The sequence below is a fragment of the Artibeus jamaicensis genome, unplaced genomic scaffold, assembly GCF_021234435.1.
Source record: "Artibeus jamaicensis isolate MK-2021 breed Jamaican fruit bat unplaced genomic scaffold, CSHL_Jam_final contig_335, whole genome shotgun sequence".
Taxonomy (NCBI): Eukaryota; Metazoa; Chordata; class Mammalia; order Chiroptera; family Phyllostomidae; genus Artibeus; species Artibeus jamaicensis.
The window spans coordinates 7,878,896-8,023,074 of record NW_026521800.1 but is presented as its reverse complement, the minus strand read 5'-3'; the positions used below and the strand labels follow the sequence as shown (position 1 = coordinate 8,023,074).

The 144,179-nt window shown below is 40.9% G+C and overlaps 3 protein-coding genes, 1 non-coding gene and 2 pseudogenes across 6 annotated transcripts; 3 read left to right on the top strand and 3 right to left on the bottom strand.

Annotated features, from left to right (window-relative positions):
* Nucleotides 1-25,859: 25,859 nt before the first annotated feature.
* On the bottom strand, nucleotides 25,860-26,114 carry LOC119051787 (COX assembly mitochondrial protein homolog; annotated as a pseudogene).
* A 10,544-nt stretch (nucleotides 26,115-36,658) lies between these two features.
* On the top strand, nucleotides 36,659-82,340 carry RIPK1 (receptor interacting serine/threonine kinase 1). 2 transcript variants are annotated; one of them, XM_037148745.2, is made up of 12 exons: nucleotides 36,659-36,845; nucleotides 45,664-45,884; nucleotides 46,987-47,143; nucleotides 49,302-49,439; nucleotides 50,742-50,970; nucleotides 52,912-53,061; nucleotides 66,424-66,500; nucleotides 75,593-75,683; nucleotides 76,540-77,094; nucleotides 77,490-77,600; nucleotides 78,490-78,639; nucleotides 80,292-82,340. In XM_037148745.2, exons 2-12 carry the CDS (start codon nucleotides 45,733-45,735, stop codon nucleotides 80,576-80,578), a joined length of 2,097 nt encoding a protein of 698 aa, XP_037004640.2. In that variant the 5' UTR covers nucleotides 36,659-36,845; nucleotides 45,664-45,732; the 3' UTR covers nucleotides 80,579-82,340. The 2 variants fall into 2 exon arrangements, with proteins under 2 accessions (XP_037004640.2, XP_037004641.2); XM_037148746.2 differs by lacking the exon at nucleotides 77,490-77,600 and having other exon boundaries at nucleotides 36,660-36,845.
* A 3,970-nt stretch (nucleotides 82,341-86,310) lies between these two features.
* BPHL (biphenyl hydrolase like) lies at nucleotides 86,311-128,740 on the top strand. Of its 2 annotated transcripts, XM_053664116.1 has the most exons (8): nucleotides 86,311-86,459; nucleotides 95,452-95,555; nucleotides 100,350-100,516; nucleotides 101,953-102,106; nucleotides 116,131-116,262; nucleotides 121,278-121,401; nucleotides 123,146-123,208; nucleotides 128,459-128,740. In XM_053664116.1, the coding sequence occupies exons 1-8, from the start codon at nucleotides 86,323-86,325 to the stop codon at nucleotides 128,544-128,546; spliced, it is 969 nt and encodes a 322-aa protein (XP_053520091.1). In that variant the 5' UTR covers nucleotides 86,311-86,322; the 3' UTR covers nucleotides 128,547-128,740. The 2 variants fall into 2 exon arrangements, with proteins under 2 accessions (XP_053520091.1, XP_053520092.1); XM_053664117.1 differs by lacking the exon at nucleotides 123,146-123,208 and having other exon boundaries at nucleotides 86,312-86,459.
* On the top strand, nucleotides 87,693-91,360 carry LOC119051792 (protein SGT1 homolog; annotated as a pseudogene).
* On the bottom strand, nucleotides 92,901-93,028 carry LOC119051793 (small nucleolar RNA SNORA33). The gene has a single exon (XR_005082995.1). It is a non-coding gene; the product is annotated as a small nucleolar RNA SNORA33 (small nucleolar RNA).
* A 622-nt stretch (nucleotides 128,741-129,362) lies between the features above and the next one.
* Nucleotides 129,363-134,302, bottom strand: LOC119051790 (tubulin beta-2A chain). Its single transcript, XM_037148748.2, has 4 exons — nucleotides 134,144-134,302; nucleotides 132,660-132,768; nucleotides 132,011-132,121; nucleotides 129,363-130,571 (listed from the first exon to the last, which is right to left on the bottom strand). Exons 1-4 carry the CDS (start codon nucleotides 134,285-134,287, stop codon nucleotides 129,511-129,513), a joined length of 1,425 nt encoding a protein of 474 aa, XP_037004643.2. The 5' UTR covers nucleotides 134,288-134,302; the 3' UTR covers nucleotides 129,363-129,510.
* Nucleotides 134,303-144,179: the final 9,877 nt, after the last annotated feature.

Below are 144,179 nucleotides of genomic sequence, written 5' to 3'. Positions count from 1 at the left end.
TATTGGTTTCCTGTGCATTGCCATTCATTTTAATTAGTTTAGCCTTCATATGTTCCTCTAATTTGTGACTAAAATCAACCAGTTTCTGTGAGCATCCTGATCACCAGCATTTTGAACTGTGCATCTGAAAGTTTGGCTATTTCTTTGTCACTTAGATTTATGGGCTCTGGGGCTTTGAGATCTTCTTGAGCCATTTTTGATCTGTTCTCGCCCATTAAGTATGAGGAACAGAGCCTTAGGGGTGGGGCGGGGCCTCCAGGGTAGAGTCGCTGGGTCGTGACACTGTATGTGGTGGCGGGGTCAGAGTGGGGAAATGTCATCCCCCTCTCCTGCTTCCCACCACTGAGTGAGGAGCAAAGCCTCAGGTGTTCACCAGGGCAGGGTCGCTCAGGTCACTGGGTTGTGATGCTGTATGTGGGGGTGGGGTCAGAGCCAGGAAATGGTGGCTGTCTCTGCTGCTTCCCATTGCTGGGACCTGCTCAGTCCTGCCTCACTGCCCACATCCTCGCTGGTCTATCTGCGCAGGAATGCGCCAGCACAGTCAACCTGCCGTCCTTCGCCCTCACCAGATCCGCCAGTTGCTCACTGTGTCGCTCACTGGGTCCACCCTTTGCAACCCCACACCTGGAATCTGCACTCCTGAGTCCCTCTGACCGAGTTTTCCTGTGCAACCCTGCTCTGCCAGCTGCTGATTTCGCCCCTCTTACCTGTCAGGCTGAAGCATTCATTGTTATCAGACTTCCGAAAAGTTCAATTTTCTGTATTCTGGCTGTGTTTTCTGTTGCTAATATTCAGTTGTCTCTAAACTTGGTTGTGTGAGAAAGCACGGCATTTCCAGGTATGCCTCCATCTTGGCAGAAGTCCCTTTTTATTCTTTCCTTTATATTCCTTGCTCTAGGGGACATATCGGTAAAAAAGTTGCTGTGTGGAATATCTGAGATTTTGTTGCCAATGTTCTCTAGGACTTTAATGGTGTCACAGCTTATATTTAAGTCTTTTATCCACCTTGAATTTATTTTGGGGTATGGTGTAAGTTTGTGCTCAAGTTTCATTTGTTTGCACATAGCTGTCTAGTTCTCCCAACACCATTTGTTGAAGAGGTTATCTTTACTCCATTTGATGTTACTGCCCCCTTTGTCGAATATTAATTGACTGTACAGAGTTGGATTGATTTCTGGGCTCTCTGTTCTGTTCCATTGGTCTATGTGCCTGTTTTTATGCCAGTACCAAGCTGTTTTGATTACAGTGGCTTTGTAATACAGTTTGATGTCCGGTATTGTGATCCCTCCTACTTTGTTCTTCTTTCTCAAAAGAGCAGCTGCTATTCGGGGTCGTTTATGGTTCCATATAAATATTTGAAGTGTTTGTTCTATGTCTGTGAAATATGCCATTGGTACTTTAATAGGTATTGCATTGAATCTGTATATTGCTTTGGGTAGTATGGACATTTTGATGATGTTAATTCTTCCAATCCATGAACAAGGTATATGTTTCCATTTGTTTGTGTCTTCCCTGATTTCTTTCTTCAGTGCTGTGTAGTTTTCTGCATACAGGTCTTTTACCTCCTTGGTTACGTTTATTCCCAGATATTTTATTTTTCTTTTTGCTATATCAAATGTGATTTTTTCCTTGATTTCTGCTTCTGCTGATTCATTGTTAGTATACAAAAATGCCTTTGATTTCTGGATACTGACTTTGTATCCTGCTGTTTTGCCAAATTCATTAATTAGTTTGAGCAGTTTTTTGGTAGAGTCTATAGGATTTTCCATGTACACTATCATGTCATCTGCAAACAGTGACAGTTTTGCTTCCTCCTTTCCTATTTGGATGCCTTTTATTTCCTTTTCTTCCCTGATCACTGTGGCCAAAACTTCCAATACTGCATTGAATAGAAGTGGTGAAAGTGGACATCCTTGTCTTGTTCCAGATCTTAGTGGAAAAGCTTTTAGCTTTTGCCCATTGAGTATGATATTGGCTGTAGGTCTCTCATAAATGGCCTTTATTATATTGAGTAATGCTCCCTCTGTTCCCACTTTGCTGAGTGTTTTTATCATAAATGGGTGTTATACCTTATCAAAAGCTTTTTCTGCATCTATTGATATGATCATGTGGTTTTTGTCTTTGCTTTTGTTTATGTGATGAATTACATTTACTGATTTGCGAATGTTGAACCATCCTTGCATCCCTGGGATGAATCCCACTTGGTCATGGTGTATAATCTTTTGGATATATTGTTGGATGCGATTTGCCAATATTTTGTTGAGGATTTTAGCGTCTATGTTCATCAGCGATATTGGCCTGAAGTTTTCTTTCTTTGTTGTGTCTCTATCTGGTTTTGGAATTAGGATGATGCTGGCTTCATAAAAGGAGTTTGGGAGTTTTCCATCCTTCTGGATTTTTTGGAATAGTCTGTGAAGAATAGGAGTTAGCTCTTCCTTAATGGCTTTGTAGAATTCTCCTGGGAAACTATCTGGTCCAGGGCTTTTGTGTGATAGGAGTTTTTTTTATTACTGCTTCAATATCTTTTGCTGTTATTGGTCTATTCAGGCTTTCTACTTCTTTTTCATTTAGTTTTGGGAGATTATATTTTTCTAGAAATGTGTCCATTTCCCCTAGGTTTTCAAATTTCTTGGCATACAGTTCTTCATAGTAACTTCTTACAATCCTTTCTATTTCTGTGGTATCAGTTGTAATCTCTCCTTTTTCATTTCTGATTGTGTTTATTTGTCTTCTCTCCTCTTTTCTTGATGAGCCTGCTTAAAGGCTTGTCTATTTTGTTTATCTTCTCAAAGAACAAACTCCTGGATTTATTTATCCTTAGAATTGTGCTTTTAGTCTCTATGTCATTTAGTTCTTCTCTGATCTTGGTTATTTCCTTCCTTCTACTTGCTTTGGGCTGTTTTTGTCATTGTTCCTCGAGTTCTTGCAGGCATAGAGTAAGGTTGTTTGTTTGAAATGTTTCTATCTTCTTTAGGTAGCCCTGTATTGCTATAAACTTCCCTCTCAGGACTGCCTTCACTGTGTCCCATAAGTTTTGGGTTGTTATGAGATTATTTTTATTTGTTTCCAGAAACTTTTTGATTTCTTTCCTAATTTCATTCTTGACCCATTCATTGTTTAATAGCATATCATTCAGTCTCCATGATTTTGGGTGTTTTGGGTTTTTTCCTTTGGCGTTGGTTTCCAGTTGCAGTCCCTTGTGGTCAGAGAAAATGCTTGGTATGATTTCAATATTCTTGAATTTGTTGAGGCCCATTTTGTGTCCTATCATGTGGTCTATCTTTGAGAATGTTTCATGTGCATTTGAAAAGAATGTGTATTTAGCTTCTTTGGGATGAAGGGCTCTGTATATATCAGTTAGGTCCATTTCATCAAGGGTGTTGTTTAATGCCGCAATGTCTTTGTTGATATTTTGTTTGGAAGATCTGTCCATTTTTGATAGTGGGGTGTTAAAATCCCCTACTAAAATTGTGTTGCTATCTATATCTTTCTTGAATTTCTCTAAGATTTTCTTTATATATTTGGGTGCTCCTATGTTGGGTACATATATATTTACAATGTTAATGTCTTCTTCGTAGATTCTTCCCTTGAGTATTATGAAGTGACCTTCTGGGTCTCTCTTTATTGCCCTTTTTTTGAAATCTATTTTGTCTAATATGAGAATTGCTACCCCAGCTTTTTTTTTCTTATCCATTTTCTTGGAAAATTTGTTTCCAGCCTTTCACTTTTAGTCTGTGATGGTCTTTTGTCCTGAGGTGGGTCTCTTGTAGGCAGCATATGTGTGGGTCATGCTTTCTTATCCATGCAGCTATTCTGTGCCTTTTGATTGGAGCATTTAATTCATTTACGTTTAAGGTTATTATTGATAGGTACTTATTCATTGCCATTTTTGTACCTGTGTTCCTCTCTGCCTCTCTCTTTTCCTTCCTTTCCTTAAAGCAGTCCTTTTAGTATTTCTTGCAGGGCTGGTTTGGTGGCAGCATATTCTTTTAGACTTCTTTTGTCTTGGAAGCTCTTTATTTGGCCTTCTATCTTGAGTGAGAGCCTTGTTGGGTAAAGTAGCCTTGGTTGTAAGCCTCTGGTTCTCATTACTTGGAATATTTCTTGCCATTCTCTTCTTGCTTGGTGTGTTTCCATTGAGAAGTCAGTAGCTAACCTTATTGGGGCTCCCCTGTATGTTACTTCTTTTTTCTCCCTTGCTGCCTTTAAGATTCTCTTTTTGTCTTGGAATTTTGCCATTTTGATGATGATGTGTCTTGAATTGAGCCTCCTTGGGTTTCTCTTGATTGGGACTCTGTGTGATTCCTGGATTTGTGTGACTTTTTCTCTCATCAAATTAGGAAAATTTTCTCTCATTACTCTTTCAAATACATTTTCTATTCCTTGTTCTTCTTCTTCTCCTTCTGGTATTCCTATTATTCAGATATTATTACATTTCATATTGTCTTGCATTTCTCTTAATCCCTCTTCATTCTTTCTGAGCCTCTTTTTCCTTTCCTGTTCTTTCTGTGAGATGCTTTTACTTTTTCCTCCAACTCACTAATCCAATCTTCTGTCTCATCTACTCTATTTTTAATGCTTTCTACTGTGTTTTTCAATTCAGAAATTGTATTCTTTATTTCCTCTTGGCCCTTGCTAATAGTTTCCATTTCCTTTTTTATGTTCATATAGTTTATGGTGGGATCGTTATAGCTCCCCTATAGTTTCTGGTAGCTGATTGTGAGCTCTTTGAACTTCCTGATAACCAGTGCTTTGAATTCAGTATCTGATAGTTGACTTGCCTCTATTTCATCTAACATTCTTTCTGAGGGTTCCTCCTTTCCTTTCATTTGGGGATTGTTTGTCTTCCCATTGTTTTTGAGACTCTTCTTGTTAGCCTCAGCTTCTTAAATTCATTTGTTTTGACTCCCTGGGTTTATGGTGTGAACTTTTGTCGTGGAAAGCTTGTGATTTTCAGTGGTGCAGTCTCTTTCGGTTATCCTGTCATTCTCTGCTTCTACCTACTCAAATATGCAGCAACTTTTGGCTTCTCTCCTACAGCAAAGTGCAATTTGTCTCTCTGACTCTACTATTGGGAGGCCTCTTCTATGGGTCCAGCTCTGGTCTTTTCGTATTTTCAAGTTGATTGTGACTCTTGTGGGTAAAAGAAAGAAAAGACAAGGAAAGAAATAAAAGGAAGAAAAAAGGGTAGGGGACTGGAAGAAAGAGCGATAAATTTAGAAAGAAAAGGAGAAGAAATAAAACAGAAAATCCAAGAAAAAGTGGACAAAAGAATCGAAAGATGAAACAGTAATAAAATTTAAAAGAAATAACAGATTACTTTAAAAAAGCAAAAAGATAAAGAAAAGGAATGAAAAAAGAAAGTAAGAAAAAAGAATAAAAATAAAATAAAATAAAATAAAATAAAATAAAATAAAATAAAATAAAATAAAGAGAAAAAAACAAAAACAACAACAAAAAGGAAATGTCACTTGTTGGTTTCAAACTAGCCAGACCGGTTTTTCTTGCTGCATTTGGCTGAGAGTCGATTGTTGTGCTTTTCTGTCAGCCCTCTCTCAGGAGCCAGACACTCACCGCTTCTCCCCAGCTCCCTACAATGGGGAACTAGGACTTCCTCACAGTGCTCCCCTCCCAGGGGTTACCTCCATGGGCTGGTTTGTGGTGCTTGCGGGTGCCTGTGCCAGCCTAGTTGCCTGGTTCCCTTGGGATTGAGCACAGACCTGCCCCCATTCTGTGGGGAAGCTCTAGGCCCTCTGCCCAATCTTGGCTTCGCTGCCAAGCTGGGTGTAGAGCAGACCAGGCTGTTGTGTCTATTGTATTCAGAGCCCCACACTGTACCTATCAGATCTCTGGGGCTGGCAACCACAGAGTCCTCAGTTGGGGCCCTTTGTCCTCAGCATCCTCTCCACAAACTCTATCAAACAAGTCTCTCCTGGCATCCCACCTTGCTTGGCCAGAAAGAGAGGGGGTTGATGGTCTTAGCTCTTTCCCCAAGACACCCCCCCACCCCGCGCCTGGGCTTCCAGATAGTCTGAGGGGGATGGACTGGAAGTATGGAGCCAATCTGAGGACTGGGTGCTGACCTAGAAACTTTGTGCGCACATCATGGCACGCTATGTGGTGTGTACTGATCCCTTGAACTGTGCACAGACTGAAATCCCTTCTGCTCCTCTTTGCCTGGGCCACTTGGCCGGCCGGAAAAATCCCAGGGTGGGAGCCGTCTGGGCACTGAACGTTGGCCCAGGCGCCGTTGGGTACTAGCCACCAGGCACTAGTCCCTCAACCATGCACTGGCAGAGATCCCTGCTGTTCCTCTTTGCTCTGTCCCCGAGACTACTGTACCGCTGCTGTCTCCCTACCATCTGGTTCCTCCGTGACCATCGAGGTTTCTGGTCCGTTGTTTTCATATATGCTTGGCAACTGGTGGCTTGCTGGCTTCTCCTCCTCTGATTGGACAGGTTTCTCTCCCTTTTGTACTAGGGACTGGTATCTGCTCCATCCTACTCCATTGCCATCTTGAAAGCCTCTCTTGTCTTTCCACTTCTTTGATAATGTAATTGATGAATTAATGTAATTAATGCAAAGTATTTAACTTTGTTGAAGTCTAAGCAATCTGTTGTTGCTGCTCACACTTTTAGTGTCATATCTAAGAACCCACTGCCAAATTCAAGGTCATGACACTTTATCCTTATATTTTCTTATAAGAGATTTATGGTATTAGCTTTAATATTTAGGGTGCTGATCCATTCTAAATTTTTATATGGTTTGATGTAGGGGTCCTACTTAATTCTTCTGCACATGAAAATCCAATTGTCACAGCAACACATGTTGAAGAGACTATTCCTTCTCCATTTAATGAACTTGGATGGCCATAGAGATATTGGTTTATTTCTGACCTATTTATTCTATTCTGTCGAGCTCTGTGTCTACTCTAATGGCAATACCATACTGGGTTTTTGTGTGTGTGTGCATTATAAATTTTATTTTTTAATTTATTTTAATTGTTTTATTGTTGTTTAAGTACAGTTGTCTGAATTTACCCCTACCACTCTCCCCACCCCAGCCATCCCCCCTCCATCCCCTGATTCCACCCCTCCTTGGTTTTGTGCATGAGTCCTTTACAACTGTTCCTGAAAACCCTCTCTCCCCTTTCCCCATTATCCTCTCCCACTTTTCCTCTGGTTACTGTCAGATTTTTCTTAATTTTAATGTCTTTGGTTATATTTTGCTTGTTTGTTTGTTTGTTTTGTAATTAGCACCATACTCTTTTGATGTAGTTTTTAGTTAAGATTTTTGAAATCAGGTAATGTGAATTTCTGCCTCTATTCTTTTTCAAGATTGTTTTTAAGGAGTCCTTGCAATTACTTGTAAATTTGAGAATTGGTCTTCCACCTCTATAAACATGGCTGTTGGAATTTGATTGGGAATGTATTGAATCCGTACATTACTTTGGGTGGTATTGACATCTTAACAATATTAAGTCTTTCTAAACCCTTAATGGGCTGTCTTTTTATTTGTTTAGATATTCTTTATTTCCTTTCAGCAATGTTTTATAGTTTTATTTGCACAAGCCTTCCACCTCCTTGGTTAAATTCGTTCTTAGGTATTTTATTCTTTTCAAAACTATTGTAAATGGAATTACATTTTAAATTTATTTTTGTATTAATTGCATGTATAGAAACCAAGCTGATTTTGTGTTAATTAGGTATCCTGCAACTTTGCTGAATTTGTTTATTTGTTGGGAACAGCCCTGCCTGGTTTCAGATGCTATAAACACCCCTCCCTCACCCCATGGCTAAGGCTGAGTGAGGGACCTTCAGACCATAAGCCACTAAGGAGACAGAGCTCATCTCCCTGGCAGGGGCACTGCCTCTACTCCTTTTACTTCACCCTGCCTGGCCCCCAGTGCTTGATCAGTTAGCCAATGACAGGTAAGATTCCTCAGGGGAGTAAGGACCTAAGACAGGCATGATCATGGGGAGCCCCCAGGGAAGAACTTGGGGGGCTATAGCAAAAGGGGGTGATAGACCCTTGCCCCTCGGCTTTGACATAGCCTGAGTCCTCATTCTGTCTGTGGGAAGTCTCCTAATCTCTTGGCTACCTTACTTCCCCTGCCTGACTTAAGCCTGAAACAATGACAGAGGGCGGTGCAGCCCTGTACTAGAAAGGGTGGGTTCCCCGGGATGATCAGGACTAAGAAAGAATACATAAAATCCTGCGAAACCTGCTTTGTTAAGAATGCTCTCAGGACTTCCGCCAAGATGGAGGCATAGGTGGATGTGCCGTACCTTCTCACACGACCAAGATTAGACAAAACTAAATATTAGCAACAGAAAACACAGGAAGAACACGGAAAATTGAACTTTTCGGAAGTCCGTTAACAACAAATTCTTCAGCCTGACTGGTAAGGGGTGAAACCAGCGGCTGGCGGAGCAGGGTTGCACAGGAGGACTCGGCCAGACGGACTCAGGCCCGCAGAATCCAGGCGCAGGGTTGAACCTAGTGAGCAACCAAGCCAGCCACCAGGCGAGCGACCGCGGGGGAGACAGCAGGGCAGCGGGGCTGCGCATTGACTGAGGTCGCGCATTTGTGCACGGGTGGACAGGCGAGGGAGTGGGCGGTTGGACCGGGCCGGCAGGTCCCCACGGCAAGCGGCAGTGGAGGGCGCCGCCATTTCCCTGCTCTGACCCCACCTCCACATACAGCATCATAACCCAGTGACTCTGAGTGGCCCGGCCCAGGTGAACCACCTAAGGCACTGCTCCTACCCAGCTGTGAGAAACAGCAGAGGGGGTCGCCATTTCCCCGCTCTGGCCACGCCCCCACATATAGCATCACAACCCAGCGACCTGGGAATCCAAGGCGCCCCTTCTCACACTTAAAGGGCCCGAACAGACCAAGAATGGCGCAGGAGGATCTCAAAGCCCCAGAGCCAATAGATCTAAGCGATGAAGAAATAGCAAAACTCACAGACGCACAGTTTAAAACATTGGTGATCAGGATCCTCACAGAACTGGTTGATTATAGCCACAAATTAGACAAATATATGAAGGCGAAACTAATTGAAATGAATGGAATTGCACAGGACACCAATAGCAATGAAAAGGAAACTGGGACTCAAATCAATGGAGTGGACCAGAAGAAAGCAAATAATGGCCAAACAGAAAAGAGTCAAGAAGCAAGAATTCAAAGAAATGAGGAGAGTCTTAGGAACCTCCAGGACATCTTTAAATGCTCCAACATCCGAATTATAGGGGCACCAGAAGGGGGAAAGGCACAGCCACCAGTGGAAAACTTATTTGAACAAATAATAAAGGAGAATTTCCCCAATCTGGCAAAGGAAATAGACTTCCAGGAAATCCAGGAAGCTCAGAGAGTCCCAAAGAAGTTGGACCCAAGAAGGAACACACCAAGGCACATCATCATTACATTAGCCAAGATTAAAATGAAGGAGAGAATCCTAGAAGCAGCAAGAGATAAGGGGACAGTCACCTACAAAGGAGTCTCCATCAGACTGTCAGCAGATTTCTCAAAAGAGATCTTACAGGCAAGAAGGGGCTGGAAAGAGGTATTCCAAGTCATGAAATCCAAAGACCTACAACCAAGATTGCTCTATGCAGCAAAACTTTCATTTAGAATGGAAGGACAGATAAAGTGCTTCTCAGATAAGATCAAATTCAAGGAGTTCATCATCACCAAGCCCTTATTATATGAAATGTTAAAGGGACTTATCCAAGAAAAAGAAGTTAAAGAAACATGAACAGTGAAAGGACAACAAACTCACAGTTATTAACAACCACACCTAAAACGAAACCAAACTAAAAGGACAGCTAGATCAGGAGTGGAAACATAGAAATGAAGATCTCAAGGAGAGTTAGCAACAGGGGAGTGGGAGGAGGAGAAGGGGGGAGAAGGTACAGAAAATAAGTAGCATAGACAGTAGATAGAAAATAGATGGGGGGGGCAAGAATAGCATGGGAAATATAGAATCTAAAGGACTTGAGACACATGGTCATAAACTAAAGGGGGGGTAATGGTGGGGATGAGGGGTAGGGTGTAGGGGAATGAAGGGGGAATAGAACAACTGTAACAGCATAATCAATAAAAAATTTTAAAAAAAAGAATGCTCTCAATTATATGATAAGGGTCTGAGCAGGAAATGAGTTTGTTTCCCAAAGATTTGTAGACCTTTAGCTAACAGACCCTGATGCAGAATAAGCTCTAGTTCTTTTTATGTTATATATTGTTTGATCCTTACTGCCCAACAATAATTAATGAGCTCTACCTGTATTTCTGTGCAGAATGAACCCAATGAAAGTCTCTTGAGGAAAAGGCTCTTGGCCCATCTCCTTTGAGAGATTGGCCACCTTTCCTCCCCAAGAAGATCATGTCTTGGTAGACATTCTCATCCATGGTGGCCAGGGGGGGTCTTGCGGGTGGAGCCCCTCCACCCTACATTTACTAGCTCTGGTAGCTTTCTTTTGTATTTTTAGAGATTTTTATATGTATACAATTGTATCACCTGTAACTTAGAGATTAGTTTACTTCTTCCTTTAAATTTTAGGTGACTTTTATTGCTATGGATAGAATTTCCAGTACAATGTTGAATAGTAGTCGTGAAAGTGAGCATCCTGGTCTTGTTAATGATCTTTTGGAAAAAGTTTTCAGTCTTTTACCATTGAGTATCATTTCAGTGTGAGTTTTTCATAAATGCAGTTTATCATTTGGGGGAAGTTTTTGCCTTTTATACCATATTTTACTTTATTTTTAAAAAAATGTTAGCCCACTTGAAACTTTGTAAATGTTGCAATTTGATGCAAGACAAAACTATATAAATCTCAAATTTTTGTTAAGTAAAAATTCATGTATAATTATGAAAAAGAAGTGTAAAACTCTAAGGAGCTTTGAATATTCTTTTGAAGGTTTTAATTTCTAGAAAGAAAGCAGAATAACCATTCTTACTTATAAGGCTGTGAAAAGTTTCACTGAATTATGATATACAGTGTGATTAAGAAGGATTGAAGAGACAGAAACCAAGATCACACAGCTTTCTTTTTCAACATAATGATGTGATATCAATTAGGAAAAAAATTATTGAGTGTCCTATTGTTTACATTTTTATGTAGTTCTCATTTTGTATATTATAGAATGGCATATTCCCAAAAATATTGTATGCAGAGAACACTCCTTTTTCTAACCCTTTATGTCTGTATAGTCCCATGGAGATCAACATGAGAGTGTTTGCTGCGTTGAATTCAACCAAGGTATGGCATGTTTTAATGTGAACTCTTTGTTGTCCTGTAAGGTTATGATATAACTGTTTTTATGTAGAACAGGTAGTTCTCATTTCTACTTGCTTGGCTTTTGTCTTCCACACTGAGTTAAAGTATGACAGTTATTCCTATGTCCTCGGTGACTAGCCTCGCTCCACTTCCAGAGGCCTTCTGGGAAAGGAAATAGAAAGGCTGTATAGGGAAGTGTGGTTCCCAGTTTTCATGATCCAGTCAAATAGAACCTGTGAACTGTGGGACGGAAAATGCTCCTCTGGAAACTCCCGCTTGGACACTGAAGAACAGCAGTGATTTTTACTTCTCCAGCTGTTTCAGGAGGCTCTTCAGGTGTCTGGCACCATCTTCTGCATGGGCTGCTCAGTAGGTGGTAAAACTTTGGTTGAAGGCTTAGGCAAGTTCCATCTCTTTGCTGCTTTTCCGTTTGATGCTTCCAAAGATGTCTCTCATTTTCAAGCACCAAATCTTTATCACTGTAGGTTGGGGATCTCATGAGAGAGCTCCAGATACAAGAGGGAGAGTGCAGAGTGGAGAAAAATGCCAATGACCCCAAGGGATACCATGGTGGTGGAAAATTCAGGGTGTCTCTCTCTTGATATTCTTAGTTTCTGAATGTTTTCAGGGTAAGATAATGAAAAGATCATCCAAATTGTAAGGGACTATTCTTAAGTCCCTTCTTCTTTATTCTGTGTTCACTTGGATGTTGTGAATCTTCACATTCTCACAAAATTGGTTCTCACAGTTTCAGTTTGTTTTTTTAAAAAGTCTTTTGATAGAAGACAAGAACCTAGGGCCCCCTGTTCTGCTATTGACTGATATCACTACAGGGAGAATTTTTATGATTGCTTCTCTACAGATAAAATTGTTCATTTATTTTAACTTGGGCTTGTTTCAATATTTTCTTTTTTATTTGGTATTCTGTATATGCTTATATGTACATTCCTTGCTGTTTATTCTCCTTGAAAACCTCTGAGCTTCCTAGACATGTGGTTTGGTGTATGTCATTAATTTAGAAAAAAATCTACCATTACTATATCAGGTATTTCTTCTGATCTCATTGTTCTTTCATTTCATTCTGATGTTCCAATTACAGGTGTGTTGTATTTACAATCATTCCATAGTTCTTAGATTATTTCCTATTTTTTCCAGTCTCTTTTTATCTTTGTATTTCACTTTGAAATGTTTGGATTGACATATCTTCAAGCTCATTTTCCTTTGTCATGAACCAATCAAAAGCAGTCTTTATTTGTTTAATCAAGTATATTTTATTGTTTATGCTATTACAGTTGTCCCAATTTTTACCCATTTGCCCCTCTCTGCCCAGTACCCCCCCAATCCTCCCACCCCTTGGTTCATGTCCATTGGTCATAATATAAGTTCTTTGGCTCCTCCATTTCTTATACTGTTCTTAACATCACTGTGTCTATTTTGTACCTACCAATTATGCTTCTTAATCTCTGTGCCTTTCCTCCCATTTATCCCTTCCCCCTCCCTGTTGATAACCTTCTGTGTGATCTCCATACCTACAATTCTGTTCCTGTTCTTGTTGCTTACTTAGTTTGTTTTTGTTCTTTTTATGTTCAGCCATTGATAATTGTGTGTTTGTCGTCATTTTAAGGTTCATAGTTTTGATCTTCTGTTTCTTAAATAAGTCCCTTAACATTTCATATACTAAGAGCTTGTGTGTGATGAACTCCTTTAGTTTTATCTTGTCTGGGAAGCACTTTATCTGCCCTTCCATTCTAAATGATAGCTTGGTTCGATAGAGTAATCTTGGTTATAGGTCCTTGCTTTTCATCACTTTGAATACTTCTTGCCAGTCCCTTCATGCCTGCAAAGTTTCTTTTGAAAAATCAGCTGGTAGTATTATGGGAACTCCTTCATAAGTTACTCTCTTCTTTTCTCTTGCTACTTTTTAGATTCTCTCTTTATCTTTAATTTTTGGCATCTTAATTATGATGTGTCTTGGTGTGGCCCTCTTTGAGTCCAACTTGTTTGGTACTTTCTGTGCTTCCTGAACTTATATGTCTATTTCCTTCATCAAATTATTGACATTTTCTTTTATTATTTTTTTCAAATGAGTTTTCAATTTCTTGCTCTTCCTCTTCTCCTTCTGGTATGCCTATGATTCAGGTGTTGGCATGTTTACAGATGCCGCAGAGTCTTCTTCATTTCTTCTCATTTTTTAAAATTCTTGTTTCTTCATTCTGTACTGGTTGATTGTTTATGTCTTTCTTAAGTTCCAAATTGTTTAATTGAACCCTGGCTTCCTTCCCTTCATTACCGGTTCCCTGTGCATATTTCTTTGTTCCATTTAGTGTAGCCTTCATTTCTTCCCTTATGCATTTGCTGTACTCAGTAAGTTCTCTGAGCATCCTTATTACCAATGTTTTCAACTCTGAATCTGATACTTTAGCTATCTCTGTTTTGCTTAGTTCTTTTTCTGGAGTTGTGATCTGTTCTTTTATTTGGGCCATACCTTTTGTCTTCTTAATTTGACAGTCTCCCTGTTTTTTGTTTCTGTGTATCAGATGGAGCAGGTTTGACTCCATCTTGGCACACCTATTACATCATAATGGGTGGGGCTTAGGTATTTGCTAGGGTGGGGCAAACTGCTTTGTGGAGCTATATGTGGGGAAGGGGTTGGAGAGGGAAAAATGCCACTTGCTCAGCTCTCACCCAGTTTCCAGTCACTTCCCCCACTTCCCATATGTGACTGGCACCTCTCCCTTTAGTGGGAGAGTTTGTGTACATTCTAAGACCATTTGAGTCTTTTAAATGGACTCTCTTGAGAGACCAGCAGTTTCTTCCACCTCCACAACCCCCACCTGTTTTTACAGCCAGAAGTTACAAGGCTTTATTTCCCAGTGCTGGAACCCTAGGCCACATGGTCTTGCTTGAGGCTGGGATCATTGGCTCCCCAGGTGGCCCTCCTGGTTTATATCCACCACATGTGAATGTGGGGCCACCCTTTCCACCAGCTGCGGCTGCTGCTGCTGCCTTGCCATCACTGTCTTGTTGCTGCTACTCTGTCCTCTCTGCCCTGGCTTCCAGTCTCTGCCCCTCCTACCTATCTGAATATTTCTTCTTTAAATCGTGGTTGTTGGATTTTTATTCAGTTCAATTTTCTGCCAGTTTGGTTGCTTTTGTTTTGAAGTTAATTATGATCCTTATGGTTGTGCAAGGAAGCAAAGCATGCATACTTACAACTCCAAGTTGGCTGGAAATCTACCATCAAAAGCAGTCTTTATTTCTGTTAGTGTTTTTGATTGCTAGCACTTCTTTTTTATTCTTTCATATAGTTCCATCTCTAAATTACCAGCTGTTCTTGAACGTTTTCTACTTTTGCCATTAAAGCTTTTACCATATTAAGCATAAATTTTATTTCTGCTGGTTCCAATTTCATTTCGTTCTGATGCTTGCTTTATCTTGTCATACTGTCTTTGTTCCTGTCTTTTAGCATGCCTTGTAATTTTCTGTTGATAGTGGACATAGTGGATAAAGTCATAGAAATTATGTAAATATGCCTTTAGTGTGAAGTTTTCTTTTAATCTGCCTAGGGGTTGGGCAGTGTTGAATATTTGCAGAAGCTGTAGGTGGCAGAGGCTTTATTTTCCTTTTCTCCAACTCTGCTCTGCTGTTTTGGGTTTTCATAGGAACTCTCTCTCATATTGAGTTCATATCTTGTAGGTCTTTTTATTGTAATCTACTTTACTATACTGGAACCCTTTTGATGTAGTGATAATGTGCGAAGGTGGGGAAGTATTTTTATAATCTTATTATTAAACCTTAGCCTTTCAACTTTAAGTAGCCTGATTTTTCTTCCCCCAGGTAGGTAAGGTTCTGGTACAGTTGTTCCTCTTGCAGAGCAACTCTTTAATATGTTGAAATCCTGGATTTCAAAATGGTTTATTTTCCCATCTCATTGTCAAAAACATGAGGGAATTTTCTTGGTTCTTTACCTTGAGAACCTGATGGAGTTTCTAACAGTAAAAATGATGAAAGTATGGAGGCCCCCAACACTGAGCTGTCAAAAATATCTTACTCTCAAGCTAATCCACACTCACCCCTCAGCAATTCATCAAAATTAGTATTTAGTAGTTTTCCCAGTTCATTGCTCCAGCAGTTTCTGCTCCAAATATTCTGATATTGTCTGTGATTCCTTGTATTCTCCTGCCTCTGTGGATTTCAGGGTACAGGTTTGTACTATGACTTCAATTCTCTGTTGGGTCTAAGAAATTGTTTATTTTCTGTTTGTTTACCTTTATTTCTTGTTCTAATGATGGGAGCAATGACTTCCATTCTGTTCGCATGTGGAACTTAAACCGTATGTGCCAATTGAGTTTTGAGAAAGGTGAAAAGGTCATTCAAAGGATATTTACAACAAACTCTGTTGAACAATTGGTCATTTGTATTAAAAAAGAAACTTGGTTGAAATTAAACATCATTATATAAAAATTACTCAATAGTTTCTCTACTTATTAAATATACAGTCTAAAACCTTTAAAAGACTCAACATTCCCCCACCAAAAAAAATCCAGAGTAACACCTGGAGCTGTGAAAAGACCAGCATTAGACCCAAAGAGAAGTCATCCCCAAAACTGAGACAGGTAGGTGGGACCTGTGAATACCAGTATACCTGCTGGAAGAAAAAACCCACCAACAAAGGAACCACCAACAGATAACAATGGAGGAAGGTGAAGGAGGGAGTGGAAACCATACAAACCTAAATCCAGGACTGATCTGGAAATACAACTGAATAGTGGAGAGACTACCCAGTACAAACAACTGAACAAGACCAAAAGAGAATCCTCAAAACCTTGTACACACAGAAGGACTAGCTTCAACATAACCTGCCCTCACCAGCACAACAAACTACAAGAGGTGGTAGACAGAGTGACCCTCAGTTAACCAACTGGTGGGAAGGACCCACAAAAGAAAGACCCCAAAATGATCAAAACCCAAAGACAAACACAGAGCCAACCTAAAAGACAGCCCAAGACCAGTGAGCGTGGGAGATCAAGGAGACTACAGCTAAACTTCACAGGCATTCTACCACAGAAGTTCACACCAGAAACCCAGAAGTCAGAACATATCAATTTAAGAAGCAGTGCTAACAAGAAGAATCTCACAAACAATGTGAAGACAATGAAACAATCCCCAAATGAAAGGAAAGGAGAAAGACTCAGAAAGAATGCTAGATGAAATAGAGGCAAGTCAACTATCAGATATTGAGTACAAAGAAATGGCTATAAGGAAGTTCAAGGAGCTCACAGAGAATTACAAAAAACTACAGGGAAACTACTATGAATTCACTATAAACTATATCAACATGAAAAAGAAAATAGAAACTATCAACAAGGTCCAAAAGGAAGTGAAGAATACAATTTCTGAACTGAAGAACACAGTAGAAGGAATCAAAAGCAGGATCAATGAAGCAGAAGATAGGATCAGTAAGCTGGGGGGCAAGGTAAAAAGAAACATCCAGAAAGAACAAGAAAAAGAAAATAGAGTCAGAAAGAATGAACAGGTGGTAAGGGAAATGCAAGACAACATGAAATGTAATAATATCCATATAATAGGGATACAAGAAGGAGAAGAGCAAGGGATACAAAACTTGTTTGAAAAAGTAATGATGAAAAACTTCCTTAATTTGATAAGAGAAAAAGCCACACAAATCCAGGAAACACAGAGAGTCCCAATCACGAGGAACCCAAAGAGGCCCACTTCAAGACACATCATCATTAAAATGGCAAAATTCCAAGACAAATGGAGAATCTTGAAGGCAGCAAGGAAGAAGCAGGAAGTAACACACAAGGGAGTCCTGATAAGACTAGCAGCTGACTTCTCAATGGAAACACTCCAAGCCAGAAGAGATTGGCAAGTAATATTCCAAGTAATGAAAACCGAAGGCTTGAAACAAAGACTACTTTATCCAGCAAGGCTCTCAATTAAAATGGAAGGCCAAATAAGGAGTTTTCCAGACAACAGAAGCCTCAAAGAATAAATCTCCTCCAAACCAGCTCTGCAACAGATGCTAAAGGGTCTGCTCTAAGAGAAGGAAGAAAAACAGTGAGAGAGAGAGGAACACAAGTATGAAAAATGGCAATGAATAAGTACCTATCAATACTAACCTTAAACATACCTGGATTAAATGCTCCAATCAAAAGACATAGAATAGCTGAATGGATAAGAAATCATGACCCACACATATGCTGCCTACAAGAGACCCACCTCAGAACAAAAGACCTGCACAGACTGAAAGTGAAGGGCTGGAAACAAATATTCCAAGCAAATGAAAAAAAGCAGGAGAAAAAATCTAGGGCAGCAATATTTATATCAGATAAAATAAACTTTAAAAAAAGCCATAAAAAGAGACCCAGAAAGTCACTTTATAATAGTCAAGGGAAGAATCTTCCTAGAAGACATAAACATTGTAAATATATATGCACTCAAAATACCAACACCCAAATACATAAAAAAATCTTGGAGGACTTCAAGAAAGATATTGACAACAACACAATTATAGTAGGGGATTTTAACACCCCACTGTCAACAATAGATAGACCTTGCAAACAAAATATCAACAAGGATATTGTGGCATTGAACGGTGCCCTAGATCAAATGAACGTAAGTGATATATACATAGAACCTTTCATCCCAAGGAAGCAAAATACACATTCTTTTCAAATGCACATGGAACATTTTTGAAGATACACTACATTATAAAATACAAAACAAGCCTCAAGAAATTCAATAAAATTGAAATCATATCATGCATTTTCTGTGGCCACAAGGGACATAAACTAGAAACCAACCTCAAGAAAAAATTCAAAAACACTCAAACTCATGGAGATTGAATAGCATAGTATTGAACAATGAGTGGGTCAAGAACGAGATTAAGGAAGAAATAAAAAAGTTTTTGGAAACAAATGAAAATTAACTCACAACAATCCAAAACTTATAGGACACAGAAAAGGCAGTCCTGAGAGGGAAGTTCATAGCAATATAGGCCTACCTAAAAAAGATAGAAACATTTCAAACAAACAACCTAACCCTATGCCTACAAGAACTTGAGGAACAACAACAAAGACAGCTCAGAGCAAGCAGAAGGAGGGAGATAATCAAGATCAGAACAGAATTAAATAACATAGAGACTAAAAACAATTCTAAGGATCAATAAATCCAGGAGCAGGTTCTTTAAAAAGATAAACAAAATCAACAAGCCTTTAAGCAGGCTCATAAAGAAAAAAAGAGGACCCAAATAAACACAATCAGAAATTAAAGGGGAGAGGTTACAATTAACACCACAGAAATATAAAGGATTGTAAGAAATTACTATGAAGAACTGTATGGCAAGAAATTTGAAAACCTAGGGGAAATGGACACATTTCTAGAAAAATACAATCTTCTCAAACTCAATGAAGAAGAAGCAGAAAGCCTTAACAGACCAATAACAGCAGATGAAATTGAAGCAGTAATAAAAAAACTCCCTCTCCCCCCATCCACAAAAGCCCTGGACCAGATGGTTTCACTGGAGAATTCTACAAAGCATTTAATGAAGAGCTAACCCCTATCCTTCACAGACTATTCCAAGAAATCAAAAATGATGGAAGACTCCCAAACTCTTTCTATGAAGCCAGCATCATTCTAATCCCAAAACCAGATAAAGAAATAACAAAGAAGGAAAAATTCAGGCCAATATCACTGATGAAAATAGACACTAAAATCCTCAACAAAATATTGGAAAACTGCATCTGGCAATACGTTAAAAAGGTCATACACCATGATCAAGTGGTATTTATCCCAGGGATCCAAGGATGGTACAATATTTGCAAATCAATGAATGTAATATATCACATAAACAAAATGAAAGACAAAAATCATATGATCATATCAATAGATTTGGAAAAAGCATTTGATAAGGTACAGCACCCATTTATAATAAAAAACACTTAGAAAGTGGGAATAGAGGGAGCACTTCTCAACATAACAAAGGCCATATACAAGAGCTCTCCAGCCAACATCATACTCAAAGGGCAAAAACGTAGAGCTTTCCCACTAAGATCAGGAGCAAGACAAGGATGCCTGCTTTTACCACTCCTATTCAACACGATATTGGAAGTCCTAGCCACAGCCATCAGACAAGAAAAAGAAATAAAAGCCATCCATATTGAAAAGAAGGAAGCAAAACTGTCATTGTTTGCAGATGACATGATAGTGTACATAGAAAATGCTATAGACTCCACCAAAAAAACTGCTCAACCTAATAAGTGAATTTGGCAAAACAGTAGGATACAAAGTCAAAATCCAGAAATCAAAGGCATTTTAGTACAAAGAATTGAATATCAGAAACAGAAATCAGGAAAAAAAACCACATTTCATATAGCGACAAGAAAAATAAAGTACAGGGACTTCCGCCAAGATGGAGGCATAGGTGGAAACGCCGTGCTTTCTCACACAACCAAGTTTAGAGACAACTAAATTTTAGCAACAGAAAACACAGCCAGAATACAGAAAATTGAACTTTTCAGAAGTCTGATAACAATGAATGCTTCAGCCTGACAAGTAAGAGGGGCGAAATCAGCAGCTGGCGGAGCAGGGTTGCACAGGAAAACTCGGTCAGAGGGACTTAGGAGTGCAGATTCCAGGTGTGGGGTTGCAAAGGGTGGACCCAGTGAGCGACCCAGTGAGCGACACAGTGAGCAACTGGCGGATCTGGTGAGGGCGAAGGGCGACAGGTTGACTGTGCTGGCGCATTCCTGCGCAGATAGACCAGCGAGGATGTGGGCAGTGAGACAGGACTGAGCAGGTCCCAGTGATGGCAAGCAGCAGAGACAGCCATCATTTCCCGGCTCTGACCCCACCCCCACATACAGCATCACAACCCAGTGACCTGAGTGACCCTGCCCTGGTAAACACCTGAGGCTTTGCTCCTCACTCAGTGGTGGGAAGCAGGAGAGGGGGATGACATTTCCCCACTCTGACCCCGCCACCACATACAGTGTCACAACCCAGCGACTCTGCCCTGGAGGCCCCGCCCCACCCCTAAGGCTCTGTTCCTCATACTTAATGGGCGAGAACAGACCAAAAATGGCTCAAGAAGATCTCAAAGCCCCAGAGCCCATAAATCTAAGTGACAAAGAAATAGCCAAACTTTCAGATGCACAGTTCAAAATGCTGGTGATCAGGATGCTCACAGAAACTGGTTGATTTTAGTCACAAATTAGAGGAACATATGAAGGCTAAACTAATTGAAATGAATGGCAATGCACAGGAAACCAATAGTAATGGAAAGGAAACTGGGACTCAAATCAAAGGAGTGGACCAGAAGGAGGGAAAAAAATGACCAAACAGAAAAGAATGAAGAAACAAGAATTCAAAAAAATTAGGAGAGACTTAGGAACCTCCAGGACACCTTTAAACACTCCAACATCTGAATTGTAGGGGTACCAGAAGGGGGAAAGAGACAGCCATGAGTGGAAAACTTATTTGAACAAATAATAAAGGAGAATTTCCCCAATCTGGCAAAGGAAATAGACTTCCAGGAAATCCAGGAAGCTCAGAGAGTCTCAAAGAAGTTGGACCCAAGAAGGAACACACCAAGGCACATCATCATTACATTAGCCAAGATTAAAATGAAGGAGAGAACCCTAGAAGCAGCAAGAGCTAAGGGGACAGTCACCTATAAAGGAGTTCCCATCAGACTATCAGCAGATTTCTTAAAAGAGATCTTACAGGCAAGAAGGGGCTGGAAAGAAGTATTCCAAGTCATGAAATCCAAAGACCTACAACTAAGATTGCTCTATCCAGTAAAACTTTCATTTAGAATGGAAGGGCAGATAAAGTGCTTCTCAGATAAGATCAAATTCAAGGAGTTCATCATCACCAAGCCCTTATTATCTGAAATGTTAAAGGGACTTATCTAAGAAAAAGAAGATAAAAAATACGAACAGTGAAAGGACAGCAAACTCACAGTTATTAACAACCACATCTAAAACAAAAGCAAACTAAGAGGACAGCTAGATCAGGAGCAGAACCATATAAATGAAGATTTCATGGAGGGTTAGCAACAGGGGAGTGGGAGGAGAGGGGGGGAGAAGGTACGAAAAATAAGTAGCATAGACGGTAGGTAGAAAATAGATTGGGGGAGGGCAAGAATAGTATGGGAAATATAGCATCCAAAGAACTTGAGACACATGGTCATAAACTAAAGGGGGGGAATCTAGGGGTTGGGAGAGGTGCAGGGTGGAGGGGAATGAAGGGGGAAATAGAACAACTGTAATGGCATAATCAATAAAATAAAAATAAAAATAAAATAAAAAAATAAAAATAACGTACCTAGGAATAAACCTAACCAAGGAGGTTAAAGACATGTACTCAGAAAACTATACAAAAGTGTCTACAGCCATACCACCTTGAACTCACCCGATCTCATCTGATCTCAGAAGCTAAGCAGGGTCAGGCCTAGTTAGTACTTGGATGGGAGAAAACTATACAAAAGTGATGAAAGGAATTAAGGAAGACACAAACAAATGGAAGCATGTACCATGTCCATGGATTGGAAGAATTAACATCATTGAAATGTCCATACTACCCAAAGCAATTTATAGATTCAATGAAATCCCTACTAAATTACCAATGACGTATTTCACAGATACAGAACAAACTTTTCAGAAATATGTATGAAACCATAAATGACTACGAATAGCTGTAGCAATTTTGAGGGGAAAAAAAGAAAGTGGGAGTGATCACAATACCTGGTATCAAACTGTATTACAAGGCCACTGTAATCAAAACAGCCTGGTACCGGCATAAGAGCAGGCACATATACCAATGGAACAGAACAGAGAGCACAGAAATAAACCCAAGTCTCTATGGTCAATTAATATTTGACAAAGGGGGAAGATGCATAAAATGTAGTAAAGATAGCCTCTTCAACAAACGGTGTTGGGGTATCTGGATATCTATGTGCAAAAAAAGGAAACCTCATCACCAACTTACAACATACACAAAAATAAATTCAAGGTGGATAAAAGAATTAAATATAAGTCATAACACCATAGAAGTCCTTAGAGGAAAACAGCTGCAGGAAAATCTCAGACATTCCACACAGGAATATCTTCACTGATATGTCCCCTAATGCAAGGGACATAAAGGAAAGAATAAACAAATGGGACCTCATCAAATAAAAAGCTTCTTCATGGCTAAAGAAAACAGGATTAGCCCTGGCTGGTGTAGTTTGGTGGATTGAGCATGGGCCTGGGAAGCAAAGGGTTGCTGGTTCGACTCTCAGTCAGGGCACATGCCTGGGTTGCAGGCCAGGTCCCCAGTAGGGGACACATGAGAGGCAACCACACATTGATGTTTCTCTCCCACTCTTTCTCCTTCCCTTCCCCTCTCTCTAAAAAATAAATAAGTAAAGTATTTTAAAAAAGAAAACAGCATTAAAATGAAAAGATAACCAACCATATGGGAAAACATATTTGCCAATGATACCTTGGACAAGGGTTTGATCCAAAATATGTAAAGAACTCCCACTTACCCACTTGAGGAAGACAAACAACCCAATTAAAAAATGGGCAAAAGACTTGAACAAACACTTCTCCAAAGAGGACATACAGAGGGCCCCAAAACGCATGAAAAGATGCTCAGCATCACTAGCCATCAGAGAGATGCAAATTAAAACCATAATGAGATACTACGTCATACCAGTCAGAGTGGCCATCATAAACAATGCAACAAACAAGTGTTGGAGAGGATGTGGAGAAAAGGGAACCCTTGTGCACCGTTGGGGGGAATGCACATTGTTGCAGCCACTGTGGAAAATATTATGGAGGTCCAATTTCACTTCTGGGTGTATATTCAAAGAAACCCAAAGCACTAATTTAAAAAAATATATGCGCTCCTGTGTTCTTTGCAGCATTTTTTACAATAACCAAGATATAGCAGCAATGTAAGTGCCCATCAATAAATAGGGTATAAAAAGGCTGTCATAGATACAGTATATACAATATTGTTTTACTTGTCCATAAAAAATAATGAAATCTTACCACTTAGGACAGCATGACTGGACCTAAACAGTATTATACTAAGAGAAATAAGTCAGATAAAGACAAATGCCATCTGATTTTACTCATGTTCAATGTAAAGAGCACAATAAACAAGCAAAATAGATACAATCTCATAGATACAGAGATCAGACTGATGGTGTCTGTCAGAGAGGAGAGGGATAAATGGGTATATGAAAAAGGTGAAGGAGGCCCTGGCTGGTGTAGCTCAGTGGATTGAGCACGGGCCTGAGAACCAGACAATCGCGGTTCGAATCCCAGTCAGGGCACAGACCGGGGTTGCAGGCCGGTTCCCAGCAGGGGACACACAAAAGGCAACCATACATTGATGTTTCTCTCCCTCTCTCCTTCCCTTCCCCTCTAAAGATAAATAAATAAAATTTTTTTAAAAAAGGTGAAGGGATTGAGAAGTACAGTAATCGGATGTAAAGTACAGTATAGGGAATATAGTCAGTAATATTGTAATAATATGTACAGTGCCAGGTAGGCACTTGAAATAGCAGGGGATCAAGTATATGGTTATCTAACCACTGTGCTGTACACCTGAAATCAATACAAAATAATATTGAAATTTTTAATATATAATTGAAAAATTTTTTTAATTTAAAAAGAAACTTTTAGAAATGCAGGAATAAACTTCATGATCAAACGGTGACATCAAAAGTCAATCTATAAAAGAGAAAAATGACTTTAGGAGATTTAACATCTTAACATTGACTCTTCCAATCCAGAAAAAGGGAAAATCTTTTTATTTACTTAGGTCTTTTGTCATATCTCTTGGTGATGTTTTGTAGTTCTTTTTTAGCATTCCTACATATTTTATACTGTATTAGTTCCAGTGTTAATGCTATTGTAAATGCTGTGGCTCTTCTATCTTTATCTTGTATTTGCTATTTGCTAGATACAGAAATACAAATAATTTTAAATGTTTATCTTGAATCCAATGATGTTACTGAAGTCATTTATTAATTTTAAGTTTGCTTTAGATCCTTTTGAAAAGTCTACACGCATAGTGATGTCACCTGAAAATAATTACACACTTATTTCTTCCATTTTACTATTTTTGTTTTAACTCTCTTTCTAAAAAAGATTTAATTTTAATTTTATTTATTTTTAGAGAGGGTAAAGGAGGGAGAAAAAGATGGAGAGAGAGACATCAATGTATGATTGCCTCTTGTGCAGCCCCCCACCAGGGACCTGGTCTGCAACCCAGGCATGTGCCCTAGATAGGGAATTGAACCAGCAACCATTTGGTTTCCAGGGTGGCACTCAGTCCGCTGAGCCACACCAGCTAGGGTGTTAACCCTCTTTCCTTATTGTACTGACAAGAGCCTCCAGTACAATTCCAAAGAGAAGTGATGATAGTAGACTTTCTTGTCTTGCCTCTAATTGCAAGGAAAAATGTTAAATAGTTCATGATTCAGTATGTTGTTGTTTATTGATTGGTGTAAATATTCTGTATCCAGTTAGGAAAATACTCTTCTATTCTTGGTTTTCTGAGAGTCTTTATCATGAACAACTCTTAAATTTTTATGCATCATTTTTCAGCATCTTTTGAGTAGATTATATGATTTTTTCTTTTTTTTGAAACTTGAATTGCTTTGATTTTTGAATGTTAAACTTACTATAATTTGACATTGCATTTATAGAATAAAACCTAGTTGATCAAGATGTACTGCCCTGTTAACATGTCGCTACATTTGATTTGGTATCTAATTTAGAATTGTTTGCATTTATATTAATGAGATATAGTGTACTGTTATTTTCTGTTCTGCTGCTGTTTATGTCAAGTTTGGCTACCAAGGTTGAGTTGGCCTTATTAAAAACATTTAGAAAGATTGCACTTTTTCTATTCTCTAGAAAAGTTTATGTATGATTTTTATTATTTTATCTTTAATGGTTGGGGAAAGATTACCAGTGAAGTCATTTGAGTATGAACTTTTCTTTGTTTCTTTCTTTGATTTTTAATGATGCATTCAATATCCTTAGCAAATACAGGAACGTTGCAATATTGTATTTCTTCTTTGTCAGTTTTGGCAAGTTGTATTTTTTGAAATTTCTCCATTTCATCTGCATTGTTAAATTTATGGCACTAAAGTGTGATAATAATTTCTTATTTTTAAATCCTTTAAATTTTTTTATTATTTTCTTTTTCATTCCTGATATCAGTGGACTCTCTCTCTTTTGAAATGGGGCCAGTCTTGCTGGAGTTATTAATTTTAATCTTTACTAAGGACAAACTTTTTTTCTTTCTGGGTTCCTCTGTTGTATGTTTCTTTCTATTTCAATGATTTATTCTTTTAAATTTATTAGAATTTCACTATATTTTAAGTTTAATTTCCTGCTTTTTTGAAGCTTCTTTATTAATTAAAACATTTCCATTTTAAATGAAATTAGTATTTTCATCCTTTAGGATAAAGCAAACACAGTTCTTTAAATCCATTAATTCAGGTAATAGTTATTTCCATGAATAGTTACTGAGTATCACTTGAGTATTTGCCTATATACTTGTGGGAAGCTTCTGTAGCCTTTTCTTGGTAGAAATTCCAGTTTTTCTGAATTCTTCCCTTTCCTTTAGGTATTCCATTTCCCATTCTTCATATAGGAATTTTCTTTCCAGCATTTTATTGCCATAAGGATGCCAACTCCTTGCAACATTTGGTAAAATTTTGAACTGTTTGGAACATCTGTGTCAGGTCTTTTCTTTCATTATTTGAGGGAACAAAACATCTTTTTCAACATCTCTGAGCTGCTGCTCTGCCAGATCAGAGCACCAATCTCAGTGACAGAGGAAGACAGCCATGTGGTCGCCCCCCAGGCAAGAGGTATGGACAGTTTTTTGGAGCTTCTTGAGATGAACATTCAAATGATTGACTTTAAACCTCTCATGCTTTTAAATATATGCATTACAAGTCAGAAATATCTCTCTAGTGCCCTGACTAGTGTGGGTCAGTTGTTGGGCATCATCCTACAAAGCGAAAGGTTGCCAGTTCAATTCCCAGTCAGGGTACATGCCTGGGTTGCAGGTTTGGTCCTGGTCAGGGCATGATAGGAGGCAACCAATTGATGTTTCTATCTTATATTCATGTTTATCACCCTTTATTTCTCCTTCTCTTCTCTAAGAAAATAAATAAATACAATCTTTAGGTTAAAAAAAGAAGCATGAGCCCCAGCCAAGATGGAGGCATAGGTAGAAATGCTTCACTTCCTTACACAACCAAAAGAAGGATAACAACCAATTTAAAAACAAAGAACAGCCGAATAACAACTTTAAAGTGCATGGAAGTCTGACAACCAAGAAGTTAAAGGAACATTCATCTAGAGTGGTAGGGGTGGAGATGGGCAGCCAAGCCAAGAAGACGTGCAGCAAGGCAGTGGCTGGCAGACCATGCAAGAAAGGTGGTGGCTAGTGAACCAGTGGAGCCCACATTCACCCACCAATAAGCAGGAAGGACAATTGGGTAGCGAAACAGACCATGGAACCCAGGGTTTCAGTGCCAGAAACTAAAGACTCAAAACTTCTGGCTGTAAAAATCTGTGAGGGTTGTGGTGATGGGAGAAACTCCCAGTATCACAGGGGAGTCCATAGGAGAGGCCCACAGGGTCTTAGAACATACACAAACTCACGCACCTGGGAAACAGCATCTAAAAGGGCACAGTCCACTTGTGGGAAATGATGGAAGGTAGGACTAGAGTGGAGTGAGTAGTACTGCTCCTTCTCTGACCCCTCCCCCACAGACAGCACCATAATACAACAAAGAGGTTTGCTCTGCCCTGGTGAATACCTAAGACTCTGCCCCTTATGGTGTAACAGGTAAGCTAAGATAAAGAAATATGGCCCAAATGAAAGAACAGATAAAAATTTCAGAAAAAGAACTAATTGACAAGGAGATAGATGACCTATCTGATAGAGAGTTTAAAACAATGGAAATAGGGATGATCACAGAAATGATTGAGTTTGGTCACAAAATGAAGGAAGAAATAAAGGCTATATGCAAAGTGAGTAAAGCAAAATATACAGGGAACCAATAATGAAGGGAAGGAAACCAGGACTTATATCAAAGATTTGAAACAAAAGGAAGAAATAAACATTCAACCAGAACAGAATGAAGAAACAAGAATTCAAAGAAATGAGAAGAGGCTTAGGAACCTCTGGGACAACTTTAAATGTTTGAACATCCAAATCATAGCATGCCAGAAGGAGAAGAAGAAGAGCAAAAAATTGAAAAAATTATGAAGGAAAACTTCCCCAATCTGATGAAGAAAATAGATTCCAGGGCTCCAGAGAGTAGGAACAAAGCCAAGACACATCAAAATTAAGTTACCCAAGATTAAAGATAAGGAGAGAATCTTAAATGTAGCAAGAGGAAAGGAGAGAGATACCTACAAAGGAGTTCCCATCAGACTATCAGCTGATTTCTCAAAAGTAACCTTACAGACAAGAAGGGGCTGTAAAGAAGTATTCCAGGTCATGAAAGGCAAGAACCTATATCCAAGATTACTCTATCCAGCAAAGCTATCATTTAGAATGGAAGGGCAGATAAAGTGCTTCCCAGATAAGGTCAAGTTAAAGGAGTTCATCATCATCAAGCCCTTATTATAATTATATTAAATGTTAAAGGTACTTATCTAAGAAGTAGAAGAGGATCAAAAACTATGAATAGTAAAATGACAATAAACACAATTATCAACATTTGAACCTAAAACACAAAACTATGCAAACAACTAGAGCAGGAACAGAACCACAGAAATGGAGATCATCTGGAGGGTTATCATTGGGGAGAGGAAGGGGGAGAATGTATAGAGAATAAGAAGCATAATAGGTGGGCACAAAATAGACAGGGTGAAGTTAAAAATAGTATAGGAAATGGAGAAGCCAAAGAACTTATAAGTATGACCCATGGACATGATCTAAGGACGAGGGAATGCTGTAGGGCTGTGGGGTGCAGGGAGGAGAGGGATAAAGGGGATGCAAAATTTGGAACAACTGTAGTAAGTTGTATACATATGATATACATAATATTAGACTGTTTACATATAATAGCATAATCAATAAAATATACTTAAAAATAAAAAACAATAATAAAAAATAAAAGTAAAGTACTCTCAAAAGAAATAAAGGAGAAATATCAAAGAAAAATTTAGCTTCATCTCAAAAGAGATACATTACAGATATATTTATTATTGTTTAGCTCAAAATATTTTCTAATTGTTATTTTAATATTTTCTTGATCAGTCAATTATTTAGAATTGCAATAATTATGTATATTTGGAGATTTCTAGGTACCTCTCTTTTATTGACATCGTTTAATTTCACTGCTGCTAGAGAATATATCCTGTGTGATTTCAATTCATAGAAATTTGTTAAAACTTATTGTATTACATAAGATATTATTTACTTTGAAAAATGTTTCATGTGCACTTAAAAGAATGGACATCCTGCAGTTGTTAAGTTTAGTTTTCTCAAATGTCAATCAGTTCAGTTTGGTTGTTCGGGTTATTCAAATATTTCTAAATCCTTACTGATTTCTTGGTATGCTTTTTCTATCCATTACTGATAGAAATTTGTTAAAATATGAAACTATTACTGTGGATCTATTTTTTTCTGCCAACATCTTTTTATGTTATTAGGTACATACAGACTTAGAATTCTGATAAAATTCTGTTGAATTGACCCTTTAAAAATTTTATTTATTTTAGACAGAGGAGAAAGTGTGGGGAAAGAGACGAGAGAAACATTAATGTGTGGTTGTGTGCAACCCATGTTGGGGACCTGGCCCACAACCCAGGCATTTGCCCTGGCTGGGAATTGAACCAACAACCTTTGGTTCACAGGCTGGCGCTCAGTCCACTGAGCCACACCAACCAGGGCTCTTCTTTTGTCAAAAGACATCTCTGGCTTTAATTTCTTTTCTGTCTGGTGTTAGAATAGTTATGCTAGTTTTTTTTCTGGTTAGTATTTACACTATATATTTTTTCCATTATTCCACTTTCAAAGTTTCTGTCCTTATATTTAAAATGTGGGTCTTTTTAACAACATATCGTTGGGTTTTGCACTTTTCCTCAGCATGGCATTATCTGTGTTTTGCCTGAAGTCTTTAAACTGTATACATATAATATTATTGACAGAACTGAATCTGTTTACCGTATTGCTATTTGCCTTTGTTTATCCCATTTGTGTTTGTTCCTTTATTTCCCCTTCCTTGACTGATTTTGGATTATTAAAATGTTTTATTTTGTCTTCCCTGTATTAGCTTTTTACTTATACATTTTTATATTAATCTTGTAGAAATTATACTATTTGAGATATGTAGTACACAAATTAGTATTTTTACAATTGCACAAACAATTCTAGTAACTAAAGACAGTCTAATTTCATTTGCTCATGTCTTGCCCTTTTATACAATTACCATATATTTTATTTCTACATATAGCCCACAAGGCATCATTATTTTAAACATTCAACATTTATACATATTTCTCCCCTTTTTAGTATGTTTTGTTTCCTTCCTGTCATTCTGTGTTCTCTCTGAGATCATTTTCCTTCAGCCAATAAAACCCTCTTTAGTATTTTTTTGTAATGCAGCTCTTCAGGCATGAAATCCTCTAAGATTTGGTTTGGGAGAGAAAAAGTTTATTTTGCTTTCATTTTTGAAGGATATTTTAGCTAGTTATATAAAACTTTAGGTTGGAATATATATACCGTGTTTTGCCATGTATAATAAATGTGTACTTTTTGGACCAAATTTTTGAGGAAAAAGTAAGGATGCACATTATACATGGATATAATGATTACATACCATGTATTGGGTATATGAATTCCATGTATAATGCACGCAAAGCTATGGTTGTGCATTATACACAGCAAAATACAGTGTATTTATTTCCCTTATCAATACATTAAAGGTGACAATTTATTGGTTTCAATTTGTTTAAAAAAATCAGTCATTTGTAATGCTCTTACCGTCTTAAAAGTAATAGGTCTTTTCTCTCCAGCTGTTTTTAAGATTTTCTTTTTGCCTTTTTTTTTTTTACTATCCTATGTCTAGGTATGATTTTTTAATGTTTATCTTGTATGAGCTTATAATTTTTCCTTAATGTGTTGCTTAAGGCTTTCCATTACATTTTTTTAAAGCTTTGGCCAGCAATTTTTCATGTATGTCTCCCATCCAGTTCTCTCCCTCTGGTATTTTAATAGTACAAATATTTGATTTTTCACCATATTCCATGTGTTTCTCATTCTCTTTTCTTTCTAGTTCCATCTATTTTTCTTTTGTTCTTCACTCTGGATATTTTTTACTGACTTATCTTCCAGTTCACTTACCCCTTTTTTTTTTTTATCAGCTCTTTAAACACATCCGCTTGCTTTCTTAAGTTCAAGTATAATATATTTCTGGTTCTACAATCTCCACTTGACTTTCTTTAAACAGCTTCCAGACTTCTGATGAGATTTTTTTATTATTTCATCTATTTAAAAAAATTTTATCATAATTCTGATTATTCAATATCTGTATTTCCAGTGATACTATTTCTCATTTAAAAAATAATAATTTCTCCTATTTTTAGCATGCTAATACTTTTTATTGGATGCCAGACATTATAAGAAAATTTAAAGATGCAGAATGATGTTGTCTTTGTTCAAAAGGGGTTAGGTTTTCTCTGGGGAAAAAAACAGTTTACTAGCAAATTACTGTGGTTCTGTTTTAGGTGGGTTGCTTTGTTAGAGCTGTGTTAGAGCTATTGTGCCTTTATTCTTGAGTCATGTCTTATTTTGAGGACACTGCTATGGAATATATTGGGTCTCCCACTCCAAATTCTTACGTTGTTGGCTTAATCCCCAGTGTGTTGATATTTATACATGGGACCTTAAGCAGGAAATTAGATATAGATAAGGTTGTGAGGATGGGACCCTCATGATGGGATATGTGCCTTTAAAAAAATATGTACCATAGAGATTTCTTTTTCCCCACACATGAACACAGAAGAGGTCATGCGAATGTACAAAAGGTGGTGTCCACCTACAAGGCAGGAAGAGAGGCCTAACCAGAAACTAACCATGATGGATGGCATCCTGATCTCAAACTTACAGCCTCTAAAACAATTAGAAAATAAATGTGTGTTTCAGTTACCCAGCATAGGCAGATGAAGACAGGCAAGGTCCTGACTCATAAGGCCTGTCCCTTTTCTGAGGTGCCAATAGAAAGACTGGGATGTTTTCAAGGGCCCCTCCAGTCTGGCAGTGCTTGAACTCCAACATCTATTTCCCTAATACTATGAAGCTACTGAAAATTCTTCTCAGCTTTTTAGCCTCTGACGTTGCTCTTGCCTATTTCTTGGAGTCTGTCCCTACAAATGTACAGTTTAGTCATCGGCCAATCACTGAAGTATATTTCAATGGACAGTTTTGGAGTTATTTCTCTTTAGCTCTCCATTGAGATTTTACTCCTCAAGTTCCAGACTCTGACCTATTCAACCACTGAGACTGCTACTTTCTGCTTGGGTTCTATTATCCTTTGCACGGAATTAGAAATGTCCTCGGAGAAAAAGCTGTGATGAATGAAGGAGCTCACTCATTTTTTCTTCTCAAGGACTGTAACCTTGTTAGTCTTCAGTGTGTTAGTTGCTCTCCAATGCCTTTGAATAGTCGTTTTACTTATTTTGTCCATGTTCCATTATTTTCTCAATGAAAGGATTCATTCTATATGCTCTGTCAAGACCAGAGTAGGAATTTCTCTACTCATATTCTAAGATCCAACCAATAGTGACCTCCCCTGTGAAGTATTTCCTGATCTTTTTCCCTCTTGAGTAGAATCATTATCCTCTCAAGTAGAACCTTTTCTTGTTGCCATAGCAACTGACACATACCTCCATCATTCCCCCTTATTAAATAACATTTTTATGGAACAATTTTCTCTCCAATGGGCTGTGAAGTACCTTAAAATAAATATGAGATCCTAATATTTTTACACCCCTTCCCCCTAATTCATCCCATTACCTTTTCTGAAAAATTCCTTTTAAGACCTAACTATACTCACAGTTTCTCAGCTTTCTCCCTATCTCCTCCAACATTTTTCTTCAATCTACTCCCATACCAGTAAAACTTACATTATTTTGGTCTTTGACAATGTCCAGGTTACCAAATCCAATGATGAATCTCATCCCATCTTTCTTGACATTATTAGCAGTATTTGGCACAACTGGTCACTCTCCTAAAGATCCTCACCCCCAACTTAGTTTCTCCCTATTTTCCTGATAGCTGCTCTTCATCTCATCAACCTCTAGACACTGCAGAACCTCAGAGCTCATTCTTAAGATCTCTTTTCTACCTATATTTCCTCCCTTGATATCTTGCCTCATAGCTTTAGAAACCATCCATGTTCATGACATTCTAACGTACATTTTCAACCTAGACTCCTTCCTTGAACTCCATATTCATATACGCACCTGCTTACTTGACACCTCCACCTAGATGTTTAATAAACATCTTAAATTAACATGTTCAAACAGAGCTCAGTATTTTCACAAACTTGCTGTTTGCACTATTCAACTCTGTAATTCAAGTATGCTCAGGACAAAGACTTTCCAGTGTCCCCGCCCCACACTGTTTCTGATCTCTAAGCCAATCCTGTCACTTCCACCTTCATATTTTACCCAGAATCTGACAATTTCTCATTACCTCTGTTGCTATCACTCTCATCCAAGTCATTCTCATCCTGTCTGTATTACTGCATTAACCTCCAAATTTGTCATCTGGCTTTGCTCTTGTTTCTGTGCAGTATATTTTCAAACTCAACAGCCTGAGCCATCCTATTCTGTAACATGCTTCTCTTCTGCACAATACCCTCCAATGACTGCATTCAGAATAAAAGGCAAACTTCTTAAAATCACCTACAAGTTCTCACATAATCTCCCCTACTCCCTCTGCCTTACCTTTCTAACCTTATCCTGTATTACTACCTTATGTCTTGTTTCTTCCACAGGTACCTCCTCCCTCTGCTCCCATCTCTGAGCTTTTGGCCTTGCCCTTCCATTTCTTTGCCCTGTATGTTTTTCCCACAGATATCCCCATGCTATCTTCATGGCTTACTCTTCGACTTCCATTAGTTGTTCACTCAAATATTACCTTTATGGTGAAGTTTGGGTTTTTTTTCCCCCAGAGGGGAAAGGAGAAAGAAAGGGTGGGAAACATCGTAATGAGAAACATCGATCAGTTGGTTGCCTTCAGTATGTGTCCTGACTGGCAACCAAACCTGCAAACTAGGCTTGTGTCCCAAATGGAATGGAACTGGTGACCTTTCAATTTGTAGGATGACCCCCAAAGAAGCCACACTGGCCAGGGCTACAGTGAGATCTTTCCTGGACACTCCATCTAAAATTGTGGTACACTATCCGTACTTACATGAACATCTCCTATCCAACTTTGGTGCTCTTCTTCTCTCTTAAGACTCACTACTAATATATCACATAGTTCATTCATTCATTCACTCATTCATTCATCTTCTCCATTGTTCTTATGGAGAACATAAGCTCCATAAGAATAGATATTTTTTATTTATTCACAACCGAGTCTTTAGTGCCTAAAACAGGTGCTATGTAAATATTTATTGAATGAATGCCTTTTTGTATCATTTGTATCTACCATCAGATACTCCTGTATCTAGTATATACTCAGTATATAATAGTTAGAAATATTTGTTAAATTAATAGGTACCCCTTTGATCATATATATGTAACTTTATTTTTTACAGAAATTTTAGTTTCACAGCAAAAGTGAGTGGAAAGAACAGAGCATTCCCACATATTTTAACTACATTACCCAAGTCCTGCAAAACAGAGCCTCTCCCATTAACATCTGGCAGCGGTGTGGTACATTTCTTACAATTAACCAACACTGACACATCATTAAGCCCACAGTTCACATTTGGTTTCGCTCTGTTGTACAATTGTGAGTTTTGACAAATGTATAATATACCCACCATTATAGTATTATACAGAATTTCATTTCCCTAAAATCCCATTTCTCCTATTCATCAATCCCTCCATGCAAATTTAACAACCACAACTTTTCTGTCTCCACAATTTTGCTTTCTTCAAAATGTTAATTTGGGTTGGCCAAAAAGTTCATTTGTTTTTTTCCATAAGGTGTCTGTAGTAGTGCTTAGTCGTCTTTAACTTCATTGGAAACAATTTTGTTAGATGGTATTGTGACAGCTATCACATCAGTGTACATTAAAAAATCTTATCAAAATCAGTGAATTTTTGTGTATTGAGATAGAAGAAAATACACATTTTTGGCATAGTATGCTTTATTATTTCAAGAAAATTAAAAATGCAAAAAAAGATTTGTGCAGTGTATGAAGAAGGTGCTGTGACTGATCGAATGTGTCAAAAGAGGTTTGCAAAGTTCTGTGCTGGAGATTTCTTATTGGACAATGTTCCACAGTCTGGTAGACCAGTTGAAGCTGACAGTGATCAAATTGAGACATTGAGAACAATGCACATTATACCACATGGGAGATAGGCAACATACTCAAAATATCCAAATCAATACGTTATTGGTGAAAATAAAAAATGCGATTTTTATTTTATGGAAAAAAACCATACAGACTTTTTGGCCAACTTAACAGTTGGAATAATATGAGTTTTTTCAGATTGTCCTTTTTTTTTTTTAACTTAAAAATAAGCATTTAAGGTTCTTCTATGTCTTTTTGTGGCTTAATAGCACATTTCATTTTAGCACTGAGTAATATTCCACTGTAAGGGTGGATCAGTGTTTTGTTTCTTTTTGCCCATTCACCTACTGTTATCTTAGTTGCCTTCAAGTTTTGACAATTAGGAATAAAGATTCTATAAACATTTACAAGCTGGCTTTTGTAAATAGACATAAGCTCTCAACTCATTTGAGTTAATACCAAGACATGTGGTTGCTGAATCATGTGGTCAGACCTTTTTGCCTTAAGAAAAAAACACCAAAAAAAACCTGTCAAACTTTCTTCTAAAGTGGCTGTACCAATTTGACTCACATGAACAATGAGAATCTCTGTTGTTCCACATTCTAGTATTTGGTGTTATATTTTGGATCTTCGTCATTTTAATAAGTATGTAACAGTGGTATCCCACTGTTTTTCAAAATTGTAATTCCCTACAACGGTGAGCATCTTTTCCTATGCTTATTTACCACCTGTACCATCAGATATCTATTCAGATCGTTTGCCTGTTTTCTCATTAGGTTGTTCCTTTTCTTTCTTTTTTTTTTAAGATTTTATTTATTTAATTTTAGAAAATGGGGAAGGGAGGGAGAAAGAAGAGAGGGAGAGAAACATCAATGTCTGATTGCCTGTCCTGCAACCCCATACTGGGGAACTGGCCTGCAACCCAGGCCTGTGCCCTGAATGGGAATCAAACCAGCAACCCTTTAGTTCACAGGCCTGTGCTCAATCCACTGAGCTACACCAGCCAAGGCTAGGTTGTTCCTTTTCTTAATTGTTGAGTTTTAAGAGTTTTTAGTATACAGTTGATCCTACAACAGGAGGCATGGGTGCTGGGGCACCCACCATTGCCACAGTTGAAAATCTGGGTATAACTTGTTGGTCCTCCTAACATGGAAATACAATTGACCCTTGAACGAGGTGGGTTTGAATGGCATGGGTCCACTTAAAAACGGATTTTTAAAATCCCCATATTAGTAAATGCGCACAGCACAAAGTAAAGTTTTAAGGGTCAAATGTATGGTATTTTGAGTAACAGTCATCAGGTATGTCTTTTGCAAATACTTTCAGTTTGTGGCTTCTCATTCACTTGAATACACCTTTTTACAATATGTAATCATTGCAGTCTGTATAACTTGCTTTTTAATATTACACTATAGCAAACATTTTCCATTTTACTGGAGACTTACAATTACCATTTTAAAGGGCTGTAAAATAATATCTCGTTCCTCCTTCTACTGCCCTACAGAGGCTTTAATATCCTCAACTTACAGGTGAAGAGATAAGAAAATGGTAATTTGCCTAAGGGCCTAGGGCTGCTAAAGGAAGAGGTCAGACTTCCCAACCCCTGGGACCCCAACCAGCGCCTTTCACTAGACCAAGCTGCATTTTCCTCGTGGAGGTTTCTATGACTAGGTAACATTTTCGCTTTCCTTTTAATCTCCCAACGCTCTTTCAAACAGAGTAAAGCCAGGACTCTTTGGCAGACAGACCTCGGGATACAGGGTCCCTTCGGACGAGGGACGGGCGCTCTCTCAGTCCTCCTCCGCAGGGGCAGGGGGTGGAGGCAGAGCGAGGAGTCCACGCCCCGCGGCTCGCCCAGTCCTGAGCTCACTCTCTCGACGCACTGTGGGCGCGCACACCGGAGCCGACCTCCCCAGCGCAGCGGTTCCGACCCGCACCTCCAAGTACCAAGTGCACTGTTCCACTAAGGCCAGGGAGCGCAGAAAAAGCGTCTGGATGCGCGTAGCGCGGCGGATCCCGAAAAGCCGGGCGAGGTGAGCATGGGGCGGGGCGGCCAATGCGGTCCGGTTTCCTCAAGCCAGGGTAGCTCTGTCCCTTTTGACTCTTCGTCAGGCCCAGGCCTCCTTCTCCATTCTGCCCCTAAGAGGCTACCGCGAAGTCAGAGTAATTCCTGATCTCCACTGCTGTTTTTTCCTCAACCGAACCTGAGGAAGTTTGCCGCAGAAACGAAAGTAAATAACTCCTTGTTGCGTCTGCGCGGAGACAGTAACTACTCCGGCCAAGTTTTCGGGACCAAGCTTACAGGCGGGGGCGGGGCTTCCGAGCCGACGTTGGGGGCGCAGGGCGGAGACTGTGTGCTCTGATTCCGGAGGGGCGTGGCCAGTCATGTGGTGGGCGGGGCCCGCGGATTTCCCTGAAGATCCACTGAGTGAACTGAGAAAGCAGTGCTTGGGAACTGGGTGGAGGGTCGGATCGCCCCTCCTGGGTCCTTTCTGCCCGGGAGGACTAGCTGTTGGACCTTATACTCAGTCTTAAAATCCTAGAGATCTTTCAGTCAAAGGACCCTGGCTTTACTCTGTTTCAAAGCGAGCCGGGAGGACGAATGGAAAGAGGAACTAGTATCTCGTGTTAGAAACCTCCGCCAGAGTACCCGGAAGTCGGCGCAGAATGTATAACTGTCCAAGGCTCTGCCGCTCTCCCGTGGTCAGACCTTTAGGTGTAAATCCGTACAAAGGCGAATGGATACCTGTCCTGGGGGCCACTGTAGCGGTGTGAAGTTGGAATACACCCTTCGTTTTTGTTATTTTGTTAGGAATGGTGGGCTTTCACTGCCGTTTGAGTAAGTTACACTCGTGTCTGATGTTGCAATAATAGGGTTAGTAGGTGTATGGCTGGGACTCCTAACCAACCCTTAAAAGGACCACTTTGTGGCATTTGGGGCTGCAGGGGTTGCAAACAATCAAAAGCATTTCCACGTAATCTTAGACGTGTACGAGCAAATGAGAAAGAAGGGTCAACAGCCACACTGACAAATGGACAAATGTCATAACCCTAGCAGGCTTCTTCAGTGGTCAGTGGCATTTGCTTTTATGAAGTGCTACAGAATCTCTTAAGGATTTTGGAAGAGTATAATTAGCTCCATCCTTCTAAGCATTTGCCAAAACCCCACAAGGAGTGAGTGTGTGTTTGTGTGTGGGGGGGGGGCAGGGGTGTTCATTTATTTCTATCTTGATGTTTTGTCTCTTCCTTGCTGAGAACTCTTGTTTATTTTGGACAAAGCCTAAGACTTATACTCTACCAACTTTGGGGAAGTCTTTTCTTCCCTGTTTTACACTTGAAGAAATCAAGGCTCAGAGTGAACTTTGGAATGTAGAGTGGCTTAATAGTACTTGATTTGTGTTTTGTAACCATCTGGTTGTTGGTAGAGTAAGGAGGAAATTGTGGTCATAGAAATGTGGAAAACTGCAGCTCTTCTAAACAAAAAGTGAAGACTAAGCCTTTAAAATTTAGGGCATTGCATTATTGTTACTAGTAATACAGCAATAAAGATTAATTTTCATATTCCTCAGTCTGCACTATTTGACCACTAGAGGTATATTCTACTTTCAGCATTGTAAATATTAATAGGAATTAATAAAAACTCTTTTAAAAATACTTATTTATAGAGAGAGGGAAGGGAGAGAGAAAGAGAGGGAGAGAAACATTGATGTGTAAGAGAAAACATTGATCACTTTGCCTCTCACATGCCCCTAACTAAGGACTTGGCTCACAACCTAGGCATGTGCCCTGACCTGGAATTTAACTGGTGACCTTGCTTTTAGAGGGAGAATGCCAAATCCACTGGCCCACACCAGTCAGAGTGAAATTGATAAAAATTCTTAAAATACCAGCTTCCAAAATGGTAGCTTATTTGGGCTTATTTATTTATTTGGGCTTATTAATCCATAACATGTTAATACCACCAATATGATCTGGGAATTTGAAAAATATACCTTTCCATGCTTTGGTTGGATATTACAATCTGGCAAAAATTATTGTGTTAACCTTAGAATATTGATTTTGAACCATATATTTTCATGTTTTTAAAATTTAGGCTGTACATTCCCCATGTGTCTGATTGTAGCATACTCATTTAAGATAGGTGAGCAGGACTATCAGATTAGGTCTTTGTATATGATTTTAACAAAAACAGATTGTTGTTTGCTATATACGCAAAGTAGCACGTGTTGGTGAATTAATAGTGGAAGTTTGAGTGAAGAGTCAAAGGTTTCTTCCAGGATCTGCCACTTTAGGTGAATCATTTAACTCCAAATTTTAGTTACTTCATTTGTAAGTTTCAATGATGAGACTGAAACTTCACGGGATCATAACATGCTAATGTACAAGATAATGCAGTTAAACTCAGTCTTGTCTCTTATTCATCATTTGGCTCTTTCTTGCTCAGAGCTCTTCTTTATCAAGCTGTGTAAACAAAAGCATCAAGTTGTATAATCAAAAAAACTTGAGAGAAGTCCACGTTAGATACATGAGTAAAATCAGAATCCTGTAGCAGGGAAAAGGGGCAGGTGGTAATTAAAAAATAGGCAGGAAACCGACATTTTTGTCAGGCTCATTATGGTCATCATTGAATTGAAAAAAATTCCCCTGTGAAAGATAAATGTGAATATTTTTAAATCCTTTAAAAATTTTTTTATTTATGTGTAACATATAGAGAAAAGTACACAGATCATGACTGTACAGCTCTATGTAGTATCACAAAGTAAACATTACCCAGATTAAGAATTAGAACATTGCTCTCACTCCTGAAACCCACCCGCATGCCTCCTCGTATTCACTGCCTCCTGTCTCCCACCTTAGCAGTAACCACTGCTCTGACTGTTCATATCATAAATTAATCCTGCCTATTTGGAGGGTATTATTTATTTGTATTTTCCTCAGTTTTATTCAAGTATAATTGACAAACATATTTTGATATAGATCTGAATATTTCGATATATAGGCTCACTCTGCCTTATAGATTAATTTGGGGAATTTCTTGGAATTTTTGGTCAGTTTGGGGGGGTGGGATTTGCTTCTCTGTGTCTCTGAATTAATATCCATTTATCCCATTGAAGTGGACACAATTAGTTGAAATTAGGTGTTATTACATGGTATAATAGGCCAGTGTGCTTTCATTGATTACTGTGTAACAGGCTCTATAATGTGGTTTCTACCTGTGTAGATTCACAAGACCTTTGTAAGATATTCAGTGGTTATAAAGTTGAATTTTTCATGGGGAAAAAGAGTAAAAACAAAAATCATTCGAAACAATGGAAAAGATTCATAAGATTAAGAAAGACTAGACTAAACCAGCAAACTGCAAGACTATAAGGAGAATTGACTTGGGATGGGAACCAACCTCCTAAAGTGCAGCAGACCCACCTGGAGGCCACCTGAGTTCTATCATGCTTGCTGAAGGCACTTTAAATCTTAGTTGACTTGGCAAATTTGAGGGGGCAAAACCTGGATGGAAGGAGAGATACTAAATATAACTCATAAAATTGAAGTTTTATACCCAAATGGGCATATTTCAGAGCATAGTTGTAATTCCTTCTGTTTCTTCATTCTGTGATTATTTTTAAATGTTTCTAAACATTCACATATAGCATCATTTCTGAAACCTGGATGGGCCAAAACTTACTTTCCTCTGGATGTGTAAATTGTTCTATATGGTTTTTTACTCTTGGAAACATTACTGGGAACTACATTGTATGTACATAATCTTTATCAGCATCTCTAATTTGATTCTTAAGAGTAAAGAACTTATTAGTGAAAGAATTATTTCCTTTAAAAAATAAATTTTAGCCTTGCCTGGGTGGCTCATTTGGTTGGAACATCATCCGATGCACCAAAGGTTTTGGTTTGCTTTCTCCCCGTCCCTTTCTCTAAAATCAATGAACATCCTTGAGAGAGGCTTAGGAACCTCTGGGACAACTTTAAACATTCCAACATCTGAATCATAGGGTGCTAGAAGGAGAAGAGGAAGCTATTTGTAAAAATAATGAAGGAGAACTTCCCCAATCTAAAAAGGAGATAGACTTCTAAGAAGTCCAGGAAGCTCAGAGAGTCCCAGAGAAGTTGGACCCAAGGAAGCACACACCAAGGCACATCATAACTACATTAGCCAAGATTAAAGATTGGGAGAGAATCTTAAAAGCCGAAAGAGAAAAGGAGACAGTTACCTACAAGGGGGTTCCCATAAAACTATCAGCTGATTTCTCAAATCTTACAGGCAAGGAGGGGTTGGAAAGAAGTATTCCAAATCATGAAAGGCGAGGACCTGCATCCAAAGTAACTCTATCCAGCAAAGCTTTCATTTAGAATGGAAGGGCAGGTAAAGCGTTTCCCAGATAAGGTCAAGTTAAAGGAGTTCATCATCATCAAGCCCTTATTATATGAAATGTTAAAGGTACTTATCTAAGAAATAGAAGAGGATCAGCCCTGGCTGGTGTAGCTCAGTGGATTGAGCGCGGGCCTGCGAACCGCACGATTGCGGTTCGATTCCCAGTCAGGGCACATGCCTGGGTTGCAGGCCGGTTCCCTGCAGGCCAGTTCCCAGCAGGGGACGCACAAAAGGCAACCATACATTGATGTTTCTCTCCCTCTCTCCTTCTCCCCCGCCCCTCTAAAGATAAATAAATAATAAAATATTTTAAAAAAAGAAATAGAAGAGGATCAAAAACTATGAATAGTAAAATGACAATAAACACACAATTATTAACATCTGAACCTAAAACACAAAAACTATGCAAACAACTAGAACAGGAACAGAATCACAGAAATGGAGATCATCTGGAGAGTTATCATTGGGGAGAGAAAGGGGAGAATGGGGGAAAAATGTACAGAGAATAAGAAGCATAATAGATGGGCACAAAATAGACAGGGGGAAGTTAAAAACAGTATAGGAAATGGGGAAGCCAAAGAACTTACATGTATGACCCACGGACATGAACTAAGGTGGGGGAATGCAAGTGGGAGCAGGGGGTATAGAGCAGAGGGGAAAAAAGGGGAGAAAATAAGTGGGACTACTGTAATAGCATATTCAATAATATATTTAAAAATGCAAATAAAATCAATAAACATCCTTAAATGAGGATTTAAATATTTTTAAATAAATTTTATTATAAATGTACTGTGTTTATTACAGAAAATGTGTGAAATCTAATAAAAGTGTAAAGAAGAAAGTAAAAATCATCCTTGCTAACATTTTGGTATCTTTTACTATGTCATTTTTTTGCACATATGTATATGTAACTTACAGACTACAATTTTGAATGGCTATATATTCCATTTTATGAATATGCTATAATTTATTTAACTGTGTCCTTCATTTTGGGACAATCAAATAGTTCTTTAAAAAGTTCATTTAATGATCAACTACCATGTGTCAGGCTGTGTGCTAGGCACTGGAGACCATGTTTAAGAGTTTCCTGCCTTCTGTGAGCTTAATTTTTAAAAATTCCCAATTTTTTTAAGCCGACTTAACTGTTTCAAGTGTGCTGTGAATGTCTAATGGAAAGACTTAGGATGGCTTCCCTGAAAATATGCCAAAGGATGAGCAGCATGTGTCCAGGAGAGTGCACCCTAAAGAGGTTGCAAGGGGAGCGTGGGGTAAATTACCCTCATAAGATGGGTTTTGCATGCTGCAGAGAATCTGTAGGAAATGGAAAAGGAGGCCTAAAACAAATGCTAAAATATGTTTTAGTTTTACACCCTCCATCCCCACTCATTCTCACGAGGATTAGTCAGGAGAACTGTTGAGCAGAGTCATCCCAGCTGCACCTTGCCACTCAAAGTCTAGTAAATGTGGATGAATGTAGGTAGCTGGGCCAACCGTAGCCAGAGCCATAAAACAGGCAACAAATGAGTTTTCAAGTATTTTTTTTTTCATATAATACTTACTGGTCCACTGAGGCAGTCATCATTTCCTTTCAAAAATGAGAAAATTGAGGCTTCTGTAAAGTACCCAAGTCACAAGGCTAATAAATTATAGGGCTAGAGCTCATTCAAGAGAAAGAGGGCCTGTTCCCATAGGTGCCCATGGTCAAGGTGGCAGGGCCCACCACAGCCTTTGTACAAGGTGAACATTGGTTACCTGAGCCCGACTGCTCAGACTGCTGTCATCCTAGGCATTTTCAGAGACTTTCCCAAGTACTTTTATTTTTTAAAACTCCCCCCAACATTTTATTATTAAAATTTTCAAAGTGCAAAGTTAAAAAGTTTTTACAGTGAACTCACATATATCCATCCACCTTCTATGCTATTTTATGCTGCTTTCTTTATCAGATGACCACCCATCACTTATCCCTTTCTCTATTCACCAGTCTGTCTGCAAAGTAGATCGGAGATAGCAGTATACTTCCCCTAAATATTTCAGCATGCATATCACTAACTGGAGTTCAGTATGTTTACAGGTTTTTCTTTTTTTTTTTTAATATTTTATTTATTTATTTTTCGAGAGAGGGGAAGGGAAGGAGAAAGAGTAGGAGAGAAATATCAATGTATGGTTGCCTCTCATGTGTCCCCTGCTGGGAACTGGCCTGCAACCCAGGCATGTGCCCTGACTGGGAATCGAGCCGTGATACTCTGGTTCACAGGCCCGCGCCCAATCCACTGAGCTACGCCAGCCAGGGCAGGTTTTTCTTTTGATGTAAAATTTAATTTTTTTTAAATTTAATTCTTGAGTATTGCTGGCTGAGTATTGACAAACACTTATACCTGTATAACCTTAACACCTCGCTGAGATGCTAGAACTTAACCTTCCCCCTAGAAAGCTCCCCCATGCTTCATCCCACTCAATCTTTACCCTGTTCCCAAGCAACCAGCATTCCTTTAACAACACAGATTAGTTTGACTGTTCTTGAACTTCATATAAATGGAGTTATATAGTATATGTTCTTTTGTATAAGCCTTATTTTACTTAGCACATTGTTTTTGTGACTCACATTATTGCATGCATTATTAGTAGTTCATTTCTTTGTATCGCTGGGTAGTATTCTGTTGTATGAATATACTACAGGGTTTTTTGTGTGTCTGCTTTTTGTTTTACCCGTTCTCTTATTGATGGACACCTGTCTCCATTTTGGAGTTATTATGAATAAATCAGCTGTGAACATTGCACAAGTTTTTTAGGACATATGGAATTGTTGAGTTATATTGTAGGTATGTGTTTAGTTTTATAAGAAACTGCCAGACCTTTTCCCAAAGTAGTTGTACACATTTATACTCCCACCAACAATGTATGAGAATTCTGGTTGTATCATATCATCGCCAGCATTTGGTAGTGTCAGTCTTTTCAACTTAGAATATTCTGGTGGGTATGTAGTAGTATCTCATTGTGCAACCCCATGGATTTTTATTCATCATTTCAGTGTAGGGAAACTGAATGAATGGAAGCAGGGAAAAATGTAGCAAGCAAATAGTTCTCTTTTGAGATGGTATACATTGTATATTTTATAGCACTGATGTACAAATTCTCATTCTTTTTATATCTTCCTATTCTTTTGACATAGTGTGTTGTTCCTTTTATATTCTTTAATTTTTTTTGTTCATAATTAATGTAAGGCTATTCTGCAGTTTAATTACCTGAAGTTCTTTGGTGCCTAACATTGCTCTTTGTTGTGTCCACTGAGTCTGGTTTATGATGAACTTTTTCTTTTGTGTGTTATAATTTTAGAAAGGGAGCTCTTGTTAACTTAGTTCTTTATTTCTGGGAATTTTGTCTGGCCTGGCTTGGTTGTGTTTTGTTTGCTTTAGCCTTAAAATCCAGGGATGCCGTTAGTCTGTGATCACTTTATATGTAAAAGTTCTTAGTTTGTGGGATCTTGGCTATAAGAGGCCTCTAGATTCAAAGCTCAAATCTATCTAAGGATAGGCCCATGGTTATGAATTTACAGAGACTTTTTTTATACCCTGTGCCCACCCAATCTAAGACAAGTTTCTGTACCAGTGGACTGCTTTTTTCTAGTCCATCCTTTCATTGAAGGGTAGGGTAGCACATCGACCAGTGCCACATTAAGTGGGGAATCTTTCTTTCAACCCTCTTTTCTTGCATTTCCTGATCTCAGCTCTTGTCCTTGTCTGGGCTTTAAACTCTGACCTCTGCGTGGCAAGGTTAGGAGTGCCCCAGAGAGCCACTGTCTTATCAGTCAGCTGCTATAACAAATTACAGACTGGGTGGCTTAAACAATGGACAATTGTCACAGTTCCAGAAGCTGAGAAGTCCACCATCATGGTGCCAGCAGATTCATGTGTGGCAGGGGCTCACCCTCTGGACATCCCCTCATGGTAGCCTCACATGGTAGAGAGAAAAACTCTGTGTCTTCTAAGGATTCTAATCTCATCCTGGAGGACTTCACCTTCATAACTATCTTCCAAAGGCCCTGCCTCCTAATACAACCACATTGGAGATAGGACTTCAACAGATGAATTTGGGGGTGAACACAAACATTCAATCCATAGCGGCTTCCATGTGGGCCATGGCCCTGTGGCCAGCACCCGGTTTGTTTTCAGTCCCAGTGCTGTTTGTCCTTCCTGCTGAAACTAGCTGTGCATTGGAATGGGTGTTTGTGTGATGTTTCCCAACATATGTAAGTCCTTTGTAATAGGAGGGCTTTCAAAATTTTCTAGTCCTCTCTGTTGCTAGAAATGAAAGTCTAAGGAATAAAAATTGTGGTCTTCTGTAATTCTTAGAAATATGAAAAAAGTTCATCATAGAGACTATGAGTCTATCCTCAAAAGATAAAGGTACACCTCATTTTTTGAATAATGAATTTTTTGCACTCATAAGATGTTTTCTTGTTTTCTTTACAGGGAACAGCTCTGAGGTGAAAAAACGTGGTGTATTTTTGAATATTTGGAGCATTTGGAAGGAAACCAGACATGTCGTTGGATGACATTAAGATGAATTCTAGTGACTTCCTGGAGAATGAGCCTCTAGACAGCGGGGGCTTCGGACAGGTGTCTTTGTGTTTCCACAGATCCCATGGACTCGTGATACTGAAAAAGGTGTACACAGGGCCAAAGTGCATGGAGTGAGTTGGGAACAGGGTGGTGGATCAAATTGCGGGCTGGTGGTAGGAAACAGTGTTTGTGGAGATGCAGGAGCGGGCAGTGGAAAAGGATGGCACAGGCTGTAGCATGAGGCAGACCATGGAGTGTCAATATACGGGCTTATTTGAGAATATACATGTCAAATAACCCTGAAAGGTGGTTGTTATCCCTATATGGCCGATAAAGATTCAGAGGCTGGTTAATGAAAAGTTTACAGCTGGTAAATAATGAAAGAGAAATAAATGAAGGGAAGGAAATAAAGGGAAGGAGACCAAAGGTGATGAGAAAGGCAATGAAAAGGAAATGAGAGGGATCAGTGAGATAGACTTGCTTCGCACTTTTGGTAAGCACTAGTTCTAAGTATGGAAAAGAAAGAAAAAGTAGTTCACTAATTAGTGGTTCCAGGAACCCTCTTTTTTTTCTTAAGATTTTATTTATTTATCTTTAGAGGGGAAAGGAAGGAGAGAGGGAGAGAAATATCAATGTATGGTTGCCTCTCATGGGTCCCCTGCTGGGGAACTGGCCTGCAACCCAGGCATGTGCCCTGACTGGGAATCAAACCTCAATCCTCTGGTTCGTAGGCCTGCACTTAATCCACTGAGCTACACCAGCCAGGGCTGGAACCCTCTTTTTAAAACAAGAGGTAGTGTTGTTTTACTTCTTTTTGTTCTTACCAGAGTGGTAATGAGAGAGGCTGCATTTTTTTTATTATACTGTCCAGCACAGCCCTTTTTTCAGGCAGGTGTGTCATTGCTGCTGTTCATTTAATGTTCACTTATTCGCCCGCTAGTTTAACATTTCTTGAACACTCACTGCCAGTCACTGGGAAGGAGAAAACACTCTGCCTTCTAAAGCTTGTAGTCGGGGAGTAATGGGGGGGAAATGGAGACAACTGCACTTGAACAACAATTTAAAAAATGTCCTGAAAGTAAATAAGTAAGCTTGTAGTCAGTTCTGGCAGAAATCAGCACATGAACAAGTAGAGACAAAAGCACCTGGGGTGGGATGCCCTGAAGACATGAACCGCATTTGTTGGGGACACAAAAGGAAGCGGGGCTAACTCAGCACCTTCTCCTCCCATAGGTACAACGAGTCCCTCCTGGAGGAGGGCAAGATGATGCACAGGCTGAGACACGAGCGGGTGGTGAAGCTGCTGGGCATCATTATAGAGGAGGGCAACTACTGCCTTGTGATGGAGTACATGGAAAAGGGCAACCTGATGCACGTGCTAAAAGCTGAGGTACGGGGGCCTTTGCCATGCCTGGTACAGGTGTGGTGACTTGGGTGCTCGTGTCTATTAGGGTTATTGCTCATGTTCTGTGGTTGCTTGTTGGTGTAAAAGAATCCTTTTCTGAATTGCTAGACATTTTGGACTTTCTGGTCAATCCCTCATTAAGTCCTCCTTGATTTTCCCTGCTCAGGAAGTGATCTTGCCCTTCTCTCAGCCCCCGCAGACAAGTGTCTGTGTCCCTTTTGTCAGTCACTCTGAGATCCACAATTCAGAAACAGGCCCTGTCTTCATGAAGCACATGGTCTGATGTGGGGTATATGCATAATGAACAACAATTAAATATTGACTGATTGAGTAAAGGAGCTATCCTATGAAGGCTTATAAGAAAAGAAGGGATATCAATGATTGCATGCAGATACCATTTAAGAGACATATAGCTTAAATCTACAATATTCAAGCCAACAACAGGAAAAGAAAAAGTTTACCAAACCAGTTAACTGAAAAGTATTTTTAAAAGTTTTTGTTTCTGTTAAGAGCAAGACCTTGTGCTAGTTGTTCAGGAAGCAGTGGCAAATATACAAACGAGTAAAGGGGACAGATAGGTAAGGGAATGGTGTGCGATGTTTTGATAGCCAACCTCATCATGTGCTATGGGAGTGGAGGAGAGGCACACACCCTAGCATGGGGCACATAAGAAAGGATTCCAGAAGAAGGATGCTTGAGCCAAAATCTGAAGGAGAAGCAGAGGTTTTGAAGTTGAGAATTAGGAAGGAAGTGTTCCAGGCAGAGAGAATGGCATATGCAAAAGAATGAGAGTATGCCAACTTTGGGAAACTGTAAATAACGGGGTTTCGCGAAGCATAGCTTGCCTGTGGGAGTGGTGGATAAGACTGTCTTTATGGCAGATAGCCCCCTTTTCCCCATCTCCCCTGACCTCACAATTGCCGAAGCTGTGTCAGTGCTTCTTTTAAGTCACAGACATCTCTCACAACTACCTGTGGGAAAGATAAGAGATAATCACTTGTACACTTTGTAGTATCATTTGATCAGATTGCCTTTCTCCCCAAAACTAGATCAGGTGCATGAACTAAGTAGGCTTTCTGGGGGTCAGGCAAAGATAAGATGCACGAATTGGGGCTCAAGAAGAAAGTCAGGAGAATAGAGGGAGAGAAGCAGAAAGAGAGATGAGAAAGGGATCTACCAGAGGTATACTATGAAAGACTGGAAAATCTCTGGCAGTTTTTTTTGTATGGTGGTGATCAGCATAGATACTGTCGTTCAGCTACATTATGAGTTAGATATGGTTTGGGGAGTTGACATGGGAATCTAACTCCAGTGATTTACATTTTTTTCTGTTTACCAATAACCAACATATCTGTATATTTTTAGGAAACAACCTATTTTTAAACTGGGGGCTGTGTATACGCACACACACAGAGTGAGGGTTTGTGTTTTTCGATGTTAAACAAATCTAATGCTTAACTACTCTAACTAGAAAGTGGAATTCTCTCTGTTAACATAGATGTTCATATAACTACAATACAATTGTAAGCCTGACCCGAGACTCTACAAAGACCTGACATACCTGATAACAAATCAAAAAATAGGTATTAAATTCATTTCAGAATTAACTACATTGTGTTATCTTGTAGACTAATCTTTACATATTTCTAATCAGTGTGAGCACATTCTCTTATATTCTTTTTTCTTTTAACATTATTTCATACATTTATTTCCATGATACTTTTCACATATTTAGTACATAGTAGAACATTATATTAGTATATCATAGAGAATATCTGGGACTTGGGTGGGGTGTTTTGGTATATTTATCTATTCATCCACCAACATTCTAAGCATACATTCTAAATGATGATGATGGTGACTCATTCTCAAGGAGCTTAATAGTTGGCATTTTCATATAATACCATATTGTCACAGAAGTTTTAGTTTTATACTGGAAAAGACCATTAATATTTTTAGCACATAGGATGAACTCTTTTTAAAAGGGGGCTTGTTTTACAACTTCAGCAGTTCTGCAGAGTGGGGTAGAAGGAACCTGGTAACTGTATGGTCGGGTGCAGATCCCACTACTCTGTAATGAAACCGTTGCTTTGGCCAGTTTGAATACTTTTCCATTTCATAGACTTAATGTTACTTGTTTTAGATCAGTATCCCCCTTTCTGTAAAAGGAAGGATAATTCTGGAGACCATTGAAGGAATGTGCTATTTACATGGAGAAGGTGTAATACACAAGGACCTAAAGCCTGCAAATATCCTCGTTGACAACGACTTTCACATTAAGGTAAACCTGTAAACTAAAATCTAAAGGCTTATGGTAGGTTAAGGCAACTTTAGTTTTAATTCTTCACTGTAAACCCATTTTTGTATGCGGTGACTCTAAAGGAAGCCATGGCTCAGTTTCTTACTGGTAGTGTTGGTGCCCAAAGGCTCTACCAAGGATTGAAAAGGAATATACACACTTGATGAATTTTGTAGTTTTTATGTGCTTATTTACTGTATTTTGCATTTTTTTAATGTTTCCTTTTGAAAACAAGGGAGCAAGAGAAAGGGATTTTGTTGTTCACTCAAGGAGACCAAGATTTAACTAGGTGGGGGTCATCGTAGCTTACTGGCTCTGGCAGCAGGAATCCAAGTACCAGCATCTGACAGGGGAAGCAGCCCAGAGGTTGGGCCTCTGGGACTGCTTTCACAGGCATCCTCCTCTGCTGGAACATCTTACCTTTAGCATTTGGTTCTAGTCCTGGGCGGATTTTTATTCCTATCTTAAAAAGAAGCTTCCTTCTTTATAGCACATCTTAATAGCACATCTTTTAAAATCTGTGGATTTAACATAACCACATATCAGAATTCATCCCCAAATGCTTGGATTCCTGGAGGCAAAAGTGAGGCTGTCACCTTTGATTTCTTCTTAACTGTAGTCTGTCATTTCCCCCTGCCATTTCTCTTTGTGTGTGGTGTCTGACCTTGATGTTTTTCTCTCTGCTTTTTGTCTGTTTTTCTCCTTCCCTGCCCATCTTCTCTTAGGTTCAGGCTACCAACTCAATACAAGTAGCACCATAGCCCTTATCCTCAGTGTGGCTTTGGAATCCTTGGAAACTTGCATCCATGGGCTTTTGGGCACCATTTGGGAAATTAGAAGGTGCAGTACCTAGTCATTGTCTGCTATACAAGTCAGCTGAAAAGAACTTGTTTTTCCCCTACCTCCAGAAATAGATGAAAAACATAGGCAAGTCAATGAGGAATTAGAACACGCATTCTGTTGTTCATGTCAGAAATGCCTTCTGTTCTGCTTCCTTTCTTCCACTCCCATCAGCAAAATTCCTGGGTTTTTAAAAATTACGCAAGAATTGAGATACCAGCATTTCACATGAACATTTCTTAGGGAAGATTTACTAGATGGCTGGGGAAATACGAAGTTTCTATGAGTGTTCAGAAGTAGCTGTTTGAACCCTATCCAGTGGGACCATTTCTGGAAAATTCACTGTGCTTCACATCTACTGGATGGGCCCCAAATTTAAAGATAAATCTGATTTGCATGTAGCCTTCACAGAACAACCCCAATGTTCTGTTTAATCACTTGCAGATAGCTGATCTTGGCGTTGCTTCCTTCAAGACATGGAGTAAGCTGACTAAAGAGGAACATAATGAGCAGCGAAAAATGAATAGTCTCTCTGAGAAAAACGGTGGCACCCTCCACTACATGGCCCCTGAGCACCTGAATGACATCAATGCCAGGCCTTCAGAGAAGTCAGATGTGTACAGCTTTGCCATAGTCCTTTGGGCAATATTTGCAAATAAGGAGCCATATGAAAGTAAGACATTTATGAAGGAGTGGGATTTGTATATTCATCAAAATTGTTAAATGAAATAAGGGTCTTCAATGAAGTCAGTTAAAATTTAAAATTGTTTGTTCATCGAATGTCTGTCTTACCCACTAGACTCTAAGCTCCCCAGGGTCTTGGACCACACCCGGTGTATTCACTGCTGTTCCCAATTATCTACAGTGCCAGGAACATAGCAGGTGCTCTATAAATTTTTTTTTGATGGAATAAGTAATCTCAGTTTAGGAATTGAGGGTCACAGGAAAAATAGGAGCTTGGATGATGCATCTAAGCTTGGGAGGTAGTGTAAAATTTCAGGATTCTTCCTGGATAAGAAAGCTTGCTTGCTTATATTTATGAGGACTTACCCTTTCGTACTATAAGGCATACATGTCATACTTTCATGTATTCACTTACTCCTTCATTCAAGAATTATTTCAGAACATATATAGGTACTTCAAACAGAATTGGGAATGTAAAGATGAGACAGACATGGTTCATGTAGGAGAACAGATACATGAGTAGTCATTCTTCAGTTTGTTAAATGCCTAAACTAATGGACATTTTCTTACCCATTCTTCTTTGGGGGATTATTAGCTCCCATGGTTTAACAGCCACTGCTTTACCCAGCGCCTCTCAAATCTCTTATCTCTAGCTCTGGCCTAGAGATCCACTTGTCTGTTAGATCTATTACATGTACCAGAGGAACCCCAAAGCAGCATCCCCCAAACAAGTTCATCTTCTACCTGCTGTCCCTGTAGCCCACTTAGCTTTGCACCTCTTGTTATGTTCAGCGATGGCATCACCATTCATCTGCTGAGTTTCCCAACGAAAAACACTCATCATCACAGACAGCCTTGTTCCTCATCTCCCACATCCAGTCAGACATCAAAACCTATAAGTTCAAAGTGTATATATAAAATTCAAGATAATTCTTGAATCATCCACTTCTATCACTTACTAGACTTTATTTCATCAAACCCTTTGTATTTCTGCTGTAGGTTCCTCATATGCACCCACCATTCACACTGCAGCCCAACTGGTCCTCCCAAAGGAAATGTGGCCATTTCACTCATCTGTTTAAAATCCCTCCAAGACTCTCCATGGTCTTAAGCATAAAGTTTAAATTCCTTAGTATGGAATACAGGGCCCTATCTGATTTGGGTTTTGCTTCTTTCTCTAGCCTTATTCCTTCCCTCTCTTTCTTAGTCAATATTCTCACTTATACCAAACATAATTTCTGGGATACATCATGATTTACGGAATCTCCAGTATGTTTATATCCTACTTCCCTAGCCCATAATCATCCCCACCAAGCCCATTTTCCCCATTCCTTACTTGGATAACTCCTTATTTTTCTACACTCAAAAAAGCCTTCTCTGACCTTCTAGTAAAGGTCCTCATACTTCTTTCTTTTTTTTTTAAGGTTTTATTTATTTATTTTTTAGAGAGGTAGGGAGGCAGAAAGAGAGGAGAAAAATGTCAATGTGAGAGAGAAAGATCAATGGTTGCCTCTTGTACACTCCCTGACTGGGGATGGAACCCATAACCCAGTCATGTGCCCTGACTGGGAATTGAACTGGCAACATTTTGCTTTGAGGGACATTGCCCAACCAACTAGCCACCACTGGTCAGGCCTCTTGTTACTTCTTGAATGTTACGCTACATCTTAAGTCACTCTCATTAATATTCCATTTGTTCTGCCAGGAGGCAGTTTTCTTGTGAATTCTATGTTTCATCTACAGAAATTAAGATAATTGTGTGGCTCCCTGCCTCAGCACCATTCTGCCCTGTGCCAACGAGGCTGCTTTACTAAAAGCATATCCTAAGCAGAGAGAGGTTAATGGCATTGTCTAAGTTCTGTCACCTCCCTGCCTGAGAGGAGCAGGATCTAAAAGAAAGTCTAAACTTAAGCTTCTCTTTGCTTTATAGATGCTATCTCTGAGCAGCAGTTGGTAATGTGCATTAAATCTGGGAACAGGCCAGATGAGGGGGACATCATTGAGCACTGCCCAAAGGAGATCATCAGCCTCATGAAGCACTGCTGGGAGGCAGATCCAGAATTACGGCCAACATTTGCTGGTAAGGGCGTCTTTTATGACTGTGTACAGTCACCAGTGTGTCCATTTTCCTATTATCAGGAAGCTGCTTTGAGTCTTCAGAAAATGGAATTTCACTTTTGATTTCAAACTGATTATCTAGATTTCAAACATTTTCTTCAATGAAAAGATTCCATCCCTCCCAAAAGCATGTTTTTTCATAATTTACTTTTTAAAAACTGTGTTAAAAAAACAAACAAACAAAAAAAAACTGTGTTAAAACACACATATTACATATGAGGTCTGTCCGGAAAAAGTCCAGCTATTGTTAATTTAACAAGAAGTTTGCATGACAAGGATATAACTTGACAGCCAAGAGCGTGGACTGGAATGTGCATGTGTGAACAATGACATCATCACTGTACTAGTCATTTGTGGTGGTGGACATTCAGTGAGCATATGTACTCTGTAGCCATTGCATTCAAAATGACTGAGCGAGTAAAGCAATAAATCTGCATCACATTTTGTGTTAAGCTTGAACATTCCTCTGTGGAAACTATTTGAATGATTCAGAAGGCTTTCAGGGTTGATGCAATGAGTGCAGTGCAAATAAAAGTGTGGCACAAATGCTTCAAAGATGGTCTAGAATCTTTTGAAAGTGACCCACATTCTGGAAGGCCTGCAACAAACAGAACACCTGAGAATGTTGAATGTGTATGGGCTGCAGTCAACAAAGATTGGTGACTGACAGGGTGAGAACTAAAAGCTGATCTGGGGATTCCAAAAACTACTGTGTCTAAGATTTTGATGCAGGATCTCTGCATGAAAGGTGTCATGGCAAAATTCATTCCAGAGCTTCTGCTACCAGAGCAGAAGGAACATCATACTTCAGTTGCCAGTGACTTCATTCAAACCGCTACTAATTAACCAGATTTTTTCAAGAAGGTCATAACCAGAGGTGAATTGTGGGTCTACAGATATGGTCCAGAAATGATCCCAGTGGAAATCACCTGGTTCTCCATGCCCAAAAAAGGCATGGCAATGTTGCAGCAAGATTAAGACCATGTTTACTGTGTTTTTTGATTGGGAAGGTGTTGTCCATCTCAAGTACACCTCTCCAGGCTAAATAATTAATAAGGAGTACTACCTCAGTGTTCTTCATTGGTTGACGGATGCAATACGACAAACACAGCCAGAGCTATGGGCAACTGGTGATTGGTAACTTCATCATGACAGTGTGCCTGCTCATGCATCATGTCTACTGCACAGTTTTTTGGTGAAATATCATATTTCCCATGTGACTCAGCCCCCTATAGCCCATATTTGGCACCCTGTGACTTCTGGCTCTTCCCACAAGTAAAATCACCTTTGAAAGGCAAGAGATTTCAGACCATCAGTGAGATTCAGGAAATACAATGGAACAGCTGATTGTGATTGGGAGAACTATGTGAGGTTCCTAAATGCCTACTTTGAAGGGGACTGAGGCATCATTGTCCTATGTACAATGTTTCTTGTATCTTCTTCAATGAATGTCTCTATTTTTCATAGTTCATGGTTGGATACTTTCTGGACAGACCTTTGTAAGTTACCATTTTAACCATTTTTAAGTGTACGGTTCAGTGATATTAGTACATTCATACTGTTGTGCTACCATCACCCCCATCCATCTCCAAAACCTTTTCATCTTCCCCACTGAAACTCTGTCCCCATTAAACACTAAATCCCCAGTGCTCTTCTCCCCCAGCCCTTGGCAACTACCATACTACTTTCTGTCTGTATGAATTGGACTACTCTGGGTACTTCATTTTAAGAGGAATCGTATACTATTTGTCCTTTTGTCACTGGCTTAGTTCACTTGAGCATAATGTCTTCAGGGTTAATCTGTGTCGTAGCACATGTCAGGATGTTCTTTTTATTGCTGAGTGGTATTTCACTGTATGGATATGCCACATTTTTTTATTCATTCATCTGTTGATGGATACAACTTGGGTTGCTTGCACTGACCTTCTTGTTTCTTAGCTTCTTTTATTTCTTTTCCCTCCCATTGTATAGCTGGCATCTTTGGATATATATTTTGTCATTTAGATTGGGCCTATAGTAGAGGAAGAAGGGAAGGATAGGGGTTTGTCATATGCTTGCACCTCTTCCCATTTCTCTGTGTTACCAAGGATCTTGCTAAGATCCTAAAGGCAGAGGAAAGAAGAAAATCAGATGAAGAAAAAATAAATAGTGGGAAAGCACTTAGGAGCCTGTGAAGCATTTTGTCCTTATATTTCAGCTATGAGAAAACCGAAATGAAGCCCCACCTACCACTTACCACTAAAGGATTAGAAGAGTACTTTGATTCAAGTTGCCTGTTTTCTCATTTGTTCAGTCAGCCTGAATATTCTCTGGCTTGATTTCCTCTCTCTCACTTCTTTTTCACTTTTTAAAAAATTGTATTTGTTTAGTTTTAGAGAAAAGGGGAGAGGGGATAGGAAGGAGAAAGAGAGGGATTTGAGAAACACAATGTGCAAGAGAAACGTGGACTGGTTACCTCTTACACATCTTCATCTGAGGACCTGGCCTGCAACCCAGGCACATGCCCTGACTGGGGATCAAACCTGTGACATTTCAGTTCACAGTCCAGCACTCACTCCACTGAACCACACCAGCCAGGACTCTTTTTCACTTTTTTTAATTGAAGTTCTCATTCTGAGATAATTGTAGATTTATATGCAGGTGTATTATAAAGGATACAACTCAGGAACAGCCAAGTGGAAGAGAAGCATAAAGCAAAATATTTGCGGGGGTTGGGGGTACTTAAGAGCTCCCATGCCTTCTCTGGAGGTGCTACTCTTCCAGAAACTCAGTGTAGTCTCTGACCCAAAAACTCTCTAAACTTTTGTTTAGATATTTTTATGGAGGCTTCAATAGGCTAGGTACAGTTAATTAAATCATTGGTGATTGAGCTATCTTCAGTCCTTCTTCCCTTCATGGAGGTCAGAAGGTGGTGCTGAAAGTTCCAACCCTATAATTATGATGAGGCATTTCTGGTGACAGTTCCCATTCCGAAGCGTCTAGTTTCCTGTCACCCCTACCTCTCCAGCCAGGAGCCATCTCACTAGCATATACAGGCATTCTTATCATTTAGGGGATTCCAGGGATGTGGCGAACTCCCTGCCCAGAGCCAACAAAACCTGATGAAAAGACCAAATATGTGTTATTTTTTCATATTGTACATTTTCTTTCTTCCTCTTTTCCAGGGTATCTTCTATCATTTTTCTTTTTGTTTAGAGAACTTCCTTTAGCCATTCTTTTGTGGTATGTCTGCTGGAGACAAATTCTCTTAGTTTTTCTTCATTTGAGAATGTTTTCATCTCCCTTTTATTCCTGAAGGATATTTTTGCTGGTGTAGGATTCTGGGTGTTTTTTTCAGCACTTAAAAAATACTGTGCCACTTCCTCTGGCCTCCATGGTTTCAGTTGAGAAATGTTCTTTCATTCTTTTTTCTTCGAAATTTTAATTTTTTAATTGTATTTTTTCCATTACCATTTAACCTCCTTATACCAACCCCTCTGTAATCACCACACTATTGTTCATGTCCATGAGTCCTTTTTCCTTTTTTTGTTCCATCCCTGCACCCCTGTCCTCTCGCTCCCATAGCCGCCATCCTGTTCTCCATCCATGAGTCTGTCTCTATTTTGCTTGTTAGTTTAGTTTGTTCATTAGATTCTACATATAAGTGAAAGCATATGGTATTTGTCTTTTTCTGGCTGGCTTATTTCACTTAGCATAATGTTCTCCAGGTCCATCCATGCTATTGCAAAGGGTAAAATTTTTCTCCTTTTTTTTATGACTGAGTGGTATTCCATTGTAATGTCCCATAGTTGTTTTATCCACTCATCTACTGATTCCTCTGTCATTCCAATTGTTCTTTTCTTATAGGTACTAGTTTTCTCTGACCACTGTCAAGGTTTTTATGTTCTCTTTATTTTTCAGAGGTTTAATTGTTATTTGTCTTGTTATAGATTTGGGGGGGGTTATTCATTTGAGTTTTGATCAGCTTTTCTAATCTATAGGTTTATGTATCTTGCCAAATTAGAGTACTTTTTTCAGCCCTACTTTCTTTTTTCCTTCCAAGATTCTGAAGACAGAAATACTAGCACTTTTCTTATATTCCCATGTGTCCCTGACCCCTCTACATTTTTTTCCCTACTTTATTTCTCTCTCTTGATCCTATTGGGTCATTTTTATAGTTTGTCTTCTAATTCACTGACTTTGCTCTGTCCCCTTCATTCTTCTGTTGAGCTCATCCACTGAGCTTTTAATTTTGGTTTATTGAATTTTTCAGTTAAAAAATTTTATTTAAATTTCTTTTACATGTTCAATTTATTTATTGATGCTTTCTATTTTTTCAAGATTATTAATAACTGATATTGAAGCATTTTTATTGAGGCTGTTGAAAAGCCTTAGACAGGTAATTCTAATATCTCTGCCATCACAGTATCGGCAGTTATTGTCTTTTTTTAATTCAGTTTGCGACCTTTGTGGTTCTAAGTATGGTGAGTGATTTTTCTATTGAAACATACTTTTTCTTACTGTGTTATGAGATTCTGGATCTTTTTAAGCCTTCAGTTTTAGCTGGTTTTAGCTGACATGGTTTTGGCAGTGGGATGGTTTCACCACCTTGTTGGTTCCAGGTTGAGGGGAGTCCAGGTTCTCCACTGAGCCCTGTTAACATCTGAGGTGGAGGGGCCTCCTTGTTACTACTGGTCAGGTATGGAAGTTCCTGCAGAGTCCACGTGGCCTCCATGGGCACTGCAATGGAGTGAAAGTCCTGGCTCCCCGCTATGCCTCTTCTGACACTTAACCATTAAGATGGAGAAGGGGCTTTTTGTTACTGCAAGATGAGGGTCAAGTCCAGACTGCCATTGTAGTCCACTGACACCACGGGAGTGGAGGGGCTCATTACCATCTGGCAGAAGGGAAATTCCTGATTTCCTATTTGGACCTCTCTGACATCACCCTTGTTGGTGCATTGGGGCAACTTACTACTATCTCATGGGGTTGGAAGTCTCAGCTCACAACCAGCCTTTGCTGGTAGGTGTGGCATTGGAGCAACAGTTTTTTTCTGTCCTTTGGTTGGAGTGTGGTTATTGACTAAAGGTTTTCTGTCTTGCTAGGATGCCCCTTGCTTAGTCCTCTGGCTAGAAAGAGCAGCCTTTTGCTGGATTTTTTTGGAATGGGGTTGCCAGCTTCTTCAGGACTAAGTCTGGACTCTATGTGACAAAAAAAGAAATCCCAGTGAACTCATTGTCATGTCTTTTCTCAGATCCCAAAGTCCCTAACTGGTCTGCCTTTCTCTCTTCTCCTTTCATAGTCTCCTTATATTTGTTTTATGTGTAATATATAGGGCTTGGTGTTGTACTTAGAAGGAGAAATAAGGAAAAGTACATCTTCCAGAAAATGATAGTTGCCTCTTTCTTTTATTTTTTAAATTCATTTTAATTGTTGTTCAAGTACAGTTTTCTGTCTTTTACTCCCATCCCAGCTCACTACCTCAGTGCTCCCCACCTCCCTCCCATTTCCACCCCCCTTAGTTTTTGTCCATGTGTCCTTTATACTTGTTCCTGTAAACCCTTCTTCCCCCTTTCTCCTGAAATTCCCTCCCCTCGCCCCTCTGGTCTCTGTCAGCCTGTTCTCATTTCAGTGTCTTTGGTTATATTTTGCTTGTTTTGTTGTTTAGGTTCTTGTTAAAGGTGAGATCATATGGTATTTGTCTTTTGCCACCTGGCTTATATTTCACTCAGCATGATGCTTTCCAGTTCCATCCATGCTGTTGCAAGGGGTAGGAGCTCCTTTTTTCTTTCTGCTGCATAGTATTCCATTGTGTATATGTACCATAGTTTTTTGATTCATTCCTTTACTGATGGGCACCAAGGTTGCTTCCAGCATTTGGCTACTGTAAATTGTGCAGCTATGAACATTGGGGTGCATAGGTTCTTTTGGATTGGTGTTTTGGGGCTCTTAGGTTATAATCCTAGCAGTGGAATTCCTGGGTCAAAAGGCAGATCTATTTCTAGTTTTCTTAGAAAATGCCATACTGTTTTCCATAGTGGTTGTATCAGTCTACAATCCCACCAACAGTGAACTAGGGTCCCCTTTTCTTCACAACCTCTCCAACAATTGTTTGTTGCATTGCTTATGATGGCCATTCTGGCCGGTGTAAAGTGGTATCTCATTGTGGTTTTAATTTGCATCTCTCTGATAGCTAGAGATATTGAGCATCTTTTCATGTGTCTCTGGATCCTCCCTTTGTCCTCCTTAGAGAAGTGTCTGTTCAAGTCCTTTGCCCACTTTTTAATTAGGTTGTTTGTCTTCTTAGAGTGGAGTCGTGTGAGTTCTTTATATATTTTAGAGATTAAACCCTTATCTGAGGTATCACTGGCAAATATGTTTTTCCATACAGGTGGTTCTCTTTTTATTTTAACACTGTTTTCTTTAGCTATGTAGAGCTTTTCATTTTGATGAGATCCCATTTGTTTATTCTTTCCTTTATGTCCCTTGCTCTAGGGGACATAGCACTAAAAATGTTGCTGCGTGAAATATCTGAGATTTTCCTGCCAATGTTCTCCTCTAGGACTTTAATGGTGTCGCGGCTTATATTTAAGTCTTTTATCCATCTTGAATTTATTCTGGTGTATGGTGTAAGTTGGTGCTCCAGTTTCATTTTTGCCACATAGCTGTCCAGTTCTCCCAACACCATTTGTTGAAGACGTTATTTTTAGGCCATTTTATGTTGCTGTCCCCTTTGTCTAATATTAATTGACCATAGAGACTTGGTTTTATTTCTGGGCTCTCCATTCTGTTCCATTGGTCTATGTGCCTGCTTTTATGCCAGTACCAGGCTGTTTTTATTACAGTGGTCTTGTAATACACTTTGGTATCAGGTATTGTGATCCCTCCTACTTTGCTCTTCTTTCTCAAAATTGCAGCTGCTATTCAGGGTTGTTTATGGTTCTATATAAATTTTTGAAGTGTTTGTTCTATGTCTGTGAAATACACCATTGGTACTTTAATAGGTATTGCATTGAATCTGTAAATTGCTTTGGGTAGTATGGACATTTTGGTGATGTTAATTCTTCCAATCTATGAACATGGTATATGTTTCCATTTGTTTGTATCTTTCTTGATTTTTTTTTCTTCAGTGCTGTGTAGTTTTCTGCATACAGGTCTTTTACCTCCTTGGTTAGGTTTATTCCTAGGTATTTTATTTTTGTTTTTGCTATATTGAATGGGATTTTTTTTCTTGATTTCTGCCTTTGCTGTTTCATGGTTGATATACAGAAGCACCTTTGATTTGTGGATATTGACTTTGTATCCTGCTGTTTTGCTGCATTCATTTATTAGGTTGAGCAGTTTTCTGGTGGAGTCTATAGGATTTTCCATGTACATTATCATGTCATCTGCAAACAGTGACAGTTCTATTTTTTACATTCCAATTTGGAAGCCTTTTATTTCCTTTTCTTGTCTGATCGCGGTGGCTGAAACTTCCAATACTGTATTGAATAGAAGTGGTGAAAATGGACAACCTTGTCTTGTTCCTGATCTTAGTGGAAAAGCTTTTAGTTTTTGCCCATTGAATATGATGTTGGCTCTAGGTCTCTCATATATGGCCTTTATTATTTTGAGAAATGCTCCCTCTGTTCCCACTTTGCTGAGTGTTCTTATCATAAATGGGTATTGTACCTTATCAAAAGCTTCTTGTGCATCTATTGATATGATCATGTGATTTTTGTCTTTGCTTTTGTTTATGTGATATATTCCATTTACTGATTTGCAAATATCAAACCATCTTTGTATCCCTGGGATGAATCCCACTTAGTCATGGTGTATGATCTTTTTAATGTATTGTTACATGTGGTTTGGCAATATTTTGTTGAGGATTTTAGCATCTATGTTCATCAGTGATATTGGCCTGAAGTTTTCTTTCTTTGTTGTGTCTTTATCTGGTTTTGGCATTAGGATGATGCTGGCTTCATAGAAAGAGTTTGGGAGTCTTCCATCATTTTTGATTTCTTGGAATAGTCTGTGAAGGATAGGGGTTAGCTCTTCATTAAGTGCTTTGTAGAATTCTCCTGTGAAACCATCTGGTCCAGGGCTTTTGTTGGGGGAGTTTTTTGATTACTGCTTCAATTTCATCTGCTGTTATTGGTCTGTTCAGGCTTTCTGCTTCATTGAGGAGCTTTTCTGCTTCATTCATTTGTTTCTACATTGAGTTTTGGAAGATTATATTTTTCTAGAAATTTGTCCATTTTACCTAGGTTTTCAAATTTCTTGGCATACATTTCTCCATAGTAATTTCTCACAATCCTTTGTATTTTTGTTGTGTCAGTTGTAATCTCTCCTCTTTCATTTCTGATTGTGTTTATTTGGGTCCTCTCTCTTTTTTTCTTGATGAGCCTGCTTAAAGGCTTGTTGATTTTATTTATCTTTTTTAAAAAAACAGCTCCTGGATTCACTGATCTTTAGAATTTTGCTTTTCATCTCTATGTCATTTAATTCTGCTCTGATGTTGGTTATCTCCCTCCTTCTACTTGCTCTGGGCTGTCTTTGTTGTTGTTCCTCAAGTTCTTGTAGGCTTAGGGTTAGGTTGTTTGTTTGAAATGTTTTATCTTTTTTAGGTAGGCCTGTATTGCTGTGAACTTCCCTTTCAGGACTGCCTTTTCTGTGTCACATATGTTTTGGGTTGTTGTGACTTCATTTTCATTTGTTTCCAGAAACTTTTTGATTTCTTCTCTAATTTCATTCTTGACCCATTCCTTGTTTAATAACACGCTGTTCAATCTCCATGATTTTGAGTGTTTTGGGTGTTTTCCCTTGGGGTTGGTTTCTAGTTTCAGTCTCTTGTAGTCAGAGAAAATGCTTGGTATGATTTCAATTTTCTTGAATTTGTTGAGGCTTGTTTTGTGTCCTATCATGTGGTCTAATTTTGAAAATGTTCCATGTGCCTTTGAAAAAAATGTGTATTTAGCTTTTTGGGGATGAAGGGCTCTATATATATCAGTTAAGTCCATTTCATCGAGGGCGTAGTTTAATGCCACAATATCTTTGTTGATATTTTGTTTGTAAGGTGTGTCCATTTTTGACAGTGGGGTGTTCAAATCTCCTCCTATAATTGTGTTGCTGTCAATATCTTTCTTGAAGTCCTCTAAAATTTTCTTTATATATTTGGGTGCTCCTATGTTGGGTACATATATATTTACAGTGTTTATGTCTTTTTGGTGGATTCTTCCCTTGAGTATTATGAAGTGACCTTCTGGGTCTCTTTTTATGGCCCGTTTTTTGAAGTCTATTCTGTCTGATATGAGTATTGCTACCCCGACTTTTTTTCCTGGCCATTTGCTTGGAAAATTTGTTTCCAGTCATTCATTTTTAGTCTGTGTAGGGATTTTGTCCTGAGGTGGGTCTCTTGTAGGCAGCATATATGTGGGTCATGTTTTCTTATCCATTCATCTATTTTTATGTCTTTTGATTGGAGTATTTAATCCATTTATGTTTAAGGTTATTATTGATAGGTACTTATTCATTGCCATTTTTATACCTGTGTTCCTCTCTGTCTCTCTCTTTTCCTTCCTGTCCTTAGAGTACTCCCTTTAGCATCTCTTGCAGAGCTGGTTTTGTGGAGGTATATTCTTTTAGAATTCTTTTGTCTTGGAAGCTCTTTATTTGGCCTTCTATCTTGAGTGAGAGCCTTGTTGGGTAAAGTAGCCTTGGTTGTAGGCCTCTGGTTCTCATTACTTGGAATATTTCTTGCCATTCTCTTCTTGCTTGGAGTGTTTTCATTGTGAAGTCAGCAGTTAACCTTATTGGGGCTCCCTTGTATGTTACTTCCTGTTTCTCCCTTGCTGCCTTTAAGATTCTCTCTTTGTCTTGGAATTTTGCCATTTTAATGATGATGTGTCTTGAAGTGGGCCTCTTTGTGTTCCTCTTTATTGGGCATGTCTGTGTTTCCTGGATTTGCGTGACTTTTTCTATCATCAAATTAGGGAAGTCTTCCATCATTACTTTTTAAAATAGTTTTTCTATCCCTTGCTCTTCTTCTCCTCCTGGTATCCCTATTATTCAGATATTATTACTTTTCATATTGTCTTGCATTTCTCTTAATCTCTCTTCATTCTTTCTGAGCCTGTTTTCCTTTTCTTGCTCTGTCTGGGTGTTTTTTTCTACTTTGTCCTCCAACTCACTTATTCGATCTTTTGCTTCATCAATCCTGCTTTTGATTCCTTCCACTGTGTTCTTCAGTTCAGAAATTGTATTCTTCATTTCCTCTTGGCCCTTGTTGATAGTTTCTGTTTCCTTTTTAATGTTGATATAGTTTTCAGTGATTTCCTTGTAGTTCCCCTGTAGTTTCTGGTAACTTTCTGTGAGCTCTTTGAACTTCCTGATAACCAGTGCTTTGAATTCGATATCTGATAGCTGACTTGCCTCTGTTTCATCTAGCATTCTTTCTGAGGCTTCCTCTTTTCCTTTCACTTGGGGATTGTTTGGTTTTCTTCTCATTGTTTATGAGACTTTTCTTGTTAGCTTCAGCTTCTTAAATTGATTTGTTCTGGCTCCCTGGATTTATGGTGTGAACTTCTGTGGTATAATACCTGTGAGATTCAGTGGTGTGGTCTCCTTGATCTCCCCACATCACTGGTCTTGGGCTGTCCTTTATGTTGGCACTTAGTTTGTCTTTGAGTTTTGATCATTTTGGGGTCTTTCTTTTGTGGGTCCTTCCCACCAGTTTGTTATGTGAGGGTCACTCTGTCCACCACCTCTTGTAGTTTGTTGTGCTGGTGAGGGCAGATTGTGTTGAAGCTAGTTCTTTCGTGTGTACAAGATTTCGAGGATTCTCTTTTGGTCTTGCTCAGTTGTTTGTACTGGGTAGTTTCTCCACTATTTAGTTGTATTTCCAGATGGGTCCTGGGTTGAGGTTTGTGTGGTTTCCACTCCCTCCTCACCTTCTGTTATTATCTATTGGTGGTTCTTTTGTTATTTGGGTTCCTCTTCTAGTGGGTATCCTGTTGTTCACTGTTTTCAATTATTCTTTTTTTGTGATCAGTTGGAGGGGAAGGCAAAATATTTTATGAGAGCAGGAGAGTATTCTATGATATTTACAGTAGCTTCCAGTAGAGAAGAGTTAGGACATCATTTGGCTATGTATAATGTTGACTGTCATCTTCAACCCAACTAGCCACTTTTAAGAAAGGATGGAAAGAAGATAAGACTCTTGTTGGGGAGGGAAGGATTGTGAGTTGGATTTAGAAAACAGTGAGTTTCTGTCAGGTTAGATTCTGAGGTAAGGTGAGAATAAAGGATAGTAAATAGGTGTAGTGTGTGGGAGAATAGAGCTAACCTACACTAATAGAGTTCAGGATTGTGTGAGGTGGGCTAAGATTCGGGAGGGGTGATGTGAAGTATTTACAATTGTATGGAACAGCTATTGTTTATAATAATATTAGAGCAACAATCATATGACAGAGTCTATGTGATCTGGATAACAAGAAAAGGGGGTATAGGACTTTGAGTAGTTTGCTAAAGAAACACAAGTGACATGAAGGATAGTAAATTAGCAATACACTGTGGAAGAGAGAACAGGGGAAACCTGTCAAATGATACAATATAACCAGCCAAGCAAAGAAGACTATACAGAAAGAAGAGGAATATAAAAATACTATTAAAATAAAAGATATAAGAATAATGTAAAAATAATAATACAAATATGCAGTAGCTTATAGTTTCTCTGCAATAGCAAAGTGAAATTTGTCTCACTGTCTCAACTGTTGGGATGCTCCTTTCTTTGGGTCCAACTATGGTCCTTTCACAGTTTCAAGTTTTTTGTCTCACTTGTGGATATTTTATTTTAAAGGCAGGAGAAGGGAAGAAGAAGAGATAAAATTGGAAAGAAAAGGAGGAATAAAACAAGAAAGAAGGAAAGAGAAAAAATGTACTAAAAGATAAAACAATAATAAAAATTAAAAATATAAAAGATTATTTAAAAAACCCAAAAAATCTCCTCTTGTTAGTTTCAAACTGGCCAAACCTGTTTTTCTGGTCTTGCTGTCTGCAGCAGGCTGAGGGGCGATTAGTGTGGCCTTTCTTGTGTCCTCAGCCAGTCTTGCAAGCACTCTTTCAAGAGGTAGTCTGGGGCCTCTCTCCAGCACCCCAGGCTGGGGATCCAGTTCTTCTTTAGGTCACTCTTTCCCCCGGGGGTCATCGCCATGGGCTGGGGTGCAAGTGGGTGCATGTGCTGGCCAGGCTGCCTGGGTCCCGCGGGCTTGGGTGGGAACCCTTCCCAGTGCTATGGGAAAAGGCAGGGACTTCTGGGCAACCTTAGGATTGCTACCTGATTATGTGGGGAGTAAGCCCAGCAGTTGTTGCAGGAGAATCCCCCAAACAGTTTTATTTTTTGAGAAATTTCTTCTACTCAATCTCATACATCCCAATTCTCCAGCCAGACAGGTGACCAGCAGGGTCAGTGTGCGTCACTGCGGGATTCTCAGCTCTCCCGAGCTGGCAACCACAGACTCCATGGGTGATCACGGCCCTTGTGTGTTTGCTTCTTTGTGCTTATTCCCCTCTCTGCAACTTTGAGCAAACAGGTCTCTCCCAGTGCTGCTCCAACCCTGCTTGGCCAGGGAGGGAGGGAGCAGCTGACCCAGCTCTCTCCCAAGGACTCTGTGGCAGGCCCACTGCTCCCAAGGAGTCTGTGGTAGACCCAGCGCCAGAGGCCAGGCCTGGGGTTACAGCTGCGTCTCAGTGCTTGTCCCTGGGACCTTATTGTCCTGCAGTACTTTCCTTACCTTCTGGTTTTTGAATGTCCACTATGCTTTGTGGTCTTTTATTTTCATATAAACTGAGGTACTGTTAACTGTTTGCTCTGTTCCTTGGTAGATTGGCCAGGTTTTTCTCCTGTGTGTAGGGGGAAGTAGAATCTGCTCCCTCCTACTCCATTGCCATCTTCCAACTGCCCTTTTCTTTTAAAGCCAACAGCTCTAACTCTTGATGCCAAATCATTATTCTGTGTATTTCATCCTCTGGTAAGTCTGCCGGAGGGACAGAAACAACGAGTCCACCCATCCTGGTTCATTTGAAGACGAACTCACACCAGCTAGGGCTTTGTGCTTCACAGCCAGAGACACTGCATGCCAGTTCGCAGGAGCGCTTTGCTTCCGGTGTTGCACTGTCCCTTCTTTTGTCACCAAGTTATTAATCTTGTTAGTCTTTTTCTGAAAACCAGTGATTTGGCATTTAAATTTTTATTTTACTGCTTTCCCACAGATTAAGGTAAGTAAATTCAAAGATAATAGCTCACTAATATTTTAATTTTATTTCAGAAAATATTTAAGAAAATTAAAGTACTATTTTTCTTATTTAGGCATTGAAGAAAAATTTAGGCCTTTTTATTTACATCAGTTAAAAGAAGATGTAGAGGAGGATGTGAAGAGTTTAAAGGTAGGTGACATAGCAGATGCTAAAAATGTTAACATGTCAAAGCATACATTTTAAATCATGAAAATCAAAGCAATATAATTTGTTACTGAGATCTGAGGTAAGCTAGCTTGGTAAAACAAAAAACATAAAACAAAATTAGCAGTTTTATGCAGACATCTACTTGGCATTCTGGACCCATTCCTCCTTCAAAACTAATGAAATGAGAGAAAATATACACAGAAGTATGAAAACAAAAGCACAACTTCTCTGGAATAAAATAGGAAGTATCCTAGGTGGATTAGTCATTTTGAGGAATTCTTAAAAAATAGAAAGCCAACAAAAGTCTATTTGCTGAAACATGTAACAGAAAAAGGAAAGCTAACCCAGAACATAATGTTCAAGGAGAGCTAGAGGAGCGAGTCTTGAGTGAATATAGAGAGGAAACATCGTGGTCACCTGGGACATTGACAGGGAGAGTTATTTGGGATCCACAGTTATACCAGTCATAAAACTTGGCTTCTCCCCCTAATTCCCTTATGCTGAGCCACATATGGGAGCAGCATCTGCTTTTCAGCTGAAGCAGTAAGTTTGAAGTCTGGAGTCAGAGAGGTATGTCAAACATTGTTACCAACTAACCAACAAAGAGGAACAAAAACCTGTCCAACATACACATTCAGGAAAAAGCTGCTGTCATAAGTCTTATAGCAACATACTGCTAGAATCATGAAAGGGAGACTATGGTAAATAAAACAGGTAGGCTGACAGCAATTTTAAAATACAAAAAAAGAAAAAAACTTGGACAGTCAAAAATTGCCCAAAAAAAAAAAAAAGAGATTGTCAGCCTCTTACACTTAAAGCGAGATATCTAGTGCAAGCCAAGAGCAATCAAATGGACAACATGAGTGGTAGTCACTAAGGCAGAAAAGCGTTACTACAATAATTAGTAATATTTCATGATGATAAAGGTTCGATTCATCAGGATAAGAATAATAGCTTTAGACATCTATATGCTCATAAAATCATAATATAGAAAGCAAAAATTGGCAGAACTCAAAGAGTAAATAGACAAATGTACAATCACAGTTGGAGATATTAATACACATTTCCCTCTGGTAGAAGAAACAGAAAAAATTGTCAGTGAGGATATAGAAAATTTGAACAAGACAACACATTTGATCTAATGGGAATATATAAACTATTGCATCTAGTAACTGCAGAATACACTCTTAAAGGCTTTTCAAGAACATATGGAACATTTTCAAAAGTTGACCATGTACTGGAAAATAAAGGGAGTCTAAACCAGTTTGAAGGACTGTAATTATGTAAAGAATAATTACATTCTCTGACTGCATTTCAGTTATGCTAGAAATTAATCTTAAAAGATACTTAGAAAATCCCCTTGGTTGGAAGTTAAGAAATATGCTTTTAGTTACCAATTGGGTTAAAAAATAATGAAATTTAGAAAATATTTGGAGCTAACAAAGCACTACATACTAAAGCTTACAGAATTTGCAAAGGAGTACTTACTAGTAAACATAGTCTATACATATATTTATGAAAGGCTGAAAATGAATTAGATAAGCATTCATCTGGAGAAGATAGCAAAATAAACCTAGAGCAAATAGAAAGCAGTAAAATAATAAGAGCATAAATTAGTGATATAGAAAACAGCTAATAGAAGATCCAAAAAGTTAAATGTTGCTCCTTTGAAAAAACTAATAAAATAAACTAATTATGACTCATCAAGGAAAACAGAAAGAAGACTGAGATAATGAGTAAACAGGCATCACTACAAGTCCTGTGCACATCAGAGTAGTATTCAGAAGACATTGTGAACAACTTTGTGCTAATTAATTTTAAAACAGATAAAGTGGGAAAATTTTGAGAAAAAAGTCGAACTTAGCAAAACTGACTTAGATTGGGAAACCTGAATATTCCCGTAGCCATTTAAAAAGATGGAATCAGTGATGAAAGTTCTTGCCGCAAAGAAAATTCCACATCCAGATCATTTCATCAGTGATTTCAGTCAAATACTCAATGCACAAATCATTCCAATCTTATAAAATTTGTCCAGAAAATAGAAAAGAAGGCACACTCCCAGACTCATTTTATGAGACTAGTATATTCTTGATCCCCAAACTTGAAAAAGAAGATAAAGGAAAATTACAGACCAATCTCACTTAACACAAATGTGAAAATCTTGAATAAAATATGACAAAGTGAATCCATCAATGGATAGTGAAGTTTGGAAAAGATACTTGGCCCCACTAACAGAGAAGAGCAAAATGAATTTATTATAATTTTTTACCCATTAGATTAACATTTTTAAAAGATTGGCAATATCGAGTGTTGGTGAAAACTAATAGGCAGACTAATAGGCAATCCCTGTGCAGTATTGGTTAATAGTATGAATTGGTGAAGTTCATTGAAAAATGAAGCATCTGTCAAACTTTTAAAAAAGATTTTATTTACTTTTAGACAGAGGGGAAAGCAGGGAGAAAAAGAGGGAGAGAACATGGATGTGTGAGAGAAACATTGATTGGTTGTCTCTTGCACACCCCTAACTGGGGACCTGGCCTGCAGCCAGGCAAGTGCCCTGACTGGGAATGGAACCAGCAGCCTCTTGGTTCACAGACGTACACTCAATCCACTGAGCCACACCAGCCAGGTCAACCTATCAAACTTTTAAAAGCACAGAACTTTTGCAGCAATTGTACTCTTAGTAGTGTACCCTATTCACATGTATTCTCAAAGATTTAGCTCCAGGAGTTTCTTACACCTTAGTTTTGTTTTGTTTGTAAGATTTTATTTAATTATTTATTTTTAGAGAGAGGGGAAGGAAAGAGTAAAGAGAGGGAGAGAAACATCCATGTGCAAGAGAAACCTCAGTCAGTTGCTTCTCACATTCCCCCAAATGGGGATGCAGCCTGCAACCCAGGAATGTGCCCTGACAGGCAATCTAACTGGAGACCTTTCAGTTCACAGGCCAGCACTCAATCCACTGAGCAACACCAGCCAGGGAGCACCTTAGTTTTTGAGATTAAAAAATTGGAAACAATTCATATGGATCATAAGTGGATATACTAAATTTGGAGTCGTTGAAACTACAGAATATATAGCCATTTAAAAGAGGCAGAAACTAGTATATAATGATACAGAAAGGTCTTCATGGTTTATTGTTAGTGAAAAAAAATAAGTCAAAACAATACTTAGTATAATCCTTTTCCTCTATATCTAGATCCTATATGTTATATATACTCTGTCTATGTATACACATGCATGTATATATGTACACATATGTGTGTACATGGTCTGTCCAGAAGGTATGCAGCTATGTAATATGAAAAATTGGGACATTTATTGAAGAAGATACAAGAAACATTGTACTTAGGACAATGACACCTCAGTCCCCTTCAAAGCAGGCACCTTGGGACCTTATATAGTTCTCCCAGTTGTCATCAACTGCCCTGTCATATTTTCCTGAATCTCACTGACAGTCAGATGTCTTTCTTTTCAAAGGTGTTTTTAGTTTTGGGAAAAGCCAGAAGTCACAGGATGACTAATCGGGGCTCTAGGAGGGCTGAGTCACCTTCAGTGATTTGATGTTTCACAAAAAACCTCTGCACAAGACATGGTGCATGAGTGGGCTCATTGTTGTGATGGAGCTGCCAAGTACCAACTCCCTATAGCTGTAGCCTTCTGAATTATGTAAGTAGTTTGTGGAGGAATGTTCAAGCTTTATGCAAAATTTTATGCAGATTTGTTGCTCTACTTGCTCAGTAATTTTGAATGTGATGGCCACACAGTACACATACTCACTCAATGGCATCTACTACCCCCACTGACTAGTACAGTGAATTCATTATTGTTCATACATGTGCATTCCAGTTCACTCTCCTTGGCTATCAGGTTACATCAATGTCACACAAACCATTCTCATTATATTAACAGTGGCTGGACTGTTACTGGACAGACTATATATGTGTGTGTATAAATTTCCAGAATATATATGCAAATACCTAGAGAGAATAAAAGGATAAACCACATACTCTGTGTGAGGGCAGGGGTCCCCAACTCTGGGTCATGGACCAGTACCAGTCAGGGCCTGTTAGGAACTGGGCCCCACAGCAGGAGGTGAGCTTGAATGTAATGCACTAGAATCATCCAGAAACTGTCTCCCCCAGCCCAGTCCATGGAAGAGTTATCTTCCATGAAACTGGTTCCTAGTGCCAAAAGGTTGGGGACTGCTCTTCTAGGGAGTGGAAGAAAGTGGTGGTTGGAAGAAACAACTATAGCATTGCTGTATGTGATTCTGCACAATTTAATTCTTTTAAATGGAATCTGTACTTACGTATTTTGTGTAATAAAATATAACTATAAAATAAACTATTGCTTTTATAAATTAAAATAACAGACTGTTCAACTTCCTGCCAAGATGGAGGCATAGGTAGATACACTTCACTTCCTCACACAACCAAAAGAAGGACAACCACCAAAGTAAAAACAAAATACAAATGGAACTGCCAGAAAATCTAACTGTATGGAAGTCCAACAACCAAAAAGTTAAAGGAGAGACATTCATCCAGACTGAAAGGAGGAGTGGAGATGGACAGCTGGGGCAAAGAGGATGCACAGCAAGATGGTGGCTGGCCAACCAGGAGGGTGAGGCAGTGGCAGTCGTACTTGGTGATTCCACATTTGTGTGTGGATAAACCAGGAGGAACAATTGGGGAACAAGACAGACTGTGCAACCCAAAGTTCCAGCATGGGAAAATGAAGCCTCAAAACCTCTGGCTGTAAATATCTGTAGGGGTTGTGGCAATGGGAGAAACTCCCAGTCTCACAGGACAGTCTGTTGGAGGGACCCATGGGGTCCTGGGACATACACAAACCCACCCTCCTGGGAATCAGTGCCAGAAGGGTCCAATTCACTTGTGGGTAGCAGGGGAAAGCAGGCTGAGAGCCAAGCAAGCAGCATTGTTACCACTCTGACTCCTTTTCCACATATAGCATCACAATGCAGGGAAGTAGGTTGCCTCACCCTGGTGGTGCACACCTAAGGCTTTGCCCCTTACAACACAACAGGTTTGCTAGACAAAGAAATATGGACCAAATGAAAGAACAGATCAAAATTCCAGAAAAAGAAGTAAGCAAAGAGGAGATAGCCAACCAATCAGAAGCAGAATTCAAGACACTGGTAATCAGGATGCTCACAGAACTGATTGTAGGTGCAGAATAAAAGAAATGAAGGCTATACAAAGTGAAGTACAGTGATTCCCTCACCTATCACGGGAGTTACGTTGCAGAGACCCCCGTGATTAAGTGAAAATCTGCGAAGTAAGGGCATTACTTTATTATTTATATATATTTTAAAGCTTTATAAATCCTTCCCACACTCCTATAAACCTTTCTCACACTCTTATAAACACTTCATATGCTCTTAAACACTTTCTACACTCTTAAACCTACATAATTTTAACAACATAAAATTCTATAAGGGTACTTAGCAGTAAAGTATACAGTCGTCCCTCGGTACATCATGGTTCGCTTATTGTGGCTTCACTGCATTGTGGATTTTAACTCGCGATACAGGAAAGTCGCAATAAGTGAACCTCAATATAGTGATGGACAACTGTATAGTGAAATATACAGGGAGCCAACAGTGAAGGGAAGGAAACCAGGACTCAGATCAACAATTTTATATGTTGGAACAGAAGGAAGAAATAAACATTCAACCTGAACAGAATAAATAAAGAAGAAATAAAAAAAGAAATAAGGAGAGGCTTAGCAACCTCTGGGACAACTTTAAATGTTCCAACATCCAAGTCATAGGGATGCCAGAAGGAGAAGAGGAAGAGTAAAAAATTGAAAATTTATTTGAACAAATAATGAAGGTAAACTTCTCCATTTTCGTAAAAGAAATAGACATGCAAGTCCAGAAAGCTCAGAGAGTTCCAAACAATGTTGACCCAAGGAAGCACACACCAAGGCACATCATAATTACATTACCCCAGATGAAAGATAAGGAGAGAATCTTAAAAGCAGCAAGAGAAAAGCAGAGAGCTACCTACAGAGGAGTTCCCATAAGACTCTCAGCTGATTTCTCAAAAGAAACCTTGCAGGCAAGAAGGGGCTGGAAAGAAGTATTCCAAGTTATGAAAGGCAAGGATCTACATCCAAGATTACTCTATCCAGAAAAGCTATCATGTAGAATGGAAGGACAGATAAAGAGTTTCCCAGACAAGAAAAATCTAAAGGAGTTCATCATCACCAAGCCTTTACTATATGAAATGTTAAAGGAATTTTTCTGAGAAAAATAAAATAAAAAACTACGAATAGTAAAATGACAACAAACTACCAACAACTCAACCTAAAAAACAAAAACAGCCCTGGCTGGTGTGGTTCAGTGGATTGAGTGCCGGCCTGTGAATCAAAAGGTCACTGGGGTCCATTCCCAGTCAGGGCACATGCCTAGGTTGTGGGCCAGGTCCCCCACTGAGGGTGTGCAAGAGGCAACTGATTGATGTATCTCTCACACACTGATGTTTCTCTCTTTTTTCTCCCTCTCTTCCCCTCTCTCTAAAAATAAATAAATAAAATCTTATTAAAAACCCAAAAATAAACTAAGCAAACAACTAGAAGAGAAACAGAATTACAGAAATGGAGATCACATCGATAGTATCAGAGGAGAGGAGGAATGGGAGAATGGGGGAAAAAGTACAGAGAATAAGTAGCATAAATGGTAGGAACAAAACAGACGGGGAGGTTAAGAATAGTATGGGAAATGGAGAAGCCAGAGAACTTATACGTACAACCCATGGACATGAACTGAGGAGGAGGGTACTGGGGGTGGGGGGGGTACAGGGTGAAGGGAGGCATGTGAGAAAAATATGGAACAACTGTAATAGCATAATCAATAAACTAAAAACATAAAATGCTTATGTTAAATAAAAAGCATTTGTATTTGGAACATACAAAATGTTCCAAACTATGCACATAATTAATATTCTCTCTCATTCTCCTCTAAATCACCCATATGTTCATTCAGTGAATGTTTTTGACCACATACCTATGTACCTTGCAGTGTGTTAGAAGCAAAATGTAAATATGACTTAGAAGAAGACCTGAAGAAAATACCAAAGTGTTAATTTTTTTTATTGAAGGCACAATATGTTTCTTTTAATTCCCTACATTTTCTAGAATGATTATTACGACTTTTATAGAAAATTTCTTTTTTTATTGTGGTGAGATACATACCATAAAATTTGCTATCTTAACTGTTTTTAAGTATCCAATTCAGTGGCATTAAGTACATTCACAGTGTTGTGCAGCCATCATCAATATCCATTTCTTTTTTAATCCCAAACAGAAACTTTAACTCCACATTCATTTGTCTCCCCATCCCCTGGTAACCTCTGTTCTACCTTCTGTCTCTACAAATTTTTGTATTCTAAGTACCTTGCAGACATAAAATCACAATATTTCTCTTTTGGTGTCTAGCATATTCACTTAGCACAGTGATTTTCAACCTGTGTGCCACAGCACACTGGTGTGCCACAAGAATTTTTAAAACATGCAGTACCTGACTGTCAGGGGCTCTTCTTTTCCCTTAGATTGTCAAATAAAAAAATGACAATAGCCAACACAATAGCTGTCCAGTGTGAATGAATCAAAATTATACCTATTTTTATCAGATCAGCAAAAAATACATTTTAGTCTGCCACAAAATTTTACTAATCAGTTTATGTATGCCGTGAGATGAAAAAGGTTGAAAATCGCTGACTTAGCATAATGTCTTCAAGGTGCATTTTTTCTGTAGCTTTTACAACAACCTCATTTCTCTTTAAAGCTTAATTATATTCTATTGTACACACATACTACATTTTTTTCATTCATCTGTTGAAGGGCACTTGGGTTGCTTCTACCTTTTATCTGTAATGAATAATGCTGCCATGCACGTTGGTATACGAGTATTTCTTTGAGTCCCTGCTTTCAGTTCTTTCATGTATATACCTAGGAGTAGAGCTGCTAGACTGTATGATAATTCTGTTTAACTTTTTGAGGAACCATGAAACTGTTTTCCATAATGGCAACACCATTTTACATTGCCATCAGCAATGCACAAGTGTTTCAATTTCTCTTTCTCACCAGTAGTTTTTATTTTCTGAGTTTTGTTTTTGTTTTTTAAATAATCGTCATTCTAATCAGTGTGAAGTGGTGTATATTTCATGGTGGCTTTGATTTGCGTTTCCCTAATGACTGTGAAGTTGAGCATCTTTTCATGGACTAATTGGCGATTTGTATTTTTTTTTTTTTTTAGAAATGTCTGTTTAAGTCCTTTTCCCATTTTTGCATTGGGTTGCTTTGTTGTTATTGTTGTTGTTATCATTAAATTATAGAAATTCTTTATATATCTGGATAGTCATCCCTTAATCACATATATATGATTTGCAATTTTTCCTAGTCAGTAAATTGTTTTTACTCTCATAATAGTGTCCTTGGATACACAGAAGGCTTTAATTTTGATGTAGACAAATTTATCTATTTTTATTTGGTTGCCTATGCTTTTATTGCCATATCCAAGAAATCAGTTTCAAATCCAATGTCCTGAAGTTTTTCCCATGTTTTCCTCTAATAGTTATATAGTTTTAGCTCCTAAGCTTAGGTTTTTGATCCATTTTTAGTTAATTTATATATATGTTTAAAGGTAAGGATCTAACTTCATTCTTTCACATGTGGATATTCAATGTTTCCCCCATTGAGTGGTCTTGGCACCCTTGTCCAAAATTAATTGATCATATATGTAAGGGTTTATTTCTGGGTTCTTCAATATATTCTGTTGGGCTATATGTCTGTCCTTAGGCTATACCACTCTGTTTTGATTACTGTAGCTTTGTAGTGAGTTTTGAAATCAAAGTGTGAGCCTTCCAACCTTGTTCTTTTTAAAGATTGTTTTGGCTATTTGGGAAACACATTTAAAAAAATATTTACTGTTCATAAGAGCTACCTTATGTGAAATTTCTACTTTCTGAAAAGATTCATTTTTCTTACAGTAATCTTCTGGAACTATTTTCTGGTATTTACTGAAGTATGTATTTTGCTCTCCATTATAGAAGGAGTATCCTGGCCAAAATGAAATTGTGAAGAGAATGCAGTCTCTCCAAATGGATTGTGTAGCAATACCTCCAAGCAGGTCGAATTCAGGTAACTTATACTCTGCTCAGAAATCTGTTTATTCTCTTACTTGTTTACTCATTCATGCACTCTCCTCTCTTAAATACTGTTCACAACCATATGAGAAGAAACAGCAACTATAAAATTTAATACCTACCTTAAAAGAATATATAATATATTCAGGAATCAAAATACATACATTTAAAATGTTAAGTACCATTGAGTTCACCAAAATGATAAAGTACCCTGAACATAAGAGTCCTAATATATCTGATAGGGAGAAAGTGATGATTCAGGATCAAGAAGGAGGCATGTGTAGGAGCAAGTGCTTGAGAAGGTCAGGGATGACGAGATCCAGAGTAGAAGCAGAGGGGTTGGTCTCAGATTCAAGCAGGGATACTTTTTTCCTTACAACAAAAGGGTAGGCAGAGTACAGGATTTTGTAGCCACTTATCAGCTATTTATTATGGAGTAAGTTACTTAACCTCTTAAACCTTATCCATCAGATCATGATAATTGCTCCTACTCTTATTCTTTAAAGAATAAAAGAATTTGTGGAAAGTGATTAGCATAGAGCCGCTGCTGTTATTTTCCAGCCCGGCACCAACCTGTACCTCCTCTGCTGCAATGCAAGTCCCTTTCTTCCTTGGTCATTTCTGCAACACCCATTCTTCTGTTGCTTGTTATAATTTCCCTAGTGCTCTCTCATTGCCAGGCATGGGCTCCTACTTATTACATATAAAAGATGGCTCATGTAGTACATGCTTTTTACTTGTTCTCAACGTTTACAGTATGTGACTCTGAGGTACAGATTCATTATGGGGCTCAGGTTTCATTTTACTTTTTAATGTTTCATGAAACTCTAATGCCGATCATTTCTTCTCAGCCACAGAACAGCCCTGTTCACTGCATAGTTCACAGGGACTTGGGATGGGTCCTGTGGAAGAGTCCTGGTTTGCTCCCTCTCTAGAGCACCAGCAGGAGGAGAATGACCTCAGGCTGCAGAGTAAACTCCAGGAGGAAGCCAACTACCATCTCTTTGGCAGCCGCATGGATAAGCAAACAAAACAGCAACCCATACAAAATGCAGCTTACAATAGAGAGGAGGAAAGGAGACGAAGGGTCTCCTATGACCCTTTTGCACAGCCAAGACCTTATCAGAACCCAGGGGTAAAAGACCTTGCTTCTTCTAATACAACCAGTCATGGTAATGAAGTACACCAACCAGTTGGACTGACCAGCCAAACCCAAGGACTACACTGGAATAATGGATCATATAATCCACATGGTTTTAGGTCAGGATCACTAGATCTGGAAACAGTAGGTTCCAGAGTTTGTTATGGGCCAAGTCACATTCCAAACCTGCATAAAACTCCAGTGCCTGAGACCAACCTACTGGGAAACACACCCACCATTCCATTCGTCTCCCTGTCATCAACAGGTAAACAGGCCTTTCAGTCCAATCTTATCTTTTTAAAAAATTTTTCTGAAAATAAAACAGCTGTTAGCTCTGTTGTAGACTATAAGGTAACAAAGGGCCAGAGTTCAGAGTCTTCCACTGCCAGATGCAACTTGCCACTGTGGAATAGTCTCCATCTGATCACTTGGCTTGGGCATATTTTAGTTTGGGTGGGATTCAGTGCAGTTGTCCACAAGTGCTGGTTTATAGGTTTTCATAACTAGTGAGCATCTCCTACTCTAGCCTGAATCATAGTAGTCCCATTATACCCAATCTCTAATGCACGTGAAAATATCTGCCTTTTTCTTTTATTTGCTTGCTATTTTTCTGAAGGTAGGAAATAAGTCTTAGATATTTTTATTTCTTATCTCATATAGGCCAAAGACTGCCATTTGTGATGAAAACCGCATTGTTGGGCTGCCTTCACCATCAGTCATTTTCAGAACTCTTTTCACCTTCCCAGGCTGAAACTCTGTACTCATCAGACAGTAAATCCCCAGTCTCCTTTCCCCTCCCAGCCCCTGGCAACCAACCTTCTACCTTTTATGTCTATGAATTTAATTACTGTAGGTACCTCCTATAAGTAAAATCATAGATTATTTATCTTTACATTACATAATGGCCTAAAAGTTCATGTAGCATGTGTCAGAATTTCCTTCCTTTTTAAGGCTGAATAATATTTCATTGTATGTATACACCACATTTTACATACCCATTCATCTATTGATGAACACTTGAGTGGCTTCCACTTTTTGGCTATTGTGAATAATGCTGCATGGGGGTATAATACCTATTTGTGACCCTGCTTTTAATTTTTGGTAGTGTTATACTTAGAAGTGGAATTGCTGGATCATAGAGTAGTTCTGTTTTTAATTTTCGGAGGAACCACCACACTGTTCTCCACAGTGGCTGCACCATTTTGTATTTCTACCATTAGCACACAAGGGTTCCAATTTCTCCACTTCTTTATCAGTGCTTATTATTTTCTATTTTTATGATAGTAGCCACCCTAATTTTTAAAAAGAAAAAAATTTAAAAAATTAAATTTTACGGGATGGCATAGAATAAGTAATTTAATTTAAACATTTGGAGTAAAGAAAGCCCTGCCTTTTTACTGTGTTGTATTTTTCACCTTACTTTTTAAAAAATTTTATTTATTGATTTTAGATAGAGAGAGAAAGGAAGAGAAGGTAAGATAGAAACATTGATTTGTTGTTATACTTACTTATGCATTCATTGGTTTATTCTTGTATTTGCCCTGACAAGGGATTGAACCCACAACCTTGGCGGGGCAACACTAACCAACTGAGCTACCCAGTCAGGGCTTATCTTACTTTCCATTTAGATGTACTTAGCTGTGTGCTTCTCTCTATTCAGGTGAGTCTATAAAATGTTCCATATATAACAGTACTGGCATTCAGATTGGAGACAAGAATTGTATGGAAGTTGGTGGAGTGAGTTCACCATTCCTGGACAGCATGTACAAGAACCTGAAAGAGCCCACTTCTAAGTACCAAGATATCTTTGGTAAGATGCCCTTTAAAATTTCTCCCTGAAAGTTGTCTCATGTTTCCTCTGTGAAATATCTGTGTAATTCCCATATAATTTCTTAGTAATTTATTTAAGTTTAATATGGAGAAATTTACAATGTCTAATTCATGGATTGTTGTGAAAATTAAATGAGTCGGTATGTATAAAGAACTTAGAATATTGCTTGGCACATAGTAAGATCTAGAAAAGTGTTAAATTATTATCATTAGTCATCATCATTAATGCTACTACTCAGATGTAGGAGAGATAGCTCCTTCAGGTCCTCATCAAGAGGGATTTTGTAAACTATAAGAGACTGCCCTCAGTGGTGCGTCCGTAATGAAAATGAAGATTTTTCCCACTAGGCAGGTTCATAACATTAATCCCAAAACACAACCTGGCAAAAGCCTTCATGAGGCCAAAAAATGTGGGGAAAGAACCGCGCTCTCGGGTTAACCCTAAGACTGGCAAATTTTCCTACTAAGGTCTAGATAGTAAATATCTTAGGCTTCAGTGACCTTGAGGTCTCTGGTGCACTACTCAACTCACGTTGCTGTGAGTTGAGCCACAGACCATATGTACACGAATGGCTGTGCTCCGGTAACACTTTGTTTACTGAAACAGGCAGCGGGCTGGCTCTGATCCATGGGGTGTAGTTTGGCAATCCCTGATCTAGTCCATTTGAAGGATGGACTTTTAAAATTCCTAGAGCAGAAGTTCCTAAATTGGGGGGAGACAAGGGTATCTTTAATAATCTGATGAAACTAAGGTTTTCCTCTCCCGAAGAGGAGAGGACAAAATTTGACAAATATCCTGGGAGGTTTTTGGACCACTGACATCCAGTGGTGATGATAAAAACTGCACTGTGGGGATCTGAGGAAAAAATGGGCATTAAGAGGCAAAAACTAGATGTCTTTTCCCTTATATTCAGCTTACTGAGGTAGGATGAGGATCAAGCAGTATGGTTTGTTCACGGTGGTTATTTTATACTTTTGTTTCTTTTTGTTACTTTTGTAAAGGCCTAAGAGGAAGGAACCAGTAGAAGGAGAGAGGTTATGACTATAGGAGAGGGGAGATAGCAATGGGGGCAGGGGAGGGATGAGTCCAGAAATAGATCTTGAACAGTATAGATGCCTCATCCCTTAAAAGACAGGGAAGGCATTTTGATTGAACAAGTAGGTTCACACTTGGTGGTCTCAGTTTCCTTGATTAAGTAAGGGGAAAGTGAATTGTTGGGTGAAGGGGTCATGGTTGAATGACCTTAATTCTAGCTATATGTAAGTAGAAAATACCCCAAAGGGGAAAAAATGGTGTTTTTTTTTCCTTTACATCAGAAAGCTCTCATGTAAATAATGCTGCTGGCTAAAGTTGTATAAACAATCTAATAGTCAAACGGGGTTTAATCCCAAAGCCATCAGCTGTGGCTCAGAGATGCATCTGCTGGGAAGAAGAGGTCCCCTATTCTAATTTACAAAAACTCCTCCAATGGGCTAGTTGAACCATCACCCAAGGAGTCAACAGCTATGTAATTAAGAAGTTGTCTTTTCCACTGTACTCCAGGTACTCTTCACTTTATACAGGTTTTTGAAGCTAGGATGTTAAAATGAGTTGGCAGCTTCATGCCACTGCCTTTTTTTTCTTTTTGGCAGATAATACCACTAGTCTGACTGATAAACACCTGGACCCAGTCAGGGAAAATCTAGGAAGGAGCTGGAAAAGCTGTGCACGGAAACTGGGCTTCACTGAATCTCAGATTGATGAAATTGACCATGACTATGAGAGAGATGGATTAAAAGAAAAGGTTTACCAGATGCTCCAAAAGTGGTTGATGAGAGAAGGCAATAAGGGGGCCACAGTGGGAAAGCTGGCCTATGCACTCCACCAGTGTTCAAGGCTAGACCTTCTGAACGCCTTGAAATATATCAGCCAGAACTAACTCTAAAAGGAGCTTTGGCAGCATGAAATAAACTCCTTACTTAGTGAGTAATCCACTGAAACTGTGCTGCCTCAGATCGTCCAGAATTCTTTCCTCACTGATATGGATCCTGTATCTGCTTAAAAATCATGTTCTGCATTTCACAGCTGGACAATGGGAAAGAAATCTACAGCAGACAACCCACTACTAAGAAAGACTTATTAATGGCCAAGCCTCAATGAAAAGAAGCCACCTAAGTGGGTTTGAAAAGGAAAGAAAAGATATTTGAGGAAGATCATTTTCTTATACTTTATCTCATGAGCTTCAGTTCTGCTATTCATTCTGTTTTGTGGAATTTTGCTTGAGCAATGAAGAAAATTTAGAGGATGTGAACTAAATCAACTTTCTTATTTTGTGCTCTTTTTTTCCACATAGGCTCCTGTTATAACCAAAGTACAGAAAAATTCTAAGTTCAAATATTTTGGTATTACAACCACAGTTCATTCCAAAATTATATGTTCTGTTAACTTCAGTATCAAATTCTGTATCAGTCAATACAGGCTTCAAGAACTGCATGCAGTCTCCGCTCCATAAATTAACTGAAGGTATTTTATGGTGTACTAAGAAGGGGAAAAACACAAAAATATCAGTTTCCCAGGCAGTTGTTGCAAGAAATTGCTAATAATTGTGACAATTACAAAAATTCTTGATTAAGTTTTTTACTTCCTCCCTAGGGTTCTGGCACTTGAGGCACTTTCCCAACCTGTGTGCCCTGCAGAGGGAGCAGGAATGCAGGGATGTTATCTTCACCTGAGCTCTGACTGGAGCCTCAGGGCTGATCACTGTTGAACATCTCTCCAGTTTACCCCAGGGTGCTGTAGAAATATTTTCTTTTTTGTGTGTGTGAGTTATAATGTAGAAAAAAGGATAGCTTCAGAGTCTGGTAATCGTGCTTCTAGCACTCAACCTTTCAAAGCCCACATGAAACTCAGGAATGAATGAAGAAACTGGAAGACTAGAATACTGAAGCCAACTCGGCTACCCAGCATCACTGCCAGCACTTTGCTAAGCAGAGAGGGTATGCCATGGAGGGAAGGAGAGTGGTGCAGATTGTCCAGTCTGGCTGCCCGAATAGATTCTAGTGCCCGGTGGGTTGATAACAGAATTGTTCATTCTGGTTCTAATCCTCCTCCAACTCAACCCAACAGATAAACACACATGTGTACACACACACGTACACACCCCACCCCACCCCCGAAGTGGGACTGTAAAGAGTTTCTCACCTTCCGCACTATTGGCATCTTGGGCTGCATGATTGTTGTGGGGAACTGTCCTATGCATTGTTGGATGTTTGTGAACAACCCTGGCCTCTACCCACTAGATGGCAGTAGCACTGTTCTCCCTGTCTTCCCATCCCCAGTTGTTACAAAGATGTCTCTAGGCATTGCCAGATGTTCCCTGGAAAGCCAAATTGCACCAGCTGAGAAGAACACTGTTATAAATTAATGAACCTCAGTTTTCTTACCAACACATGCACAGGCTCACTCCTTAGTTGCCACACAGCTCTGATTACAAAGACCAAAAGCAAAACTGAAGGGGGAAAGGGTCCCAGGCTTTGCTAGTGGGAGCTGGATGCTTTCTTTTCTAAATGTGTACCTTGTACCTTGTCTTAATGGTGTTCTGAAGTTTTTAACTTCCAAAGAGATTGAATGATCCATGATAAGAGGCAAAAATGAAAAGTATTTTGACTTTTCAAGAATAAAATTTTGTACCTTAAATACAAGCCATTGAAATGATGTGTATTTGTATAAATGAGACAGTTTAGGTTTCTCCACTGAGAATTTACCACTTCGGTTGGCAGTTCCTGTACCTCATCCTCTTTTCGCTGCCTGCTATTGGCAGGAAAGAGGAAGCACATGGTAAAAAGAGGAGAAGCTTCTGGACAGAGCATTGTCTCTCAGTATGAAAGCTCACCACACTGAGAGCCTGCAGCACTGCAGGTATGTCCTTCCAATGTGGCTCGGAGGCCTTGGCTTCAGCCCCAACTCCAAAAACTGGGCTGAAAGAAGTCAAATTTGTATCGGAGGAGTATCAGGACAAGACCCAAGCACCACAAAAACATTAGTCCTCAGAGAAACCAACTAAGTGAACTGACGCAGAATACAAAATGAGAAAGAAGACTATCCAAAGTGTTCCAAAAAACTACAGCATTCCAAAAAAGAAAGATCAAAAGGTTACTGCTGATAAATAGGACATGCTTCTAGCTCAGTATCGCAGTATCGCTCAGCAGAATGCCGCTTGTTACGCTCATAACCTTTGCTTTGGATCTAGAATATGAAGTTAGGTCCTCAAAAATAAGTTCTTTTTTAAAAAATTTACCCTTTTATTTTTTTTTTAAAGATTTTATTTATCTTTAGAGGGAAGGGAAGGAGAGAGGGACAGAAACATCAATGTATGGTTGCCTCTCATATGTCCTCTGCTGGGAACTGGCCCGCAACCCAGGCATGTGCCCTGACCGGGAATCAAACCATGATTGTTTGGTTCACAGGCCCACGCTCAATCCACTGAGCTAGCTACACCAGCCAGGGCAAAAATAAGTTCTTTTTTACAAAATGTTTTAAATAGTATTTGGCTGAACATTTTAATGCCTTATGTATAGAGAACAGTTTTTCTTATTAATACTAATATAAAAAAGTGTTTATATGATGATTGCAGAGGCTTCTAGTGACAAATCATTGAAGGGTAGTGCTACTACTATGAATTTTATACAATGTGATAATCCACGTACGGGGTCCTGAAATCAAGCAGACAAATTCCCCTCTGCCACTCTTCAGCTGCATACCTAGGACCTGCTCCCTAACCTCTTCTAGCCTTAGTTTCCTCATCTATAAATAGAAAGGCCAAAGTACGTACGGTTGGTGTAAAGAATAAAATAAAATGATGCATCATAAGGTGCCTGGCACAAAAATAGTAGCTATTTTTTAAACTGTATACGTGCATTATACACAAAGGACTACTTCTCAAGTGTGTACCTTAAACAGTGACACCAGTAATTTCACAGTGCTACCATTTTGCTTACCAGCAGGATAACTGGTGTTGAAATTGTAGACAATTGTTTTCAAACCTTGTCATCTCTGAAAAGAAATAACAATCAACATTTCAGAAAAAAAAGAAATGTTGCCCCCACTTTTAATTTGTGAAATTCAAGTGACAGTAGTCAGCTGAAATACATACTTTCTTTCTATGCAGGAAATTTGATGTGACAGATTTATGTCACATCATAAGTAGAACATAAATATTTTTGCATATTCCATAGTTAAGCCAAACCTGCCTTTATTACTGAAGGAATTCCAGTGGGCCAGTAAGGATACGGCAGGTAACAGAACTTTCCATGGCTGTAACACTTAAAAGCACCTTGGGTCTCTTGGAGGAAAAATATTGTAATATGCACGGAAGCTGTTGTCATCTTGAGTAACCCAAGCCAAGACTCTTCCAGTTATCCCCAGTTAAGGGAAGGTATAATGTTAGAATTAAAGGGGTGTTGTTTTTCTCCACTGAATCTTCATGTCCAGGTGTTTATAAAGCTTGAATTTTATGGTCTTGAAAAAAATATTTTGGCCCTGGCTGGCGTAGCTCAGTGGATTGAGTACAGGCCTGCGAACCAGAGTATCGAGGTTCAATTCCCAGTCAGGGCACATGCCTGGGTTGCAGGCCCTGGGATGTATGAGAGGCAACCATACATTGATATTTCTCTCCCACTCTTTCTCCTTCCCTTCCCCTCTCTCGAAAAATAAATAAATTAAATATTTTTTTAAAAAAATATATTTTAGCATAGCAAAATATACTTAACATAAATTTACCATCTTAACCATTTTCAAGTGTATTAAGTCAGTGGCATTAAGTATGTTCACACTGTGCTCCGTTACCACCATCCAAGTCCATCCCTATTAAACACAAACTCTCAGTCTCTCTCCACCTAGTCCCTTACAACCACCATTCTGCTTTCCATCTTTATGATTTGTCTCCCCTGGGGACCTCATATAAGTGGAATCAGCCAGTATTTGTCCATTTGTGATTGGTTTATCCACTGAGCATAATGTTTCCAAGTTTCAGAATTTCCTTTTTAAGGCAAAGCAATAGTCTATTATGTGTATACACATTTTATTTATACTTTCATTCATTGATGGACAATTGAGTTGCTTCCACTTTTTGGCTATTGTGAATAATGCTGTAAATTGGGTGTATCAATATTAATTTGAGACCCTGATTTCCATTCTTTGGAACATATATGCAAAAATGGAATTGTCAGGTAGTTCCATGATTAATTTTTTGACAAATGGATATACTAATTTCCACAGCCACTGCACCACTTTACATTCCCAACAATGCTTATTGATTTTAGTGAAAAGGTAAGGGAGGGAGAGAGAGGGGAAGAGAAACATGGAGGAGAGAAACATCTATTGGTTGCCTCTCATTGGCACCCCACCAGCACATGCACCTAGGCATGTGCCTAGACTGAGAGAGACCTTTCTTCCCTTTGTGGGGAGACTGTCCCAACCAACTGAGTGACACCAACCAGGGCTGGTTGTTGTTTGTTTGTTTTTTAATAGCCATTCTAATGAGTGCAAGGTGATATGTGTGGAGAGCAGGATCAATAAAATGGCATTGGTCTGGTCAAGATAGCATACACTACATAAAGTCGAGTCGCTCATGTCAACCCAAATGGCTGTCAGCCAGCCCAGACACTTTGATTCAAGAGGGAAACTACCAAAGACAGAGCAGACATGTCTGGCAAAGAGACATGCCTAAGCTATCTGCACCTGTGGTCAGAATAGCCATGTCTGTAGAGCGTGACCACCCATAGATGGGCTCCTGGGGAAATTCCACATCTGGCATCAGGGGTGCTAGGACGTTTATGAAAAAGACCCAGAAGGGTGGAGTACACCACTTTGAAGGTACAACTGAGGCAGGCTCCAGACCACTGCTGAGACAGCTGAGCTCCACACTCCAGAGTGCTACTCCATGCCATGCTGATCTCCCTTGGCACTGGCTGCCCGAGGCTCTGCCCTGCTAGACTGGGATATCTGTCCTGCTACGCATCTGGCTCTGACGATCATTCCTTGCAAGACGCTGGCAACTCCCTTGCCCACTGTGCTGTCTCCAGGGCCTGCACACGAGACTCTGGGACTCTGGTTCATTATCCTCCATTGGTTGTGTGTGTGTGTTACATTTCTCTTAGATTGTTAGAGTGTGAGTAGGAATTAATGTGTGTTGAAGTTATACTTTGAGTGAACCTGCATTCGACAAAAGTGAGTGAATAGCGTAGTTACTGGGTGTGACTCCTGTCTATTCCTTGGTGCCGGGCTGCTCAGCTAGCTGAGTAGTTGCCCAATGACTTACAGGAAAGGACTATATTGGGAACATATGCTCATGACAGTATGAAGAATAAAAATGTTTTAATTCTATCGTCTCTAGAAGCAAATACACTTCACCTCACCTTCACAGCCAGGAAGCGAGCACCCCAAGAGAATAAGATCTTTGCCTGGGGTACCGGAGAGACCGCAAACCCCTATTTGTCCGCAATCTGCGAGAATTTAGTGAGCTGCCAGATTGAGGCGGTGGAGGTAGGGAGCATTAAGGAAATGTCAGGCGGAGCAATGCAGGCCAAAGCTGCAAAAAGGAGGAGGAGCGGCCTAGCGCATGCGAGTTTCCTGCCTAGCTGGCGTCAGCTGTGGTTGCCCTGGGAGGCCCATAGGGGTCGACGCATGCGCTCCATGGGGTTGGTGCGACCTGGGACCATGGCGGTGGCGCTAGGTAGCCGAGGCGCGGTACGTCTGCGCCTCCTTTCGGCTTTGAAGTCGGGTATCTCCGTTCCTATGACCGGGACCCAGGCTTTTTTCGGGTAATGGCGCCCACTCCCCTGCGGGAGTTCCCGTGATTAGTTCAAGCGCTCGGGGCAGGGGGTGGGGGGCAGGGTTAGGGTGGAGAGGGCGTGACGGAGAGGGCGCGAGCTGACTGGAGGAGGGGTTGGGAGCAGGGAGGGGGTGCGGCGGAGCTGACCTCACCTCTGCGAGCCCTGCCTTAGCACTGGAGCGGTGCAGCACCTTCAGTTCTGGAACTCTGGAGCCTTTAAGGATCCCGTGTTAGAGTCCAGCTCCTCCATTAGGCAGACCAAAGATGAGACAGGTAGTAAGCCAGGACAAATGGAATAGGGAAACTGAGACAGATAGTTAAACAGCCGAGCAGTTTACAGCCGGCTAGTAAATCACAAATCTTCTGTAGCCAAGGACACTTAAAATTAATGATTTACAGTTCTCCCCAACCAGAGGATAAATAGCTTAAATCATTCTAGTCAGGGAAATACATAGTAGAAATCCAGCTGGTACCATTTGTGCCAGCCACACTCAAGGACAAACGAAGTTGAGGAAATAAATTTCATTTGGCTACATCAGCATAAAATTGATCAATATTCTGTTGAGATCCTTCCCAATGGCCTCCTCTAAACTCCCAGACTTTAAAAACCCTTAAAAAATAAAGAGTCTTAGCATGCCCTTCCTCCCTGGAGTACACCCTGCACCTTTCCCTTCTTCCCTCTCCTCTTCCCGCACAAGCACTCATTTTCTAAACCCTAAGGGACCACAGTGAGACTTGCAGCCTGGGGAGCAATGGGCGGCGGCAGCAGCAGCTCCTCCAGGGCTAACCCCATGAACAAGTGTCCAAGGCCCACTTTTCTCTGATTTTCTTGAGAGTCAAAGCCACTCAGTCTAGGCGCTCCTGTTACTTCAACCCTAAGCCCTTCCTTGTGTCAGTGTCCCCAGCTGTAATAAATGTACTCCCAAAATCACCTGGACTAGTGTTGTGAAACCTCTGCTGCTCAAAGTCAAGAACCCACACACTCAGGCTGGGCCTAGGCAGACTGCTCAGGGCCAGTTCCCTTTCCAGTAACAAAGGGACCCAGGGAGGAAACCTTGTTTGCTTAGTCACACACATACTCCTGACAGAGGTTACAACCTCAAACCCCTTACTCAGTCTGTTACTCTGTCCAGTCTCTCTTTTTTTTTTAAGATTTTATTTATTTATCTTTAGAGGGGAAGGGAAGGAGAGAGGGAGAGAAACATCAATGTATGGTTGTCCAGTCTCTTAAGAGGCAATAATTTCTCATGTTTCATTGATCAGAAACCAACCTGAGAATATCTGTGACCTGTTAGCTCTCAGAAACACAGTCCCAAGTTCTAGAGTCTTCTCTTTGCTGACCTCATGCAGGAGAATCACCTTGGGAACTGGGAAAATTCAAATTCCTGGGCCTGACTCCCAGGGATTCTGATGTTTATCTGTGTTGATGTTTCTCTTTCCTGACATCCTCCCCCCCACACACACACAAATTTTGAGATAGACCAATAACCAAAAAAAAAACACTTTGGTTAATCTCTGACTCACTGTCTTAAAAGTGAGTGTCCTGGGTCCCAAGAGATACTAGGCAGAAAATGTGGGTAGAGAAGCAAGAAGCTTGCTTTACTTTATTCCCTACAGACCTACCTACACACACACATGCACACACACACAGTGTATATGGGCAAGTTCCATGCATGACTAGGAAGAAAAGTCAAATGCTAGATAGGTACCTGGCGTTTAGAACTTCACTATATGTAATGTGGAAACTTCTCATTTGAAAACATTTTTGGAAGGAGAAAGGAAAAATCTGACTGGCTTTACATTTTTTTATGTTGTGATTGACTGGGAGCTTCACATTTGATTTAGGTTTTTAAAATTATTTTAGATATTTTAGAAGATTTTCAGGACTGTTTTGATACCGATAGAAAAATATGTCAATGTCTGCAGCAGTGTAAATTAACACTGGAAATGGTGACTAATCCAATTTACTGTTTGCAGAAGGGGATTGAAATAAAGTTGTGATTTTACCAATATCAAAGATATAATAGGTTATTTAATGGTTGTAGGAAGGAAGGGCAGTCCATTTGTTACAGGAAAATGAAGCAACCAGACACCAAGGGATTCTGGAGTACGAGGTTTATTAACGTGCACAGGCCCATGGGAGTCAGTCTCCAAATTCTGAGCCCCGAACAAAGGATTCTTGGGGTTTATATAGCCTACGGGGTCTTCCTGTCTACAGAGCAAAGCGAGATACAGAAGTGAAATGCGGTAATTAGTTCTATCTATGGGGCAGAACCAGAGTACAAAGGCTAAATGTGAAAATTAGTTCTATTAGCGGGGATGCTAGTCCTCGTCCTTGTGACTGTCCTGCTGTTTGCTTTTCCCACACGGCCTTATCGTTCTTACAGGGCGCCTGGGGTTTTGGGTGAACAAAGGTCTTCCAAAGCTTCCCACATCACATTAGTACTGCAAATCATTCTTCCTAAAACATCTCTGAAAAACAGGCTTTCTGGATTTTGAACTGCCATTTTATAAATGTGCTTGCAGATTATTATGACATGTAATCAGGGAAAACAAGCAGTGGTATTGGTTAATCCTGAAACAATGCTGCATATAAGTAGGCAAAAGCACTCCTGAAATAGCCAGTGCTTGACCTGCAATTGAGTTGTGTTCCAAAAACCTGTTTGTAAGTCTGTTTTTTGGAATGCTGGCTCTTTTCTTATTTTATAATCTATAAAGTGGTGTGTCCCAGGGTTAGATTAAAAAAGTTGTTTTATCTAGAATTATAGGTTACATACAGTTACAATATTAATAACTTACAGAACCTAAAAACCTGCCTGCAGAAAAATGTTTTCCAAATTCAAACTCAGGATGTTCTGCCAGAGAATCAGAGCCTCTCCTTCACCTGGCGCCTGCAACCACCATCTGTCTGGTGGTCAGGGTGCATGTGGCCCCACTGCTGGAGCCCTGTTAGGGACCCTATTCAGCTATGAGGTTATAAATAATGGCTTCCGGCATTCAGATAGCTCCATTGCCACTTCCTAACTCTGGTAACATAAGCGAGTTATTGGGTTGGCAAAAAAGTTCATCTGGTTTTTTCGGTAAGGTAGCTCTAGTAGCACTTAGTTGTCTCTAACTTCATTTAAAATGTTGTTAGATTGTATTGTGACAGCTGTCATGTCAGTGTGCATTTAAAAAGCCATCAAAATTAATGAGTTTTTGCATAGCCATTTAATATTGAAGATGGAAGAAAATAAGCAACATTTTGGCATATTATGCTTTATCATTTCAAGAAAGGTAAAAATGAAAAAAAAGATTTGTGCAGTGTATGAAGAAGGTGTTGTGACTGATCAAACTTGTCAAAAGTAGATTGTGAAGTTTCGTGCTAGAGATTTCTCACTGGAAAATAAAAATACCCCATGGTCGGGTAGACCAGTTGAAGTTGATAGTGATCAAATTGAGACATTAATTGAGAACAATCAACGTTCTACCATGCGGGAGCTAGCTGACAGGATCGAACTATCCAAATCATTAAAATTATTGGTGAAAATGAAAAGTGTGTCTTTTATTTTATGGAAAAAATAAATGGACTTTTTGGCCAACCCAAGATTTAACCTCTCTGAGCTGCCACACGCCTTGCAGAATTGTTCTGAGGGTTTGAGACAGGGAATGGAAAAGGCCTGGGACATGAGAATTAAGTGATTAGTAGGTGAAATTAGTAATGACAGAAATATGAATGTCTAAATAATAACACAATATATAAAAGATGTAAAAGTATGTTACCAGAATTCATGTAGGATGACCTTGGTAGCAGCAGCTCCAGCAATAGCCGGGACGGCAGCCACTGCAGTAGGACCTGCAACAGCCCAGAGGTTTTTCCTGAACTTCTCAGATGCTCTGATCAAAGAGGACCCCCAGGTGCCATCAGAGGAGCGGACTGAGGCTTTGGAACAGAAACCAGATGATGCACAATAGTATTGTCAAAGAGCTTATCGTCACATCTTTCTCAGGAATTACTGTGATGCTATTGCTGATGCAAAGAAATCTCTTGAACTTAATCCAAATAATCCCACTCTGGGGCTGAAAAAAGAGATATGTGAATACCCTGGGGGAAAAAAAGCTATGCTGCTGTAAACTTTTGCAGAAGGACAGAAATTAGATAGTGTGGATGCTGATTTTATTGTCTGGATTAAAAGGTGCCAAGAAGCTAACAGTGAGTCACAGTCCAAGGTGTCTGTGTCCCAGGGGCCCATCAGTCAAAAATCAAGTATGACTGCTGTCAAACAGAACCTGAAGTAATCATCACACATACAGTCAGGAATGTGCAGAAGAAAGATGCATTATAAAGGTAGCATTTTCAGAAAAAGAGTTGCCTGCGTTAGTGAAACTTCCTACTGGAGAGGATTGCAGTTTGAAATTGAGACTTTTTGAGTTCTGTAGTACCAGAACAGAGCATGTTTAAAGTACTTGCAACAAAATCGAAATTAAAATGAAAAGCTCGAGTCCACGAGATGGGGAAAGCTAGAGGGGCAGGGAGGCATGCCAGAGCTGGGACAGTTGAGAGCAGGTGTAAAGAGCTCATATCCATCATCACCTCATACAAGAACTTGGGATAAATGGGTTGGAGAGATCAAAGAAAAAGAAGAGAATGAGAAGTCAGAGGGAAATGCAGCTTTAAACAGATTATTTCAGCAGATCTATTCAGATGGCTCTGCTGAGGTGAAAGGTTCCATGAAAAATCATTCATGGCGTCTGGTGGGACAGTTTTGAGCACCAACCAGTCTGATGTAGGAAAAGGAAAGTTGAAATCAGTCCTTCTGATGACGTGCAATGGGAAAAATACTAAATTAATTGTCTATCACTGTATTGCATATATATATTCACTTAAATTTCATGTAAATCCATGTCCTATGGTAGCTTTATTGTAGCCAGTGGTTACTTTGGAAAAAAAAATAGCTACATATATAAGATAATAGGGAATATGTAGGAATTTCAAAGTGAAGCTGTATCCTATTAATAGCCCCCATTTTTATTTCTAAACAAAGTGTAAAAAAGTGTCAAAGGCTCTGGTGCCAGACAGATGCTCATCTTGACTTTGCATTTCACCAGCAGTGTGACGGGGCAAATTGCCTACAGCATCTAATTCTCAGGTTCCTCAGTGGTAGAATTTGGTGAATAGAATGTGCATCACATGGAAAAATGAATGAGATGATATAGCTGTTTGCAGAGGCTGCTATTTAGTTTAAAGATTAAACTCATTTTAATTATTTACACATTTTTACCTCCCCCCACAGTAAACTCTTCCTCTTTGAGGGGTATAGTTCAGCCCACTCAGTCAGGAACTGGTTGTCATTGTATTGCTCCTGACCTTCTTCTCTTTCACAAAATTATCCAGCCTCTCACAAAAAAAAAAAGCAGTCAGGACAAATATGAGGTAAGACAAAGCCTCTTTTACCTGAGCGTGCCTTTCTACAGGCTGTTTTTCAAAAGGGAGACAGGATTTTATTTTTCTCCAAGAAATTAACTCAATCCGGTAGTTCTTAACCTGGTTACTTATTACAATCTCTTGGAGATTTAAAAAAATACAAATACCTGTATCCCACCTCAGAGATGCTGATTTAGTGCAGCCTGGACATCTAGATTAAAATTTTCTGGAAAGAAAGGGGAAAAAAAACACTAAAAAATACTTAGTTATAATAATAAGTAAAATTTATTAGACACTTAAAAAAGTTTTGTCAGCCCTGGCTGGTGTAGCTCAGTGGATTGAGCGCGGGCCTGCGAACCACACGATTGCAGTTCGATTCCCAGTCAGGGCACATGCTTGGGTTGCAGACCTGTTCCCTGCAGGCCAGTTCCCAGCAGGGGATGCATGAAAGGCAACCATACATTGATGTTCTCCCTCTCTCCTTTTCCCCTTCCCCTCTAAAGATAAATAAATAAAATCTTTAAAAAAAAAGTTTTGTCAGATGAACCAAATCTAAATTTGAGTTCCACTGAGATAGTGGGAGGCAGGGAATCCTTCTAAAAAGGAACTGAGTAGGCTGACGTAGGTATTGGTGAAGGCATGGCGAACTTGAGGTCTGCAACCTACATCCCCAAGGTCTCCTATATCCCCCTCCTCCTCTGTCATAATACTTGGCAAACTGTATAGTACCTGCTGGCTGCAGGTTTCATTATCTGTCTTTTTGCCAGACCCCAAGCAACATGGAGTGCCCAGAGTAGATGTTTAGGAAGTATATGAATTGAATGAATGAATAAACTAACCGACTGAATAGTACAATGGTGTATTGGCACTTTAGAGAGTGCCTGCCAGGGTTGTACCCCAGTTACCAAATGATGGTCTCCCAGGATTGCCCTGGGCAGGTATATATATATATGTTTTTTTATTTTTATTTAAATTTTTATTTTTAATTTTTTAAATTTTATTTATTTGTTTGTTTGTTTATTTATTTAATGTAGCCATTTTCAGGGACCTTAATGACTTTAATGTCTTTAAGGCTCGTAACATGGCTTTACTCTTGCCAGCTCTCTAAATTTCTGCAGAAACACATTCAGGTAAGCAGACTTATTGACTGGCTTGACAGGTATATTTTTCACTCTTCATAGGTAATTCTAATGAACATACTTGCTTAAGAACACCTGATTTAGGGAAGTGATTATAAGGAGGGAGAAAGTAGTGGAAAAGACAGATTGACAGCCTAAGGAAAGGCATTTATTTTTGTGCTTTAAATTTTCTGAAGTTTTCTATCTTTTTTCCCATCTGAGACTTTGGAAAATTGGGTATCTTTGATAAAATAATATTTTATTTTTAGAAAGAGGGGAAGGGAAAGAGAAAGAGGGAGAGAAACATCAGTGTGTGGTAGCCTCTCTCATGCTCCCTACTGGGCACCTGGCCTGCAACCCAGGCATGTGCCTTGACTGGGAGTCGAACTAGTGACCCTTATGGTTTCTAGGTCGGCACTCAATCCACTGCACCACACAAGCCAGGGCAAATTTGGTATCGTGAATGTGTTTCAAGCACATGTCAGGGCCCTTCAAGGCCTGGTACCTGCAGCTGACTCTTCTACCACACATGCAACTTTTTCTGAGGCCTGCCTGCCATCTAAGTGGCCCCTTAATAAGCCTGCCATCTCTAAGTGGCCCCTTAATAAGCTGCAGAAAAAACGCCATCCCCACTCATATTTATGTAAAAATAAGTCATTCAATAAGTATTGTTTTTTAAAATAAAGCTTTTTTTTTATGTTTGAAATTGATTTGCTTTTGTTTATAAGCAGTTCTCTGTCCTGTTTCCCCAAATTGGTCATTGATGAAAGGTTTCAGCAGCCTCCATGACAATGGCAGGTGCCTGTGGTGTGGTAACCTACAGGCTGCTGATGACAGTGTTCTAGGGACTTTTTTGTTCTCCTTAGCTCCAAACCCCTTCATAGTTCGGCCTCAGAATACACTCCCTCTTTTTTTCTGCACACTCCTGCCAGGCTGAACGCTGCCTTGTCCCCACATATGACCCTTGCTCCTATGCCTTTGATCACACTATTTCCTCTTTTAGAATCATCTCCCCACCACATTCTTGGAAGTTCATCTTTAGTGCTACTTTCTCACTCTCCTCCAAATACCTCTACCCAGCCCTGATGTGATCTCTCTAAAGCTGCCTTCAAAGCCTTCTGCCTTAACAACCCTTCTCTGACATTGAGTTGCCATCAGGCCCAACTCTGAACTACCTGCTTTTATTTCTATATTAGGCAACCAAAAGAATACAGGCCAGGGATAATAATTCTAAAAAAGAAATCTGGAATGGGGAATCAAAGCATACATACAACAAAGTGTAGAAGGAAATTACAGGTTTTTTTTTTTTAAATATAAAAAGAGATTATAAAAGCTGAAGGAAGGGCAGCCTGTGTAAGCCAGTGCCTCGGTGCTGACTCCTGGGGCCCTGGAGAGGTGGAGACAGCAGCACCCGGTCATGACAGTGCACTGGCTTGGACAATGACAAAGTTGGTGGGGAGAGGGTGGTCATCTTATCGTACATAACATCGTCATTGTATAAATTTACAAGCAAGGAAGGGAGCCCCTCAAAAATCTTCAGGGCATGAGGAGTAAAGTGTCAGGGGATTGAGCAAAAAAGAAAAGAAAAAAACTCCAAAAGTAAAAATAAAAACTAACTTACAAAAAAGAAAAAAAAAACAACAGAAACCTGGCATGGCACATACCAAGTCAGAACAGACCCTGGTGGTAGCCCCAGCCTGAGACCCTCTTCGTGCCGAGCACGTGCAGTTGGATGCTGCGTCATGGGCCCAAGACCAAGGAAAGTTGGTGGCAAGGGAAAGGCTCTTGAGATGAGAGCTTATGGATCCAGTTATTCAACAGTCAACCCAGGAATATTTCAACATCTTAAAAAACAGTCTGGCCGTATGAGAGCAGACAGGCATTCCCAAGTAGAGCCCTTCTGCAGCTGGCTAGGGGATGTGAGAAATCGTGTGTAAAGGACAGCCTTGAGATCAGGGCCTTCCCTATGGACCCGTGAGCTCTGTCTCACCCTTGGGAATGCTGCCAAGGTAGCTGCCAGGGCAGGTAGCTCCTCTAGACCTGCCACGATTTAGATGATGGCCCAGGGTCTGTGCTGCTGATGCTTCCCCTCACATTCCATTGTGCGTCATTCCCACGTCAGCCTGCACTTTGGCACTACTGGTTTCCAGCTCACCAGGCAAGTGCCTGTGGGCCTGTGTGACCATTGATTTGAGCAAGTGCTTTTGTAGGATAAGCCCCGAGCTATGCTGTCAGCTATTCAAACATGAAGACACAGTCCAGGTGTGCAGTCTAGTAAGGAAGATACAAACTCGTGTCCTTTTTCACGTTCAGAAAACTGAAGCAGAAATCAAAATAGTCTGAGAAACCTGAAGAAGGTACTAGAGCTGACTCGTGTCTATAAAAGGGCAGTGTTGTCATATTACATTGGTACTGCTAAATAACAATTTTTCTTTGGGGATGGGTTTTTTCATTTCTAGCACTGCAGTAACCTCTGCCAAAGTGGCTGTGAATGGTGTCCACCTGCATTATCAGCGGACTGGAGAGGGCGAGCATGCTGTCTTGCTGCTTCCTGGAATGTTAGGTCTGGAAGGTTTTAATGGAATGCTCTTGAATGCTGTGTAATCTGTGATGCTTTCACAGTATAGTTGCCAAGTACTGATTATTAATTTTAGTGCTTTTATGGAAATGCTTAAGTAATGTTTGCTATAATTAATATTACATGATTTAGAAAGATAACTTTCTGGTATATGCATTTTTTCATTCCTTTAAATACCTGTTTTTTCCCATGCAAGTACACCATGTAGTTGGTTGCCTACTGTAGGGGATCGTTCCACGTGGTGTGGGAATGTAGCCCAGCCCCGACTCAGAAAGGCCAGTGAGGAGCAAGGCTGGCACACAGGACCCAATCCCACAGATAGGTTTTCCCAGGGGGAATCAGGCCTGCTTTGTACCTAAGCTACTATGAGACTTGCTTTTGCTAAAACTCCCTCATCCTGAATTGAGGCAGAAAATACTTACTGCATATCTTTAAAGTAACTTCCTAAAGTCTGTGCTAAACCTCCCAATTATGGAGTGTAACCAGTTCAACAATTTTTCCCCTTGATCTGTAACATCCTTCTCTTTGAAGTAATCAGCAATATTTTTTCCTTTGTTATCTGTAAAAGGTAATCACCTATAGCAAAACTGTGCATAGTATACGAGGACCATCCTCAATGTAAAGTATCCCAAAAAGCAAGAAAAACCTGCCCAGGCAGGGGTCCGGGCCCTCTCTCTCACTTAGAGAGTAGCCGTCCCTTTTTCTCCACAGGACTTCTTAGTCTGTGTGAATTTGTCTCTTGCAGCCACGACACATGGATCCTGCCAGCCAGGGTCCACATTAGCCTATTGTTTGGGAGTTGAGGAAAGGGGTGTGGGAAGAAGGGATAGATGAAGACAAAAGATGAGTGGGTGGCCAGCCATTCCAGATTGCTGGTTTTAAGGTTTTTCTTGGATGGGAGATTTTCGGCACGGAAAGATGGATTGATGGCCCTTTGTGATGGACTATGTCAAAGTAAGAGCTAAGAGCAAAATTGAGCTTAGAGACTTTTTGAAAATCAAAATTAGATTTGTGTGAATGGAGTATTGTAAAGCCAGCTGAATCTCAATCTCATTTTGCAGATAAGTAGTTTAGATGTAGAAAGTTCAGAAAGAAATTTTCCAGTGATCTCAGAACATGTCAGGTTTGGTTTGAATGGTTTTAGCATTGCATTGTTTTGTTAAATAATCCTAATTGATACTTATTTCCTTATGATGTGTTTCTTTCTCTTAAAATTTTTCAATTACTTGATGGTTTCCCTTGGTTGAGCCTCAGCTGATTATGGTACCATTTTAAGTATTGAGGCATCCTTGTCTAGATGGTACTTAGTGTCTTTTTTTTTCCTTTAAGCTATATAATGAAGGAGGATATTTAACCCAGTGGCTGATGTTGAGCCAAAGTTATCTGTAAAAGCAATGAATAATTTATCAGCTTAGATTTCTATTATTTCATATTGCAGTCATTATCCAGGTATAAAAAACTTGACAATTTCATTTTTGTTTATGTAAAACATTAACCTCTGAGGGGGTGACTTTCCTCGCAAGTCCCCCCATGTGCCACAAATGAAAGTGAACATGACCGAGACATGATGTGATCTGCTTGGGGAGAAGTGAGCAGTAGCCAGTTTCTCCGAGGAGAAAAAGGTTATGAGCTCCCTCCTCCAGGGCCTCTTATTGGGTTGTAATACACAGGAATACAGGGTGGCAAGGATCAAACAGTAGATAACATTTCAAAGAAATCTGAGGGTTTACTATGAGTCAGTCTGTCAGAAACAGAGTTTTAGGGTTTCCTGTTTGAACCCTTAACATATGAATGAAAGCACTCTTAGCAGAGCAGATTTCACAGGTTTATCAGGAAGTCTTTGTGATTCCAGATTTTTTCCCCAGGACATACTCTAGCAAGGCAAGAAGCCGCACCTCTCCCAACAGGTATTCAGGCTTAAGGGGATTAGAGCCAGGAAGCGCTTCTCCCAGAGAACATGGGGACTCGGGCTTTGTCAAAGCCGGGTGGGGGGGGGGCAAGAGTCCATTGCTCTTTGTTGCAGCCCCCCCCAGTCCTTCCCTGATGGCCTCCCAAGTGATCATGTTTGGCTTATGTTGCCCCCCGCTGTAAGGGGTCTTACCCGTCATTGACTTCCGACAAAGCTTTGGGGACAGGGAGAGGAAACTGAGGCAGCATTTGCTACCAGACAAGCTTTGTCTCCTTGTGGCTCACATTCCAGAGGTCATCCCTCACCCTTAGCCACAAGGGGTTGAGATACAATTCCTAGAACCAGGCAGAGTGGTCTACAACAAACCTCACTCAAAAATCAAAAAGTCAGACAATGAGATTGCCCTTCCAATCCCCTGTCCCCATCACCCAGTTCCACATGTAACCAATGTTGATGTGTTTCCTTCTCAAATGTCATATACTGGCAACTGTTCCTTAGAATAAATTTTTTAAAGTTTTAGTATTGTTTGCACTGAAGTCTTCAAATGTTTGTCTGTGTGCCCGAAAGCGGGTATCGTTATTTCTGAAATTGGTCTTGAGATTGCTGTTCCCTTTTCCTGCCTCCTCAGCTCCTGCCCCTCTGTGGCAGTCCTATGGACAAGTCCCTTCAGGAGCCATGAGAGCAGTAGGCATGAGCTTGAGATCCATTTATGTTTTTAGCTTAGGTTTCTGAATGATTTACCTGAGGTTGAGAAAGGCATATCTTGTCAGAACAGATAACGTCAAATGATACCATACCATTTTGAAAGACATTTTCTAATAATAGCTAGTTTATCAAGCAAGACGTTTAGTGTCTCTTTGTGGTCTGAGTTATGAGTCCTCAAAAACCAAGCAGACCATAAAAATAAAGTGCTGATTTGCCCCTGGACTGAGCTCTTTAAGGAACTGGCCTTGCACACTGCTATGAGTGGGTGTGAGCACAACACATGAGAGAGCTCGACCTGTGTGTGCCCATAGTGGCCATGACTAGTGTGGCAGGCTGGGAACTGCTGATACAGGGTACAGCCAAGGGGGGGTGGGGCAAGAAGGATTTGGAGTGGTGTCCAGAATTCAAAGTGTATAGGAATATTGGAGAGACATATAGGATGTCCTCACCCTCCCCCCCCAGGAGGAGGGGACCAGTAGAGCAGGGCCATTGAGAGCTGTTTTGCATAGCAAGTTTTGCAGCTAACCTCTGGAATGATTATTTAACATATCTATAACCTTTAACTGGTTTCATAGATATGTTAAATAGCTGTGGCCAAGTTTTGAGCCAGGGAGAAGGGAGTGACTTCTACCCAGGATGTAACTAGGGGCTGCGCCCCTGAGTGAGAGTGCCTGTGTGGGAGCTCGTAAAAGATGGGCTCCAGGACATGAGGGGATAACTGCCCAGTTGAGGAGAGGGCCACTCGGTTTGGGGCAGAGTGAGGACCCCTGCAGTCATGTAGGAGAGAGCCACGCGGTTTCAGCAGAGTGAGGACCCCCTCTTGGTGAGGTGAAAGAGGGAGCCACGTGGTTTTGGCAGAGTGCGGACCCCCTCTTCCCAGTTGAAAGGGAAAACCACGCAGCTTTGCCAGAATGGAGATCCCTGCAGCCAGGTGAAGAAGAAAGCCACATGCTTTTGGTGGAGTGAGAACCCCTGCAGCTTTGGTAGAAGAGGCCCACGCACCTTTAGAGTGCCCCCTTTGGCCGAGTGGCCTGGAAAGCAGGAGAGACTTTGACTGGAACTGGGTACAAAGGACTCTTGCCAGTGGACCATGAGAGGGTACCACAGTACTTTGGATTAACTAGAGAGATCCTGCCTGCACAGTGACACAGCTGACGATACCAGCAGCCTGAACACAGATGTGTGCTCTTTTCCTGATTTACGGTACCTGGAGTTGGGACAGTGGGGGAAGGGAGCGCTGTGGGTGTAGGTGTATACCCTAAAGGACTTTAATGTTTTAGTGGAGGCATTAAGCCTAAATAGCATTAAATAAACATTTTGTTTCCTTTTCACAAATCTCTGGCATTGGGAGATGTCTTTCCAATTGGCAGCGGACAGAAGAGCCCAGTAGATATTAGTATTCCATCCTTGGGAGGGGCCCCTGTTGTTCTGTAGCAGTTTTTGGCGTCCCTGGGTGGGCCAGATATTGCCCGCCCCCCTTGGACCTCTTGTTCGGTAACACTGCCAGTCAAGTCTGCCACTGACTTGTTAATACATGCTGTTCTGTAATTTTTTAATGAAATAAACTCATTTGTTTCTTTCACACTCTGCCCTCCCCAGTCATTTCGGTGTTTAACTTTCTAGTTGCTAGTTATAACCACCCAAAAGTCTTCTGGGCTGTTCACATTAGCTTAGTAAAAAAACATCTGGGGTTTTAGAATTCTACTTTAAAAACTTGGATCAAACCTCATAAACTGTTCTACAGGTACTGGAATCTCCCTTACTTGTAACAGTCACTTAAAAAAAGAAAAGCAAAAAATAACCCAGAAGCATATCATCAGTAAGCTTAATTCTGTGCAGTTTCATTTATTTTTTTAAAGGAAGATGAGGCTGAAGAGGTACCAAATTGCTGGACTTTAATAATCCCTGACCAGGGTGTTCGTCTTTATCAAAGTGGCCACCAGGAGGCCATAAGAAGCAGGTCTGAGCTCCCAGGGAAAAGGAAGTCAACCTCCCTACTAAATGAATTCCATCGTTGCAAGGCTCCTGTGCTGATTATAATTGGATGTCTGGCTTTGAGTAGAAACTTTTTGCTTTGTTTTAAGATTGCAGTTATTTATTTTTTACAGTAATGCGTTTGAAACAAGGAAAGCATTCCCTTGAATTAACCAAGTCGCTGTTTTCAGGAAGTGGAGAGACTGATTTTGGACCTCAGATTAAAAACCTAAATAAGAAGCTCTTCACGGTGGTTGCCTGGGACCCTCGAGGATATGGACATTCCAGGCCCCCAGATCGGGATTTCCCAGGGGACTTTTTTGAAAGGGATGCAAAAGATGCTGTTGATTTGATGAAGGTGGGCCTCTGAGGGAAGAACCCAAGGGAGGGAGGATGGCTGGGCCTGTCTTCATTTATTTTGTTTTTGGTTTTTATTTCTACAGGGGTGATACCATGCAATTCCTACAGAAAATTTAAAAAATTCAAATACATATAAAGAAGAAAGTAGAAATATCCCACAATCCATCTATGTAGAGACACTACCACCAAGACTGGCCAATCTTATTACATATGTAAATACACATGTTTATATTGATGGCGTGATACTGTACCTAATTTTTTTGCACCTTACTATGTTATTGAACAGTTTGTCAAAGAGATACTTCCCTATCAATAAATATTAGTTTATATCAGTATTATAATAGATGCATAGTATTTCACTGTATGGACATACTGTGTCTCATTTTGCCTCTCTTCTAATGGTAGATAAATAACTCAATTTCTTCATCCTCACCAGAGGATACATTTATTGATTTTAAAGAGAAAGAGAAACATCAGTGTGAGAGAGAAACATCGATCAATTGTCCCCTGCACATGCCCAGAGGGGCTGAACCCACAATCTTTTGATATATAAGACAAATCTCCAACCAACTGATCCACCTGCCAGGGCAATAACTTAATTTTTAAGTTGCCCCTTTTTGGTGATTATGAACAGCAGGGGCAGTGAATATTCTGTTGCCCATCGACATTTTAGTTCTCATTTTTTTGCTATTATAACAATACTTCTTCAGGCATCCTGGACCTGTGTCCTGGTGCACATGTGTAAGAGTTCCATACATATTTAGGAGACGGCTTGCAGGTTTATAGAAGACACACAGCTTCATTTTACAATATAGTGCCAAGTTGTTATCCATAGTAGTCATCCCAATTCTTGAACTTGATTTTTCCCAATTAATTAATTTTTACCTCTAGACAGAATCTTTCAGATGTGATCTTTTTTTTATTGTCCCTGTGCAACACATTTTCAGAGCCTGGTTGACTCCCCCCAGGACCAGCATAACCTCCCCACGACACCATTCTCTTCCAGAGAGAAGTGGCCTCCAGCCACTTCTTCGCAGTCTTTCAGTCAGTCACTTTCCCAGATGCAGTGACTTCATTTCTTCCAGTCTTCCTTTCTAATCTACGCAGCTGTTCTTAGAGTCTTTGCTCAAGTGTGCATGCGTATGCTCTTGTCATTTGTCATGTCCAAGTGCTGATCTCCATCAGTTCTGGTTCCTTGAGATTTTATCCAAGGAATGAAGTGGTTCCTTTAGAAATTGAAACAATTATATTTACACTAAATTAGTTGAGAGAAAACATTTTTGTCTTCAAATGGTGAACTTTAGGATTTTTCGTTAATTGCCAACTGATACTCCAAACCCCACAGCGGTATTGATTCTGTTAATTATTGATTATTGGGTTCTTTTAACAGAGGAGCAATAACCTGTGCTGTGCCTTTTATCGTATTTCTCATAGGCACTGAAGTTTAAGAAGTTCTCTTTGCTGGGGTGGAGTGACGGTGGCATCACAGCACTCATTGCAGCCGCAAAACACCCGGCTGACATCCACAAGATGGTGGTTTGGGGAGCCAACGCTTATGTGACTGAGGAAGATGAAAGGATTTATCAAGGTAGGTTTCATGAACTAGAGATGTTATGACAAGTAACATCTTCCTTTTCCCTCTCTCCTTTAATTCTTTTTAAAAAAGATTTTATCTCTCTGTTGTTAGAGGGAGGAGGAAGGGAAGAAGAAAAAAAGAAAACTTGATGTGGGAGAGAAATATCAGTCAGTGGCTTCTCACACATGCCCTGACTAGGGACTGAACCTGCAACCCAGGCATGAACCCTGACCAGAATCAAACCAGTAACCTCTCACTTTTGCGGAGACAACACCCAACCAACTGAGCCACACTGGTCAGGGCTCCTCTTTAATTCTCATTTTGATATGTAGTTACAAGCCACCTTACCCTCTTCTACTTGTCAGTCTAAAGGTAGGAAGAATAATTTCTCAGAAAAGTAATGCAGTTTAACCAGTCTGTGTTTAAGAGCTTTCTCTTTCCAAAAGCGATACTTTCATGACTCAGAAAAGGTCTAAATTAGTATTTACATTTTCTGCTGCTGATAGTGAACCTCAAGGAAGGAGGGGTTTGATGTGCACTGTTATTTATATGACCTCATTTAAAATAATGTGAGTGTAAAAGGGAACATTGTATTCAAATATGAAACCTAATACATATTTTTAAAGATTTTTATTTATTTATTTTTAAAGAGGGGAAGGGAGGGAGAAAGAGAGGGAGAGAAACATCAATCTGTGGTTGCCTCTCGCACATCCCCATCTAGGGACCGGGCCTGCAACCCAGGCATGCGCCCTAGACTGGGAATCCAGCCAGCGGCTGCTTGATTCACAGGCTGGCACTTAGTCCACTGAGCCACACCAGCCAGGGCTGAAACCTTTTATTCTGATGAAGAATTTTTGTACTATTCACATTTTTTAAGGTTGTCCTTCAGGCCAATTTTTAAGGTTTTTTAAAGACACAGGAACAGGGGCCTATGGACTAAATCCAGCTCACCATCTGTTTTTGTAAGACCTAAGCACCCATCTAAGGAGGCTCGCACAGTGACTCCTGGAGATCAGTATTGGGAGTCCCTCTTCATCTGCCTTTCTTCCTCCACTCCCAGTGTTGTTGACAGGACCTGTACCGGTGGCCACCTACACGTTGGCAACTGTTAGTTATAACCAGGCAGCCATCCATGGAATTTTATTTGGCAATTCCGGAGTTGCTCAGACTCCCGCAGGCTGCCCACATTGAGACTCCTGGACCCTCGAGAGGAGAGGAAGGTGAATCGGGATCTGGGGGTCCCTGGGACACAAAGTGAAATTGACCTGGGCTACCCTAACACCACCGCATGTCAGCCTGGCTCACCAGGACCCTTCTCTTCAGGCCAATAGCTTTTTGTCCTGAGTATGTTTCTGTTGGTTCCCACATGGCCTGTTCCAGACAGTTAGGCCAAGGTAAATCAGAAGTTTCTCTCCTTTATCTATATACTGTTTTTGTTTTTGCCTCTTGGCCTACAAAGCCTAAAATATGTACTCTCTGGTCATTTACGGAAATAGTTTGCAGCCCTGTGCACTAGAATACCACAAGTCTCGTCTTTTTCAGCTATTCGGCAATTCATATGACTTAAGTTATTTAATGGCAAAGTTTTATTGTAGAGTCTTAGTTCTTGACAGTCCTTGTCTTTGGTAAAGAACTATGAAACTCTTAAATGATAAGTCTGACTTAGTTACCAGTCCTAGTCAGTACTCCTGCCTGTCCTTATTGCAGCCCCACCTGGTTCTGAGGAGAGTGTCTGTCTTATGCAAAGTAAGCTGTCCCACTTTGTAGCTGGTCCTTTCCCTCCCACTGCCTCTAGAACATGGTGCCTCTGGTCCTCTCTACCTCTCCTGTATCATTGACTTCTCTCGCTGGATCTTCCTCTCAGCCTATAAAGGTGGGCATGGCTCCTCCTCCAGAAGGTTATCTGTCTTACCTATAGTTACTACTGTACCATTCTTTGTCCTTTCCCACAATGGACTGAAAGAGTAGTCTACTCTCTCTGCCTCTACACATTCTCATCTCATTCCTTCTCCAGTGCATTCTGGCCTTTCTCCCATTGTGGCCCATACTGAAATTGTTCTCACCGAGATAAGGATGATCTTCTTGTTGTCAAAGCCAGTAGGTTCTTTCAGAGTTGTTTGTAGTATTCCCTTGTTGCTCTTGTTTTTCCTTTATAACTCTTCAGAAGTTTGTAAGGGGTATAGTGATATCCTTCTATTGTTCCCTGAAACTGATCATTTATATCATCTGTCTTTTTTTTTATGTTAATCGCTTTTTTAAAAATTTTTATTGATTATGCTGTTACAGTTGTTCTATTCCCCCCTTTCCTTCCCCTCCACCCTACCCCCCGTCCCTACCATTACCCCCCCTTTAGTTTATGACCATGTGTCTCAAGTCCTTTAGATTCTATATTTCCCATGCTATTCTTGCCCCCCCTTCTATTTTCTATCTACTATCTATGCTACTTATTTTCTGTACCTTCTCCTCCTCCCACTCCCCTGTTGCTAACCCTCCTTGAGATCTTCATTTCTATGTTTCCACTTCTGATCTAGCTGTCCTTTTAGTTTGCTTTCGTTTTAGGTGTGGTTGTTAATAACTGTGAGTTTGTTGTCCTTTCACTGTTCATGTTTCTTTAACTTCTTTTTCTTAGATAAGTCCCTTTAACATTTCATATAATAAGAGCTTGGTGGTGATGAACTCCTTGAATTTGATCTTATCTGAGAAGCACTTTATCTGTCCTTCCATTCTAAATGAAAGTTTTGCTGGATAGAGCAATCTTGGTTGTAGGTCTTTGGATTTCATGACTTGGAATACCTCTTTCCAGCCCCTTCTTGCCTGTAAGGTCTCTTTTGAGAAATCAGCTGACAGTCTGATGGGAACCCCTTTGTAGGTGACTGTCCCCTTAGCTCTTGCTGCTTCTAGGATTCTCTCCTTCATTTTAATCTTGGCTAATGTAATTACGATGTGCCTTGGTGTGTTCCTTCTTGGGTCCAACTTCTTTGGGACTCTCTGAGCTTCCTGGAGTTCCTGGAAGTCTATTTCCTTTGCCAGATTGGGGAAATTCTCCTTTATTATTTGTTCAAATAAGTTTTCCACTGGTGGCTGTGCCTTTCCCCCTTCTGGTACTCCTATAATTCGGATGTCGGAGCGTTTAAAGATGTCCTGGAGGTTCCTAAGACTCTCCTCATTTCTCTGAATTCTTGCTTCTTGACTCTTTTCTGTTTGGCCATTATTTGCTTTCTTCTGGTCCACTCCATTGATTTGAGTCCCAGTTTCCTTTTCATTGCTATTGGTGTCCTGTGCAATTCCATTCATTTCAATTAGTTTCACCTTCATATATTTGTCTAATTTGTGGCTATAATCAGCCAGTTCTGTGAGGATCCTGATCACCAGTGTTTTAAACTGTGCGTCTGAGAGTTTTGCTATTTCTTCATCGCTTAGATCTATGGGCTCTGGGGCTTTGAGATCTTCTTGCGCCATTTTTGGTCTGTTTGCGCCTTGGACTCCCAGGTCGCTGGGTTGTGATGCTACGCTGTATGTGGGGGCGTGGTCAGAGCGGGGAAATGGAGACCCCCTCTGCTGTTTCTCACAGCTGGGTAAGGAGCAGTGCCTTAGGTGGTTCACCTGGGCTGGGCCACTCAGAGTCGCTGGGTTATGACGCTGTATGTGGAGGTGGGGTCAGAGCAGGGAAATGGCGGCGCCCTCCACTGCCGCTTGCCACGGGGACCCGCCCAGCCCCGGTCCAACTGCCCACTCCCTCGCCTGTCCGCCTGCGCACCAATGCGCGACCATAGTCAACACGCAGCCCCGCTGCCCCGCTGTCTCCCCGCGGTCGCTCGCCTGGTCGCTCGCTCGCCTGGTCGCTCGCTCGGTCACTCACTAGGTCCAACCCTGCACCTGGATTCCGCGCCTGAGTCCGTCTGACCGAGTCCTCCTGTGCAACCCCGCTTCACCAGCCACTGGTTTTGCCCCTTACCGGTCAGGCTGAAGAATTTGTTGTTAACGGACTTCTGAAAAGTTCAATTTTCCGTGTTCTGGCTGTGTTTTCTGTTGCCAATATTTAGTTGTCTCTAAACTTGGTTGTGTGAGAAGGCACGGCACATCCACCTTTGCCTCCATCTTGGCAGAAGTCTGTATCATCTGTCTTTTTAACCTGACTTTTTAACTAGAGGATTCAACTTCATTGATTTTTTCTTATTTTAAAGTATATTTTATTGATTATGCTACTATAGTTATCCCATTTTTTCTCCCCTTTATCCCTGTCTGCCTTGTACCACCCCTCCCAGCAGCTTTCCCCCCACTTAGTTCATGTCCATGAGTCATACATAGAAGTTTTTTGGCTTCTGCATTTCCTATACTGTCCTTTACCTCCCCTTGTCTATTTTATGCCTACCAATTATATTTCTTATTCCCTGTACCTTTTCACCCCATTTTCTCCCCACTGATAACCATCCATGTGGTCTCCATTTCTTTGATTCTGTTCCTGTTCTATTTGTTTGCTTAGATTTTGTTTTTTTAGGTTCAGTTGTTGATAGTTGTGTTTATTGTCATTTTTACTGTTCATAGTTTTTGATCTTCTTTTTCTTACCTAAGTCTCTTTAATATTTCATATAATTAGGGCTTGGTGATGGTGAACTCCTTTAACTTGATCTTATCTGGGAAGCACTTTATCTGCCCTTCCATTCTAAATGATAGCTTTGCTGGATAGAGCAATCTTGGTTGTAGGTCCTTGTCTTTCATGACTTTGAATACTTTCTTCCAGCCCCTCTTGCCTACAAGGTTTCTTTGGAGAAATCAGCTGATAGCCTTATGGGCACTCCTTTGTAGGTAACTCTCTCTTTTCCTCTTGCTGCTTTTAAGATTCTCTCCTTATATTTCATCTTGGGTAATGTAATTGTGATGTGCCTTGGTGTGTTTCTTCTTGGATCCAATTTCTTAGGACCTCTTACTTAAAAATCCTTCAAGGCCTCCCATGACTTTCTGGATAAGTAAGTCAAACTTCTCAGCTTTGCTCGCAGAGTTTGAGTGACCCAGGACCTTCTGTCTTTCTAGGTCCATCTCCTACTAATTTTTTCTTCCCTTCCCCCACACACCCATCTTTTCTTCAGCCACCTGAGAATCGCTGAAGTTCTGAAGGTAGCACGATTCTCATCCTCTGTGTCACTGTACATGCTGTTCCTGCTCCTGTATTTGCTTGCTGACTTCTGTTCTCACAGATGTAAACACAGCAGTGTTAACCCTCTAGGAAGCCCACCCAGCACTGATTCCACTCCCTGGAATTCACTAGCCCTCTTCTGTCCTCCCCCATCCTTTACCATGACACCCAGCACCTCTAATACCATATTGTTTATCAGTCCTCGACTGAACAGCAGAGACCAAGTCTCATTTATGGGGGCAATTTTGCCCTCAAGTCTCCCTGTCTACCACAGATGAAAGTAAACACTATCAGGAACATGATCTGCTTGGGGAAGAGAGGTGGCCAGTTTCTCAGGGGAAAAAGGCCTGGAGCCCCTTCCTCCAGGGGCTTTTATTGGGTTGTAATACATAGGAATACAGGGCAGCAAGGATCAAACAGTAGATAACATTTCAAAGAAATCTGAGGGCTTAGTCTGAGTCAGTGTCTGTCAGGAAAGGGGGTTGCAGCAGAAACTTTGGGAGACATACTCATTTCCTGCTTGGACCCTTAACATATGAATGAAAGCACTCTTAGCAAAGCAGGCTTCACAGGACTTTGTGAATTCTTTCTTATGCCCCATCACCATGGATCCCGCTCTAGCAAGGCAAGGAGCTGCACCGCCTCCCCCATCAGGTTTTCAGGCTTCAGTGGATTAGAGCCAGGAAGCACTTCTCCCAGAGGATGTGGGGACTTGGGCTATGTCATATAGCCAGGGGGCAAGGGTCCAATGCTCCCTCTTTGTCTCAGCCCCTCCGAGTTCTTCCATGATGGCCTCCCAAGCGATCAAGTCTGGCTTAGGTTGCCCCTCACTGTGAGGAGTCTTACCCGTTATGGACATCGACCATGCTTTGGGGGCAGGGGGAGTAAACTGAGGCAGTGTTTGCTACCAGAAATAAGCTTTTGTCTCTTGTGGCTCGCATTCCGGAAGTCGCTCACTCATCCTTAGCCATGGGGGGTAGTTACAATTCCTAAAACCAGGCAGAGCAGTCCCCAAACACTCATTCACATTTGCATCTGTTGTGACTAACAAACAGCAGACTTCAAATAATGTTTACTGTATTAACTCACTAATTAATGATGAATAAGTGTTTTCTTCATTAAGATTCCAGTGCTTGTCAAAAATTATATGCTCAGATAGAAGTATATCAATTTATTTTTGGATAGAAATTAGTTATTTTGGATGAGCAAACAGTTTGATTCAAATGGCTGTTTAATGAACTTAACTATGAAACATAATTACTACTCATTTTTGGTGGAAATTATGCTTTGGTGTAAACTGGCTTCCTCTTGAAAAGAAGAGGACAGAAGTAAATATATTATATAAATACATAGAATTTTTTAAAGTTTTATTTTTGATTTTAGAGAGAGGAAGGGGAAGAGAGAGAGAGATATCAATTTTTTGTGGAACAACAAATCACAAACTTTGGCGTATTGGGATGATGCTCTAACCATCTGAGCTACCCAGACAGGGCATTACATATGTTTGGCAGGGCAGACTATTTTTGAGTGCTTGTAATATGCTAGGCACTGTTGTTAGTGCATATCCTGTCTAACTTATTTGCTTTTATCCCATAATGTTATTATAATTCTCACTTTTTAGATAAGGAAACTATAGCACAGAGAAGTTAAAGAACTTGCTCAGAGTCTCAGAGCTAGTAAGTGCAAGAGCTGGGATTCAAATGTAGGCAGTATGACTTCCAAGCCTATGTTATTAACCACAGTGCTTGATATGAACATCCGGCTTGCCTCAGCTGCAACTAGATTTCCCTGTCTCTTGAGATTTAGTAATGTTTCCTGTGGGAGTCTAAGGTTTTGCCCAAGATTTTGCATTCCCATAGATACCACTTGCTCCAAATGCCTGGTTCTATTAATTAATTTATTTTAAGGATCTCTTGCTGTCCCAAGTGGAGGAATTTACATTTTCACAAGAAAAATATTTCTATACTGAACATCAGCCAATTTGTTTCTTAAAAGGTCTTGGCTTTCCCACCACAGGGGCTTTTATTTATTTTGTAAAAATTTAGAAAATATATAAATTTAAAATATTATATAAAAGATACTAAAATTATACATTAATATATTAATGTATAATAATATATAAGTAATAAATAAGTCAAACATATTTTATTATCTAAAATTATATATTTGGTTATAGAATTTGTTTTGGGGCTACACAAAGGGATTCCGTACTGTAACTTGTCTCCTATGACTCACTCTTCACTGAACATTGTGTTTCTGAGATTCATTCATGATGTTGCTATATCATATTTCATTGAGCAAACATGTTGCATTTTATTTTCCCTTTTCTTTATCAATGGACAGTTGTTCTATTTCCAGTGTTGTTATTGTTACATCCCGTCCTCGCGAGCAAGAAGGGCAAGAAGGGTCGGAGACTGTTGGGTAGTCAGAGGTGTTTTATTGGCCAAAGTTTCAAAGTTTTACCTGCGCAGGGACGAACTCTCGGGGTGCCTCCGGAGACACACGAGTGCCAAAAGGCTGCAAATGAGAGTCGCGCCTAACGCTTACAGGCTAGGATTCTTATAGAGGTGAGCAAGCAAGCAACTTCCAGAAGCAGAAGGTGGCAGTTAGCTATTGGCTCAGGGGCTATACTAAGGTGCGTGATCTGACCAAGGACTGGTTACTAGAGCTCGTGGACAGCTCGTGATAGTATGGCTGATTGGCTCTTAAACCTCGTGCTGTGGTTGTGGTCTTTTTACCGCCCCCCTGCTTGGCGTTCCAGGAGCTGACTTAATACAATCAGCTCTGTACCTCCTTTAAGTGCACCCTGTCCTTATGGTCGAGTGAGCAGCTAAAATTGAGAACAATCACTTCCTCATTTCCCTGGCTCCTTCAGTTATGAGCATTCTTATATATGTTCTGTGAGGCATATGAGTAGCAGTATCTCTCTAGGGTGCATGAAATTGCTGACTGTTGTGGAATGCAAATATGCCCCATTATAAGTGACAGATTGTTTTGCAGATAAATAAATTTATAATTCTACCAGCAGCATGTAAGACACTTTACCTTAAATCCTCAGAAAAACTTGAAATCTTCAGACATCTTAATTCTAGCCAGTCAGAGGGGTGTAACAGGTATTTTGGTATTTTACTGGGGGGTTCTAAATCTGCATTTTTTTATTACTAGTAGAGTTGAAAATCTTTTTATGTGTTTATGACCACTGGGGTTTCTTCTTCTGCACTATACCTATTCACATCACTTCTTTTTTAAGTATATTTTATTGATTATGCTGTTACAGTTGTCCCATTTTTTCTCCTTTTTATACCCCTCCACCAGTTACCCCACATCCCTCCAGCATTTCCTACCACCCCGCCACTTAGTTCATGTCCATGGGTCATGCATAGAAGTTCTTTGGCCTCTCCATTTCCCATACTATTCTTAACCTCCCCCTAAACAGGGGGAGGTTTATTTTACAAAATAAACTTTTGTACCTACCATTTACGCTTCTTATTCCCTGTAACTTTTCCCCCGTTCTCCACTTTTCCCTTTCCCTTCCCCACTGATAGCCCTCCATGTTATGTCCATTTCTGTGATTCTATTCCTATTCTACTTGTTTGCTTAGTTTGTTTTGGTTTGGGGTTTTTTAGGTTCAGTTGTTGATAGTTGTGAGTTTGTTATCATTTTACTATTCATAGTTTTACTCTTCTTCTTTTTCTTGGATAAGTCCCTTTAACATTTACTATAACAGGGGCTTGGTGATGATGAACTCCTTTAACTTTATCTTATTTGGGAAGCACTTTATCTGCCTTTCCATTCTAAATGATAGCTTTGCTGGATAGAGTAACCTTGGATGTAGGTCCTTGCCTTTCATGACTTGAAACACTTCTTTTCAGCCCCTTCTTGCCTGTAAGGTTTCTTTTGAGAAATCAGCTCATAGTCTGATCGGAACTCCTTTGTAGGTAACTCTCTGCTTTTCTCTTGTTGCTTTTAAGATTTTCTCCTTATCATTAATCTTGGGTAATGTAATTATGATGTATCTTGGTATATTCCTCCTTAGGTCCAACCTTTCTGGGATTCTCTGAGCTTCCTGGCCATGTATGTCTATTTCCTTCAGAATGGGGAAGTTTTCTTTCATTATTTGTTCAAATAAGTTTTCAATTTCTTGCTCTTTCTTCTCCTTCTGGCACCCCTATAATTTATATATTGGAACATTTAAAGTTGCCCCAGAGGTTCCTAAACCTCTCCTCATTTTTTTTTTTGAATTCTTGTTTCTTTATTCTGTTCCGGTTGAATGTTTATTTTTTCCTTTTATTTTAAATTGTTGATTTGAGTCCCAGTTTCCTTTCCTTCCCTGCCCTTCATAGTTGGTTCCTTATATATTTTGCTTTATTTCACTTTGCGTAGCCTTCACTTCTTCCTTTGTTTTGTGGCTATACTCAATCATTTCTGTGAGCATCCTGATTACCAGTGTTATTGTACTCTGCATCTGATAGATTGGCTATCTCCTCATTACTTAGTTCTTTTTCTGGAGTTTTGATGTGTTGTTTCATTTGAACCACATTTCTTTGTCTCCGTGCACCTGTTATATTATAAGGGGTGGAGCCTTAGGTATTCTTCAGGGTGGGCAACCCTCTTTTCTACATTTTGGCTCTGCGTGTGGGGGAGGGGTCAGAGAGTAAACAGTGCTGCTTGTTTGCCTTTCAACCCACTTTCAAGAGACTGGAAGTTTCTCCCACCACCACAACCCCCACAGATTTTTTACGGCCAGAATTTCTGAGGCTTATTTTGCCCATGCTGGAACCCTGGGTTGCACAGTCTGTCTTGCTCCCCAGTTGTTCCTCCTGGTTTATTGGCACACAGATGTGGGACCACCTGGTCCACAAGCCACCTCCTTGCTGCACGTCCTCTCGACCCAGCTGCCTGTCTCTGGCACTCTTATCACTTGGGTGAATGTTTCCATCTTTAACTCCTTCATTGTCAGACTTCCATGCAGTTCAGTTTTCTGGCAGTTCTGGTTGTTTTTCGTTTTCAAATTGGTTGTTTCCTTATTTTGGTATCTATCTATGCCTCCATCTTGGGTAGTACTCCATTTCTTTTTATTGACTTTTAAATTTTTATTTTGTAGTAGTTATACATATGGTATAGTATATTTAACAGGTATACCTTGTCAGGTATAACAACATACAAGAACACTCCCAATATTATTTCAGTGTTATTGGTTTATAGAGGGGTTGTTTTTCATTTTTTAACAATCTGATTACTAACCCCTTCCTGGTTAGTAATAGATGCATGCACCTGCTAGTGGCATCATGGATGAGACATGAGACAAATTCATATGGACTACTGAGTCCTTTGGAGGAAAAGTGACCGCCCGACTACTCCCTCAAAGTGGCTTGGCCACCCTCTCAAGGAGAGAGCACCCTGACCCTTGCCAAAACAGGCTTTTATTGGGTTTAATTTGTGCAGGAATACAGGTACAGCTTATTAATCATTGTCAGGCAGTAAGGATCAAACGATAAATAGCATACAAAGAACTATTAAGGGCTTCTTCTAAGTCAGGGTCTATCAGCTAAAAGGCTACAAAACTTTGGGAAACAAACTCATTTCCTGCTCAGATCTTTATCATTTAACTAAGAGCATTCTTAGCAAAGCAGGCTTCACAGGATTTTACGTATTCTTTCTCAGGCCTGATCACCTGGGGATTTCCAGCACAGGGCTGCACCGCCCACTGTCATTGTTTTAGGCTTAAGTTAGGCAGAGGAGGCAGATAGCTAAGGAATTTTTGGAGACTTCTGTCAGACTCAGGGGAGTCAGGCTTAGTCAAAGCTGAGGGGCAAGGGTCCATCCCCGCCTTTCTCCATAGCCACCCAAGTCCTTCCCTGGGGCCTCCGTGTGATCATGCCTGTCTTAGATTGTTCCTTCCTTGAGGAATCTTACCTGTCATTGGCTAAATGATTAAGCTTTGGGGGTCAGGTATGAAAAAAGGAGCAGAAGCTCTGCTCCTGCAAGGGAGATAAACTTTGTCTCCTTAGTGGCTTATGGTCCAAAGGTAGCTCACTCAGCCTTAGCCATGGGGGGTTTACAGCTCCTGAAACCAGGCAGGGCAGTTCCCACAAGTAATTGTGTTAGTAGTTAATGTTGTATAGCTTGTAGCTTGTCTTTGGCTCTCTTTATGGACAGAACTGTTTAAAGTAAGGAAATCTTACAATGTTTTATTTTCCTATTAGCTTAGTGAGTTTTAATTGTTTTTACATTTATCAAACTGTCAATTACTTTGCTCACCTTTCCTTTTTTCATCTCAAACATGCCTTCTAAGATCTTCTCTCTCTTTCCTGAAGTTATTCTTTAGACATTCTTTAAGGGTAGGTCTAGTAATAGTACACTCAGTTATTACCCAAGAATGTGTTTTATGTCACCCTCGCTCTTGAAAGATTGTTTAGCTAAGAGTACAAATATCAATGAAAAATATTTTCTCAAGTATTACACCACCTTCTGCTTTCCTTAGTTGTGGTTGAGAAGTTTTGTCAGTCTAATTTTCCTTCCTCCCAAGTATGCCTTATATCTGCCTGTTGTTCAGATTTTGTTTTTCTTTGATGTTGTTGATTTACCATTCCGTTTCTAAGCATGCCTTCTTTTTATTTTTCTTATTTGGATTACATTTTATTTTTGCTTGTGGATTCTTATCTTTTATCACTTCTGAAAAACATTCTTGCTTGTTCCTTTCAAATATTTTATGTCTGCCATTCTTCTTTCCTACTTTTCTGTAACTGATCGGGCTTATCTTTCCATCTTCCTTATCTCTGGTTCATCTTATCTCTTGGTGTGGTGTTCTGCATAATTTTTAAAGCTTTCTCTTCCAGTTTTCCAGTTTTTTCATTAGCTTTGTAAAGATTCTATTTTGGGATCTTCAATTAGGAGTAAATGCTTATTCTTACTTTGGAAACGAACAGAAAACCAATAAACATTGTTGAGATTGCTTTCCTTCACCAAAATGTGCATTCACCGCTCTTGGGAACCACAGGGTCAGACCAGGTCAGGGCCATTTTCATCTCAGCTTAACCCAGGGACCTCAGGTTCAGCTCTGCTCTCCCAGCCACAGTGATAGTCACTTCCCCCCAAAAGCAGCCCTGTCTTTCAGTAGTCTTACCACTCTTTGTTCTACTTTCAGGATTTGCTTTCTTTTATACACACACACGTATATACTCATAATCTAGTCCACTAACTACTGCAACTCTAATAATGCAACAAAAACTATGCATTTTAAAGATCTAGTTGTTCCACTGCAAGAGGACCTTTCAGAGGGTATGGTCTACTAATATAGCCCAAAGTAGAAATATCTATGGGGAAATTTTTTTAATTTATTTTTTAAAATCCCTCCACTCTCCTTTCCCTCTGGTAATCACAATAGTGTTGTCAGTGTCTATGAAGACTTTTTTTCACTTAATCCCTTTACCTTTTTCACCCAGCCCCTCAACTTTCCTCCGCACTTCTGACAGCTGTCAGTCTGTTCTCTGTATCGATGAGTCTGTTTCTATTTTGTTTGTTAGTGTTTTTTTATTCATTATATTCCACACATGAGTGAAATCATCTGGTACTTGTCTTTCTCTGACTGGCTTATTTCATGTAGCATAATGTTCTCCAGGTCCATCCGTGCCATCACAAAGGGTAAGATTTCCTTCCTTTTTACAGCCGAGTGGTACTGCGTCTGCAGGGAATTTCTGACTGGCCATCTTCACACCATCTTGCTAACACCCCTCTCTATTCCCCTCTCTTCAACTTTCCTTTTTCTTCTTCCTAAACCTTCTCCTACCTCTTAACTTTCAGGCTTCTCTCTACACCCCTTTCTGAAGTCTTTTCACTTTTGCACACAGAATTTCAGCTCTCCTCAGCCTCTATATTCAATTCTGGGCATACCTCTGTAGAGTTAAACCAATCGCAGAAGAAAGGCAGGCAGTATAACAGGATCTTCCTTCCTTAGAAGGCAGTTATAGTTGTAAGTAGCAGTTTTTTCTCCATTTCATTATTTACATTTACTAAGTATATATTAGGTGTCTGCCTGGTGCTTGGCACTGTCTGGAAAGCTAAGCTGTTGTTCAGTGCGAATTCATGTTATTATGGCATGGTATATTTAAGGCACACCTTGTATTATAAGCACTGTATTAAAAGCTCTACATGAGCAACTTTTAATATGCTCAGGAGGATTAGAATCTTTATCTCACTGCATTTAAAGCATGGAAAAGATTAGGCTAAGTAATAGAATGTGTTTATTTATTTTAAAGGTGTTTTTTAGCTTATTATTTCCTTTTGTAATAGTGAATCCTCTATGGTATAATTTGAAGTTAGTAGTTAGCCTTTTATACCCATATTTCTTCAGTAGAAGAAATTAAAATAATTTGTGTTCATTTCTCAATGTACATAAATGCAATTCAGAAATAAAAAACCTTCTATTGTAAATGTCTCTCTTACTCAAGTGACCCTAATTAGAGGAATGTCTTTTTTTAATCATATACCTTTAACAAAATGCATTAAAGGCAGATCTAATTTCTTGCACTTTGTAAGAATTCTTTGTGTGCCTATTTTGTTCTGGTCCAGGCCCTGAGGGTACAGTGGGGCACAAAACATAGCCCAGTCCCTTACACTGAGGCTTACATCCCAGTGGAGAAACAGACACTCAGCCACTGACATAGAAAACACTGCAAAGTAGTGAGACATGCTCAGCGGAAGAGCTGGGGGGAGGGTGGTCAGGAAGGCAAGGCCTCACTGCCCTGGATGAAGTGAGGAGTGAGCCCTACAGAAACCTGGCGAAGCATTCCAGGCAGGCAGAATAGCAAGTAATGGCTTTGAGCTGGACTGTGCTTAGAATATTTAAAGATAAACTTTAGTATGACACTAAACCTATTCTTTTCACACTTCTATTTTTCAGGTATCCGAGATGTTTCTAAGTGGAGTGAGAAAACAAAAAAGCCTCTAGAAACCCTATATGGGTATGAGTACTTTGCAAAAACCTGTGAAAAGTGGGTGGATGGCATAAAACAGTTTAAACATCTTCCAGATGGTAGGTTACATGAACTATTTAATGGTTCCTTTGCTGACTATAAAGGTTGCTTGAATTCCTCCCCTGATATTCCAGAATTTCTCAGGGTTTAATGCATTTGCCTGCTATCCTTACACCCTGATGTATCAACAGAGAATACTAGTGACTATATAGAATACAAGTTCTTATGTATTAAATCCACCTTTAACTAGAGACAGATTGTATATAGTGTAAAGGTTTATAATGTTGATTGTTCTTTTTTTCTTCTACTCCTTTGTGTGTGATGACAAAATAATTCTCCAGAAGCCTCAAATAGTCTTTATTTTCTAATTTCAGAATAAGTAATTAGAAAACAGACAAGCTGCAATACTATTATTTATATGTATATATGTGTGTGTGTGTGTGTGTGTATATATATATGTTTTGCACATTTAGACAAGTTACTGTAGGACAAAGAAGGAAGGACTTTGTCATGACCTTTAGCCCCGGCGGCATTAGTATGAGGAAGAGAGCATTCACTTCTTTTCTCATCTTCAGAACTAAGTTACATGACTTTAGCCCTGATCAATATCTCCCTGTGTTTATCTGAAAAATTGACATGATGTCCAATTGCAGTAAAAATTATTATCTTTAATAAAAAATCTAAAAGTATTTTATATACTTACATTTTTAATGTCTCATTTTTCTTTTTTTAATTGCTGAAAGGATAGAAAGTACCTAAAATATAACCTTGAAGCACATTCAGTTATAAAATTGTGATTGAAGGATCAATTTGATGTCTTAAGTAATAATTTCCAGAATGAGTCATCTGTCAAAACCTTCACAGTGAACAGGACATTTGGAAAAGTTACTTCCGTGGCTTAAGCTCAAAAGAACAAATATATCCTGTTCAAACGCAGTACCCACTCATAGAAATAGGTCCCTGAAGTCTGTTTACTTTGGTTTTAAAGCAAGCAAAAAAATTGCTGCAAAACAATATCTGAGACAGTTCTGCATTAAAGAAGGCAACTTTGTGAAATGTAAACTTCTATGTTTTTTTGAAGAGAGTAAGGAAAAATGTCAGATTGCCAATAGGTAGAAGAAGAATTAAATGAGTTAAAAAATATGTCCTGTATTTGTTAAAATTAAAAACTTGTGCTCCGCAACAGACACCACCAGAAGAATGAAAAGACACGCCATAGACTGGGAGAAAATATTTATAAAAGACCCATCTGATAAAGGGCTATTATCCAGGATATACAAAGAACTGTTAAAACTGAACAATAAGAAAACAACCCAATTAAAAGATGGACCAAACATAAATGAGATCCCACTCTTCACCTGTGAGAACAGCCACACAGGAATTTCAGGACAGTGAAAATGCTGTGATACTATACTAGATACATGTCATTATACACCTGTCGAAGCGCACAGGATGCACAACACCAAGGGTGATCCCTGAGGGAAATGATGGACTTTGGGTGACGATAGTACCTAGTCAGTGGAGGTTCACTCACTGTGAAAATGCTCCACTTGGGGGTGTTTTTAGTGGGCGAGGCCATGTGTGGGGGCAGTCTCTGTACCTTCCACTCAGTTTTGCTATAAACCTAAAACTCTATAAGAGAAACAGAGTGAAAAAAATGTCGTAATACAAAGGATCTAGCAGCATGTCAGTCATCTTACAGCGAGATTGTTAATGAACTACTTATCTCCTTCTGTACTAGTTAATTTGGGAGGAGCCCTTTTTCCTCGTTGCACACTCAAGTTTAAGGATACTCAGACCTAGCACAGATTTGGAGTTAGACAGGCCTGGTGTGCATTCTGGTTTTGCCACTTGGCTTGCTGTTAGAATGGATTGAGGCAAATCACTTAGCTTCTCTAAGCTGTGACTTCCTGTGTGAGAACTAGGGACACTAATAACTACCTCATAAAGTTGTTCTGAGGACAAAATGAGTTGTTTATGTTTAGCTTTGGTACAGTACCAAGTACAGAGTAAGTGCTTAATACTCTGTAAAAGTACTGGATTTACAAATAATTATACATACTAAATGAGTTAAAACATGCACATAACTACCATAAGTGTTTTATGGTTATTAAATAATTTGAACACTTGCCTGACATATAGTGAGCGCTCAGTGATGCCAGCTTTAATTATCTGAATATACAGTTGGCAGATGCATGTCATCTCAGGGACAGGAAGGGGTCATCTTCAGAGATCTAGAGGAGTATTACCCTGGTCTACCTGTCACCCTTCTCATTGAAACCCCCAACTGAATAGGAGGAGACAGTGTCCCCTGGGCTGGCTCCTAGCTTTCTCAGAGATGCCATGCTTTCTTTTTGACACAGTCAAGGGAAGGCAGGAGGAAGAAGGAGCTGGCTCTGTAGAGTCCTGCTGGGTGTCAGCTAGTACTATGGCATCTCTTTTTAGCCCCTTGGCCACCCAGGGGACTATGGTTTATTCCTGTTCCACCAGAGGAGAAGGCCGAAACTCAAGTGGCTAAGGAACCACTAGAAATTCACAGGTGGGAAGTGGTGGGGGACAGGAACTTAGAAATGTTGCTGTGTGACACAGTGAATCTTCTAATCTGTCAACCATAATATGAGGAATGTGAGAGAGGCAGGAGGGATGAGGAAGAGCTGTAAAATGTAACTTCATTGTGAGGTATATGAGCTTTGAGGGCTAGCTGGGACCCCAAAGACCAGTTAAGACATTATTTTCCAGAAGGAGCTTATCAGATGGCCAAGCACCTATGGTGGTTTTGCAAACTGGAAACTGCCTCTATGTCATATAAAGAGCTGTGGGTTTTTTGTTTGTTTTTCTTACTGTTTTACCTGAATTTTTAATTAATTAATTTTTTACAGTTAAAATACTGTATTTTATTTTAGTTTTTAATATATTTTATTGATTATGCTATTACACTTGTCCCATTTTCCCCCTTCACTCCCCTCCACCCTGTGCATCACCTCCCACCCACATTCCCCACCTTTAGTTCATATCAATGGGTCATGCATATAAGTTCTTTGGCTTCTGCATTTCCCATACTATTCTTACCCTCCCCCTGTCTATTTTCTGCCTACCGTCTATTCTACTTATTCTCTGTACCTTTTCCCCCTTCTCTCCCCCTCCCACTCCCCCATTGATAACCCTCCATGTGATCTCCATTTCTGTGGTTCTGAACCTGTTCTAGTTGTTTGCTTAGTTTGCTTTTGTTTTTGTTTTAGGTGTGGTTGTTAATAATTGTGAGTTTGCTGTCATTTTATTGTACATATTTTTTATCTTTTTTTTTCTTAGGTAAATTCCTTTCATATATCATATAATAGGGGCTTGGTGATGATGAACTGCTTTAACTTGACCTTATCTGAGAAGCACTTTATCTGCCTTTCCATTCTAAATGAAAGCTTTGCTGGACAGAGTAACCTGGGATGTAGGTCCGTGCCTCTCATGACTTGGAATACTTCTTTCCAGTCCCTTCTTGCCTGTAAGGTCTCTTTTGAGAAATCAGCTGACAGTCTGATGAGAACTCCTTTGTAGGTAACTGCCTCCTTTTCTCTCACTGCTTCTAGGATTCTTTCCTTATCTTTAATCTTGGCCAATGTAATTATGATGTCCCTTGGTATGTTCCTTCTTGGGTTCAACTTGTTTGGGACTCTCTGAGTTTCCTGGACTTCCTGGAAGTCTATTTCCTTTGCCAGATTGGGGAAGTTCTCCTTCATTATTTTTTGCTCTTCCATTTCTCCTTCTGGTACCCCTATAATTCAAGATGTTGGAACATTTAAAGACTCTCCTCATTTGTTTGAATTCTTGTTACTTCATTCTTTTCTGATTGGATGTTTCTTTCTTCCTTCTGGTCCACTCCATTGATTTGAGTCCCAGTTTCCTTCCCATCACTATTGGTTCCCTGTACATTTTCTTTTATTTCACTTAGCATAGCCTTCATTTTTTCATCTAATTTGCGACCAAATCAACCAATTCTTTGAACATCCTGATTACCAGTATTTTGAACTGTGTGTCTGATAGGTTGGCTATCTCTTCATCGTTCAGTTGTGTTTTTTCTGGAGCTTTGATCTGTTTTTTCATTTGGGCCATTTTTTTGTCTTGACGTGCTTGTTATGTAGTGAGGGCTGGAGGCTTAGGTGTTCACCCAGGCAGGGTAATCCCCATGGCTGAGTTGTGACACTATATGTGGGGAAGGGGTCCAAGAGGGAACAATGGCACTTGCTGTGCTCTCTGCCAGATTTCAGTCACTTCCCCCACTTCCCATAAGCAAATTGGGCTTTTCTGGTGCTGATTCCCAGGTGGGTGGGTTTTTATATGTTCTAGGACCCTGTGGGTCTCTCCAGTGCACTCTCCTGTGAGGCTGGCAGTTCCTCCCACTGCTGCCTCAACCCCCACAGGTATTTTCAATCAGTGGTTTGAGGCATTATTTCCCCGAGCAGGGACCCTGGGTTGTGTGGTCCATCCCACTCCCCAGTTTCGCCTAGTTTATCTACACACGAATGTGGGACCGCCCAGTCTGCCAGCTGCTGCCTTGCTGACCAGCTACACCCTCACGTGCCCTGTTCCACAATCTGCTGCCTCCCTGGTCCTCCAGCCACCGCTTTGCCGCGAGTCCTCTCCACCATGGCTGCCTATCTCTTCCCTTCCTACCGGTCTAGATGAATGTGTCTTCTTTAATTCCTTGGTTGTTGGACTTCTATACAGTTCAATTATCTGTCAGTTCTGGTTGTAAATTGTTGTTGTCCTTCTTTTGGTGGTACAGGAGGTACGGTGTGTCTACCTACACCTCCATCTTGGCCGGAAGTCCGAATTTTTAATTTAAATCAGGCAAAACTGCTTGTTCACTAATAAAGTTTTAAAATAAAATTTTAAAAAACAGCAGAGAAACAGAAAGGGAAACCCGAAGAAGGGTAGAGCTGGTGCGCCCCTCACACCCCACCTGATTTAACACACTGGGTCACTGAGATCCAGAGAGGTGTGACTTGCCCCAGCTCTTGGCGTGTCCTTACCTTGTGAAATGGTCACCTTAAAACCCACTTTCTGTTCATTTGTTTTTCAGGTAATATCTGCCGGCACTTGCTGCCGCTGATTCAGTGCCCCACCTTAATTGTGCATGGCGAAAAGGATCCTCTAGTCCCACGTTTTCATGCTGACTTCATACACAAACACGTGAGCGGGTCACGGTGAGTCCAGTCTCCGCTCTGCCATTCTGTGCCTCTAAGGCTTTTGAAGAAAATGGGAGAAGCTGTAACAACGAAAAGAATGGTGACAGTTGGGATCTTTTAAAGTGGACCCTGACCCCCATTTTGCCAAAATGGCAATAAGCAGACCACTGTGTACAGGGTTCTAGAGACACAGGGCACAAAAAGAATCCTGATTTGTGGGGAACCAGTAATTTCAAGGAAGGGGATTCTCAGGTAAATATCTCTTGTTGTTGCTGTGAACTGTGCTAATACAGACTAAGTTCTGTGACACTGGCAACACGTTAGATCACAGGAATCATTGTTAACTAACACAGTTTTGTATAATTTGAGAATTGTAACACTATTAGTACAAAAGCACTCCCTTTCCAATAAGGAAAATCTGTAAAACCAAAAGAAGGAAATAATAGCCTTTTGCTTGCCAATCATTTAAATTCTTTTATTACTATCATTTTTGTGTTGCTCTTTTCTTAACATAGAAATAATCACATTCTATATTCAACTCTGATGTTGCTTTTTTCCACTAAAAGTTATGTTCTGATTTTTTTTGTGTTATTTTAGCCTTAAATTTGTACATATCAGATGATTAAATTATTATTCAGGATTATAAAATACCAACATATACCAAGCCATGTTGGTGGCTCATTTGATTAAAAAGTAGATACATGTTGCTTATTCTTCGCATTTTTGTTTCTGCCAGCCAGCTTTGGGCATCACTGAAACTTATGTGTTAGCAAAATTTATATTTTTCATTTTCATACATTTTTGTATGGAGAACAGAAATTTATATTTTAAATATTTTGGCTGACACAGGAGCAAGCTTTTGCCAGTTCAAATATATAACCAGCTGTAACAAGATGATAATTCAAAGTTGAATAAATTCAGCATCTCCTTCACATGCAAGGGATGCATATCCTGAAGGAGAAAATGAGGTGTGACTAGAAGACAGGGACCTCATTTTTTAAGTTATACTGGGAAATAAAGACCCAGGTGAGCCTTGACCCCTTCAAAAACTATGTATTAATTTCAGAGATACTGTCATTACTCAGGACATCTTTGCTATGGAATTCTTCTGAAATTGACCTTTATTAGCAGCCTAAGAAAACCCTCCATCACTCACGCACTCTCCTCTCTCTCTCACGCCTGTTCCTTCCCCTCTCTCAGTCCCTCTCCCTCTTCCCCTCTCCTTTCCTTCCATGAGCCAATTTCCAGTGCCTGCTGTGGGCCAGCACCTTTCCCAGGGAAAGCAGATGCAGAAGCAGTCCACTGCTTCCTAATCATACTGTTCCATGCTGTGTTTCTCAGAGAATGTTTAAGAATGGGGAGCGTGCTTCTTATTCTATAGTAAGATATAAGTATCATAAATCTATATAATTTCTATACTTATATAGCATTTTATATTTTAAAAGGCATTTTACATACAAAATCGAATTACACTTTACAACTATCAAAAACAAATATTTCTTATGAAAAAGAAATATTGTCGCCATTTTATAGATGAGAAAATAAAGGCTGAGATGCTAAATAATTGCCCAGGGTTGCATAGCCTGTTAGAGACAAATCCTAGGTTTTTTTTCTCCTGTTTTAGTGCTTTTCCTCTACAGTACAGCTGTCTCTCATAAACATATCCTTATTTTAATATGTGGTCTGCATTATATACTTGCTGATGTGGTTAACTGTTTTCTAGCATCAGAAATAACATGTATTCGTATACTGACTCTCGCAGTGAGGACACGTGTTCCCTTGGAGAACCAGGTTCAATGAATGTCAGTCTGCAAGAAAGTTTAATGTAAGAATTCTGTTACATACCCATCTCCTAACAACAGAATACATCAACATGGTAGAAAAATATTCCCTCACTGTTTGGATGTTACTGTTTCAGTGGGCTATTTTATGGAAGCAATATTCTTTGGAATATTGGAAGAAATTAGTTGAAGGTAAAGTGTTATGAGCAGTGATTGTCTAAAACTGGTTTGCATTTTACACCTACTACCTTCCTCTCCTACAGCAGCCCTTTATGTTGGACATGAATTTGTCTAAAACAGGTGTGGTTTATTGTGAACCCAACAAAAGGAAGTTGGATTCCTTAAGCACCAAAGTCATACTGTGATTCTGTACACCATGCCCTTTGTCAACATGGTGCAGCAGTTCACGGTGTAGCAAGCTCCAGTGAACTCAGTGTTTTACTACCTTGCCAGCTACATTATCACTAACGTTTAAGCCACAGTCTGTCCCTGAAAGATTTTACCAACAAATAGATAGCATATATGAAGCCGGTGCCTTTCTGTCCTCAGAAGGAGGCTAATGAAGGGCGGGGTTGTTCGCAGGCCTGCTTCCTGCTCATGTTAATTTGTCTCTCTCTCGTTTCACTCTGTGGGAGAAGAATGATGGAATCTCTTGGAAGCAAAGAAGGATTAGGGGTCATTCAAGGTTACTGTTTTAAAATTTATTTTTATACAATTGAACCCTTCCTCCTAACAAACTCTCACAAAGAGCTGTCCTTATTACAACAGTGATGGGGAGCAGACCTTGCCCCTTAGATTCTCCTTGTCCTGCCCCAGCCCCCGTGTATCCCCTGCTTGTCCAGCCCTCCTTCTGAGATGGAAAAGCACTGACATCACTCACCACCTGTCTAGCTAGTCAGCCTCTGCTTGGGTGTCTCCTTTCACCAGACATGCGTCACCCATGAGGCCAGCCCCAGCTTGTTTTCAGGGAATCTGCATTGAGCAGAGCTTGGCACCTGTCCGATTCTTTGGAGGTGGGGTGGATGGGCTCCGGGAAGCAGTGGGACTCAGATATCTCAGAGGAGTTTATGACTACAGAGCTTGTTGAACCACTGTCTGCTCATTATGTGTATTAGTCTGCAAGGGCTGCTGCAATGAATACCAGAGACTGGGAGGCTTCAATAATATGTTTATTTTCTCACAGTTCTGAAGGCTAGAAGTCTGAGATCAAGGTGTTTGTAGGGTTGATTTCCTCCGAGGCCCCTCTCCTTGGCTCGCAGACGGCTGCCCTCTCCCTGTGCCCTCGCATGGTTTCCCATCTCTGTGTCCTAATCTCCTCTTCTTATTGGGACACTAGTCATATGAGGGTGGGCCCTAATGTCCTCATTTTAACCTAATTATCTCTTTTTTTAAATCCTCACCCAAGGCCTTTTTAATTGCTTTTTTAGAGAGAGGAAAGAAGCAAGGAAGAAAGAAAGTAATATCCACCCAGAGAGAAGCATTAATTGGTTGCCTCCCATATGTGCCCTGATGGGGGATCAAACCCACAACCTAGGCATGTGCCCTGACCAGGAATCAAATTTATAACCTCCTGGGTATGGGACGATGCTCCAGCCGACTGAGCCACACCAGCCAGGGCAACTTAATTACCTCTCTAAAGAACTATATCCAAATAGGGTCACACTCTGAAGTACTGTGGGGTTAGGACTTCAACATACAAATTTTGGGAGGATGCAGTTCATCCCATTATAGTATGTTTCTGAGGGGATGCTTAGATGTCAGGACTTACAGGCCCAGCGGAGGTCAGGGTCTGGACCTAAGACCCAGCTGCAGATGACCAGCACCCTACCTGGAATCCTCTGCCCTTCACCTGCTTTGGTTGCCTGGCCAAGTGTACTCATCCTTCAGGTTGCAACTCAAATGTCTTCTCCTCCCCTACTTTCTCCTCCTTCTCCAATTACTCATCTATCTGAAGCCACACAGCTCCTTATTTATACCTTTTTACAGCTGTCAGCATGTGAATTTAGTGTTCCTCCTGTTGAGTATATCAGTACCTTTCCCAGGATGTAGTGTCGTACCTGCCGAAAGAAAGAGAATGTGAGAGCAAAAGAGGCACATGGGACCAAGCCTCTGTGGATGGCCAGGGGTCACTGCCTGGTGACTCCAGGCCAAAAAATATGGTCTAACTTCATGTTCTAGGGTTGGGGCCAGAGAGCCAGACCAGATGGGAAAAAACGAGGGGTAACATCCATGTGCACAGAGTGGCACCTCGGGCCAGTGTCACCCAAAGCAGAGGTGGGAAGTGAGTCTTGCCTGGGCAGCAGAATTGGTATTTTGGGATCCTGAGCAACATTCACAGCAGCAGTGGAGAAGAGCAGCAGCAGCAGCGTTCAGGCGGGTTTGGGTGCTGGTCAGTCACTCATTTAGACAGTGAGCGTATATTTCCATGCCCCTGTTTCCTTGTCTGTAAAATGTGGGTGATAGTATCTACCATTCAAAATATTTTTAAGGGATGAGTGCATATTTGTACATTGAACACGTAAAACTCAGCACAAAGTAGCTGCCAGGTCTGTGGATAGAATGCTGGCGTGAGTGCAGGTGATCAGGGGCCCCAGGAGGCAGCCAGGATATAGCTTGGTAGGTCAGAGGCCAGTTGCCCTGCGTCCCAATATTCGGCATTAGTATAGGAGTACGGGTGTATCAGTCAGGGCTCTCCAGAGAAACAAGCAGTAGGGGACACACACACACAGAGGTTTATTTTCTGTAAGGAGTAAGGAATTTCTCACGCAGTTATGAAGGTTGAAAAGTACAAGATCTTCAGTTGGCAAGCTGGAGCCGAGTCAGGAAGGTGGAGACCCAGGACACACGAGGCGTAGCTCCAGTCTAATTCTAAATGTCCAGGAACCAGAAAGAGCCGATGTTTCATTTTGAGTCTTAAGGCACGAAAAAGCCCATGTCCCTGTTTGGAGGCAGTCAGGCAGGAGCCTGCTTTGGTTTTCAATTAAAACAAAAATGCTCACAGACGACTTACTGGAAACTGTGGGTTCATAACTAATTTAGAGTATTATCACATCCCAAGTGGAGAAAGAGGCCGCAGCACATAATTTACGGCCTTGTTCATATATGTAGCCTTCAGAGCTTAATTTGAAAACTGAAAGCGTCAGTTGAGGAAGGGATGCTAACATTGTTTCTCCTTTGCTACCTGGGGTGTAAAGAGTGAGATCCTAGAAGGACTGTATCAAGAAGTAAACTGACCACTGGGTTTATACTGTGAGGTTAGACATTTTAATCTCTCAGAAGATCTAAAATCACATCTTTTTCTAAAAGTGCCAGATGCAACAAGGAACTTGCACTGGCAAATAGGAACTTCTGTTTACCATCTTGATGCCCCTTAATTTCCAGTTGAACCATGTGTTGGGTGGTGGGGGATTGCCTACCAATTCTCCTGGGAAATGTGGTTCTTTGCCAATCATTCTCCATGGATTACATGATTAGATCGCTTTGTTATCCGGGTGAGAATCTTGGTCAGCAGTAGAGTTGGTATGTTGCCTTCACAGCTTGTATACTTACTCCTGTCTAATGTGGTTACTTTCCCAAAGAGGAACACATAGGCTTTAAGTATAGTGACTCTTGTGTGAGACCTAAAGGAGGGTGTATTAAGGAACTTGAAATGACCCCCAAAAAGTACCAAGGAGAAGAGCAACTTTCTTAATACTCACCTGTCTGTTCATCCACCCATAATTCAGTGTAGGTCCGAATGGAGATGACTCAGAACAGATCTCCCATATTTTTTATGAAAGGGACCTAGTTTTTATTTCCCTAAGACCAAGAGATTACTATAGGAAGAATGCAGATAGCACTGAGGCTAAAAAGAAGGGATTCACTGCTGGTGTTCTTTTTCCTTATTAGGGACTTGAGTGAATCATAGCAATGAGGTAGGACACGTGATAAGCAGCATGGCTATCCAGGAAGAAGGACTTGCAAGTTGGGCAGATTGGGGTCTCTGCTTAGGAGTCCAGCTTAGCACACATTAGAAGATGCAGTTTGGCCTAGACGTGCCCTTCTGTGACCTTTCAGCATCCTTGGCAGTTGTTGGTTCTGCCTCCTGAAAACAGAGGCCTTGAGCATCCCTGAAAGCCCTCTAAGGCAACTGGAATCCTATCTTTGGGGTTGATGCAGCTTGCCATTGTTTTCTGAACAGCATTAAAACTGAATTTGGAACATTCTGGTTACTATAAATGGCATTAACTTTCCTGAGAGCCTGAGAAAGATGCCCACAATATAGCCCACCCTCCCTTCGAGTAAATGATCTTGATTATCTGGGTACCTCCACCCCACCCCCATGTGGTTGGGCTGCAAGAACAGCTCTGTTCCCAGGGCCCTGTCCCAGGTTCTCCCCAGCACTGAGATCTCTCAGACCCCAGGTGCTGAAAAACCAGAGAATTAGGCAATGCTGTAATTGGCACTTTGTCCCAGTGTAGTCCTTGTAATGTCTGATTGTCATTGTGGACAAGACAGCTCAAGCTTGCACTTATATCCTAGATGCTTTAACTGAAAACTTTTATTTCTGTACTTTTATAACCAATAAATAAAATATACAACTCAGAGAAGGCTGCCTTTATTAAAGAAATTGCCAACCAGCCACATTTGACCCATCCCTATTGCGAGGAGGAATCTTTATGACAGTAAGATTTGCCACAGACGTGTAGTGACAGCTGGAGGAGACCTGCTGGTGCAGGCTGCCGCTGCCCACCCAGTCCTAAGGAACACGTAGTCCCCTTTGTCTGAGGCTTGTATTTAGGTACTCAACTCCCCAGAAACAACAGGGTGATTTTGAACCTTGAACAAGGGTCTGGTGGTGGCTGGACTGATTTGGGATTTTCCACTACAGACTCCCCAAGAAGCTCACCTGTTCAACTCAGTGGATTCTGGGCCTTTTCTATTTGATCATCTCTCCAACCTTCTCTTAAAAAACCAACCTAATTGAAATGAATTTCTTTTTTAGCTAACTACCAAGTCATGTGTCATGCGCCCCACTCTGAAGCAGGGTCAGTTAAACCGTTTGTTACATGATACAGTTCCCAGTACGGTGCGTGCTCTTCCTGTCAGGTCAACCTCCAGGTTAGTCATAAACTCCAGGGGGCTTTTACTCTTTAATATTCAGGAAAGGTTATACTATGTACCTTACATTCTCTCCCCAAAAGTAGTCATCCAAAAAAAATGTGGCAGGTTTTTACTTTAGATTTTCATGTTATGTTAGGGAGGGTAAGAGGTTTTAACTGGTGTGCCACCAATCATAAGCTTTTTCTTTTTAGGTTGCATCTGATGCCAGAAGGCAAACACAACCTCCACTTACGTTTTGCAGATGAATTCAACAAGTTGGCACAAGACTTCTTACAATGAATATGTGACCCGGTGATTCCTTAGCAAGGGCTTCATCTGCCTGTTGTGGCCTCTGGAACCCACCCCCACACCTCAGTTCACCTTCCCTCCAGACTTTCGGTTCCTCCCCACAACTGCTGCTAATCCAACAGGGAAAATGACACTAAAAACATCCTCCAGGAGCTACAAAAATTAAATGACTTTTTCAACATTAAGTTTGGATCTCTACCATTGTTTTAAAACAAATTCCTTATGGTGATTTATTTACAAGTAAATGTTAGAAGAGCACTGGTGCTCCTCGCTGCTATTTTGGGGCACCACAGACCCGAGCCGTGCCTTCTGAGAGGTGAAAGCACCCTCTTGTCTCTGTAGTTGTGTCATTGTGCAAAGTAAGAAAAGAAACAGAAGACAGTTCTTGCCTAAGGTCCTCAATTCTAGGTTTTCACAGGATTGCTCCAACTCCCACAAAGGGAAGAAGGCTGACTTTACCTCAGATCTATCCGCTTCCTTACCTTTGCTGGATTCCTTTACTTTCATACTTTGGGCCAGTGAAGATGAAAAAATATTTATCTCTTTATTAGTAGAATTATTAATTAAACATTAAGTATGTGATAACGGAACATGATTTGACTTTGGGTGGTGGACACAATGCAATATATAGCTTGTGTGTCATAGTAATGTACACTTGAAACCTGTGTGAAACCCATTAACCAATGTCACCCAAATTTAATTAAAAATTTTTTCAAAGTAGAAATCCTATTTTGTTATGATGAGTAAACCCATAATCATAGTCAAGAAGTATCTAATGAAAGAATAAAAAGAAAGAGACCACAAGATTTTTAGACACATGCTTTATAATTAGTATAGATATCTTAGAATTTCTGACAGGAGCAAAACTGAGCACCATAGTATACAAATAGAAAGACCATGCTTGATTGAGGACAACAGAAATTCACTAACAATGCACAATGTATTTAATAAGTTCTTAAGCCTCATCCTCTCCTTCCTCCTCCTCGAACTCCCCCTGTTCATCGGCCGTGGCGTCCTGGTACTGCTGGTACTCGGACACCAGGTCGTTCATGTTGCTCTCCGCCTCCGTGAACTCCATCTCATCCATGCCCTCGCCCGTGTACCAGTGCAGGAAGGCCTTGCGCCGGAACATGGCCGTGAACTGCTCCGAGATGCGCTTGAACAGCTCCTGGATGGCCGTGCTGTTGCCAATGAAGGTGGCTGACATCTTCAGGCCGCGCGGCGGGATGTCGCACACGGCCGTCTTCACGTTGTTGGGGATCCACTCCACGAAGTAGCTGCTGTTCTTGTTCTGCACGTTGAGCATCTGCTCGTCCACCTCCTTCATGGACATGCGGCCCCGGAAGATAGCGGCCACCGTCAGGTAGCGGCCGTGGCGGGGGTCGCAGGCGGCCATCATGTTCTTGGAGTCGAACATCTGCTGGGTGAGCTCAGGCACTGTCAGGGCCCGGTACTGCTGGCTGCCCCGGCTGGTCAGGGGGGCGAAGCCGGGCATGAAGAAGTGCAGGCGGGGGAAGGGCACCATGTTGACGGCCAGCTTGCGCAGGTCTGCATTCAGCTGGCCTGGGAAGCGCAGGCAGGTGGTGACCCCACTCATGGTGGCAGACACCAGGTGGTTGAGGTCTCCATATGTGGGGGTGGTCAGTTTCAGGGTGCGGAAGCAGATGTCGTACAGGGCCTCGTTGTCAATGGAATAGGTTTCATCTGTGTTTTCCACCAGCTGGTGGACAGAGAGGGTGGCATTGTAGGGCTCCACCACCGTGTCGGACACCTTAGGTGAGGGCATCACGCTGAAGGTGTTCATGATGCGGTCCGGATACTCCTCCCGGATCTTGCTGATGAGCAGGGTGCCCATCCCCGAGCCCGTGCCACCCCCCAGAGAGTGGGTCAGCTGGAAGCCCTGCAGACAGTCACAGCTTTCTGACTCCTTCCTCACCACGTCCAGGACCGAGTCGACCAGTTCCGCGCCCTCTGTGTAGTGGCCCTTGGCCCAGTTGTTCCCGGCCCCGCTCTGGCCTGCCAGAGGGAAAAGAGAATACTAGACACTAAAACATAAGGAATTTCAGGTTGTTACTATGAGGCTGCACTAGTCTTAGAGTAGCAAGTTCTTCCCTTTTAGATACCTTTTATTACCTGCAGAAAATTTTTATCAGTGACACTCAAAAACACTGGAGATCATAATAGAACAAGTTTAGATCAAGGAGGCTGTTAATGGAAACAATATTCTTAAGAACAGAACATTGTATTGGGTTGGCCAAAAAGTCCTGTTATGTTTTTTTCCATACAATGGCTCTAGAAGCACTTCATTGTCTTTAACTTTATTCAAAACAATTTTGTTATATTGTATGAAGACAGCTGTCACATCGGCATGCATTAAAAAATTACCAAATTGGTGAATTTTTGTGTAGCCATTTTAATACTGAAGATGGAAGATATGCAACATTTCGGCATATTATGCTTTATTATTTCAAGAAGGGTAAAAATGCAACAGAAAAGCACAAAAGGGTTTGTGCAGTGTATGGAGAAGGTGCTGTGACTGAACATGCCAAAAGTGGCTTGCAAAGTTTCTGGGTACTATTGACATTCTGGCCAAATAATTCTTTGCTGTGGGGCTGTCTTGTGCATTGGAAGAGGTTTAGCAGCAGCCCTGGCTTCTTACCCACTAGAATCCAATAGCAGAAAATAGCCAACGTACTCAAAATATCCAAATCAATAAAGGTATTGGTGAAAATGAAAAATGTGCCTTTTATTTTACAGATAAAAACTAAATGGACTTTCTGCCAACCCAATAAAAACGTTAAATTAGATCCCATTAACAGGCAAGGGCAAAGGAGCAATGAGATAAGACACCTGACTACTGGTCACAACCTGTGCCTTTGGCTTTTGCTGCTTGAAGGGGCCACCTGTTATTACAGGTGCTCTGAAATTACCAGTAGCCTATCAGACTCCTGTTTGAAGCTTTCTCATTGCCTTTATCTTTTTTTAAATTTTTAAAATTCATTTATCTTTAGAAGGGAAGGGAAGGGAGAGGGAAAGAAATATCAATGTATGATTGCTTCTCGTGTGGCCCCTGCTGGGAACTGGCCCCTGCTAGGGACTGGCCTGCAACCCAGGCATGTGCCCTGACTGGGAATCGAACCGTCATCTTTTGGTTCGCAGGCCCACACTCAATCCACTGAGCTACACCAGCCAGGGCTCTGGCCTTTATTCTTTACCCTTCACAGGCTGCTGTGTAGTGGGGGGCCTACAGCAGACCTCTGCAGCCTGACACTGTCCTTTGTTGAGCTGTCCAGAGAGTCACCACCCCTGGGCTAGGTGGAATTAGGCCATGACTCACAGCTACCCGTGGACACGTAGTGTCCACCTGGGCAGTCAACACTCAGAACTGTGATTTCCATGGTGTTTAGGAAGAGGAAGACTCATTGTGCCAGTTCCCATTGCTCACGACTACATACCAAACACGAAGTTGTCGGGCCTGAAGATCTGGCCGAATGGTCCAGACCTGACAGAGTCCATGGTGCCTGGCTCCAGATCCACCAGGATGGCCCGAGGTACATACTTGTTACCTGCAGGAAAGAAGATCTGGATTTAGACCTGTGGTTGACAAAGGAATCAGACAACAGAATGTTCTATGCACCTTTCAGAGCAGAATTCATTTGGGAAAATTCCCCCATGTGAGACAAAACTGCAAGAATAGGGGAGTGTTTCAGCTTTATAGAAGAGCCCTGGCTCTGGTGTGGCTCAGTATATTGAGCACTGGCCTGTGAACCAAAGGGTCACCAGTTGGATTCCCAGTCAGGGCACATGCCTTAGTTGCAGGCCAGGTCCCCAGTAGGGGGCGTGTGAGAGGCAACCACACACTGATGTTTCTCTCCCTCCCTTCCCCTCTAAGAATAAATAAAATCTTAAAAAAAAAAAAAAAGGTAATGATCATGCTTCACCATGGTAAACATGCAGGAGTCTTAAGGAACTACTAGCAGCTGACATTTAAAATGGATGCAGGCAGCATTTCTTTGTCATTTGTATGTTCCTAGCACATTGCATCTGTCCCCAGTATGGAAAGCGAGGTTGATATAGAAAAGCAAAAAACACTCAAATAATCACCAGCAGCTTCATTGTAGTACACGTTGATTCTCTCCAGCTGCAAGTCACTGTCTCCATGGTAACTGCCAGTGGGGTCGATCCCATGCTCATCACTGATCACCTCCCAAAACTGGAAATTTTAAGATACGTGTATCACATGATGGTCTGGCATCGTAAATATCAAGTAAAGGTGGCCCTTTTCTTCCTCTCAGGTCCTTGGAATAGGGGCCACTGTGATCAGATGGTTAAGGGTGCCCCAGAGAGACCAGGTAGCTGTGCACCCATGTTCCTCCAGCAGAGGCTGCTGAGAGGGGCTTGGGAACCAGTAGAACACCAGCCATAATATGGCGACAGCCTGAAGAGCTGGGAGGGGCACTGCAGGAGCAGGGTGGGCACCCTCCCGGCTGCCCCATCTTCTGGGGCAGCTGTGGATGCTGGGGAGGCTGCCACCCCCCAGGCAGGGCTTGGTGTCCCCATGTCCAGCATCACAGCATCTCACTATGCCAGCTGATGGATGGGTCCTGGCAGGACCCAGATCCAGCTGGATCCCACCCTGTGGCTGCCTTATAGGAATCAGTGTCTCCTGGCACAGATCCCACCCCGCTCTCCAAGCAGTGCAGTTTATGCCACTGACATGCATATTGGCCTCTGGCCATTGAGCTCAGGGGGCCTGGGTGGGGAAGGGCAGGAGGGAGCCTGGGAGCATGACTGGGGCAGTGAACAGAGCTGGCCTTGGAGAGGGCGCAGGCTCCATTGTGAATCTGCAGCAGGAAAGGGGGCGGGGAGGTTGGGGTGGGCAATATGGCGGTGCTGACAGAGACCTCGTCCTTTTTCAGACCTCACCCACAGCCATGCACCATGCCCAGTCGGGCCCGGCCCAGTGCTGTGGGTAATTGCAGCCCCAATACAGTCACCTGCCGCCTGGGAGACAGGAAGCCAGACTGGCATTACATATTATCATGTCTGGATGGTGCTGGTAATAGGGAAACTATCTAACATTCTGGTCTTTAAATCCCAATGAGTAGTCTCTATAACATGTCACCTCAATGACACTGCATTTTTTTTTTCATTCAAACTGAGAAAAACATGTCCAGATTAAGGTCTACACGAGGCCACTGGATTAATAGGGACGAACCGTGTATCCAAATTTCAGAGGCCAATACACCCAGAGAAATACCAACTACATGCAGCCGAAGGGTCGGTTCCGAGAAAATTTGAAAGGGCCTTGATTAAAGGAACACACAGCTGCCTCCCCTCGCATATCGCAGCAGGTGGTGTGGCTTCCTGACCCGGCGGCTGAGCCGAAAATGCGCCACTGGGGCGGGGAGCCGCCGCCGCTGCCGCCGCCTCCACCCCCACTTCCCGGCCCCGGCCGCACCCTCAGGAACCGCTGCCCCCCACCCTCGCCCGACCTGCACCCTTGGGGCCCGCTGCACCTCCAGCCCCTGCCCACACCGTCGCGGCCCGCCGCCCACTCTCGGTCCCTTCGGTCTGGGCGCGCCCACCTTGGCGCCAATCTGGTTGCCGCACTGGCCCGCCTGGATGTGCACGATCTCGCGCATGGTGCCGGCTGCAGAGCGGGTGGAAGCGCTGGGCCTCGGAACTGTGAGCGCAGCAAACGGGGGAGAGCTCGGGAAGGAGAAGAGCATTCACCGTCTCTCAGCTCCGCTTTTTATACTAACCGACCCGCCCGCCCTGCATTGACGTAATGGCAGGCGGAGCTGCGGGGGGAGGTGCGCCAGAGACTGCGGCACCACGAGGGGGAGCCGGGGCGCGGTGCGAGGTGAGGGGGCGCTACGGTTGGTTGCCCCGCCAGCTGGGTCCGCGGAGTGAACCCAGAACCGCGCCCCGAAGGCCTCATACTCAGCCAGCCGCTCTCTCTCCATCTCACCGGTGCCGCCTACCCTGCAAAGGGTCATTCAGGAAAGCCGAATCCCTACCCAACCTCGTCCACTCTGGCTCCCTTAGAGGGACTGGAGACCTAGGTCCAGCGACCCGTGGAAGAGGCTGCCTGCAAACAGGGTTCTTGCCTCCAGGGAGAGGGCAAGAGGCATCGGCACCCTTTTGGAAGAGAGAACCCAGAATTTTCAGTGGGGTCTACAGCAGTTCGCTAAGGTTTCCTGCGTGCTGGGCAGGATCCTGGACTCTAGACCTCGTTCACTTTCTATTCGAGGTGGGAATTCTCTGCCCATATGAATGCCAGGAGGGCCTGCAGGTGGCTAGGATTGGGGGTTCCCCGGTGAGAACTGATAAGCAAGCAGCTGTCTTCAAGAAAAGCGAGAACGGCAGGGTGGGCAGCTTTTTGCTTCTATGTGTAAGGAAAATGGTCCGTTTGGAGGGGGGGGTGTTAGGAAAAGGGGGACGGTGCTGGATTTGTCTCATGTTTACTTTGGGTCTTGGTTCTTTGTAAAGGCCACTTAAATGTGGGAAGTGCGTGTCTGTGTGTCAGGGAGGAATGTGAATAGCCAGGCGTCAGCCAAAGTACGTGTGCCTTACATACTCCTCACAGCGACCTTACAGCCCTGGGCAGTCCAGTTCAAAGGCCACCAGCCACGTGTGACTATGGAACACTTGAAACGTGGGTAGTCTGAATTGAGATGTGCTTTCAGTGTAAAATACTCATTGGCTTCCATAAGAATATAAAATATTCCATTACTGATTTTTGTATATTAATTTCATATCCAAGTCTTTTGGACATATTTTAAAATTAATTTCACTTGTTTCTGTTAACTTTTTAAATGACTTCTAGACTAGTAGTGACTACTAGAAAATTTTCAGTGACTTCTGTGGTTCACATTGAGGTGGGATAGTAAGAAGCCAGGAAATTTTTTTGGCAAGTGGAAAGGGGAAACTGAGGCAGATAGCTAAACAAACTGGCCAAGCAATTTATAGCCAGATACAGAAGGTCACCAGGGCAGAAAGCCCTATGTGCCTAGCCTTGGGCAAAACTGACACTCACCCCCAGGGTGGTCTTTCCTCCCCTGGCATACTGACAGTCCAGCAGTTTAAACTGCCCTGCACCACCCCCCTCGCTAGAGATAACGTGTAGGCCTCAGTTGTACCTCAGCTCCAGGCCCAGAAAAGCAACAAATTCAGGCAGCTGATGCCAGGACCAGCTGCAGTGACCAATGATCAGCTGCCTTGGCACTGACCAATCAGTAGAGATTACAACCCTGAAAGGACACACCTAGAAAAGCTGATGAATATTCTCTTGAGATCCTTCTCTAAGACCTGCCCTAAATTTCCAGCCTTTAAAACCTTAAAGGCTGACCAAGGGCACACTCTCCCAGGAGCACACCCATGCCTTTCCCTTCTTTTTCCTCACAGGCATGCAAATCCTGAACTCCAGGGGACCTCAGCAGACTTGCAGCAAGGAGCAATGGGCAGAATCAGCCTGTCCCAGGGTCCGTGGATCATTCATACATGGTCTTTGACCCTGGTTTCTGCTTCCTTCTCCTTCTTCCCACCATTACCCCCTCCCTCCACGTCTCTAGCCACTGTCAGACTATTCCACGTTCCCATGTCTATGGTTCTATTTTGCTCATTAGCTTATTTTGTTTATTAGATTCCTCTTACAAGTGAGATTACATGGAATTTGTCTTTCACTGACTGGTTTATTTCACTTAGCATGATATTTTCCAGTTCCACCCATACTGTCACAAAAGGTAGGGGTTCCTTAATAAACATACTCTCAAAATCACCTAGACTCAAAGAACCCACACTCTAGAGGCTAGCCAAAGCAGACCTACAGGCCGTGTCCCCGTTCAGTAACGACATTGTATTTCTATTGAACAGCACTGTTCTAGAGCAAACATTATTACTATTCCAATTTCATAGCACCTAAAGGAGGCTGAAAGAGCTGACTAGCCACAAAGCTAGTAAACGAAGGTATCGAGGTTTAAAGGCTTGGTCAGGGTGAGGTAAGGCCCAACCTTATTTCTTTTCGATGATGATCTTAAGAGTGGGCTAAGTGAGCAGGGACCTGGAACTGCTTTTGTTTCCCAGAACGTACTCCTCTTCCTCTCTTGGGCCAGTTTCTCCAACTATAAAATGTTGATAATTATAGGAACCCCACAGCCAGCTTTGTGAGCAGGAAATGAGCAGCTCTATATGAAAGTGGATCGAGTTTATGGAGCAAAAATGCCCCATAAAACCCAAGATGATGCTGTCATAAATACTAAGCCTATTTATCATGTTAATCATAAGCATATATGAGGTGGGTGGGCAGAATCATGGCTTCCTCACCCCTGCTTTAGGAAGTCAGTCCTTGGGGTGCCCCCAGCACACAGGCAAGCATCTGGGGCCTCCTCTCAGGGTGGAATGGTTTCTTAGACTTTCTCCTCTTTCCTGCCCCACACGGCTGGGACCCCTTAGTGGGGTCCCAACCAACTCCCACGTCTTAGGCTCTTATGGCCAGCTGGAGTCTTCCAGAACCTCTCCAGAGAATGGCCCTGCTCCGAGTAACTTTACTGATTACGCAGTTGCACAAAGAGTTTCTGGAGATAATCGCCTCTTGGCCTTGGTGGTTTCATTCATGGTAGGAATTTGGGGCCAAAGAAGAGCAGAGGATAAGACTAGGAAGGGATGATATTGGGGATGTGAGGACTACAACAGGTGGGCATCTCCCTACCTGTGGAGAAGTAATCACTGGGGTGCAGTGTGTCCACTCTGCTCCATCGTGATTGTGTCATTAAGCAACTCACCTAACCTCTCGGAGCCTCTATCACTATACCCGAAATATGGAAATCCTGTCTCTATGATGTGTAAACAGGAGAGACGAAGTCTGTGAACTGAACCTTTGGTGCATGTGAGTCAGTAAGTGACAGCAGTTATCACAGCAGGCCCAGGCACCGAGGACTACCTGCTCTGTGGATCACTGGCAGCAAATGTTGGTGCCAAGGCTGCCTCCTCCTGCCACCCAATAGAAGCCCCAGCCTGCTTACTTGTTCGTCCACGCCTCCCCCATCACCTGCACCTGATGTCTGAGAGGTATGGTAGGAAGTTAAGACAGCCATGAGCAGAGCAAGGACAGGAACCAACTACAAAAAGTCACCAGGGCAGAAAGCCCCAGGGACTGAGCAGTGGGCAAAGTTAGGGAAACGAGGACATCGCCCCCAGAGTAACTTCTCCTCCCCCAGCATATCACTGCTCATGCAGTTCCCACCCTCCCCTGACCTTCCTCCCCTGGCATGTCACTAGTCATGCAGTAGACCCCTTTGGAAGTGGAAGAAGGGGCGAAAGAGTAGCCTCATGGGACTGCCATTTGGACCCTTACATGACCACTCCCTTAAGCATTAGTCCCTAGGGATAACATCTGGGTCTCAGTTGTGTTTCAGCTCCAGGCCAGGAAAAGCACCAAAACCAGACAAGCTACACCATGGCTCACAGCAGGACCAGCTGCCCAGACTAATGACACCCTTGGCACCGACCAATCAGCAGAGACCATGGGTCTCTGAAAGGATACACCTGGAAAGCTGATGCACAGACTATTAGAATCCTCCCTTGAGATTCCAGATAAATAGCCTCAAGCTGAAGGGCCAAGTGCAGCCCTTGCCTTCCCCTTCTTCTTCCCTCCAGGCACATTACCTTTACCTTTCTCTTTCCTAAGCTCTAAAGGCCCATCTTTGGCCTGTCTAACTTCTTTCCAAAACCCATGTCCAGCTGGCTCACTTTTCCTACCTCCATTGAATTTCCAAATAAACTTTTTTTTAATAGTTTCAGTCTTGACTCTGAATTCTTAGCCAGAACTCAAAAACACAGCTTGGTGAACCAAGGTCCAATTTCTCGTGATATTCTGGCGCCGTTCCACCACCAACAGAGGCACACGGGCAGATTTTTACATAGAGTTCACCCAGCCTGGGGTGACTCATCTGAGGGCTGTGAGCTTCTGCTTCCCTCTGCCATGTGGTTATTCCAACCAGCAGGCCATCACACAGCAGTGCTATTCTGCACAGCACCCAGGCAGGTAATTGCAGGAGGAAATTGGGCAAACTGGTCCTCCCCTTCCCTGTGTAACCAGAAAAGCCGGTGTCCATGCTGCCTGTCATCTACACGACCCGCGAAGCAGAGACAGGGATTGAATCTTATGGGCACTTTATTCATTTGGTCGGTGATCTTAGAAAATGGCAGGTTTGTAACCCTAACAGTCTTAAACTCCATTTTATAATGGCATTTAATATATATATATTTTATTTATTTGTTTTTAGAGAGAGGGGAAGGAAAGGAGAAAGAGTGGGAGAGAAACATCAATGTGTGGTTGCCTCTCATGTGTGCCTTACTGGGAACCTGGCCTGCAACCCAGGCATGTGCCCTGACTGGGAATCAAACCAGCAACCCTTTGCTTCACAGGCCCGTGCTTAATCTACTGAGCTACATCAGCCAGGGCTATAATGGCTCTTTTCATAAGGAAAATAAAGTGTAGACAAGGGGTTTGGAACTCAGGGGAAAAGTTAATTGGATCTAAAAAAAAGCAGCATTCTCCCCCTGAGTGGTGGTCATCTCTCCCTGGAGTACAATGGCTCAGATACCATCTCGATTGCTTGAGACCTCCTGAGGCACAGAGGTGGACTGGTTGTGGCCTCCTGGAGTCAGGGTGGCCACTGGAATAGCTTTTACGTGCATTGATTACTAAGCTTATTAGCCGTTACTTAAACTAAGATTTTCCAACTTTCTCGTGTCTCCATCACCTGGAATGGGCTTTTGATGAGCTCTGGGAGAAGGGTGGCTTTCCCTCCACTCTTTTTTCCCCTCTTTCTCTTTGCATCTAAAAAGGAGCAACTCTTCTGGCTCTGTTGGGCAGGGCAAGCGCGGAGAGGAGCCAACATTCTGTTGGCACATTTCATTTCCTGCTTTGGAAGTGTTCTCACCAACAGTGTTTGGGCCACCCTTGCCCTGAAGGCACTTTGGGGTGATGACGACAAAATTCAGACTGCAGAGGGAAGGCGGGCGTTCCTGGTGCAAGGCTCCACAATGCCAGTTACAAACGGACTCAGTCCCTCCTCCTCGTCACCCCCCAACCCTGCCTCCTGCCACTAGCTGTCATCCTGCTCTCCCTCTACCAGGAAAAGGATTCATGGACAGCGGTGCGGTGATTGATGAGGAGAGGGGGATGCAAGGGGATTAAATGGTAATGGAAAAAACACAATAAACATTAAATCAAAAAATAAATTTAAAAAAAAGTACTCTGGATCTTACCCTTCTCACTGCCTGCCGTTCCCCTTCTGCTGCCTTCAGTGAGCAGGTTGCAGTGAAATTGCCCTCTGAATACTTAGTATTATGATCCTGATCATTAATGCTGCTAATTAATGCTGTTAATTGATGCCATCTTTAAAATGACAGATGTGATCTAGTTGAAATATATTTAGTTGTGGGTCCTGAAAATTTGAGGACATCAGTTTCCTCTGCAGAATAATAAAAATTCAAGAACCGTCTCAGAATAAAATTGCCTCAATTATTCTGGAACAGCCTCACATCCTATTGGACTGCGCCCTCGTAGAAGGCACAGGGGACAAGGAAGCCCAGTTTCTCTTTCCTGTACACTGCCTGCTCCTTGACTGTGAGCCCACATTTTCAGGCATTATTTTCAAAAATTTCTCTATGAAGATGCAGGAATTTGGCTTACAGCATTTAAGATGCTTCCTTTTTTAAAAGACTTTTTAAAAGCATAAACAGTCTGAACTTCAGTTAAATTTACTTTTGAAAATGTCAGCTCCACCGAAGTTTATAACCTTTTGTGCCAGACACTAATAATTTGGAATAAATATATAGTAATGTTTTTCAGCCACCTTCTAGAGTGTCTGGTGTCCTAGTATGTGTTATTTTTACTAGACTTGTCAATCTAGACATTTCAAAATAGAAAATATATGTCTGAGTATAATATACACATGCATTATATATATATACATATACTTTATTATGTAAGAACACATATATACAGATTTTCTGATTACAAAATTTGAAAATTTAGAAAGTACTAAAATAACACAAGTATGTCTTTCCATTCTGCTCTAGATGTATTTTTCACTATTTCTGTTTGATGTATTATCTTCCTTTTTCTTTCTTTTCATGGATTATTCAGGTGTTTTTATTTCTTTTTAACATGACTTCAATTATTTTTGCTTTCAACTTAAAGAATGTAAAAATACTATATTTTATTATGCCATGATTTAAGTCAGACATAATCTTATAAATTCTCAAAGATATGTAATCTTCTCTAAACTGCTACCATTTTCCGTATAACCTAGGGTGCCTGGGCCGTATCCAGTTTCCTGGGCGAACTGTCTCTGCTTCACATGGCCAAGGCTGCTCACATGACTGGGATAGACTCCCCCCCCCCATTCAGCCTGCCCCACATTCCCTGAGTGGTTAAAAGCACAGGCCCTGGACAGAGTTGAAGTAAATCCTCACTACGCCACTTATTTGTTATGTGACCTAAGGCAAGTTACTTAACCTCTCTGTGCATCAATGACCTCCTCATCTGTGAAGTGGGAGTAATAATAGCCCCTATCTCCTGAAGTTTTACAAGGATTGAATGAATTAATATGTGAAAGCACTCAGAATACCACCTGACCCACTGTGTTATATAAATTTTAGCTATTACCATTGGTATGACTATTTCCTTTTTTTCTCTTCTCCCTTCTCCCTCCTTCTGATCTTTTCCTCCCACCCAACCCCAGAGGCTCTTCCCCCAAAATCAGGGCTCAGCCTTAATATCACTTTCTCTGTGATGCTCCCTCAGTGCCCATAACATTGTGTACACACCTCGGTATTATAATGCTGACCCCTGGTTAAGGAAGTTGCCCACAGCAAGGAACCGAGCAAGCAGCACAACTGTTAAGCAGTGAACTGAGGCACCGTTTGAATGCTCTTCTGGAAACCGAGGGCAACAGAGTCCGGGGCTCGTGTTGTCTGCCACGGAGCAGCCAAAAAGCAAAGACAGGGATTGGATTATAATTGTGCTTCTATTAATATCAGAAGCTAGCAGTCTTAGAAGGTGGTGGGTAAAACCTTATCATCCACCTTAAGCTGACCTTTCAGAAGCAAGTTCATGCAGCAGAAATATGGGAATTGGGGAGAGGTAAATTCCCAATGGGAAGCACAGACATGCAATTTCTCTTGCGAGGAGCTGAAAGGCAAGTCCAAAGCTTCTTCCCAAACTGGCTCCTTTGTTCCTGTGTATCTCTTCGTTCGTGTTAGAATTCCTCTTCCTCTCTTCCCCAGAGGTGTGTGTGTTATGGCTAGGGAGGCTACGTATTATCTGGTTACACAGGAGAGTATAAAGTATTTACTCTCAAGTGTCCTTGGTTAGGGGAGATAAGGTCTTGCGATTCACTAGCTCGCTGTAAAGTGCACAATTGTTTGCCAGGTATAATTTTCTTGTCTCAGTTTCCCCATTCCACTCGCTCAGGAATTTTCCCAGTTCTTTGCTGGTGCTGCCTGTCTTGTTCTCACCCGAACCCCAAGGGTCTGCAGGGTCAGTGGGTGGTCCCATGCTTTGAGATGGTTCTGAGCCCAACCGCCCACAAGGGCAGGATAGAACAGGACCAGGGGCTGGAGGGGCCCTAGAACTCAAAACAGCCTGTCCCCGTCACTTCCAAAGTTTGGACTCCCTCACCACCCATGTTCTGAATACAGCCTTTTTTCACACCGCAGTCTGAGCTGCCAACGAATTCAGGTGTGGCCAACCATGCCGGGCAGAGCCACCAAGCATGCAGAAAACGTGCTGGTCATTTTCATGGAGTCTCCAGAGCCCAGGTTTTATTCTCTTTCAGGGCAATAACTGGAAAGGTCGATGTCAGCATTTCCTCCGAGTGGTGGGAAAGCCAGTCAGCCTCAGCTGAGCCTAACGATTGTCTTCTACTCAAAGTGCGCTGGGAGAGGCTTAGGGCAAGCAGGTGCTGAGGCGGGGTGAGGGTGCAGAGGGGAAAGCTGCCGCGCTGTGGCCCAGCGGCTACATCCCTCGGGTCTGCAGTCAGCGCCCCTCTGACAAAGCTCTGCTCCTTTGAAGGGGTTTCACCTTCCTCCCTGCTGATCCAGAACTCTTACAGAAATCTCCCACTCCCCCCTCCCCACACCCCCACTCCACCACCGGCATAGCCAGTACAGCTTTCTCAAGAACAGTCTTCGCGGTGAGAGCAACAACCAACCACCAAATTCCTCAACTACCTTTGGAAAATAAGTGCTCAAAATATAACGTGCCATTTTTTTAAGCTGTGGAAAGATCCAGTTTCCCAGGGGCCCTCAGAGAACCCCCCAAATTGTTTCTTGTTCATGGTTTCCTCCTTTATTTTCCATCTAAATACCAGAAATACTGGATTTGTCTGTGTAGAAATACCGCTACTACTTTACTACCAGTTATTATTTATGCCTATTGTCATATAATACAAAAATTATAATAGGCATCATTTCAAATGTGACGTGTTCATTTTGTTAAATTTATTATATGATTATACCAAATGTTGTTGAACACTCACAGTCTAATGCTTGTGTAATGTGCTGCCAATATTCCTTTGTTTCTCTTAATTAGAAGGAATATTTGCTACTTCCACATTTTAATCTTACTAGCAAGGTCAATTTTACCATTAGGCACTAAAAGAACAGCACTTACTAGTTTTCAAGACCTAAGATGAGGTTTGAGATGGGGCTGGGGCGGAGGCATGGGGGGTGAGAAAACAACAAAATATGAAAACTGCAATAGTAAAATTATGTCTACAGAACATATCACATTAATTAGTCAAATGCAGTTTAACTTTTAGGTCATAACACATAAATCGTAATTAATGTAAAAATATGCAAAATAGAAATGTAAATATTTATGATGTGACGTGGGCTGGTGCCTCCAAAAGTAAGGTAACTTAGACCTACAAAGCTCTTAAACTGGCTTCATCCATCACTCATGATTAGTAGCATTTTCTGAATACAAGAAAATAATTACAATTTTTTAATAACTAGGAGAAAGATTACAAAATATGGAAACAAAGTGTTGGAAAGGCATTCTCTGACAGAGTTTTGACAGAGCTGTGAATGTTGGAAGAGGAAAGGGAGAAGCGGGTTGTGCAATCAAGGAGTGGGTGAGGTCTTGGATCAGTCATTTCCCCTTACTGGCCAGCAGAGGGCTACTGGCCAGGACGAGTTGGTTGCAGAATTTTTGTTGGGAGAGGAGAGGAGAGGAGAGGTAGGACCTTTGGTGAATTGTAAGATGGAGTAGCTGTGTACAAGCAGAAATTTCTATGTACTGAATGTTTCAAAGTTAAGTTTTTATTAACTCATTTAATACTTGGATATTGTGGTGATTCACAAATGACCTTTGAGGTTGGATAATTTTGTAATTAATGAGGTATGTGAATATGTATGACGTGATATTACTGACATTGGAGAAAGGAAGCTGAAAATAGGACAGAGAGGCTCACGAGGTCCATAGTGCGGAGAGCATAGGCTGGATTTGAGACAGTAAGGGAAGACTGAGGCCCAGCAATACCAGAAGCCAAGTTGATAAATGAGCTGTCAAGTCTGACCAGAGATTAATGCCAGGATTAGAACGTG

Bases quoted from the DNA above. Each gene is read 5' to 3' on its own strand.
- RIPK1 (XM_037148745.2), top strand. From the start codon at position 45,733: ATGTCGTTGGATGACATTAAGATGAATTCTAGTGACTTCCTGGAGAAT. The intron at 45,885-46,986 runs GTGAGTTGGGAA...CTCCTCCCATAG, and splicing joins ACAGGGCCAAAGTGCATGGA to GTACAACGAGTCCCTCCTGG. The intron at 75,684-76,539 runs GTAACTTATACT...ATTTCTTCTCAG, and splicing joins TCCAAGCAGGTCGAATTCAG to CCACAGAACAGCCCTGTTCA.
- LOC119051790 (XM_037148748.2), bottom strand. From the start codon at position 134,287: ATGCTCTTCTCCTTCCCGAGCTCTCCCCCGTTTGCTGCGCTCACAGTT. The intron at 132,769-134,143 runs GTGGGCGCGCCC...TAAAATTTCCAG, and splicing joins GCAACCAGATTGGCGCCAAG to TTTTGGGAGGTGATCAGTGA. The intron at 130,572-132,010 runs GTATGTAGTCGT...TCCCTCTGGCAG, and splicing joins GCCCGACAACTTCGTGTTTG to GCCAGAGCGGGGCCGGGAAC.
- BPHL (XM_053664116.1), top strand. From the start codon at position 86,323: ATGCGCTCCATGGGGTTGGTGCGACCTGGGACCATGGCGGTGGCGCTA. The intron at 100,517-101,952 runs GTGGGCCTCTGA...TATTTCTCATAG, and splicing joins ATGCTGTTGATTTGATGAAG to GCACTGAAGTTTAAGAAGTT. The intron at 102,107-116,130 runs GTAGGTTTCATG...TCTATTTTTCAG, and splicing joins AGATGAAAGGATTTATCAAG to GTATCCGAGATGTTTCTAAG.